This window comes from Acipenser ruthenus, chromosome 25, assembly GCF_902713425.1.
Source record: "Acipenser ruthenus chromosome 25, fAciRut3.2 maternal haplotype, whole genome shotgun sequence".
Taxonomy (NCBI): domain Eukaryota; kingdom Metazoa; phylum Chordata; class Actinopteri; order Acipenseriformes; family Acipenseridae; genus Acipenser; species Acipenser ruthenus.
In genome coordinates this window covers 27,511,014-27,639,629 of record NC_081213.1, presented here as the reverse complement: position 1 = coordinate 27,639,629, position 128,616 = coordinate 27,511,014, and the positions used below count along the sequence as shown (strand labels likewise).

Here is a 128,616-nt window from a genome sequence, read left to right as displayed (position 1 = left end):
GGATATAGCATTTAAAAAAAGCCTCCTGCTATTCATTAAAACCCAGTACGCCCAGTGTACCACTACCCTTATAAAAGTGTGTGCACAGTATTTTTCAGTTTTACCATTCTTTTCCCATGATTATACTATGCATTTATCGTAATTTACCCTGGTTTACCATGTTTATTAATATACTTTACCACACCTTGCTATTCGTTACAATGCTTGTCTCTGCTTTACCATGCTTTCACTATGTTTTATTACACTTTGCTACGCTTTTACTATGGGAAACATGTATAAGGGTAAAACAACTTATGTTTACATTTAAAATAAATATTCAGGCGGGAGGCTTACCAAGCGCCTCTTGCTTTAGATGTCTATTTAAAAAGAGCTCAGCTTGGGGAAAGGGACTTTTTAGAAATGAGTGCCTGTTTGTGCGTGCTCTAAGAACTGCACTGATTAAAACGTCTTCAGATGGTTAAATTCCGTCCCCTGCCTTGTTTAATGATTCCCAGCTTTTCCGATTCTGTCTCGCTGACAGGCTGCCCCGGAGCTACGGGCCCTGCGATGAAAGTGGAGAGAGGATCTGAGAGCCAGAGTAGGTAATGGACCTTCTTGAACAGAGAGGCACTTCCTCTGCAGACCCGGCACAATGCAATTGCTCTAATTGCAGCCACAATTAGCAGCTTTCTGTTTTACCAGTCAAGGAAAACCTGCAACAACACGGCTTTGAATTCCTTAAAATTGTGGGAATCTCCGAGCTTTTAATTGCGCTTAGATGTTTGTTTAAAAGTATTTATGTATTTTCCAGTGCTCCTGCAGATATGTATATAACTTTTTTTCCTCATCCACAAAAGCAAAACTACATTATTTGTTTTCGAGAAATTTCTAGAAATTATAAATTTCCATTGGGGTATGTAAACTACTGACTACAACGGTGTGTATATATATATATAATATATATATATACATATACATATACATATACATATATATACACGCACACTGCTGGGGCACCTGTCTCCTCTATCCAGCATAGTCTGAACCTCTAGGGGCTCTCCTCTCCTCTCCTCTACTCTTTCTGGAAGGTTGCAGGACTCTAGCACTGCACTCACGTTGGGCTCCAGTCCATTTTTCTTCGTGCACTTGGACTCAAACAGCATAGAGTCAGACTTGGACTGAGCAGTTTGTTTAAACAACTTAAATATGACTAATAATAATAACAAACCTTAGCAGGAGTTTGTTTATTATTTTTCAATGAAATGTCCTTTTACTGCTTTTTATTTTAAAACGAATTATCCCTTTAAAAGCATCATTTGTCAAGCTGTGTTATACAGAAAAGAATTCCAATTTTAAAAAAAGGTTGAAAGTGATACATTGATAAAGTTCTGTTCAATTTCCAAGAACTGTATAACATAGTGTGATTTATATATTTATTGAAAGGCTTGACTTCACTTCACCTTCATGGACTGGACTTCAGTGCATATTCTTTCATGAGCGGCAAAACACCCTCCCTGCTCTGATTCCAACAGGAACCTGGAGTCCTTTACCAGCACAGAAAAAGAAAGAAAATCATTTGCTGGCTCAATCATCATTCTTTAAATAACTTTGAGAAAGAAAGAAAGGCCTGCCTGATTACATTACTGTTTCTCATCATTAGGCCCTCGCCTGCAAACTCAGATCGAACTTCTAAAGTGCTGTTGATAGAAATCTGTCCTCGAAACCAAAGCCTAATGATTAATTGCACTAATCAAGACTCATTTTCTGTAGCTCGTTTGGGCAAATGAACCCCGGGGTCAGAGTGGCATGTTGATTTAAAGGAGACAGGATCCCCAGCAGTGAGGGGTGGCAGGAAATCCCTTGTGTTAGTGCAAACTGCTGAAAACAAATATTGAACCCTGCACACAAAGCACAGTGGAAGGGAAAGGTAACATTAGAAATCCAAAACGCTCCTCTAAAAACAAGCCCTGTGTAGGACAGGCATGTAAAGAGTGCAGCTCTCAACTCGGAGCGGGGAGACCGCAGCGCACGGAATTAACTCCAGCTCTAATCTTCTCAATCTTGTTTCAGTCTTTGTTACCCAGTGACCTCTCATCCAGGGGGGCAAACCGAGGTCTCACAACTTAGAATCCGGATCCCTGCTTTGGTGGGCAGCTTTCATTTTCAGACCGCCTACAACCAATGAATTTCTTTGTAATTCCAAGAACTGAGGGGAGCAACTTGTTCTCAAGCTCATTCACTTCAGAACATCACATCCAGTTCAATGTTTTTAATACATTATTTTTATGTGGTCTTTTACTACATGAACGGTTTTGAGTTATTTTTAGTTTGCTCTATTTTGGTATAGCCTGAAGGAGGCTATATAAATTCAAATAGCATGGCATGGTGTGTGTGCCACCTGCTAAGAGACACCGTTACCACATTGGCACTGCAGCGGCACTGCACACCACACAAGTACTCTATTTTCCATGGCTCAAGTACACAGGAAGATCTCATCATGGCAGGACAATGGCCGGCACCTTGGAGGAAAGGGCACTGCTCTGAGAACTAGCAGCCGTGGCTTCCTGGCTGCACAGTGACTCAAAACAACAGCAAGACGCAAGAAGGAGCACAGAGCAGGTGCAGCCTGGTGACAGACACTTCCTCTGGGAACGATAAGGGCCTGCCAGACTCCGCCCTGAAAGAGCGGACCAATAGCGGGCTTTCATTTGGGTTCCGTTACACTGCAGTGAAATTAATGAGGGTCTTCTTACTGTATAGTCTTCCACCCTTTAGCCTGCTGAAAGCAATGCAATTGACCAGTTTGCATGTTTGCGTATGCCAAACAGAATTATCTGTAGCACCCCGCCCCCATCACTATCCAAATCCAAATGATCCAATTTAGCATTTAAAAAAAATAATAATATTAGCCCTAATCTGCAAAGATCAGTTTGTGTTGATTACTGTTATTTCTTCATCCTCATACCATGTATTTACCTGGCTGTTCCATGGTTTTTACAAAGCATTACCTTGCCTGATATTTTCCTTGGTTACCTGTGCTTCTCTTTGACTTTGCTGTCATTGATTTTACTGCAGGAACTACGGGTTGTTTCAAAGTAATAACAGGAAACAGAGAACATGGAAGGTTATTGAACATTTCCATGATAATTACCAGTAATATTATTGTCTGGTTAATATAAAACATTTAACAAGCGTTTTCTGAAACAAGGAAAGCTACATTAGAGGAACTAAGGTCCAGAGTTTTTAGAAACTTTCTCTACAAAGACGGTTTCGGTCTTCAGTCCTATAATATTTTAATCATTCTGAATGAGAATGAACGCATTTGTAAATTTATAAATTATGTAACTCTGAGTTGCATATATAAAATGACAAACTGGTGCAAACTTGCCACTGGATTAAAGTCTTAATTAATTTGTGCTTATAAAAGTTTCCCATAGTAAAAGCATGGCACAGAACATGCAATGGTAAAGCTGATTTAAAAAAACATGGCAATCCGGTTAAAGTATTCTGAATGCATTGTAAAACACAGAGCTCTGCTCTTCACAAGCCTGGTCACAGCTGACCCCAGTTTCTCAATCTGCCTGCTGATATGCCTGCCTCTGCATCACATGACCATTTGGGCAGGTCAAAAGCCAAAAATAAAACATTTTAAAATATGGATGTATCCAAATAAAACTTTTTTTATATTAATGAAAACAAACTAAGAATAGTGCATTTTAAACCAAAAATGGTTTTAAACCAAAAAAAACAAACATTCAAACTAAAGCAAAATATGTAAGGTGACCACATGGCTCCGTGTTCAGCAGGACGGTTCAGGCTTTGCAACTCGCAACCCAATGCATTCTGGTACGTTTGACCTGTCTCAGGTACCATTCTTTAAGAGAAGTAGGACTGCGCTTCCCAGAATGCATTGGGTAGCGAGTTGAAAAGCCTGAACCGTCCCGCTGAACACAAAGCCACGTGGTCACCTTAAAAATATACCATCCATCCAGAATCTTCTTTCAATCCTTTAGCAGTGTAATCTAACGACAAGAAACAACAAGAAAATTGACCGATTAACATATATTTACAAAGATATGTTGTATCAAACATCTCCCCTTTGTTCAATACAAAAAATGAGGATCATGTGATCTTCCCAAACTCAGACAGAAATACAGGAACAAATGAAAGTAAGTAGGTTGTTTTCTTTTCTTTTTCAATGCACATGTCTTACTTTCTAGCAATATAACACAACGTAACTATATTGCTGTTTTGTATGTATTTGATTGGGATGTGTAGATTTAAATTGCTTAAGAATGGGAAATGAATGATGTGTACCAGTACTTCTGAAAAATACAATAATGAACATGACATATACAGTACAGTTTGCACAGTTACCCAAATATATTTTGTACACACAGACATGTGTGTGACAAAAATGGCCCCAGTTTTTAACCTTCATTTTTTATTCCGGTCAGAAACCGTACAATTGTTAAATTGTCCTGGTTTTGCTTGTTTGTATTCACATTGTTGAGAAGCATGAAACTGTAGCAGCTTGCTCAGCAAGCTGACAGCACAGTGGTTTATTATACCATGGCAATTTTATTATTATTTTTGTTTATCTTGGAAGTGCCGCCAGCCAGGTTAACCTTTTAAGTTAGTCCCTATTGTGTTTTGATTAACACAGCTATTTATACAACTGATTTAAAATATAGATAAACATCCAATGTTTATTTTTTTAAATTATGACGGTGTTATTTTATATGTATTTGAACTGCTTCAGAGTTGCTACAGCTTCAATGAATTGAAAAATTAAGAAAGTCCCTGTTTTTCACTCTGAACTCTGGTAACCCTAACCCTGCCACATTGAATAATTGAGACATTATTACATCTGCACTCTTAAAACAGCATTAATGCAAGAACACAAAGTATTTCATTTTAAGCATCAAGGCTTAAATAATGAATTTAATGAAGCCGTGTTCTTGTGGGATAGCTTCTCAGCTTTTTCCAGTTCGGTGTTTTAATATTTATGTGAACAAAAATCCACTCAATGCTGTTTCAGTGTAATGCTGGGAATGCTGTAACGCTGGGAAAAACTGGAAAGCCGCACGATCAATTCTGCTGTGAGCAGGTGAAAAACACAGCGCTCTGTGAGAGTTACAATTTCCACCTGCACTCCGGGATGTGCCCATGAATTAAATATATTAGTTTGGCATCTGATGCTAGAGTGCATAGATCTGTTCAGCATTTGATCCCATCGCTCCATGATCTACCTAGTTTACAACATTTATTACAACATATATTGATAGTCCTTCTCAGCTCCTTCAGGTGCCTGTTCTGAGTACTGTATTTGTAATGTACGCGTGCCAAAACATTTCAGAAAGCATTTTGGGATATACATATAAAATGTAGTTGGGTATTATAGCGTCCACACTTCTGACAAACCGCACAACCTGATGCGATCTGATTTAGAACCGGACTCGAGACTACCCCCTGAGGTGGTCTCGAGTCCAGTTCTCGTGTACGGTATTAAACGCTGCGTAGTGTAGACGCTAACCGTAATTAGCACTTTTAAGCCAGTTTAAAGGCAACTAATACAGATTAAAGGCATAGTGTGGACAGGGCCTAAGATGAGCAGCCAGATGTCAACCCCTAGCTGAGATCAAGGAATGTCGGTGTGTTGAAAGTGTGACTCAAGTTCAAAGCCGGTTCAGTTTTATAGGAAAATCAGAAGCATGCTGCTTCTAATTCCAGGCATTAAACCAATCCTCTTAACCAGCCACTGGGAGAAGAAAGCCGGAGGAATGGCCTCCCAGCACAACGGCAGCGGAGGAATACGCTTGGCCTACCTAACACATGCATAATCAGTGCTAGCAGGGTGCAGATGGGAAACATCTGAAGGATGAGCTGAGAGGCAGAAAAGCAGGGACGAGTTTCTCCAAGGCGGATTGCTCTCAGTGCTGGTGGGGAGGTTAATAGTTTTATAGTTGTCAGCACCATCCTGATTTCGTCAGCCCACGTCTTTCACCACTGGCTCTGGCCCGGTCTCTGAGGTGTTGGGAATTTTTGAGATTTTTGGGGATGGAGCAGAAACACCCTTTTCCTGCCTCCCTGAAAATGGACAATTCCCTAAACCCTCATCAATCAGGCCCTCTGGTTTATTGGGGGCAAATGTCCTTAATGTTCTTTTATTGAAGATATCTAGGTGGATATTTGATAGTCAAACAGCAGGTTGTTTAAGCCGTCTAAAGTGTAACGGGCAGCGTTGTGTGATGCACTCCCGGTACGAATCTTGAGTGCACATTGTGCCGGAGTGCAAAGTCTACAGTTCTCCCTTAGGGACAAGCAACTAATAGCACGTTAGGTCAATCGCTTGCAATCCAAGTGCTATTAACCTTGATCAGTTTAATATTCTATGTATTTATTCAGCTTGTATAAAGGGTTACTGACATCTGACAACAAGCCATACGTCTAGGGAGAAAGATCCCAGCTTGTTACATTTTAATGAATACATGAACAAAATAAAATAAAACATGTGTTCAACAGGGGAATAAGAGATTAAACAACCAATTACAGTTATTAGCTGATACTAGGATTGACCTGTGGAGTAAAAACACGTTTTGTTCAGCTGGTTTTGTCAGAACGCTGCAAGAGGCTCTGAGAGGAAAGAGAGTTCCAAATGAATGCTGTCGTCATGCCAGAGGTATTTTGAAACAGTACAGTATCTCAAACTAAAAAAAAAAGGGCAGATTTGCTACAGTCTCACTAAATTAACCCCAGTTAATCTAGAGAGACGAGGACTATTGTGTTGTATTGCTTTATGGGCTGGAATGGCTTGGTTCTAGAGCTTGAGTAACAGGCAGCGTTGAGTGGTACACTGCCATTGCAGATTGGGTCCCCTGTTGGTAAATGAGATGAGGTTAAAAGCTCTAACACCACAAATCATTTCATGATTTATAGTGCTTTTTACTATCTCCTTCGAGCAGTCATGATTTAAATGTGGTCGTATTTTCATCAGTTACACGATGGTATTTGCAAATAAAACATGATAGTAGGCTGGAGAGCAGTTTGCTTGCTAATACTTTTATGAGGCTCGAGAGCAACATTTCATCGGCCTTGACAAGGTCTCTGTATAGAATGAAGGGCATGGGGGAGAACAGGTGTGGCGCGGGGGAGAGGGAGTCGAGCTGCGCTGGGAGAAAGAAGTGAAAATGTAATCCAGCTGTTTGGCTCATGCGCGTTCATCAACATCTGTGTGGAATGCGTTCCTGCACACTGAGAGTGGGGTACTCTGTGTATTAATAGCTGGTGGGGTCGGTGTTTTAGGGGAACGCCTCATTATTACAGTCTGCAAATGTGCGTGTTTCATTCCCCCACCATTACAAAGCTTTACATAGATTTTCAAATCAATCCAACAAGTCATTAAGGAATCACAATCTCTCCTAGAAACAAACATCCAAACAAAGAAAACACAGAAACACAGTACATGCTCTGCAATTAAAGTCATGTGTTCGAGCCAGACTGTGGTTTTAAACAGAGCTGAGTAAGCCCTTGGCTGGGATACGGAACACTGGAACACCATAACTGTGTTTCCACCTCCTGTGCAAGGTGTCTCCCTTCCACTCGCTCTCCGAGCTGCAGTTGAACGAGAGTCTTGTTCCTGGAAGAATCCAAGCATTGGAGCCAGAACCCAGCTCCCGTATCGCATGTAACAGCTTCCTTGGTTCCCACACGCAGGTACCCTTTGATGTGAATTGGCCTGATGTCAAATGTCCCTGGGTGTTGGATTGCCACAGTAGATTTTGGGAATGGAAAATAGCTGTAGAAAAACAGCACAGTTTTTTGCCACCAGTTCCAGTACAATTCTACAACGAATAAAAAACAACTGTTGACTAACTTACGAAGCCCCTGAATTAAATACACAAGTTGTTTATTTCTGGTTTGATAACTTTGTGTTTTTATCTCCTGCTGAAAAAAAAATCATGCTAATGATTTGCAAGCAATGAGAATCAAATCTATCTGTGAATGTAACGTTAGTGGGCACAATTACAGAATCCATCATTTGACAGCCCTGGAGTACTGCAGAGAGTTAGCTGGCTGTGCCTCTATCACACGCCAGACAACTCAGCTGCCCTGTACTGTGTTCCCTTCATTGGCAGCAATATCCAGTAAAGTCGTGTTTCCGATCAGCAGAGGCTGCAGCAGTCGCTTGTAATGAAGCCCCACTATGAGCAAAATGCACATCATAACCAACACAAGTTTTATTGCCTTGGCAAGAGCTTTTATAAGGGAAAAAACAAAAGAAAAGTATATTGAAAAAAATTCAATAAAAAACACAAACCCATGCTGTGCTCAAAAAATTACAAAAAATAAAATAAAAAAAAACAATTCACTCCGATACATGCATGAGGGAGGTCATTAAATAGCATATAAATACATTATTAAATTACACACACTTCTTCCAGGGGTGGTCCCCTCAGTTCCGTATAGACCGGCAATGGTCAATCTCTGGTGTGCTCCACGCTAGCTGTCATTTTGCAAGGCCTGTACGATGTCAGGAACAGTTTATTTGAACAATCCTTTAGGTAATCAGTGTCATTCTGTGGCTTTGCACAATTATTTAGTGAAGTCATTTCAATCTGTAGATTTTTTTTTTTTTTTTTAATATATATGAACCAGGATTCTGGAGTCTTTCCAGGCAAAAACAAAGGTTCCTGCAGTTCTACCGTTAGATTCAGCATTCTGTTATGATGATCCTTTGGGAAAGGAGAATGATGTAAAAACTTGAAGGATTTCCTAATGGTCTTCAATGGCAATGCATTGCCGCTGCTGTGCAAGGGGCTACCATATGGACAGCTGCATTGGTTGAACGAAGGTAGTGTTTTCATATATACAGTATATAGATATACCAATACCAATACCAGACACAACAGTTAATGACTGATACTATAGTTTAATCAGTTGCTCAATGTCTTTGTTTTTGCCATGATGACTTCCAAATTCAAGACCATTAAAACTAAATGGACTGCTAACAGAATGAGGGACTGCTGTACAGCAAACGCTATCTACAGTAAGTCAACAAGGGCAACAAGAATGAACTGCAAGTGGTACGCAAAGTACAGTTTATCACATAAATAAGTAAACTAAAAATGTCAGTCGGCTAAAACACGTACGTAACTTTCTTTTCTCCAGTAAAATGATCAGTATGTATCACATTAATTGGCTTGGTCAACTTCATTACAATGTCAGAAAAAAAATGGGGTGTCAGGGAAAATGATCCAGCTTTTGCCTGTAAAAATATCCCAGCAGACAGCAGAACTCTCAGCTTTTGTTTGCTGGAGAATGAGAATGAGAAAGGGCATGTTTTGTCAGGGTGAAAGCTTTGTGTTCTGTCAGTAAAATGATTAGGTTTTACCAGAAAAAAACATATCAGGTGATGCTTTAACAATGAAACAGACATTGATTGGGGAATCGGGTCTGCCAATAAATACGGCCCACTTTTGCCAGTAAAAGTACTGGTTTGCTGATCGAGTTGTCAGTTTTTGCTGGTAACATGATGGCAGCTTCTCAGTTGAATGACCAACTTTCGTCACGTAAGTTTGGCAGTAAATCTCCCATGCTTTTTCTCGACTCCACACCTTCACAGCAGATTTATTTGAAAAAAAAAATAAAGTTCCTTTCTGTAAAATAAATAATCAAGAGAGTTTCACAGGCTGCAAGCATAATCCCTGGGAATGTAGCTGGGGATATCTGGCCAGCGAGTGATAATGAGCGTGTATTTGTGAGTACCGTGTGAACAAACTACAGAATGTGGTGGAAAGAGATATCAAACTGTCCACACACCGAAACAGCTGTGCGGTCCGAAGGAGACCCGTTTACACTATTTTACAAGAAAGAAAGAAGGGTTTAAAAAGTTTATGCAAGAGCCTTTTCATGATCCAAGTTGCCTTGGAGTGGTCACTAGTTAGCCTCGACTGAGAGATACAGTCTGGTGTTTCAAACAGAGTTCAGATAGGCCAAGAGCTGAGAGTAGCAGGCTGCTTACTCCTAGAAATGTCTTTCACCAAGCTGAAGAACTTCTCTCCTGCCAAGTCCTTGCCCTCTCAGCCCCAGAGCCAGGACAGCGTTCATGAGGTGAAATTACCCTACGTGTCTCTAACCGAGCGTGGGATCCTGTGCCTCTCGCCCGAGCCCTTGTTCCGTGCCTTGCGCCCGCTCTCCTGTGCCAGCTTGTACTTGTTCAACATGGCCTTGTGTTTGCGCCTCTGCTTATCACTGCACCAGACCCGCTCGCAGTATTCCTCCACGCGAGGCAGGTTGGATGGACCAATCAGCTGCATGATGTCCTTGAACCAGGAGCGGCTGTGGGGCGTGGCCCGCTGGGTATGACAAGGCAGGGGCCGGTACCCCACCCACTCTTCTCCGGCCCCGCCCTCCTTGTTGAAGAGCTCCACCAGTGTCTCCCCGCGCAGGACCTCCAGGGAGATGCGCAGCAGTGTCTGGGCAAAGCCATGCTCCTGCGACTGGCACACGTACACCCCCTCGTCGTGCCGGAACACCTTGCGGAACAGCAGGCCCTGCTCCGTCCGGATCATCCGCTCATCCGTCTTCACCTGGGGGAAGCACAGTTGACAAAAATGTCTCATTAATTGCCTGAAAACTAGTCTGTCACCCTGAGTAATCTGCATCATCACTAGTGAATATAATATTGCTGTTATACCGCTACAGTGCAGAAGAAGGGCAAACAAAACTCACTTCTGACCTTATTGACTTACCTGCACTGTATAATTGCAGTCATTAAAGATATGTTAGATAAATAGGCAGGTGCTAGATCCTGGGATTGATCAGTTCTCAAAGCACTAACCTCATCTCTGCGGTCATCTCTTTCCACAAACCAGGTGACAGTGGCCTGGGGAGATTTGGGGACGCACTCCAGGAAGGTGCTGTTGTTCTCCGTCCCGTACACCACCTTCTCCTCTGCGCTGTCCAGGTCTTCCACTGTGGGATGGAGAAGCAGGGAATCAGACATGAAAAAAGATAAAACTACAGCGTCCTCCCCCTTACCCATTGAACAGAGAGGCAAGAACTGCTTGTCACACAACCCGCTAGTAATAAACATGTATAAACAGTGGTGTGTAGAATTATGAATCCGCCTACATCAGGTATATAATGGCCGTGCTAAAAGGACCCAAAAGGGGCTGGCTAGTGGACATCTTTGCCAGGTGGGTTCATACTTCTGGACCTACTGCATTTCTGTTCCACGCTGCAGTAGAAAGTGATGGTGGCTCACCACTGAGGTTCTGGTCCAGGCACTGGTGGACTGGGTTTCCATTGCGGATATCCTGCCTGCGGAAGCGCCTCTTGTTGTGGGGCTGGTAGCGGGTGCAGGAGACCCCGTCCCAGGCACAGTAGGGATCCCGTGCCAGACAGCACTCCGCACATGCCTTCCCGTACGTCTCGCAGCGATGCAGCCTCAGCTGTGCCACTCCCACCTGCGAGCCCACATACAGCATTTGCTGGAGAGGAAACAGGACGGGGTTAATAATACACAGCACCAGTCACTGCAGTGACCAAAGTCCTGGTTAGAGATGCAGTACAGTGTCTAAAAGACTTACCCGTTTGACAGAGATCTTCATGGAGGTAATGGGTGTTGGCACCTGAAAATTGGAAACGGAGAATGAAATACTTGATTTGTCACCAGCGTGCTATATAACACAACTCTGTGGCACTTTCATTAAGTTTTTCTAACTACAATGTGATTCCAGTCTATGTTCCTATGCGTATACCATGATAAACCTTTATAAGGTCCGAGGTTCGTACCTTGAAGACCTGCAGCTCTTCCAGGGTTACCTCTTCAGTGTGGAGGGAGTTTCCGCTGCGCAACACGATCCCCTTGAGCACAGAACCAGCATCTGGAGAAGGGGAGAGAGCCAGGAGTCATTCAGGGCTTAACAATATAGTGCCAGCAACCATCAGACCCTGATACCACGAGACGTTGTATATATTAGACCCTGATACCATGAGACGTTACATATATATCAGACCCTGATACCACGAGACGTTATATATATCAGACCCTGATACCACGAGACGTTATATATATTAGACCCTGATACCATGAGACGTTACATATATATCAGACCCTGATACCACGAGACGTTATATATATCAGACCCTGATACCACGAGACGTTATATATATCAGACCCTGATACCACGAGACGTTATATATATCAGACCCTGATACCACGAGACGTTACATATATATCAGACCCTGATCCCACGAGACGTTGTATATATCAGACCCTGATACCACGAGACGTTATATATATCAGACCCTGATACCACGAGACGTTATATATATCAGACCCTGATCCCACGAGACGTTGTATATATCAGACCCTGATACCACGAGACGTTATATATATCAGACCCTGATACCACGAGACGTTATATATATCAGACCCTGATCCCACGAGACATTGTATATATATCAGACCCTGATACCACGAGACGTTATATATATCAGACCCTGATACCACGAGACGTTGTATATATCAGACCCTGATACCACGAGACGTTATATATATATCAGACCCTGATACCACGAGACGTTATATATATCAGACCCTGATCCCACGAGACGTTATATATATCAGACCCTGATACCACGAGATGTTGTATATATATCAGACCCTGATCCCACGAGACGTTATATATATCAGACCCTGATACCACGAGACGTTATATATATCAGACCCTGATACCACGAGACGTTGTATATATATCAGACCCTGATCCCACGAGACGTTATATATATCAGACCCTGATACCACGAGATGTTGTATATATATCAGACCCTGATCCCACGAGACGTTATATATATCAGACCCTGATACCACGAGACGTTGTATATCCCTATATCCTCCGACCGGGCGGGTAAAGAAGGAGCTGTCTGTCTCACCCGTGCCGATGAACATGACGTCGTACTGCCCGTCCTCGGCCTCCACGCGGTCCACCACGATGTGCCGCAGCCGGTACTCCAAGTTGGTCTTGACCAGCACAGGCTGCCGCAGGGCCGGGTACACTGGCTGGGACATGAGCGGGTGACTGCGGGCAAACTGGAGCACTCCATCCGGGTAGTCCTTGGTGCTGCCAAATTGCCTGCCCGGCTGGTTCGTGATCTTGCTCGGGCACTGGAGGAGAGAGAGAGAAAATAAAGGCTTCATGGAAAAGCTTCTGTCTTGTCTTCAAGAGCCACATTGCTCCCACTGTCTAATCTGGGGGCCTACGTGAGCTGCCTGCAATTCCACGCCATAGTAATGGTACCGAACAGCATCATCTGTATTGTGCCATACTCGTGAATGTAGGTCGCTAACTCTAGTTAGGAATTAGTATCGCTTCATGTTAAATGCTGTCTCCTGACTGTGGTAACCCATCATTTTGCAGTTTCCTCATGCTTTTACCCAAGCTCATGCTACAGGTGGAATGTGCTTTTACTAAGGTTAATCATGTTTTGTCACCAGGATTTACCATACTGGCCTATGGTTTACAATGCTTGTGTTCAGCCATGCATTCACTTTGCTTTTTCTGTCGTAGGTGTTAACCATTGTAGATGGCATTCAACTTTTATAAAGGTCAAAAAGATCTTAAATAAAGAAGTAACAATTGGTACAATAAAAACAGCAACAAGCAACACTGCATTCACCCAAAAATGCAGCAGACACCATCTTAAATGACCTTTGATATCTACATCGGACATCATTGTCTGATATTAATGACAAACTTAAGACAGTTCGAAACAAGTAAGGTTAAATAGATCGATACATGCTCTGAAACCCTAGAGGTTCCCATCCTGTAATCTCTCACAAGATGTTGTTTTATGACACGCTTTCCCTTTGTTTGCTACGTTATGTGGTACATGAAGGGATTCAACTGAAGGAACTAACAGGCAGACAACAACAAGGCTGTGTGTGTGTGACTCCCATCTCTCTGAGAGTTGCCAGCCTCGAGTGTGAGTGTGTGTCATTCTTCAGAAACAGAAAAGCGCCGCTTCGGCAGGATTCCTGAAAGCCGCACTGTATGAAACGATGTTGGTGATTTTGTTTCAAAGAAGTTCAGAAGTTCATGTTTCAGTGATGGCTCAATGAGGTGCTAATTGATTCGCATTCTGATTTTCCAGATTACTGAATTGCTGTTGCCCTGAAGAGCAGGGTTATAATGTACTGACCTGGCAGCTATTGAAAACATTGCTTTAAAGGAACGCAGCAGAATTTTATTTTACCATGCTTTACTATGCTTGCCTGTGCTTTGCCATACATTCACTACAGTTTTACTATGCTTTACTACACTTTTACTAAAGGTGATCGTAGTAAATTAAAAGATGTCTCAAATAAAAAACTTGGCTCAAATGCAGGCAGTTTTTTCCCCAAGCAAACAATGAAGCCACCATGTATAGAGACAACACCGCAGACCACACCAAACAGTTCTACTGATCTGGGACTGCCACGTGGTTAGGTTCACTCCAGATCATGGAGATAAGAGGCTTACCACGCCGGGTCGCGGGTAGGGCACTCTGCCCTCGAAGGCACCCCACTGGTAGTCCGGACCCTCCTGGTGGGCAAAGGGGCCGTTGAACGCCTCACGGATGTCCGCCATGCGATAGACACACACTGCAAAACCCTGGAACACATTGCTGAGGACAGGAAGACAGATCCATGAGTTCTTATTGAAGCATACGGTAGGGGACTTCATCTTTAGTGTATTAACTGGTGAAATAACAGATTCTGGTTTAACTCAGTGGGAAGGTGGAAGAGACCTGAGACAGGGTGCGAGGAAAGGGAGTCGGAGGCTCACCTGATGGTGCTGAATATTGCGTAGACCTCTGGGTTTTTCTCATCCTTCGTTCTCAGCAGAAAGACATCCTCTGAGAACCGAACAGAAAAGATTAAATTGCGTGTATCTTGGGGCGGAGTTATAGGAAAGGGCAGCCTTCCAATCAGGACAGCTCCCAACTCCTGGAACCCGCCCACCAGCTCACACACATATCGATGCAAACACACCGCTAGACATACATGCTTGTAACACTGTGAAGATTTACAGAATAGCTTTTGACAGCTTCGGGCTGTCAAAAGCAAGCTTAAAGACTCATGGTCAGAAAGAAATACAATTGTTTTAATAGTAAAAACTACGTAGCAAGAAAGGAACAATAATGGATCTTACCCAGCTCGTCAAAGTGCGTGTCTATCCCGTGAGGTCCGGGGACGGAGCACACCAGCCTGGCCTTGATGAAGGTGCTCCACTTGTTAACCAGCACTCTCTGACCGCCCGCGTCGTTCTGTAACACAGCAATGGAGAGCTGCTTTATAGAGCTGGACTCATGGGGGCTGGGCAATTCATTGGTCTCCTTCTGCTCTCGGATATCCCAGAAATACCAACATTCAGTGAAAAAGCCCTCTAACAAAAACAGCATGTTGATACAAACTAGCTGATAAAAGAAAAAAAAAATAAAAGGCCCAACATGGACAAAGAGAGGCATGAAAAAAACCTTAATTTTACGGATGTAGTAACATAACAGAATGCTGGTATTATGCTGTGTTTTTTTTTTCAATGCTGGAATTAGCTAAGCACATGCAATACGTGGTATGCTGTTATACCAGCATGCCGTGCAACCTTCTGTACCGTTGAGGGCATGCAAGCAGCAACCTGTTTCAGGGCCAGAGAGACAGCAGGGAACAGTAAAGAGCACTTGGAGGAGTTTTTCCACTCCAAGCAATGAAACCCATGGAGCGTGTCTTGGTGCCCTGTGATCAGCCGCTGTGTGAAGTGACACTGGTTAGTTATTGCCTCTCGACAGCAAATCCTTACGTTGGTGTTGGATTTAACACTTCTGAAAAGGCACTGGAGGGTCAAGTCTGTCTAGGAAAGGCCTGGTGGAATTATAGTACTGCTCTTAAAAAAAGTAGCTGTCTGTATCTGTATTCATGCACACAAGAGCTTGACCAAACCAGATGGTGACACGTGTTTTAATCACAACAGCTGATTGTGGCAAAATGCTTAACGGCACCTTATCAGGTTTCAAGAAATTATAGCCGCTACAAAACACCAGCTTCAATGTACTGCATGTATGTGGCGATCAAAGCCAGAACTGAAACGGTGCTGACATGTGTTGAGGGTGACTGTGAGGAATCATCAGTGATGAGAGCTATTCAGGCATTCATTGAATCTCAACCAAACACAGAGCAGCTGTGAAGCAAGATCTGTTTGGTTTGGCCAAAGTACTTCTCACTGTATTATTTACTGCTGCTGCTAATGCATTACCAGCACATAAAACATTAAAGCTGACCCAAGGAGCATTATAATATGCATTAAAACATGTTTTGGGAAACATGTCATTGGATATTTGTGGGCTATCATATTTTTCACCGAAAGCCGGAGATTGAATTACTGACTGAATGAAGCACACTGTAAGCCAGCTGTTACGATTGCCATTGTGTTTTTAAGTCTACAGTGATGGAATGAGATTGACTCAACAAGATGATTGAGGAAGAAAACCGGTCCAACTGCACGTTCGATAACATGTTCATGCGTGACTCCATTGGTAATAATTTGTGTGCGGTCAAAACTTTTACAACGATCCAACTGCTGCTGTTGGATTTACTGTATTGATGAAGTTAGCAATTGCAATTCCGATAAACCATGCAATAGACTCACCGCACACACACGCCCTACACGGCTGTAGATGGCGCCACTTTTGCCATTGGCCTCCATGGCCTTCTCAGTGAAGAAGAAATAGACCTTGTCATTGTCGCGATCGTCATTGTCCGGGATCAAGTGAGCCGCCACAAACTTTGGATCTGTAGATGGGAAGAAATCCTCGCGTGAATTCCAGTCCGACAAGATTGCTTGAACCATGAAGAAACTTTCTAGCACCAAAAAAGTTCCCAGTTTAAAAAAAAAAATACTAAAACTAAACAAACAATGTTTTCCTGGAAACTAATATCCAAGTTTTACTGCCTGGAAAATTGATGAAACACTGGTAATGAACCCATAGCGAACAGCTCAGTAAAGAGCACAAGGGGAAGTCTTCAAGTGTAGACTAATGTGTTTTGAATCAGAGTTAAATTCAACTCCCACATGGTGGGCTGCTTTCTATTCAATTATTACCAGCTTCCAAGGCATTCTGTTTGTTTTTGTAATTCTCAGACAGAGTTGAGGGTTAAATCAGCAAGATCTGCACCAGGACCTTCCTGATGGAAAATTGCCTTGTTGCTAAATTCGTTGTTATTTAGTTTTAGTTTTTCCTAAAACTTCGTCTGACTTGCATCCAGCAGCCCTAATAATACAATCTCCGGAAGTGCCGGGGGGGTTTGGCAGGGTCGGAGGGTCTAACCGTGTAGCAGCCGCTGGTCAGTCTCTGTTCTCATGGTGGAGCGGGAGCCCATACTGCGGAAAATCACTGAATCCCGACCCAGGAAGTCTGCCGTCAGCCCTGTGTAGAGCTCACCACCTGCATGGGGGGCAGAGAGGCAGAGTTAGCAGACAGGCAGACAGGCAGCGGCAATGCATTGGTAACATTTTATAATATCCGCTTTCTAAACCCACCGAGGGTGCTGATGGAGTATTAAAAAAAAAAAAGAGAGAGCACAGCTGTATTCAAACGAGATCCCAGTGAGGGGTGAACTGAATAATTGTGCATCAATTCATTTTTATCATATTGTGTCAAGCATCATATAATGACGTTGTGCTCAGTTTCATATATGTATATATATGCCTTTGTTGTATAGTCTAGCATATCGGCTCCTGACACAGCAGAGAGGGGCTTATCAATGATAATTGTGTAGTGGCGAGCCTAATACCAGTACTGTTAGTATGGCTGATCTGTTCAGTGCTAATTGTTTAAATGGTGGCATGGTGCTTTTGAATATCATTGTGAAGTTTTCTTTTTTTTTCAGGATTAAGCTGTCTCAATAGCACATAAAATAGATTATAAACTACCTTGTGTCATTTATTAACTCACAGCTGGACCCATAGGAAGATAATGGGGACATTTGAGAGCTTCCCAGGTATCGGCCAGGCAGAATACTTTTAATGGGATGATTTGTCACTGACTCCTTTATTGAAATAGGATCACTTTTATTATACGCCTTGTGAGACGTTACCGGTTAGGGGCTGGCATTAATCGGAATACAAGATAGGAAGAACAACAAGTGCTGAATGTCAGTTATTAGTTCACTTTTATTAGAAATATGTACTTTTAACTTTATACAGTACTTACAACTGTTTTACAAGCATTACTCATGGCTTGTATGTCATCTGATTTGTGCCGTGTTGTAAGGTGTGGCAGGATTGGCTCGGATGCCTGGACTTTGAAGCCAGTCAAATCAATGTTCGTTGGCTCCGAAAAGAACATTCTAGTACATTTTGCAGCCAGGGCTGAGACCTTGTTGGCAGCAGTGTCTGATGCCTTTGCCTAGGGCTCTGTGTGTTCAGCAGTGTCTGATGCCTTTGCCTAGGGCTCTGTGTGTTCAGCAGTGTCTGATGCGTTTGCCTAGGGCTCTGTGTGTTCAGCAGTGTCTGATGCATTTGCCTAGGGCTCTGTGTGTTCAGCAGTGTCTGATGCGTTTGCTTAGGGCTCTGTGTGTTCAGGAGTGCAGTGAGTTTGCAGATGTCGAGTGGGTTGGTAATGAGAAGTTAGCTGGAGTTGTGTACTGTAACTGCAGTTTCTTTTGCCACGTATGCAGATTGCACAATGGCATTCTCATGATGCTGGGTAGATGAGGCATGACATGCGTTGATGGCGTGATTTGATCATTTGATGAAGCAGGGAATTAAAAAACAAAACAAAAGAGTCATTAAGCTTTGCCCAATCCAACAATAACAGCATCAGGGATGAAGTACTGGAATATTCCCACAGCATAGCAGCTTGTGCTATTTAAGATTTTATAGCACTGAGCTGAAATAGGCAAAACATAGAGAGGGAAGGCTCAGCTGTGCCTAAATAATGTCACCTGGAATGGCTCATAATGCTGGGCAATACAGAAGTACTAAAAACAAAGGCACAGAATACAGAATGTTTAAATGTAGCACAAAGGTTCTTGTCGGAATCTGATTTGATAAAACTACAATTCCTGTTGTATTATATTTCAAGAAAGGCACGCACCGATGAAGGTGCTTGCGAAGGGCTTGCTGGGGTCATGGGGGCACCTGCCCCGCCCGTTCTCCACGCTAGCAGGGTCCATCCTGAACACATGCTGTGAAACAAAACAAGACACAGAGCGGAGAGGAGAAGGAGGAGTTAGCTTTAACATGCAGTGTCATTTAAAAAAGAGGCGAGCCCGCCATTGCAGGCTGCCAAACCCCCCACGTGGAGTTGATGTAAACGTGCTGGAGGGTTTCCAGCCCCCTCCCAGGCACCTGCTCCCCGCTACTTTCACAACTCAGCCAAGCAGTTGATACAATGTAGTTGACTGCTGGCAGCAGATGAGAAGATGCCACCATTCCAAGGGATCAGCCCTGCTAAAAGACTGGGATCGCACAAAGACTGGCACTCTTTAACTTTTGTCCCATAAATCTGGCAAGGTCCAGAAATCCAACATCTTCGCACTTCCTCACATACTGCAGTGACCTTGGTACTGTAGATCAGTGGTTCCCAAACCGGTCCTAGGGACCCCCTGTGTCTGCTGGTTTTCATTCCAACAACCTAGGAAGTGAAACAGCATCAGCAAGGCATCAAACTGAGACCTTCCATTAACCAAGTCTAGTACCAATCTTTTGTATAAATAATTTTTCTTTAAAAACTGCACCTTTCAGACCTGTACAACAAATGGAATGGAGCACAGCAGGTACAGTAAGATCAATGGAATCATGCTGACAGTGATAAGCACTTCAACCCAGCTGACTACCAGCACTCCAGTGCTGTGCGCACGGGCAGACGGAGGAGGATGGGAATATCTTTTTGGTTGGCTGCCTGGTGTAGCTGAGAGAGAAAGTGGCCGCTACACTGTTCTTCAAGCATTCCAGCCTGATGCAGTATCGTGTATACTGTGGAAGAGTGGGTCAGTCTGTAAGACAAGAGGCTGTGGGGGAGCCTGAGCTTGTACCTGCTCCAGCACTGCTTTGCAAAGGTTCATTAAATCTCACGGCGGGAAACTGGAGAAATTAAAAAAAAAAAAAAAAAAACTGGCAGTAAATTCAAAATCTCTCACTTTATAAAAACACCAGATGTGGCAGAACTGTTGTGCAGAGCCCTCCGAACAAAAGACTGCTAAAATAACAGAGGAAATATTAGTTTTATAAATGCCACTCGTATTCCTGCTCTCCAGCCCGACATGGAGCAGTGACTTCCTCTCTGTTCTTGCACCAACACTGGGAACATTTTTCTTGTTCAAACATGTTCTTTCTGAGTCCAAAGGAAAGCCTCCCTGGAATAAGTCATTATCAATTTAACAGAGGAAATAAACACAGCCTGCTATTGATTAGAGGGGAGGTGCTGGAGCTTGCCTTTTGAATTCTTGGCCCTTTGGAACCTGCCAACTCAAACAGAACAGCTTTCACTGGACCCTTTTTAAGACTCATTCGTGCTGCCTGAGGACTGGATAGCGTCTTCCCACGGCACCCAACGAGCGTCCAGACTCCCGGTATGTGTCTCTGCAGACGAGTGAGACTTCTGTCATTTAACCTCAACTCCCTGGACACGCAGAGAGGATGCGTGTTTGAAAATACAGGATTGTATTCATAATGATTTCGAGGGCTATTTCATAATATATTCTTTGAAAAAAAAAAAAAAAACACTTTAAATGTTTCATCGCCTGTACAAAACAAAGGCTGGTAAAATTGTTCATAGTACATAAACAATGTTTATCTGAATTCCTTTTTTCTGTGGCTTGAAAGACAAAGGAAGAAGAAAGGTAAAGAGCGCAGTAAGAGATAAGAGTTTAAGTTAAAGTTTAAAAGACAGACACAGTGTCCCTTTTATGAATTGGCCGTTCCAACATGCGGCATGCTTCGCCTGTGCCTGGTCCTAGCAGGTCTCTGGCAAGCACAAGTCTCCAACACATGGCTCTCAACACAAGGCTCTATTGAGTCCATGGGCACCCAGTAAAGTAGAGGCACTTCAGCAGCACAGGACCCTTCAAGAGGCACTGGACAGAGCCTGGTTAAAACGCAGGCACTCGTTTGTTGCACCGAACAGAGAGCGGCTTGTCTGATTTACTCACTGGGTCTGTTGAATACGATGGGATCACTTTGTGACATGACCCGCCTAGACCCTGCTTATTAAAGATGCTATTTGGAGGGGTGCTTGGCTCGTCCTTCAACAGAACAAGAGCATCCTTCAGAGGTCAGGAATGTGACCTCCATGCCTATGCCCAACAGTTGTCTGACAGTGTTGATGTGTTTGCTGGTCCAGTTCTGTGCTCAATAGAGCATTTCTCTCCGTCTTGGAACGAGCAGCATTTTTTTCTTTTTTTTTTCATTGGGGCAAATTTAAAAAGGTCTAACAAAGCAGCTGCTGTTTAAAATCCCCTGTGAATGATTTGCTGTAGTCACTGTTGCTATGCTTCTGATTAAAGAATGCTGATCAACACCTACAGCTTACGCCCAGATGCTGCTTGTTTGACTTACCTGTGCATTTGTAAGAAATATCCTTATCCGCAATGGCTAACATATGCAGTTCTCTGAGCTAGCAGTCTCTGAGCAGTGCGGTCGTGAACTCCAAGCCCAGAAGGTTACGATCAACGGGGGCTTTCGTTTCCTAACTTTGCCTGTGTTGGCAATTACCAAAAACAATAGACTAACATTGTATACAGTGTAAAATAGCTTTGTAACACACACCACAGAAACGCCTTTTAACATCAGAAAGTAGGTTAAGCCGAGGAATAAGTGTGTTGAATTAGTGGTGGCCTCTCACCTCTCCCCTGTGCCCCACGTAGATGAAGGCACACATGGGCTGGAAGGCTCCGGTGGAGCAGGAGAGCAGGTGAGTCCGGTTGTAAGGGTGCAGCATCCGGACATAGTTAGCACATTCGCTCTGCCAGGGGAGAAACAGAAACACTGTTAAAAAAGACTAGGAAAAAACATTCTAAAGCTCTGTCCAGTATATAAACTGCAATATACAGAAAGTGTAACATAACACTACTACATACTGCTCTATCGATATTTTCACCATTCTGTAATTCACTCATTTGTTTAACTCACTGGTAGGCCATGTTGACAGTACATTGTAAAAGTCCTGTGTTTTCTTGTTTTAAGAGCCCTTCACTAACTCACTGTTTTCAATATTTCACTATTTATGTGTAAGTCAGTAAGCAAAATAAAGAGGTAGCATTGTACTTTCATATGCGTTCATATACTGTATTAGATACTTTATTACATTCATTCATTTTGCATACAGTATTAATTTTGACCACATGCTGCCTGCCTACTACATGAAACCTCTCTGTCTATCTTTAAACAAACAAACAACAACAAAAAACCTCAAGAAACAACTCTGTGCTGGTGACCACAGAGCCCCCGGGGGAGCGATTCAGGAACTTGCTAAGAAAGAGTATTACAGGATCTGAAGGGAAGGACCACTTCCTCTGCTGGCATTGCTACAATAGGAAACAGGAGGCCTGGCTGACCAAGCGGAAGATTGCCAGGAGTTTTATCTTCAATTAGGCCAAGATGTCAAACTTGTCTGCTCAGCTGTCTCCGCGGTTATAGTTACTCAAAGGGCTGCTATTATTTCCTGGGATTGTCACAGAGGAGACAGCAGGGAGATTTATCCTGACATGAATCTTCAAGCCACTGACAAGTGCAGCTTCGGTAGGTGGCTGCAGGTGAGTGTACAGATTCAAAATCAGATTATTGTTTTCTTAAATCAGAGACACTACCTGAGCGGCTACTTCAAATGTAGCACAGAGGGAAGAACAAGAGGGTGTGCATGGAAGCCGAGTAAAAGTAAGTTTAGAACAGGATAGGACGCACTTTTTGTATGGCAGAGCCTACCATGTGAAGACTAGGTTCTGTGCTGTAAGGTAAACCTTATCAAACTCAGACTTGCTCAGTTCCCATAGAGGAGACAGACCTCGCTTGCAGTAGCTCTGTAGCAGTTATCAGCTTGGTCCTATAACTCCCCTGGCTGGAAAGAGGAGACAGGTGCTCCCCGTGGCAGTGTAAACCCTTACAGAATCTCGCAGCTCCTTCACAACTCAGCGAGTCCAAGGTAAACAGACAGATGTAATCATTTAATGGGGAATTGAAGTCATTGATGCCAAAGAAAGCAGCATGTTGTGCAGGGCTGGCTAAAGGTTCAGGGGTCTGCAGCGTATATCTGTCAGCTGGATATCAGGCAACACGTTTCTACTGCACAGTCAAGGCCAAATAGGAGGGGATGACAGACTCAGCCCTGACACAGCAGACAGTCCGAGACAGGCTGACCGATAGAGAGATATCGCAGATATCAAACCACATGTGGAATGCTTTCGTTTGTTTTTAAATATTTTTATACTCATGATTAGCGTACCACAGGGGTAAATCGTTTCAAGAGCACTTCGTGCTTTCTGTGAACATAACTTCCATAACTCCATGTTTCTGGTAGCATTCTGCATAGTGTAGGCAGGACAAAGGAGTGTGCAAACAGCAATGCTTTATGGCTGTAAATAATATTGGCATTCACAGAGCCAGCACTGGATTTTGAGTAACTGTGGTGTCTTTTGATTGCAAGTACCACCAGGTAACACCGTTATGGAAAACCAAGATGATTTGGAATTTAGCAAAGCAAACTCTTAGAAATATTTTAGTGAATTCCCAACCAAGTAGGTTCCTATGAATGGGACATCATTGAGCACATATTCTAATCTTAAAGGTATGACATTCTACCTATAGAGTCTCAACTAAAAGGTATGACATTCTACCTATAGAATCGCAGCTAAAAGGTATGACATTCTACCTATAGAATCGCAGCTAAAAGGTATGACATTCTACCTATAGAATCCCAGCTAAAAGGTATGACATTCTACATATAGAATCTCCGCTAAAAGCTATGACATTCTACCTATAGAATCTCAGCTAAAAGCTATGACATTCTACCTATAGAATCTCAGCTAAAAGGTATGACATTCTAGCTATAGAATCTCGACATGGCCATTGTACGAATTAAAACAACGTTAAAGCTAAGTTGCAAGTTTAAAGTATCATTATACAAAGTAATATATATATACACACAGTATACATTTGCAAGGGGTATATCCAATATCAGTTGGCATAAATATTTGGACTTTCCCAAAGCCTTTAGTTTATACTTAAAACACTGGCCCCAAGCTACCCTTTCTTTCCTTTATTCCTGTGACTGAATTTCTGTGTAAATAAACATTCATTATCCAATGCAAGCCTTAACTAAGGGTCAGCTCCCTGTGCTTTAACTGAATACAATGACATGTCTTCGGATTCACAGTTTGAATGTGGCTCACCCATTGTGTTCCGATAACCAAGGCCCTTGGAGGTTCTTACTAACAGGGTGCTCATTGTATCTGCATTCCACCAGGGGGGTCCCAAACCTCCCCAGGAGACACTGAACGTGGGGTGGGGTGGTGGGGGGGGGGGGGGGGTGCACGGTGTTTTTTGAAAAGCAATAACACAGGGCCAAAGGGTTAATTAAATGTCGAGGGCAAGATGATGACCTCTGGGGATAAAGATTGTAAAGCAAACAGACTGAGGGGGCAGCTGACCAGTGACCAGGATTAGCAGTTCTTATTAGTCAGTTGTTACCCTCCATTAGGCCCTTAATAACGCACGGGGTGGAAAAGGGGGATCTGTGTTTGCCCAAGCCCGGGTTGCACCCAAGCTGTCTTGTTTAGTTTCTAAATATTTTCGTGGTAAAAGGATGCAATTCCTCTTATTGCTTTACCCCAGCATGCAGTATTCATTGTTAAGTTATGGACAGCTGGGGCTGTTGCCATGAATTGAAATGTCTGTCTTATTACACAGGTCGCCTTTGTTCTCGTCATCTTTCTGTTTCCATCATCAGCACGCCGTTAATCCTCCTGAAAAGCCTTCATCTTAATAACGCTCTTCCAAGTGATGGCTATTGACCCAATAAGTTCATTCAGGCTGCTTGGCTTGATCATCTTGCACGTTTCTGTTGCAAGAAGCGCCCAGCATGAAGGCATTCACAGGGGAATGGAAATCAGGTGGACACTCATTCACCATTACAATTGTGTTTCTGAAAGCCAGTTCTGGATACCTTTGCCCCCTGGCTGTGTGTTCTATAGTTCACAATCAAATTGCCATCTGGATAAGAGTTCACTGCTAATCAACATGTTCTCGTTCCAGGATTTGGCATCCTTTCATTCTGCGTTTTTTGTTTCTCTTTTCCAGAATCAGTATTGTGCGTTGGGTCTTAGTGTGACCCTGGGATGAATCTGATTAGAACAGTTCCAGCATTTGAAAATCTGAATTAAGAGCCAAAAAAAAAAAAAAAAACATCTCCTCCTTGATATTTCCACTTAACTTTATTTCATCCTTAATGACCCTAACAGAGAGGGAGATGAGAGAGATGTCCTCCATAAACATTAGACCATCGCTGGATAGTACTGGATAGGAAAGTGATGTACAGACTTAAATATAAAACTATTATTCATTTCAACAGTAGACCTACCTACATTATATATAAAAGCATGTTTTAAGTGTATTTTAAGTTTTATTAGATTTTATGATTGAGTGTTTATGGGTGTATGCTGTTCATACTAGGGCAACTCGGCAGTTTACTGCTTGTTTTTCAAAGTAATCAAGCATATTTTCATTTGCTCCTTTTATATGCCAAGAATACTGTGTTATCTTTTGTGTGTAGCAGTAACTCAAATCTCCGGGTTAGTTTAAAAATGGCTGGATCTGAGTTTGTTTTTAAGCCAAAAACTCAAGTGCCAGTACCCTTTTACTATAATTCTAGGCTCTTGATTTCCTGTGATTCTGTTTTCTATGTATAATTGAACAAAGTGTCCCTGGCTTGCCTTCAGATTCCCTAAGGAATTTGCTGCCCATTGTTTCACTTCTTTCAGCCTTTGTTTCAGAACTTAATGTGCATTATAAAACAGTGTGAGAAATCAACCAATCACTGTTGAGGATTTGACAGAATCCCATTTTTCAAAAACACTGTTTTATGTTTAACAGCAGCTCCTGAGTATAATCTTTGTTTTTGTGAATTTATAATAAATTTATAGGCCATGTGTTGGGTCTTTCTGATTGTAAGCAAATTCATTTTGCACAGTTTGAGCAGCCAGCTTTGTTAACCAAACTGCACCAGATGATCTCTTATAGAGACTCCCTGCACACCATGTATTACCTGATTCTGGTGCTAGTGGACGTCATTACACAGTCCAAACTGTAACACAGTCATCTTGCTGTCCAGTGTAATAGTCATTACACCATTTACACTTGTATGTAATCGCTTGACTGTCTGTCCACTCTTTGATACAGCCATTAGACTGTCTCACTCAAATACTGCCATTATACCATTCATACTGTAATAGGGGTATAGTATTTCAAAGCTTAATACATTTACAAATAACCATTAGAGGGACACTGAATTCAAGAGACCTGAGTTTTCAGATTAAATATCTAAAATATTAGCATTTATTTCAGTCTGGAATGTATTTTTATGATTCAGAACAAAAAAAAAAAAAAAAAAGTGAACCAACAGTTTAGGACCTGACCGCTTGACAGAATTCATTATAGCACGGGCTCATAGTTATGAATTTCAGAATTCCTCTAGAATGTTAAAACGGAAGACATATCGCATTCAAGAATGCCTTTGTTACATCTCTCCCCCACCTGCCACATCAAAAGAACTCAATACCTCCGTTGCCTCCCTCCCGTCATTTGAATTCAGCGCTGGGACTTTAAAAACTCCAGACGTAGGCTCTCAGATATTGAACGCGGCAGAATAACCATTTCACATTTCTCCTTTAAAAAACAGTATGTATTATAAATGATAACAGATGGCTTCTATTGTCCATTATTAAAAACGTTTTTAAAAATCTCAGGGCTTCATATGACTGCATTAAAAGCACAACGGTTCAGTTTTATGTTTCAAAGACAGACTCCGAGCCATCTCTTTTCTTCATGTTATTCGTCTTCATTTATTTTCTAATCTCAGCGGTTGGGTTCATTCGATATCTTCCCAATTATGAACCTAGATTCCGAAATGTTCTCCTCCCTTTGACTTACATATTACACAATGAAATCTAGCTAACAAGCCTGGTTTTGCTAAATGAACTCCAAGGCCCTCGGGTCTTTTTATCGACCGTGCTCCTGAAACTTCAGTACCATTGTTAATTGATGGTTGTACAGTACCTAGGAATGTACTGTAATGTATAGGTCTGAATCTGTAATGCTGTTAGTGAAGTCTCCTAGGGTGGGTTCTAACTACAAAATAACTTATCAAAGGAGCTTTAAAGAATGCAGTGACAGTACAAAAGTTTGATGCAGAATGGTGATACTATCATATTTTTTAAATAATACAAATGATATCCCAGTGGTATGAACCAAAACACACTGGTATTCCATTGTAGTATAACAATACTGTACAGTAATTATTATTATTATTATTTCTTAGCAGATGCCCTTACCCAGGGCGACTTACAATTGTTACAAGATATCACATTATTTTTACATACAATTCCCCATTTATACAGTTGGATTTTTACTGAAGCAATCTAGGTAAAGTACCTTGCTCAAGGGTACAGCAGCAGTGTCCCCCACTGGGGATTGAACCCACGACCCTCCGGTCAAGAGTCCAGAGCCCTAACCACTACTCCACACTGCTGCCCTGTAATGTACTGAAACTCACCAGATCTTTCCCCATGATATCTAATAGTTTTGTCAGATATGTTCCTGTTAAATAGAAAGCCCACCCTTCACTCACCAGGGGGTCTTTGCCCTTGAGAACACAGTCCTCCTTGTCACCTGGCAGTGGGGGCCAGTAAATCTGAGAGACGAGACAAGGAGAGAGAAAGACAGAGTTAGTGCCAGACACACACACACACACACACACACACACACACACACACACACACAACCACCTCGGTGCATCTGTCAAACTAATATACCAGGTCATTCAGCATGTTCCCATTTGATATCATGCATTGACAATGTGCAACCATAGTTAACCATGTTTTAACTAGGCTTTATCATAATCGTCTGTGTTTTCGAAACAGTAAGAGCATTTTGAGTTATCTGAAAAAAATGCAGTTTTTTTAAACTTTGTTGTAGTAGCTTTTAACAACTGTCCCTTGCTGGCTTTACTGATAGAATGCTTTGTCTAACGTTCTCATGAAACTTGATGTACTTCATACTGTAATGACTTCATAGGATGTATCCTGAAATGTGAATACAGAAACCATTACTGTATCGCTGAGAGACCAACTTATCTGTCAAATGCACTGGTGATGGATTCTGTAGCAGGGTAGTCATACCTTAGATCTAAAATGAGGGTAATAAGACCGAGGGTGAGGTCAAATGCAAGAAAAACCTCTTTTTTAGGTAATGCTCCCTTTTATCCCGAATCAGTTAACATGAAATGAATGTCCCTTTGACTCCAGTTCTGACAGCAGCGATGTTTAATAGTTAACGGATTTAATGAAGAATGTCTGCTCCAGCTTTTGAGGTTTTCATTGCAGCAGCTGTTTTTACCGCAGAACGCCGGTGCAGATCACAATTCTAATTCTTAATAGAAACCTCACGGAATGTCTCGGTCATTCTGAAGCGCTGTGCGAATAAAATTGGTGACTGATGTAAAACTGCTGGCTTCCGTTCAAGCACCCGTGTGAAAAATAAAACACATTTCAAAATATGTCCTTCTGTATTGCCAATAATATGTGGACAGTTATCTTTGGATTTTCATAATTGGGTGGTTATGGTTATGCATGAATTGATACCAACCACGTTAAATGATCCACTCAATTCAAGATGCAAAGGAATATTTCCGATACATTTCCCATGCTTGAGGCACACTGAAGAGGTTCTGGACTTCTTTAGTTTGTTTAAGATGTTCTGCTTTTAAAGATACATATTTACTGTACATGTTTAAAGATAGAGAGGAATATAAATGACTTGTAAACAGCATTACCTGCTAGATAGCTGACCTTCTCTATTGCCACGTGTTTTATTTATTTAGTATTATAAAAGCTTAAGTACCTTAAAGCTACAGAACATCACGCAACTTTCAGGCCCAGATCCTAGTGCCTGATTGATCTCAAAACGTTGTCAAGTTGGGTTGACTAGGCAGCCCATTCCATACCAATCTCTGTGTGAGTGTAACTTGTTAGTTGGCTGTGCATTTTGTCAATAGGGAAACGGCTATAGAAACAGAGCCCCTGTCCTGTCCCCTGTCTGATTGGGGGTGTCTGTAAACTAAATCAACGGTCTGCACTGCTGTAATCTACAGTGCATTCCAACCTGTTTCCCCCGGCAGGAAATCACAAGAGAATGAACATACCCCGCGGACAGGAACAACGTTCTAATTGCAGTAATTGACTGTAATAACAGCCCTGTGTGTGTGTGTGCGAGTGTGTATTTGTGTGTGCTGGATTTTGTTTCAGTCTCTTCAGTAGCAGATCTCCCGTTCTCCTTGTCCCACCTGTCTGCTTTCCGTCTGTGTCTCTTGCATTGCTATTTACTGTTTAATTAGGATTAATTTGGAGCAATCCTGTTTCATGTTCCCAACCCGCAGCTCCACCCCGATTTTATCTCAGTAGCTCTAACGCATTCCCAGGTGTGTGCGTGTGTGTGTGTGCTGCAAACAATGGACTGACACAATGCATCTATTTATAATTGTATCATTCGCACCACCAAGGGGTCTCCTGACCTTATCCATATAACAAGCCCAAGCTTGTGAAGATTAACCAGAAACAGCAATGGAGCAGATGTCGACCTGTTTTTAATACAGAATTCACACCTCATCAGGGACATGTTAATGGAGCTGGAAGTCCAAATAAACATGTTTCCAAATTCACTCAATTTATTATATTAACTCATGAGCTTAAAAGCCTAAAAGGGTTTTCACAGGAGTTGGATCATTAGTTCACCTTTGAGGTTGTATGAAGTGAATCCCTACTGAGAAAGAAGGCTTTTATTCAGAGTGATGCAGTCCCCTGTCATTTAAAAAAGAATAATATTTTTTTTAACAGCAACGTATCTTGAAAAATGCAGTCACTGATGCTGCTCACAGTTAAATTTAACCAAATCTCTACACATATACAAATTCCAGATGGTATGTTTGCACAGTGATTTTGCCCATGCTTTTACCATGCTTAGCCATGGTCTTTACCACTTCCTGTATTTGCACTGTGTTTGTGCTTCACCACGCTTTCACTGTGCTTTTTGCTACACATTCACATGCTTTTGCCATGGCATGCCGCTGTCAACTTTGATCAGGGTAGTGTGTCCAAGTGTGAATCCCCCTGTTTGTGCGTTCCTCTTTTCCCTACATTGTTAATGGAAGTACCAGGCCCTATACTGTTCCCCAGTGTTACTACTAAGAGCCTTCTTCCTTCCTTACAGGGCTTCCTGCTATAGACACACAGCACTTCTCACCTCACAAAATAGTACGAGCAACAATGCATGTTCTGGGGTCTCCAGTGGCTCACCTAATAAAAGTAGAGAGTGAGTCATGGAAGCATGCTTGCAATATCCGACATTGGCTTGGGGCCACACTGGTCTTTGCATTCACACAGATCCTTAAAACAGTTTTGCATAGTAAAAGGTATGGTAAAGTGTATTACAAAACAAGGCAAACCGTGGTGAACTATGGTAAAAAAAAAAAAAGTATAACCATGGGACAAACATGGGTAAACTGCACAATTGCTACGCAGATATATTGTCATAAACTTTTATAAGGTGAGTAAGGTCAGGTGCTACAGTAGTTCACCTCATTGAGCTTTATTGACCCCAACTGTAACTACAGTATCACGCTATAGCAATATAGTGTATAGAAGGCATTTATAGGAAACCTTATATAACTACGTTATATAAAATGGCATTAAAGCCCCTTTCATACTGGCACTTCTACCCGGGTCACAATCCCGCGTTGTGTGAAACCTCAGGGTGTGGGTTAACACGCTTTGACCCGGCTTGACCGAGACAAAATGCTTGACGGCTGTTCATGACGAAATAACAAACAGCCACCCCTGCGTGAAGGTTTCGCTTTTTTCGTTTTTTTTCGTTTTTTTCGTTTTTTCTGTTTAGCCGTATTTTTGTTGCAGCAGGGATGAAGAAACATTTGCTCTAATCAAAATTTGGGCTGACGGTTCAATCCTGAATTGTGTACGCGTATTGTTTACTTGCGTCTGTCACCCGGGTCGACCCTCTTTATCAAAAGCAGTGTGAAATCGTGTACCCGACCTGCATGACACCGGGTCCGACCCGGGTAGAGCATGCCAGTGTGAAAGGGGCTTAAGATTTACACTAGCAATGTGTCATTGTGATAAACTGCTATTTCTTGTTAATAATAATAATGATCTAGATGTTTTATAATCGGATCCCTAGTTTTAAGTATGATCAGGAACTTTGATAAGGAGGCATTGTGGTCTCAGGAATACCTCATGCAGGTCAGCGATGACACGTCAGGTGCAAATTAGTGGATGATTAATGGGTGCGCATAATCTGGCGTGACAGTTTGTGGATATTGTGACAGCGGCTAGTTTAGAAAACCCCTGATGCTTTAAAGTAAATCTACCTCATGGTCCCTTAGGATTTCTAAGACCTGCTTCTCGAAAACCTTGAACCGAAGCAGCTGTTTATTCCATCCTGCCACCCAAGAAGGTGTTTAAACAAGTCAAACTGAGGCTTGACGTACGCCAATTAGCATCAAGTCAGAGAGCGGCGTTGGATGGAAAGCAAAACAGCCAACGCACAGCCTAGGAGGAAAGAACTAGAATTACGTCAGGGATTTAAACCCTTAACCTCCGATAAGATTTTTTTTTTTTTTTTTTTTTTTACGTGGTTGTCTTTCCAGAGTCAAAGAAACAACAGTGCATCTGCACAGTCACAGATGTGTGTATTGCACAGATGATTGAATTGTATTGCATTTGATTATAAACGAGTCCAGCACACTTTGGATAGCAGATGATACAGGCAGACGCATGGACTGTTTCAGACTCAATACAATTCCAGAAAGGTAAACGGCTTAAACCATTTTTTATTTGTTTTGTTTTTGTTTTTACTTCCCAATTTCAGTAGGTTTGGAAGGATGGCACTAGCTCACAGCTGGGAATGTCGAAACCCATAGAGAGAAGGTGACATCATTAGCCAGACTGGGCCTGGGGAGTTTTTTCAGGGAGTGAGTAAGGCTGGAGGGTTGTTTTGTTTGAGACATACAGGAAGTATGTCTAAGTGGCTGAAGATCTGGCTATTACTCAAAGCAAGTACAATAGCAAATACAATAATATTTGTCTCTGACTTCTTTGTTTTTTTGTTTTGTTTTTTCTCCCGGAGTGCCTGTACACCGAGGTCTGGGCTCTGTCTGTTTCTCCCTCAAACTTCTTTCTTTTTTGCAGACACAGAAGCTAGGATTGAACTCGATGCATGAAAGGATAGGACTTTTGTAGGGTATAGCTTCAAATACTGTTTTGTGTTTTTTTCATTTGTTTATGTAACAGGGGGAGGCTGGGTGTGAACCGCTGACCCACCGCACTGCAAGCAAGCGCCTAAACCGCTCTGCAAAAGAGTCGGGCTCGTCTGCATTCGTGGTTATAGAGCTTAAATGAATTGCTCATGGATTGTGTGGGTCAAAGACACTCAGAAATACAGTCAGGCATGTTGTCACCAGGTGCTATGAGAACATCCCCTCACAGCTCTGCAAGCTCAGCTCAGTCCTGGCCCGAACAACCCATGCCATTCAGTCCTGGGTCCCTCTCAAGCTGAGATGAATTGTGTGGTGGTTTTGAATCCCTTGCTCTGATTTACTGACTGACTCTACACTCTCGCACGCAAGAGTGCACTTACACTTACAAGTCTGACCTGAGTCATCTTAGAGTCAATTGGGTCATATCAGTTGGGCCACCCACTTATACTTGTGTTGGACTCTAAGCTGCCTTATGTCCTGTATGTAAGAACACGGCCCCTGAACTAAACTGTGTAACCACAGATATCATATCTCCATGGCAAGCTCACTACACACAAAATGAAAAAGTGAAAAAATGTGCATTGCTGTTCCCTAAGTTTCCAAATGATTGAAACATGCTGTGTTTCTTTAATGGTTAACACAGATCCATTTGGCCATATAGCGTACATGATGCAATTGTTTTCCTTCTGATTAGCTACAGCCTAGAACGAGAGAAGGTGGGTACCTCTTTCGAGTCAATGTTGTTGGGGTCCAGGCGTAGAGAGTACAGAACATCCTTCCCTCCGATAAACAGCCGGTCGTGATACTCATCCAGAAACATGGAGCTTAAATTGAGAAAGCCTCCGTGTCCAATGAATATGGACGACCTGTTTGTGGCCAGGAGATCTGAAAGAACAAAAAGAAAACGTTTCAGCTACATATCTTGGCAGTGCATGCTAAGAGCTCTTGAATGTTCTAGAGGCACCAGTTCCATACTAAATACATTCCGCCCACAAAGAGCATTCTGCATTGTAATGTCACTGTGAATGTCTCTGTGGGTTTGTGAGGTCTTCGGACTCCCCAAACCCCCCTCTATTAGCGACGTGGTATTTTAATAAATTGGTACTGGGGAATAAGTGCATTGTTCTACTGCGTGCTTCATACCATGCTACAGTGCTGAGAAATAACAAAAACGCCTTAGCAATACGTGTGGCTGGATTGTATCTGTTTGATTTGATTGAAGTGTGATGTCGTCATTTTTCATTGTTTTCCAGAGGGCCAACTCATGCAGCTGTTCATCTTATAGAGACTGAAGTTGTAAAAGGATCCTCCTGTAGTTATTGAGGTTTGTGGTTGGAAAGCTACTGGGTGCAGGATGGTTGAGTCAAAAGAACAAAAGCAATGCTTTTCCTTTGTGAGGGAATTGAGTCAAGAGAAAGTGAGGACCTTGAGCCGTTGTTTATTGTTTTTTGTCGTGATCCCCCCAAAAATAGTATTTGGCCGAAAGTTAATGTTTTTTAAAATGTTTTTCAAAAAATAACAATTTGCCCTTTTTCCTGGAAAATATATAAAGGATTATAATTATTCAAAATACAGCAGATTGTTTACATAGAGTAGTGATCCAAAAAAAAGGTTTGCCAAAAGTAATAGTTTACAAAAATATGTATATTTTTATATCTAGTTTTTCCTCCCAAATATAATTGTTTAATTTTTCTCTGAAAGGAGAGGAACACCCTTTATTGGTCCCTAAGAAAACTTCTGAAAACCAACTTCAGAGTTGCTGTTTTTTTATTTATTTATTTTTATTCACTAAACATTTGAATGGGTGTTTTGGTGTGTTCAGTTATTACTATCAGAATGTTCTTTGACTTACGGTTTCATAACCTGAGACTCTACCAGTCCCATGCCTTTACTTTTAAAGCAAGGACGCCAAAGAGAGTGGAAGTCAGAAATGTCTTTTTCCTTTTCACACAAACATTGATTGGAAGCCTGTCAAATGCATCCTACGTAATCTCTAGCCCATGTGCGCTGAATCTTCCCCTCCTGTCCATTAATACTTCAAGAACAATAGCACTCTATATTCTAACAGAACGCAGTGCTGCTGCACAGCTCCGATAGATAAAGCCCAGCGCAGTGTCATTCCATTCTGCACTAAGGCTATAGACACAAGTTTTGCATCACCCTATAGAATTAACTAATATTCCTTCATGAAGTCGAATGAAATCTGATGAATAATGTTCACATGTAAAATTATATAGCGCTTGAAAAAAAATTAAATATGTAACATTTTGAAATCTAACATGAAATACAGTACTACTATTATGGCTTCCGGTAGACTTTTGCAATATAATTTTGCAGTTTCTTTGACTTCATGGTAGTAAATAAAATATCTTAATTATGTTCATATAGTATATATCTTTTTTTAATTATGTCTCCGTCATAAAATTCTAGGTGATGCAAAACCTTTGGCCACAGCTGTTCATTGTAAGTTTGCAGTGTGGAAGGTAGTGGGGTTTGAGCAGCTCAGGGCTTAGAGAAAGAGCTGGTCTGCAGTATGGAAGGTGGTAACTTTGAATATATTAATGCGTAATATATTTGATGTGTTTAAGTGGAGAATGTGTATTGCTGAAGAGGACTGAAAAACATGTGTACAGTGTACACATTCCAGTTCAACTGCGAGTCACCCCTGGCTATTAAAACCTTTTTGTTCACAAAGTGCTTATTGCAGCATTGTGTATGCAATGCATGTGAATACAGCCTGCCTGAGCACTCCATCCTCATCTGCCATCGCCCAACCCCAGCATTCAAGGGTGCGTTGAGTGAAATTTAAATAAATAAAAAAAAACATTAGCTCAGTCAATTGCATGATTTTCCATCAATCAACATTACCCCCACCAGCTAGAAAGTGAATTGAACTTGGCCCTAATTCCATTTGAAATCACACCTCTCCCTCGCCCAGCCTCCTCAACCCCTTCTCTTTACAATCTGTTCCAGAATGACCGAATTTCCGATAAAAAAAAAAAAAGAATTCCATATAACATCTTGTGAGGTCTTTTTTAAAGGGGTCAATAGTGCTGACAAGACCGTGGACATGGCTGACACAGAGAAAAAATACCCTCAGGAGTTGAGTTCTGTTTATTGACTATAGTTCTTCTGGAAATAGTGGATCAGGGTAGAGCCAAGGTGCACAGGCTGTGTGCAGTGTGATGGTCCTGAGCACTGTTCTGTAGTGAAGCGGGCTCCTCGCAGGGTACAGCCCAGGTGCACTGGCTGTGTGCAGTGTGATGGTCCTGAGCACTGTGCTGTAGTGAAGCGGGCTCCTCGCAGGGTAGAGCCCAGGTGCACTGGCTGTGTGCAGTGTGATGGTCCTGAGCACTGTGCTGTAGTGAAGCTGGCTCCTCGCAGGGTAGGCTGGTCTGGAAGCTCTCCTTGTGTGGTTTGTTTCGTGGACGTTGTGATTACGGCGTGGTCTTGATGTTGTTTGAAGTGTGGCCAGGACATATTGCCGGGGCCGCCTGCAGACAGGAAATGTCAAGCAGCCAATCGTCTGCTTGGGAAAGTTCGTTCAGGGAAACCAAGGATTTAAGGTGGAACTGACAAACCGTGTCAGGAATACGAAAAGTATTTTTAAAAGCAACGTTTCTCATTTTAAAATTGCCGGCTAACTCGCTAAAAGGGAGATGCTGCTGCTCAAAACCATGAGATAAAATGAAACAGATGGACGTCACTTAATTTCATAAAGCAGAAAGATTCAGAAAAACAGACAGACGGATTACTGGTAAGGCACTAACGAATATATTACATTTCCACTCTGCCGTATAAATATGTGCCAGGACATTCACAGATGCAGCTAGTGTTAGAGATTGAGACTAGTCTGACATTTAAATGTGAGTAGAACCCAATCCGGAAATCTACAGAGGGGCTACTAGCTCCGGCTCTCCAGTGCAGTGCTGACAGACACACTGACACGCTGTCTATAAAGACTCAGCCTTTGATTTATAGAGGGCTACCGTGCTCCGCTGTTAGGCAGTGCTGACAGACACGGAGAAACCTTGTCAAGGCGGCAGTACCACTCAATGTCTCCTGCCCGCATCACCCAGGCAGCCCCCCTCCCTGTCTCTCCACACCTGTCACGACCTCTGCATGTTTCACTCTGACAGCCAGAGCTACCATGGCTAACAGGGTATTACAAATAACTTGTTTTCTCCTGTTACCTACCGGAGCTTTGCTCCAGGAGGGTTAATAACCACCCAGAAACTGTGTCTCTGGGGGAGGCAGAGCAGCGTCATGTTCCACCCAGCCCTTTGCTTTTGTTTCTCAGGAACTGAATTTGAATCTTGATGTGTAGATCGCTGATGCCTCACCAGGTCCAGAGATGGACTAATGTAATGCTTATCTCTAAGTGTCACAGGACTACCTCTTATAGATTCAAGTGCTGATTCATGCTGCATTCTTTTTATGGAAGGTCTGCAACACCATAGACATCCCGCTGATATTTATGTTACCATTCCGGTAACATGTGCTTGCCTCGTGCACAAGACTCTTAACAGATTTATAAGAGTCATTTATACTGCAGCATGTTCTTTTTGCCTGGCAGTCAGAAGGTTCATCTGTACGGTATGTCCTCATCATTTCCTTTGAATGACCTCTGAGTGCAGAAACATGGAAAATCAATCCTGATGGACCTCCTTGGGCAAGGAATTCCACAATTGGGATGCGTAGACGACAGGGGGTGACTAGGTACTCTACATAACTGGAGACCAAATCACTGAGGTATGTAGAAGCTGTCTCACCATTTTATAGGCTTAAACAATTATACAGAAATAATTGAAGATATAGACTTTGTTTAAGCATGGAAAAAGTCTGTTCCCATAATAAGTTCCATTGCATTCCTTCCCAATGTCAGCTACAGTATGCTCGCAAAGCTTGCCAAGTTTATTTAACAAGTTATTCTTATTTCAGGAGAGCTCAATGGAAGGTATGCAAGTAAGGGTGGGGTTGTCTTTCAATGGAGGGGAGGTCATATTTATTCCTTAACAAAAGGACACAGCATCTCAAAATGGACACATTCTTTGAACCCCCAGTGCACTACAGAGAGACAGCCAGCCACAGAACTTCAAACTCCAGTGGCAACAGCACTGTCAGCTGATGATTAAATGAGGTTTCTGTCAATAATTCACCTTCCTCTTAATACGCTACACCTCCAACACTGAGTAGAATAGAATTGCTAATGCAGAGAATGGAGGAGCGAAGCTGAGAGTGTTGTCCGCTCCATCTGGAATTGGTTAATGCCTAACCCTTATTATAGTTAACTGCAGTTGTCACACGTGTTCCTGACGCCCAGCTTCTTGGCCCTGACTTGTTCCAACTCCTGTCTTGCATTTCAGTGTGAATAGAGTTGCGCTGGGGGGCCGATCAGACAGGCCTGTGAAGCATGAGGCTGTTTGAGTGCGCCCTCTGCACGCTTGTCAGGGTTGAATTATATCTCTATATCCCCGTGTCAGGGGGAGAAATGTAGCAGATGGCCCTTTTCTTTGCCTGGATTCTCGCTGGTTAGCACAACTGTGCCAGCGCAAGGGTGTGGAACTAGTAAAGCAGAAAGGGAGTGGACCGCTGGAAACTTTTTCCATTAGTCTATTTTTATAATTAAATCACTGTGCCTCCAAAGTCTACTGACTAATCTGATTCCTGATCCCACTTGGATAAACTGCTTCCCAGTCTCTCAGCTATAACTATGAGGCCTGACAGATTTCCCAGTTCCTCATCTCTAACTACCAAGCCAAGCCCCGCTTTCTGGAATTCAACTCAAAGGCACAATTCTTCACAAATATCTCAGTTTGAAGCAATTGACCAGTATAATTCCCAGACTGCCTACTGCACTGCTTACCAGTCTCTCAACTAACCAGTCCCTCAGCTATACCACTAAGCCACTATACCTTCCGGTCCATCAGCTCGAACCACTAGGCCACACTGTCTCCCTCGACTCTAACTGCTCAGCAACACTGACTCACAGCTCCTTACCTCTAGGCACTAGACTAGCTTGACTCAGTCTGAAGCCCTAGGCCCTTCTGTCTTCAGTCCCCAGTTTTAAGTCATCCTGCTCAGTATATTTGTCTAGCTGATTACATGTAAAACAGTGCAGTTCGCCCTTCAGTCTGATCCCTGGCTGCTGTAATTGGCTTCCTTTGCTTCTCTAAGTCACTGTAAGCCAGTAATTTGTGTGGTTCTGTCTCCCACTCGCCCCATACCCTGAAATCAGAGCCCTGTGATAATATTGTTTCAGCAAGACTCTGATACCGGCAGCCACTGCAGAGGCAGTGAGAGCTGCCTGGTACTCCCGTCTGGGGAAATAAAGAGGTATTAGGACAGGCGACAGGGTGAACTACCGGCTCTCCACACCACTGGAGACCCGTGTGACAAAGAGATTCAGGGGTTCAGCGCATTCATTTTGAGTATACCACTGAGGAGTGCACTCAGACTGAGGTTTAAGCTTTTAAGCTGAGGGAACACGAAGCCACTTTTTCAGGAACTGAGGCTTGAAACTTGGTTCCAGGAGACTGGGAGACCTAGTTTGAGGCAACTTTGCTGTATCAAACTTCAAGTCGCCACTGGGGTGCTGTGCAGTGGCCTGAAACCTAGTCTCGTGAAACCAAGTTCCAAGCTACAAAGCGGCTTTGTGTTCCCTCTGCTTTACCTCCTGGTTCTGCTAAAATGTGTCTCTCTCTTGCTTTCTTCTTCCAAGTACTGTATCCTGTCCACCATCTGTAACTACTGTAAGTCAAACAAAAGTCTCACATTTCTCCAGAAACTCAAAGCAGTGGTAACTGTTGGGATCTGCTGGGTTTAGTAGATGCTGTGTATCCTAGTATGTGATGTTTCATAAATCTAATACTGTACATGCACTATCCCCGCCACCTTGTAATATACTTAACTACACTTTTAATATGTTATTCTATGGTATACTGAAGTAAACTTTTATAATGGCACAACCTCTTCCATTTACATATACTACAAAGCACTCTATAAAATACGACCCGATAAACTTATCACCAATACAGTACTTGACTATAGAAATTGCCAGGGAAACGACATTACTTACTGTGTGCATTACCAGAGGAGGGTACTGACAGTAGAGGTTTAAACTCAGGGGATTTTAGCTCTTGAAATAAAAAGTTCTGCTTCACCAAGCCCTGTTGATATTCTCCTAACAATAACCAGACTTTTGTTTCGCAGTGCGTATCAAAGCCACCGCCCTTCAAGGAAACAGCGTATTTGTTTTTGGTGTTTCAGCTTTGGGAACGGGACACGAGTGCTTTATTTATTTAATTAATTATCAAGAAACTTGGGATATCCAGGTTCTCCTTCAGAGCGAAGCTAGTTAACGAGGGGTCCGTGGGAGCTGGAGGGAGTGCTGTCAGCGTTGTTTGTGTCTCTCCTGCCATGCTTGGCCTCCGGGATCGCCTCCCATCGCTCAGCCAATTTCACTACCCACCCCGCGGTGGCCAGTCTCACTAAGTGTGGAAAGCCAGGCTGACTAATGAAGCCATTTAGCCCCTTCAGCTCTACTGCGCCCGACTGCTTCCCCTCCCATGGTACGAGGTCAGGGCCTTGTTTATGCACCCGCGAATGCCAGCCAGAGTTCAGAGGACCTGCCACTCTCAAACTTTTATAGGTCAGTTAAACAGAGCAGGCCAGGAGCTTATTTATAGTGGAGCTAGATTCTGGAGCAAGCGCATAACTCTATGGGGGGAAAAAAAGGTGAAAAGGTTTGGCTTGACGTGTTATTTATTATGTTATTATTGATCATTCCACCTAGAACTTAAAACAATTCAAATGGAGTTAAAAAAGGGGGACACCTTGGAGTACTCGACCAATGTTTCCACATGTCTCTTTAAAATGAAAATGAAACAGCTGTCAAAATGTTTGACTGTAAACAAAGAAGTTTCTTAAATGTAATTGTAAAATTACATTTAAAAATGTTAGTGAATTTGATACAACTGGGTATGATTCACGTTGGGTGCAAAATACAATATCAACCCGTAATTGCAAATGTAACCTTCCGGTGATATCGCTAACATGGAATCTGCCCCAGTGTGTGTCAGGCAGTTCTAGATCACTCTGTATAGAAGATTAATGACTTTAAAGCCCTTTTTATTGTGGCTTCATTCATGAAACGCAAACTTAATATGCCAGATTCTCAAAGCGAATGTACAATGCAAAGTTAAAAAAAAGAAGTATGGTACTAAAGAAAAGAAGAAAAAAAAGCATTTTGACGAGAAGCCTTTATCAGTGTTCAAGAAAAAGGTCAACAACAGTCTAAAGCACTTTGATGAATATCAAACTGTAAATGATGAGTTTTGAAGCTTTGGGAATAGAACCCGCTGTGAACAGCCTTCAGAAATGAGCTCTGGACACTGCAGTGCCAGCGCTCTTATCAGGGGATTGCTGTGACTACAAGGGGTAGCAGTCTGACAGTAAACAGGGGGTACACTCATTGTTTCTCTAGTCTTCTTTGTTTTTTTTTTTTACCTCCCCTACTTCATGATCTCATTTCCAAAGGGAGAAATTACACAAGAAATTACAACATGCAATCGCAGTGCACGATTCCAGAGTACCATTAGCAGTTCATTATTAAGGAGTTCTGATTCTTCCAGCCAAGATATGCAAAAGCACACAGCCCGTTTTTTTTTCTGGTTTTTAACATGTTAAAGCAAACAAGTTATATTTTTATATATAAATATATATTGGTAGCACTGTAGATTACATGTATAGCATTGTAGTAACTTTGTAATTACATGTAACTACTGTGTAACAACATGGAAATAGCCTTGTGAAACGCATCTTGTTCACTGATGTAGTTGCATGGTACTATATTAGTAACCCAATCCATTATACTGCTGCAGGTCATCTGGATAATTAGATCCAGCCTATCACTGTATCTATTCCCTTTGAAGAGAAGCACAGCCCTTAACGACACACTTATTCTACCCGTGCTTCCTATGTAAGATTAGCAAGCCCCGTTATTAGCATTATTATGTATGCATACGTAATGTAAAACACTACCAAAGTATCTTAAACCCAATCCAGACCAATCATTTAAATAAAACATTACAGTCATATTCCCAACCAAACCCGCTGAACACAGTCAGACACGATTCCAAAGCGATTCCACCAGCCTTTTATTAAGCCCTCTTTTATGTGAGATGTTGAAAGGCTCCAAACACCAGTTCATTTTACAAAACTATAACCAAAGATCTGAGAAATGCAACTCCAGCTCTCCTGTTTCCACGCACACTACTCTTCGTTTACTCTAAGTTTGTTGGTTGCTCAGTTTTGGATCACACTAATGTGGAATTTAATAACACGGATGTGGGAGCTTTTACAAAGCTTTTTGTTTGTTTTCCTTTGCGTTTTTTTTTTCTTTGCTTATTGATAATACTCCCCAACCAGGGAAGAAATGCAATTCCACGTTCAAGGAAGCAATTTCTAAAACATGCAATACTGAAGGTCGACAGCACTGTTTCAGACCCGGGATATCACGACTAGACCACTCTGCCTATCAGAGTTCAGCTGTAACCAATAGAAGACCTTCAGCTCTAATCCATGAAACACACTGCCTCCCGGCTCTAACACACCCTTCCTTAATTAAAAACCTTGTACTGGTCAAGTAAATATCCTCTGCCCCAGTAACACAGCTGGTTTTCTCATCTTTTATGACCCTCCTCCTCTTCACAGATTTTTAATTGCTCTCCAGAGCATCTGTTGCATGCATTTTTTCGGTGTTGTCTAAATTAACCTTGGTGAACACTGGGGCCATAACTAAAACACTGTGACAGGAAGGCAATCTGGGCTAATGGTAACCCACGGCTTTAAGAAGGCAGCTCTTATTTTAATAACTAGATCACGTCCTCCTCCCAGCCCTGTCTCCCTTGCCGTGCTTTGTCAGCAACTCGAAACTATGACAAATCAATTCTTCTGCTGTAACCTCATTGAAAGGATTACACATAACGAGTTCCACATTGCTTCACATGGTAAGGGTGGTCTTAATTTTAACAATGAATACATGGTGGGCTCTAGTCTTCAGCCCTGTCTAACCCTCCCCTTACACAGGTAGTACATCCATCCCAGTGGACAGGCAGACAGGCAGACAGACAGAGGGTTTCATAGAAATAATGGAATAATGGACAGAAGCATCAAGACAGACAGACAGAGGGCTTCTTCCTGCATCACTTACAAGCACTACTGTACATCTTCCCTCTTCCCTGTACACAGAAAGACAAGACAGGCAGACAGAGATCTGTTGCCTTACTTAATTAAAAAAAACGAGAGAGCTACTCTATACATTCCATCTCATAAATGTTCTGCATGAGGAAATGGGTGCTACCAGTCTACAAAAATGGTATGCTTCAAGAATGCAAAATGTTATTACTCACTTGTTAATATAGACAGACTGGAACACCCATACTATGAACTGACTCCATTACAATAGAGTATGTAACCAGTAACCCCACCCTGAGTCTCAAGCGTCTCTCACTGCATCCTGTCTCCTCTGTATTTGGACAGGGAGCTGGGCTCGGCACTGCCCAAACACAAAGCTGTTTTCTGAGATAACAAGTCCTGTCAGTGGTAGGCAGGCCTGCATTAGCTGGCAGCCTGAGAAGCTGTTAGTTTTCCATCTCAAAAACAAACAGCAGCCCTGAAATAACGGTGAAAATACACAGGAGTAGCTGAGCAATGAGGGGCTGTACAAGGCTCGGAGTTCTGAACACTAGACACTCATTAGCAATGTGCCTAGTCACTAATCTTCAGGAGCTGGCGGACTGGGAGGCAGTGTGGCCTAGTGATTTGAGATAAGTGGCTCTCAGGAAGCGTGGTCCAGACTATGGACATGAGGACTGGGACAGACAGTGTGATTTTAAGTTTAATTGCAGTTACTTTACATAACCTCACCTTATGTTTAAACAAACTGGATGTCAAAAGAACCGAATGTGCTGTATATCCCGCAGATTCATTATTTTTCCCTATTTATTTAAGACCTAAAGCTTGCCAGGATAAACTCCTGAGCTGTAATAAGGTGTATCCCACGCGCTGTATGCAACTTGTCTCGGCATTACTTTTGTGCTGTAAAATGAACATGTTGTCCTTGAATGACTGACCTTTCTGACACAGCATGACAGCATGAAAGACATACTGTAATGTAAACTATATGTACCGGCAGCAAACTGTTTATACAGCACTGAACGCAGTGGAGACATTTACAAGGAAATGTCAATAGAGCATGAACTTTAAAAAGGTTTTTAGTTTCTTGTAGCATTGCTTTATTTGTCATGAACACAGGTATGGTTTAAAAGCAGACTGGAAGATAGTTTTGTAAGCCAGGTGTTTAGGAAGTAGAGTATGGGGATGGGACCTCCCACGAGTTTCAGTTAATGCATGTCATTTAAATGTATCTGTTAGGACACTGAATCCGCAGAGGGGGTGGCATTGAAATCCATGAGGAACGACTCAGCCTGCAGTAGAGAGAGCGAGAGAGAGATGATGTTTATAATTTAGAAGCTGAGAAACATAAATAAGTTTGAAACTATTGCACCGTCTGCTGACCTCCTCTGGAGAAATCCCAAAGCCCCGATTAAGACAACAGTAAACGCAGGCATTAGTTTGGGTGTCAGTGAAATATCTTGCACACTTTGGATGAAGAATGAAGAGCTGCGTGCAGGGCGAGTGCAGCATACGAGTGAATCTGGTGCCTGTTAAAGGTGAAACACTAGCGGCATTGGAGACTGAAATCATCAGTCCGTTTGTTTTTACAAATAGCATTTTAAAGCACTGGGCTGATTTATAGTGCTTGTGAAAGATCAGGGCAGGACAGTATGTTATTATTTTCAAAGGACAGGGTGTGTTGTTACCAGTGCTTCTGGTTAAACTCATTGATCTATTTTGAAATTAAATTAAGTGCAAGTCCCTCGGACCCTGGGTAAAAAAACAGACTGACAAACCGCTACCTGTAAAACCACTCACTCCTCAAGTGGGACTAGCAAACGTTCCTCAGAAACCGCTACCTGTAAAGCCACTCACTCCTCAAGTGGGACTAGCAAACACTCCTCAGAAACCCTACCTGTAAAACCACTCACTCCTCAAGAGGGACTAGCAAACTTCCCTCCCTGATTTACACAGTGGAATTTGGAGTGTGCAGTAATCAGCAGGAGGTGAGGGAGTTCAGGAAACACTCCAAAGCCCAGTGACGGACTGGCGGGACTGGGTTGTCTGCTGCACCAACGCGGCCTCAAACTTTTTACTGCATGCTTTTTTTAAATACCCATAATGTCTTCAGGAGCCATTTCCCACTTCCAATGAAAAACAAGGGGATCTCCCAGATGCACCATCCATTTCGATTTGACACGTCGTAAAAAATAAATAAAAATTAAGAATGACAAGGTGTCGTCATCTTTAACGAGGGCAAATTAGATCAGAATCTGTGTTAAACTCTTGATGTATTTAAGATGTTTTCGTAGGAAATAGTAAGGGATGTTTTTAACTATATCCCGCTATGTGACTAGTTACACTACGGCGTACAAGAAAAGGTACTGCAGTACACTTTAAATACATTGCAGTATCTATACAATTTCATTTTTTCAACGGAGTAACTTTTCAATGCAGTACATTGCAGTAGGACTGCCCATGTACAGTATTAAAGGTATAGGCAGTTCCACAGTAAAGTTTTTGTGTCCCAGTTACAGCACTATTTCTATAGCAGAACATACTTGGAAGGAATACAAAAAATATCTAACTAACCTAACTAACATCCATTTTAAACAGCGTGGATCATTTTTACCTGCAGAAATGTTCACTCCTTGAGAGATTCGCCTTGGAGTAGTTCATTTCAAAGTGGAGTGCAATGTGTGAAATATCCAGCAGGTGGCGTTGGTGTATATACGTGTAATTGGTGTCCAGTTACTCATTAGGTTACGTAAGAATGAAGCCACTAGGTGTCTCATAGGTGTTGACTACGGGTCGGAGCCCCATAAATTAGAAAGGCAGAAAGTGCAGTAGGTGTGCAAGCGATGGAATAATGTGATTATAAACACCCACTGCACAACGCTACCCACAACACTGGACATTGAATTATAAAACAAGCATCCAAATGAATTCGGAAAATCGAATTGTTACAGTAAACCTGATAAAATAATATTCCCTGCACATGTATTTATTATAACACAGAAAAACTTAGTAAATAATCAAGACATTTGACCTCAATATCAGGTCCCATGTGTCGTGTCATTATGTAACGTGTTACTGACATGGTAGTTATAGATCCCGTACAATCACTTTTTTGAAAAAAAAAAGCATAAAACAACTTAAGCATTATAAAGTGCAGCTTAGAATGAAACATAACACGGTACAGTTACACGTGTGTGTCAAGATTACTGTAATCGGTTAGAATTGCCAAAGCGTAGCGCTGTCTGTGATGCATCGCTAAGCACGCAGCAAGACCCCATCCTTCAGCAACTGCAGCCTGCTATTGCCACGGGGTAACAGACACCTCCGTGTATCGTGTTACCCGCATGCATGCACGGCAGAGTCCCTGCTAGTTTGCGGGGTGCTGTGAGAGCGATGACTGCCACTGCCCAACCTGTCCACAGCTTCAATCACGGTTCTGCCCTTGCCGTCTGCATATACAATAGCATCCTGTGTCTGTGTCACTGTCGCAATGAAACGTGTGCTATTGATAACGTTCTGGCACAGCACCATTTGAATTCGTATTATTATTATTATTATTATTATTATTATTATTAATAATAACGCTTTGATTTCTATGGAAGCTGGTGATCTGTATAACCTCTGAATTAAAAGGCCTTGTTGTATTGATATTAAACATGCAAAGGACTGCATAATGGTGGAACAAAACCGACACAGCTAGAGAGTTTCTAAACAAACAGCACCCCGTAAAAAAGGGAAACCTTAAAGAGATTTATGATACTCATCTGCCAGCGCACATTGGCATGGTTTGCCGTATTAACAGACACCCTTATTTATTATAATGGGAGAACAATAATATTCAGAGTGCTGTACAAACAATAGAAATAGTTGCATTTTATAGTCCAACTTTGTATAGCAATACACTAATAATAATAATAATAATAATAATAATAATAATAATAATAATAATAATAATAATAATAATAATAATAATGTATTTCAACAGTATTTTGTCCCTATCACCCTGCTGTAACTTATTTGTAAATATAATAGCGATCTAGACGAGATGCAGACGCTATGGATAGTTTAGCAGCCTGAAACAGCTCCTGATTTAAAGCAAGCTTGAACAAGAGTAAGCTGTTGTAAGCGGATGGTAGACAGAGGCGTTGCGGTTGTCCTGCGGCGCTGGTTTGTTTAATTGGTACTGTCTCTAGCAACGCTGTATTTTCATTCCTAAAGCGACGGAAGCAATGCGCACTGTATTGGCAAGCCAGGGCACTTTTAGCCGGTACGATTGCATTTTTTTTTTTTTTTTTTAATAAGGCAATAATTCTGTTATATTAATCTCATTTATATTCTGTACCGCTGTATCATTTGCTGCCTGTGCTGTTTGCAAATATGACCCTCAATCCAATTTAAAAAAATAAATAAATGATATAAATATGTGTTTTATCTTCATCTGCTTTTACTTTGAATCGATATAGAATATTGATGGTTTTCACTATGCTGAATTAGACTGCGTTGCTATAGCATCGGGTTCTGCTCATGAATAGGCTACAGTAAGTTTATTGATAATGAACACACAATGCAACAGTAAAAAGTCGTGTTGAGAAATATAGACATATTGTACATTGCGTAATACTCTTCAAAATATATTTTCATTGATCGGTTTTGGAGAACAAATTATACATAAGGGACTAATCATCATTTATAGATATAATTGTTTAAAGCATGACATATAGATATAATTGTTTAAACATTATTGTCTTTTATACAGGCTATTTTTCACATCGTTGTACAAAACAAATCCAACAGCTAATACAGCTATGGAGAAGTGCAAACAATATCAAACATAATGAATATAAAACAAATAAATAAATAAATAATAATAATAATAATAATAATAATAATAATAATAATAATAATAATGTACCTTTGTAGGAGAGACGTAGCCGTGGCACGTTTACCTTGGACGAGTCTGTCTTTAAAACGTGAAGCATCACCAAAACTGCCACAGCAAGAGTTCGGGAGGCAGGTAAGTCCTTCATATTTCTTCCAAAGTACATGCTATTTAAAAATATATATATCCTTGCACTTCTCAGTCAATGTAAGCTTCTGTGACAAAATAGTGATATCTTAATTCACGAAGTTCCCAGGATACACATACAGAGAACGTGCGTTTCTGACAGTGGCTCCGGTGACGGAGCGCATTGACTGACCGGGTGTCCACTCGTGAGTCAATCTGCTGTGAGGTCTGCGTGGCTGCTTAGTTTTAGCCAGACTGAGTGACTGACACACCCCGCTTCCCTCTCGCTCGGACTGAGGAAGCTGCCGGGCACGCCTCCAACCAAGCTTTGAAGCAAGGAATACTTTCTTGGGTACTTACAAAAGGGATGCTGTGAAGCTCTCGTTTGAATCGTATTCCCCCCCTCGAGAAAACCCAGTCCTTTCATTTATCTTCAATTTAAACCGTCTTATTTTCTGACCCTCTGACCCCCGTGAGCGCATTTCCAGAGTTCAGTTCCAGGCAAGAGCCTCAGTTAGAGTAGAGGTAAGGAAAACGCACACAATACGCGCTGTGGAACGGAATGCTGAAACATTTGTTTTTAATTACTTATCCTAACTGCCGAACATCTTGGTTTTATTTGATATTCAATTACAACAGCGACATAGTCAAATGAATGCTAAACGGATTTGCATGATAACAGACTATCCGTGCATTCACAGCAGCGCGGTTAGAATCGGAGCATTGAAACTGGAACGGTGTAGGGTACCTACCACAATGCATTCCACCGTTGGATCAGCCATGGCAATGGATAATTAGATGTCTTGCATAACATTGTAAATTGCAGCTCCCGTACATTGTTTCAACTACTATGGGCACATTCGTTCTTTCATAATGCTGCCCACTTATTAGTGGGGTTTTCGAAGCAAGGGTCCCCACTTTAAATCTTCGACATGCTTATTATTATTATTATTATTATTATTATTATTATTATTATTATTATTATTATTATTATTATTATTATTATTCTTTGGCACGCTACTTCTCTTACACCGTTTAAGCTAGAAACGCCGTTCAAACTTTAAAACGTGTAGACCGGTCTGGAATAGTGTGCTTGTATACAACTTTTTGATATCGTTTATACTTTTTAAACTATTAAGCATTTTGTCCTTTTTGGTCCATCTTGGTCCATCTTCATTCGCTTCAACTTTCTAAAGCTCCCCATTGTTTAAAAACTCCCAGACTTCCAGCATTCTATTTACTGTAAACGATGTAACTTTTGACACAAATCAGCTACTTTGACCACTTTCCCAACAAGTAAGACAAAAAGTTAGAGCATATGGAATCTTCCTCTACTTCTCTGCTATTCAAATCTGAAATCAAAACAGGACTGGCGTCTACCTATCAAGAGGTACAGCTGTTTTAGTAACGCATCAACTTGTTTCAGTAGGCTACTTCCCACTGTTGAATTAACTGTCATAGAACTTTGATAAATTTCAAATTATAGCACATTCTAAGCATGAGACAATTAGTAAACAAATGTGACTTTTGACACAAATCAGCTACTTTTGACCACTTTCCCAGTAAAGCAAGCCCCACAACTTTACTTGTAAAGTTACCATCTAGTTTATTTTATTTTATTGTATAATGTGCAGTAGGCTTTTTGGTGTATGACTCTTCTAGTAAAATTATGAATCTTAAAACCTTTACACTTCTGATGTAAATTGTTATTTCCCATGTAATTTAACCTACTGTTACGTTGTGCAGCTAAACTATCAGAACAAGACTACCCTGCACCACAGGGTGTGATAAACGTCCAGGAAAAGTTTCATGTACAAGTGCATGATCATATCCGTTATTGCTGTCTCCAGTAAATGTCTCTTAGTGCAGCTGAGTGAAAAGTTTACAGAAAAAGGCTGTGTGGTCCAGTGGTTAAAGAAAAGGGCTTGTAACCAGGAGGTCCCCGGTTCAAATCCCACCTCCGCCACTGACTCGTTGTGTGACCCTGAGCAAGTCACTGAACCTCCTTGTGCTCCGTCTTTCAGGTGAGACGTAGTTGTAAGTGACTCTGCAGCTGATGCATAGTTCACACACCCTAGTCTCTGTTGCCTTGGATAAAGTTTCACGAGTTTCATAGACCTTTGTGCTTGGACACCAACACACAAACAGTGACTGCATGACAAGAGGGAGGCGCACAGACATAAAGATTACAACACTGTGCCTGTTCTTGATAGCGCTCCCCTCCATTTACCTGCCTGTCATCGCTTTGCTTACCATTTTAAAATAAAAAAATAAATAAAATAACATCAACCGTCTGCAACACACGGTTGTTGGTATAAAACGTCAGCTCTGGTGCAACACGTGTCACCAAATAGCATCCGTCTAAAAACCAAACTGCACGCTGTAGTGGAGCAAACAGACTGGAGGGGCGGGCGGATGCAAGCAGGGTTCAAACAGACTGGAGGGGCGGGTGCAAGCAGGGTTCAAACAGACTGGAGGGGCGGGCGGGTGCAAGCAGGGTTCAAACAGACTGGAGGGGCGGGTGCAAGCAGGGTTCAAACAGACTGGAGGGGCGGGCGGGTGCAAGCAGGGTTCAAACAGACTGGAGGGGCGGGCGGGTGCAAGCAGGGTTCAAACAGATTGGAGGGGTGGGTGCAAGCAGGGTTCAAACAGACTGGAGGGGCGGGTGCAAGCAGGGTTCAAACAGACTGGAGGGGCGGGTGCAAGCAGGGTTCAAACAGACTGGAGGGGCGGGTGCATGCAGGATTCAAACAGACTGGAGGGGGCGGGTGCAAGCAGGGTTCAAACAGACTGGAGGGGCGGGTGCAAGCAGGATTCAAACAGACTGGCACTCCCAGCTCCTGGAACCTGTGCCAGGGTAAAGGTTAAGTGCTGATCGACCAATCCGACTGTGTGCAGCAATAACTGCTTGAGAGACTCGGGTCCTTTTTCATTCAGACTCTTAGTGGTTGAGATTTACTGACGCCAGGGGATCACTCAGTACTGTACCTGCAGGTGGTTATCCCTCCCTCAGTGTGAGACACCTGCATCTCAGGACAATGAAAATATCGTTTTTACAGTCCAATACTTCTGTCTGATTAGATAAGACACTGGGAGTGTGCAGGAGTTCAGGGTTTTCTGCAAGAGCTGTTTTTGATAAAACTAGATCATAAAACTTCTGTGCTTCTTTTGTGTACCCCGCTAGCTCCAGGCATCAGTCTGACTAGCTCATGTTGCCTTACCCTTGTCCATTATCCAATAGAGACAAAGAATCAATAAACTCTCCTGTACTGTAGGTATAAGCTTACCATACATTAAATATGGGAGTGCCGTGTGATATATTGCAGCTATAATCAGGTTGTGGAAATGGATTAAAAGGGGTCAGGATTGTTAAATAAGATAAACAGACGCTCTGCATTGATCTCATGTGAAATACGCTGACATGCGTTCTCCTATGGAATAAAGCTGAGTGCAGTTAAGTAGTTCGGGCACAGCAAGGGGCATATGGGGGTCCATTGACTTGACCAAGGTCAGGCAGGGGAGGGGCGAGTGGTCGAGATGGGGTTTTATTCTCTATAGATTTTACATTTGTTTTACAGTAGTCATGGGAGTGCCAGCGGATAACCAGTTTCCTTGTTTGCGTATAAGAGTTTGGATTAAAATATGCTGGGCAATATAACCAGCAAGAACTCTGTCTTGCACTGTTGTTGGAAATGTACAAGCATCACTGGATGTAATCTAGTGAAATATTCATAGGAATTATACACCATCATACTTTTAATATGTAGTACATTTTTCAATAATACTGGACCTCAAATACCTCAAGTCTGATATTATAAGTGGAACACAAGAGTCACTAGCTACACTGGTTTATTTTTTCTTTTTAGTTAAAAACTCAGTTTTAACCCATTTTTCTTTGTAAAAACCAGAGCACTAGCTGTGTAATTTATGTAATTTGATGCATTACATTTTGCGGTTAGCAAAATTAGAATAAGTTATCATAACAATATAGTTAAAGACAACATTTTAATAATGGGTAGATGCCAGTTAAAATACTCAAAAAACAAAAACAAACTACAAAGTAGCCTGTCCTCAAATGAGGGCAATGGCACGTCATGGGTTAATAAGCTTGAGACGCTGGGTTCATCAGTTTTGTTTCTGGTCATTTAGAATCGCAGTAGATAAAGTAAATACTCTGTATTTGTGTTTGGTGCCTCAAAGGTCAATGGCATTTAAGCATTCAGAGGTCAATGGTAATGATGCTTTGGTACTGGATAACTCTGATTTGGTAGCACAAATTACTTCCAGATTTTCACCCATAGTAGCTTATTGTTTGGCACGCATTTACCAGCCAGACTGAAGACAGGTACCTCCAGGCTGTTTGATGGAGGGTCCAGTCAGAACAGCTAATGATCCCGGCCTCTCTGCTCTTTCATTAGGTTCATTTTGAATTGAAATTACGACATAAGTGGGGCTGTGCCTCACAGACCACCGCTGCTGAATGATAGTAAGTTCCAAGTCAGTCATTTCAGTGAAAAAAATTTGTAAGCAGGTTTCACAGTGAAAGTTGCCTTTTGTCAGTAGAATTGTGAACTGACATGATTTATAAACAAACACAAAGTATCGCTTATTACTGCTCACTGGTGGATGCAGAAAGCAGCGCTCTGCTCCGCTCTAATTAAAAGCAGACCGCTGTGTCTCAGTGCCCCCTGATTTCAGCTTGCCCAGTAGTCCTCACCTGGGGCTCTTTCAGCTCATTCCAGATGAGGACCTTGACCCAACCAGGTCTTTTAACCCTTTCAACCATATAATGGTTTCCATGCATGAAAAAGGTTAAATACTTAACTGAATAAAAACCAAGGTTCAATTAAAACCATTCAATTTACAACAGTGCTCTGCACGGCCCTATTCAATAATTAAGGGCATGGTTGGAACAAGATCTTGGACTGGAATGGACTGAAGGAGACACAGAAAGTGGGGATCGCAGAGCCCAGCGCGAGAGCTGCAAAAACACGGTACTGTATTTGAAAAGTTTCCAGCTTAAACTAATGCTTGATGAGGATGTTAAAAGACTGAACTCCTGCTAGATGAATCTGGCTGATGTTTCTGTGTACTGGGAGCTTTGGGGAGGAAGTTTCTATTACTGCTTCAGTTTGCTTACCAGTACGTATCACAGCTGAACAGGGGGGCAGTGTGGAGATTTTCACTACTAAGACAAATAATTGCTCTGAATTCCAAACAGGCAAGTTTTTGCAGGTGACTTGTGGAGGGTTCCAGAGCAGGTGTGTGTGTGTCTGTGTGTGTGTGTGTGTTTCTCAGTGTGTGTCTGTGTGTGTGTGTGTGTGTGTGTGTGTGATGGGGATGGGGTAGGGGTCTCTGTGTATGTCAGTGTATGTGTGTGACAGGGAGGGGGTAGGGGTCTCTGTTTTTTGGATACTCAGTGGTCCAGTCCACGCTCCTCCATTGTTGGACGGTGCTGTGAGAATTTGCTCAATTCAGAACCTCAGGGAAAAGAGGGCCTCCCCATTCTGGATAAGTTTATGTTTGAAAGAAGACCAAAAAAAGTGTGAGGAAGTGAAGAAACAAGATCTGTCTGTCTGTCTGGTTTCCACATTTGTATCTATCTATCTACACAAATGTTTTTGCACCCAAATTCAATTAACTATAAACTGCAAAAAAGGGTAAAAAGTGTTTTTTTTTCACGCTTAATATCAAAGATGAAGTCATGCGTTTCTGTGAATCCCTTCAGGGTTTCTGTACCACTTTTATGCCTTGAGAAGAGACCCAGACAAGTTTATGACTTGAGCATCTTCAAGCCATTCACATCCTTCCATATCTCTCAAGGGACCCCATGCCCCAATTCAGTTAACCTTTTAACTGGAGGGGAATCCACAAGCTTGTGTAACAGAGCTAATGTGGAGGATATAGCTAATTTAGCAATTGCATCATATCAATGGAGTCTTAATCAAAATAAATATCTTCCATATTCCCTCCATTAATTGCAACCCTCCATCTAAAAAGCCATTTGATTCAGGCCCTTGATTTCCTTCTGCTATCCTGAAACAGAAGGTTAAATGTGGGGAGGTACATCATTTGAATAAAATGATAGACTAGGTACCATATAAAACAGATGAACAGACCTACAGACAGACAGACAGATGGTTGAGACCATATGAGGAAATATCTTTCAACATTACTGCACAACAAGCGAATGCCATCAGCACCTGAATCTGTCTTTTAAAACTGCAGGGCTTCACAATGGATTTCATATTGAAATACCATTCCTTAATAGTATTCCATTCCCTGCTCTTGCGCCACTCTATTTCATGGAAGCCAAAGTAATGTATTATTTATTTGTGATAACATTGGCAGTTGATACAGGAAATACCTACAAATCATATATATTTCATTTTTTCCGAGGGTTCGTAAGGTAATACATTTCAGAAATACGTACTGTAAACTTTTCTTAAAACCCTATCTGCATTTTTTCTGAAGAAACAAACGTTCTTCCTCTTTGGTGAGACCTGATTAATTCCGATTTCACAGCACACTTGTTCCGTTTATCAAAGGGCACTCGGTTTCAGCTGATTTCCGCTTGGCCCAGTGGTTAGTAAGAGGGCTTTGGGAGTATTCCTGGGTTTAATCCCCCACCTCATGCCTCTTCAGAGCACATCGGAGGAACACTTGAGGCTCCTGTTGTTTCAGTAATTGAAGTCTAATAGCCCTTCATTAATATCGTATTAACAAATTCAGGTTGCAATAATAAATCTTTATTTTTCCAGGATAAAACCCTTTGAGATTGCAATCTCCTTTTTACGAGAGCGACCTGGCCAGAAGGCTACCTTACAAAATACTAGAAAAACATGAACACGTCCACACAGCCGTCTAAACACCAATTAATTAGCAACGGCTAAATATCAAAGCTGGAGATCCAAATCTAGTCTCAAGGCTAGGGTGAGTTTTCTGAAAGGAACAGAACAATTTCCTCTGTGTAAAACTACCTAGAAAGAAAAGACCAGGCAGAAGCAGCTGAGATGTTGTTCTGTGTGGTCTCTTGCTAGTTTCATACAGGTAAATTCTTATATTTCCATTCTTACAGTTTTTTATAAATCTCTAAAAATTGGTGTTGGCATATAAGATCGATTAAAACAGGAAGATAAGATATCTGTAATTGATGTATTCTATAAAAGGTAGAATAGTGAGTGTTCCAGAGTGTTGTGTTTCCGCTCAGATGTTCCATTAGGTTTCATTATGAATCGGTACCTATTTTTTTATGTCATCGGTATAATACCCTATAAAATGTATTTGAAGGGATAAACTCTATCCACATGTTACTCTGATTAGATACTAACAGTCATGTGCATTGTAAAGCGTTTATTAAGTGACACCGATATAACCCCCTGATTTACCAAGTGGAAAACTGTCATTAATGCCCTTGGTTTTTAACCCCAATGATCCTGGGTTCAAATGCCAAGTTCAAAGAGGTCTTTCAGCCCTTCTGTGTGCGGTGGCAGCTGGCCTGGAGGTGAATGAGTGCTCCTTGTGTATAGGACATCTCCGCTTCAATCCACACCTCGGGGGTTTAAATACTGTTTAATTGAAACCATCAGTGCGACTCATACTGAGTTATCAACATCTCGCAAGTAAGTGGATTTAACAGAATATATTGAATTACAGCTTCATGTATAACTCCATTGATTTTACTCGTATGACAGTCAACTCATTTTTCAGTCAAACAGTCAAACTCATTTTTCTCCGGATTTCAAAAAGGGGAACTTATAATGTACTGCCACTGATGGATTCAATATATAATTTTCTTGTAAGTCAGGCATGGATGGTACATGGTGGGGGAATTAAAAAGCATATACCAGTACCTACAGCTTGTTTGTTGATTTCAGTATCTGTGCGGCCGAATCATCATTTGTTTTAATAACCATTCCTGGAGTTCAAGGCAAAGTGAAACTGCATTAGGTTCCCTTTCGAGAATTGCACATTAGCGTAAAATGATTTGATAAGTCTGTCTTGCTGTCTTTGCAGTTGTTTGCAAACTCTCTCCAGCTCTCCGGCTACTGATTTACAAGCTGAAGTATTTTCACCCAGCCCTGGCGATCCGGTAGCACGAAGGGGCCTGTGTTGTGTTAAGGTTCTCATTCCTCTCACTGAAACTGTTACACCCTGAACGGGAGCCAAAACCACAAAACACTCGACTCTCAGCAGCCAGCGTGTGGAGCACAGAGAGAGGGAGCATCCCTGTAGATCATCAGTGTGAGAGAAGAATCGATGAACTCTTTCTGATCTCTTTGTGAACAGGGTGCCCTGTGGCTCCTATGATATGATGTAGCAAGCCAGGGAATAACTAATTAAGCTGGAAATGTCTTAAACTGCTTTGTAATGAATGGAGGGGTGGATCCATGTCACCCATGTCCATCCCTCACCTCGAGCCAGGGTCAGTCTGTATTAAAAAGACAATTAGCGTGATTATTTAAAAAACAAACAAGCAAACAGGCCGGTCAGGAGAAAGGGAGAGTGAAGCTGTGTGCTAACGATCTGTGTCATCCTGACCGATCAGGCCTGTTCACAATGAGACCAGGTCGTGACCTCCACACAATCCGTCACAGGAACTCCGTCGCTGGCACGGTGACCCCCTCCTCGTCTGGAGTCCACACCCCGCTCCTGTTTGTTTGTTTTTCTCCCGTTCCTGATGCCCGTTAATCACTGTGTCACTGAGGGGGTTTAGGATGGAAGAGGGGGCAATCTGAGAAGTGCAGTCAGGAAGGGTGTTGATGTGTCACAGAGCTGATCTCAACCCTAATCACACAGCACAGCCCTCCCCAATCAGCGAGACACTTTCACACCCTCTCTTCTTGCTGGCTTATGCCACAGACCTCGGTTGCCGTTCCAGAGTTGACACACAGGGGCAAAAAATTAATATATTAAATGTGCCCATAAATACTCAATCACACCGAAACAAACTAAACTTCTGAGTAGTTTATTATAGATACTGTACACTTTCAATTAAAAAGATATAGAGCTGCTTTATAAGCCATGCTGTTTCCCTTAAAACATGCTGCTGCATTAGAAAAAACACTCTTGTGTTAGCATGCAGTAATCCCTTAATTGAATACAGACCTATACTGTCGTTCTGGAACATTGCTTGAATGTCACCGTGGAAAAGAAAAATGTTTATATTAAGACATACATAGATAGAAAGATAGATATTCTTCTGCTAAGCTCTTATTTTTTCTTCTTCAATTTATAGGTAATAATTTACATTGAACTTAATGTACTGTGAAGCAGAAATGTTTTTTTTTTGTTTTTTTTTTCCCCCCCCAAGAACGTCAACATCCAAATTCAGGCGGTATTTGATAATCAAGAAATGTTTAAGACTCCGCTGTAACCTTTCGATCAGTTACAGCGGACCGATTCCAACAATAACACCGAGAGCAGTGCTGTGCCCTCGCTGAACTCCATGACGCACACACAGATTGCCAAAGCACGCCTGCCCAGCAGGCAATCAAACCCAGGTGCCACGTTATCCCTGCAGGGAGTGAACCCCGACAGGCTCCTTGGCACGGTTGCCTTGGGAACGATTGGAACTGAGTCAAGACCCGGCTGGTACCAGAACCTCCCACCTCCATCATGCTACATCCTAGCGGGATCATCCTGTGTAAACATTTGAAAACTAATACAATCAAACCCTTGGCTGCCACTTCTAACCCGGAGTCTGTTTAGCTAGTTCCCCTCTCCCATCTGGTGCCTATTGGAGAGCCTGTGTGACGCGAGTTATTATGGAGCCCAGTTTCTAATGATAAACACACAACTGCAAAAGCAGTGACCTGAACCTTTTCTATATGAAACAACTGTTTCTTATAGTTTTATCTACAGAATTCTGATTTAAGTTACGGATGAGCTACAGTACTAGAGACCAGACGGGCAGACACCACAGATATATACTGCAGATTGATAGAATCACCATGGTGCAGTAGTTGTACCGTATTGCTATGTTATACTTTACTATCAGATACGTTTTGCATCAATATGTGAATTAGGGGTATCACAAAATACAACTGTGCTTCATGACCTGCATAGATAACATTATAAATGCAGGGTGCTTCATTCTGAAGTGCTGATCAATCCTGCGTCTTTCTCATTGTGCACCGTCCCATTGTGAAGAGACCCAACCTAAACAACCCTGCTGAGCTTGGAAAGGGATCAGACGAAAGCCCTGCTCCAGAAGAATGTCCTGCTGCTTCATTAATCACCATTGAGCCCGTCACCTGCTCTGGAGAGGCTCCAGGTCGCAGCATAACCAGCGCAGTTATCCCATCTTAGGGATGTAAGGGATGTGCTGTATACTGACACAAAAAAAAGAGTTTACAGTTCAGAATGTTTGAGGGGCCATATGTTGAAATGGGGCAGCTATTTTAGAATACAAACTCAGACTTCTTTAAACAGAGTGTGGTGAGGGTATGAGACGGGCTACCGAGCCAAGCTAGCAATGCTGAATCACAGGGGTCCTTTTAGACCTGACAGCATACGTTTGGGGATCAATCCGCTATCCATCCCGTGACCCCCTCCCCGGCTACACCCTCACCCCCGACCTTGGCCCCACACTTTTATAGAAAGGCTCCAGCACCGTTGATCACAGCGTATTAGAAAGTGAAGATAAGCCCTTGGGGGAACAACAGAATGTGTTAGTAAGAGTAACACAAGCTGCGTTTCTGTTCATTCCAATGATTCCTCCCAAGGTCAAAGCGTAAATGGCCTGCATAGGCGATGGAGCGCTCTGCTGATGAATTCCAAAGTGTATATCATCATTCTGCTTCCTGTGACCTTATACAGGGCTCACACGAGTAAACCTTGCCTTAGATGGTCACCCTTGGTTATGGGTGAAAGTGGTCTTCTACAACAGGTCAAAACCAGGGAGATTATACTGATTTGAAGATTGTTTAATTGCACAATATGAATGTGAAAGTTTCACAAAGGCTTGTCTCTTGATAGTTTGATTCGTTAAACTGTTCCAGACCAGTGTTGGTTTAAATTGACAGCAAACTGAAGCTAAAGCTTTGTGAATAGGTCAGAGTATTTCTACAGCTTCACAATTGTGAGTGCATATTCCCTCTCTCCAGCCCTCTGCCCTGAGTTTAGCTTTTACTGTCTCCTCTCTCCAGATGGGCAGCTATGGGAACTTTGCTGACTCCGCTTGGGAATTGCCCATAATGCTAGCTATCTGATGTTTCTATGACACTCTGTAAATAAAGATCCCACACAAGCCTCTAGTTCTACCAGTCACTTCCTGCAATTAAAAGTTGTATTTAAACATCTCGCCATTAAGATAATTACTCTCCTAATTTAGTTAGAAACGGTTAACAAAAAACAATGCCACCGGCAATCTAGGGACCACAATGTTTTATACTTTTTTTTCATGTTTAATAGAATCTTTTGAGAGCGCTTGCACTAGTAGTGGCTTTTCTTGTGTAGTAGTTTAAGGTATATTTCTCTATGGGGTGTAGGCTGGCAGTATTGCAGTGGTGGAGTTTCTATAAACCAATTTGGTTTGCCATATTGCTGTTAGGTTTAAAGCCTTACATGCTTTAATTAAGGTAGGGCCTGCTGAGCAGGTAAGTGCCTTGTAGTTATAAGGCTTTCAGTTGTTTCAAAGTGAGGTGTCCTGGAAACACAGGAGGCCACAGGACTTCTGGAATTTGTTCTTCAAGTTTCAGGTAGGTACGGTAATTTCACACTCGGCTGGTCAGCCGGGGTGAAAGGTCAGAGGTGAAGGGTCAGCCACGTTGCCTGCCTCTGGAGGATTGAGTTACCTGTGCCGTGGCTCTCTGACGGCCATGCTGATAACATCTTCTCAGTAATTTGTTTCTAAGAGACCAAGAAGGAGGTTTGGTTACCTCAGTGGCTGCGGATAATTACCTTAACACTAGTAATTCAATTTCCTTCCTAATGTTACATTGTTTTGTTACACTCCAAGTCAATCAGAAACTGAAATCTCAGCAATTAACTCTTGGCCTCCACCGAATCCCAGTGACATTTTGATAACAGGTGGTGCACAGGTGTTGCCGGTAGAGTAACCTCATTATGTTATATTAGGTTATGAGACTCATTAGGTTATGAGACTAGAGTGCACAATAATAGCCCCAGCCTGGATTTATAAACAGGGGTGTTGTTCAGTTAGCTCCAAACTGAGAGAGACAAGCAGGGGGTTGAGCAGTAGGTGTTGCTCCAGTTCAGCCCCAGATTGAGTGATCCAGGCTGGGTTTGGACACACCTCCGAATGCAAAGTGGGTCACAAGGACATGTTATTCAAAATCTGGAATGGCCCTATGCATGAAGGCTGGTCTGACCAGCAGGGTAGCTGGATGTCTCATTACGGGAAGCTGACCCCGCCCGTCTCATTGTACATGGGGATCGCAGCCCCTCGAAATCAAACTGCTGACTCTGTGTGAAAAATAACGGACAAAGTGAACCATCCTTGGGAGTTAAGAGTAGGGGAAAGGGGTTGTAATCAGAAAATAACCTGAAAATGGGAACCCGATCTCACAGCTGGTTTAATGCAGCTCCTCAGCCCAGCCAGCCCGCCTCTCCTTTCCGTGTCGCTGATTAAACAAGTATCCCAGGCATCTTGGAAATGGAAAAAATAAAAAAGAGAGAAAGGCACGCTTTGTTTCTATCAGAGCAGATCATGGTAGGATCTTAAACGCCTCAATAGGGAATAGAGACACGCTCGGTTTAGCTTTATTCACTTCTAATGACCCTGCAAACAGAACCCTGTAACTAAAAGATATTCAAGGTTTGATGCCCCGGTCCCTTAGGTTTAAACTGGAGGTCCAGCACTTCAGAGGTAGCGCTTGGGTTGAATTTGTCTGGATCAGAGCGAGGTGTAGAACAGGCACTATATTCTGTTTGACATAAGTATAGGATTAAACTGGACAGGGATACTAGATATGCTCTTGGGGGTGGAAATAAATAAATAAATAAATAAATAAATAAATAAATAAATAAAGTATTGTATTACTAAGACCAATCCAAAATGTAGCAGGAGGCCAAAGATTAAACCTCATAACAACAAACAGTTATTGGAAACTTGCATTGGGATGCTAGCTCAGCATTGTGTCATCGTGTCAGAAACTATCAAGTTATTCAGCTCCGGTTTGATTGGTCATTTTTTGACACAGTGGGCAAAGGAATATTCTCACTGGATGCCTCATCTCTGGGTAGAATTACATCCCCTGGGTTAAATGATCTGACTGCGATATGAATCAATAGATGGTCATGATGGCTTTGACACACATATGGATTATACGTCATTTTACAAAAGCTTTTTAAACAAACCATATTGAATCCATGTTCATATTGCATTATTTCATTCTTAGCTTGCATGCAACCTAGTAACAACACACCAGGGCTGGTTTCAAACAAGTAAGCAATAGCACAGGGAGGTTCTATAAATAAAACAAGACAGGAGTCGTGTTAAAAAGCTGAACGTGAGGTTCTTAATGTTCATGGAAAACACAGTGGTTATTATTCCCAGACTGCACCCAATAGAGATATTCCCCCAAAAACACAAGGAATCTGGAAACTATTTTTCAGTTTCAGGGAGAGTAAAGTCCTGAGTGCACATGGCATGTTTTCATAACTACATTTGGAGCTCCTGTTAAAAAAGTTACTAAAGATTGGATAATGAGGGACACAAGGGTGTGTGTAAACCAGAATAAGAGACCTTGGGGGGGATTCAAAAGTGGAAGACTTAAATCTGCAACACCTGCTTTAAGTCTTTACAGATCAGGAGAAAAATGCCAAGGAGAAGTACATTCCAAGATAGTTTTTGCAAACACAATTGATTCTCCATGCTGTGCTCTCCACAGGGGTACAGTACTAACCTCTTAGCCTTCAGCTGGTTTTGTCATAGTGGTCTGCCCAGAACCTAGCAACATGATTAAAACCCCACCATTCTGCATGGTCTTGTACAGATTAATGACGGTTTGCATTAGTTACACTTGGTTTTAAAGATATTAGGGTGCACTGTTGGAAACAGACAACTCCAATTGAGGTACGGGTATCAGTGCTGTGTGGATGCAATGGACCAGATTCACTAAACTGTTTTAAGGAGTGTTAATAAAGAGTCCTTTGAAATCTGAGTCTATTTTCAAACCCTTAAATCAAATGTTTGGCTTGTTTATTCCTGGTTTGGTGACTTTATTGGGTGTGGGGTTTTTTTCATGTTTTACACTTTCCTGGCCAAAAACAACACCACGTTGTATGCATGCAGTTCATGCAATTGCTTAACAAAGCAAGCTGAAGCTTGGAGATTGGGAGTGTAATTTAAAAGGCTGTGTACAGTGGCACAGTGGAGGTTCCAGGTAGTGGTTTAAGACATCATGTAATTTAAAAGGCTGTGTACAGTGGCACAGTGGAGGTTCCAGGTAGTGGTTTAAGACATCATGTAATTTAAAAGGCTGTGTACAGTGGCACAGTGGAGGATCTCGGCAGTGCTATATATCATCAGAGATGATAAATCTACTGCTTTCCACGACAGAATAACACTGCAGAAAGGAATGAATAAATCAGATTGGTTGCCAAAGTGAGGAAAGAATAAACAGAGCAGGCATTGTAGCACAACCTCTTCCAGTTAATCAGGGTAGGTGTGTATACACTGCGGGTTCATTGCAAGCTCGACTCTTTATTTAAAGAAGTCTGATTTGACGAGTTTAAATACATTTTGATATCCATTAAACCATTCCAACATGAGTAAACGATTTGTAATTAAGACCCAATACTTCAAAGCACAACACTGACTCAAATACAAATACTACCTTCTGTCATTATGGTGTGCTGGACTAAATAGATTAAACCATCTTTTGTATCTCTGTTGTTATTCAGATCATTATTTTGCATGATTGCTAATGATTCCAGCAAATGTATGTTTTTTTTTTTTTAGACAACATTTGATATGCTGTGCGCATACGGGTATATCAATGCTAGATTTATGAATTTACCAATCCCAGAGCAACCAAGAGAAATCCTCAGTGAAGTCCGTGCTTCTAATGGGTATTGCATACAAACACCTCCCAGACACATTTCATTTTAACACTGAACTTGTAACAATACACCAGCCCACACAAGGAGGCAACAGTCAGGAGTGAGTTTATTATGAAAGGCAAAGAACACAGTGTTCTGCAACACTGAAAGATGGCGGTGTTGATACTGGAGGTGCCACTGTCAGTGACCAGCAACTCCCTCAGGACCTATCAGAAATGTTAACATCATCTTTAACAAAAATAAATAAATAGGACTCGGTTTCTTAAGAGTATGAACCAGAGCAAACGTTGAGCTGGATTCTCAAAGCTGGTTACTTCAAATCGTCAGTAGTGCATTTGTTTTCTAAAAGACCAACAAAAAAAAAAAAACAATTACAATTCTAAAACTGAATAAAAACGTGTGCGCTCTGAAATGAACTCCCGAGTTGTTTATTTCTGGTGTGGTTACTTTATTGTGTGTTTTACACAAGCAGAAAGGCCAGGCTGTATCCTTAATACCACCCCGTCATAATTGGCTCATCTTACTTTATATGGGACACGGGATTACACAACCATAAAGCAAGCCGTCCTCTTTGGTTTGGGATATATTATTGGATGTAAGGGTTTCCTGTGGCATTTATCTTAGGATGAAAAAAATGTGATGTCAACAAACTTCAAATAGTCAAGGGTCAAGGCACGCCGTTTAGAGATGGGAGATGGTATTTAATCAGCAGACAACTATGGGATCCCTACTGGCTGGTATACAGAACCCCTTCGGGCTTTCATCTTCATGAAGGATCGCTAATGAAATGTTCCTGTGACTCAGGGGTCAAGGTTGAATAGCTGTAAAATAGGGGTTTCCAATTGGCTCTACCGTTGAAGTTCCAATTGATTGATTAACAAATGCATTATCATTTCAGCTGAAATAAATTACAGATCAAGCCATCTACAGTATCAGGGATCAAACTTTATATCAGTGTTGATTCAAGCCTTAAATCAAGAGAACAAATCAGCATTTTTCATATGAATTCAAAATGACATCACATGTTGTTTCATATGTAATCCCACCTGGATTACTGGCTCGTTTTACCTCGTATTGCATGCAAGCAGAACACACACATAAGCAGGACTGACAGGTAAAAGGCAGTCCAGTCCTCTGAGGAGCATCTGCAATAGTTATTGTAATTGAACAAAGGGTGATCTTTGCCAGTATGCTTTCTTTTAAGCAGTCATGAAAGTCATTTTATTGGAGTGGTTTGATCTGAGATCTTTAGTTTCTGTCTCCCCTCTCTGCAAAGTAGAAGATAACTAAAACAAGCTTTATTCTTTAACTATTCCTAAAGTTTTCTAAATAATAGATGTTCCTCTAGCGGGATTGCTGTTTCTGCTTTGATTGTTATTGTCCATCATTGCTAGCTGGATGACATTTCTTTATTTGGTTTGGGGGTGATAGTAGTCATGTTGTTTTTCATCAGTCTACCTTTAACATTGGATTTGTATTGATTTTAAAAAACAAATGCTGAACACAGACTGGTTGTCAAGGTTACTATGCCTGCCTTTAGAAAGAATTAATGAAAAGTGTCAGCTGTTGTGTTATAGTTCAGTTGTTGTGTATGGATTTGTTGCACAATAAAAAGATGCATTCCGCCCTGCATATTTCAACCACAGTTCATTCTCTTCCAGAAGGAATTAAAAATGGGAGGGATGTGTAAACCTGCCTGGGATCTACCTTCATCTTTCCTCTGTCTCTGGGATGCATCATTCGAATACACAAGAGATCTTTCTCCCCCATACGAGGAAAGGCCTTTGTTTAAGGCTGTCACCAGAAAATACACACCATTAAAATGATGTCAAAGAGAGACGTTCTTGTCAGTCTGATTTAGTGTGGGCTCATTAAAAATGTCTTGTTATTTTTCAGAAGAGACATGCCTATTTAGGGTCTGCAGATTAAAACAAATCATGATCTGCTTTTTAGGGGATCCGGATTCACCTGTCATACTAATTAAATTGGACCACACATGTATTGCTCAAAAGAGTATTTACATCTTGATGGATTTCTTTGTTTTATGCTGTAGACATTCCTGCTGATAATCTTGGAATGTCTTTCTTCTACATATCAGAAATGTTAAAGATGTTTCCCACAATGACCTTCAATGTCATACTTCAATAGGATTCCTGCGTGTCTCTGTACTATATTCATTCTTCTTTGTTGCCAGATCTTGTTGTCTTATCAGCTTGTTTACATTCCCTAAAGGTAGCTTCAGCTGCAGGTACCCACATTTACCTACCTTCTTGAAGAACACTCTGTCACTCTGGGAACTAAAGAGGCTCGCTCCTGCTTCTGTCTGTACTTTTCGCACTGCAGACAGCACACAGGTCTGTGAATATTGTGTTGAGAAGACTGTCGTCCCTTTCCATAGAGGGCATTTAATACTATACGTGGTGCTGCTTACCTGGAGTGAATGATCTGTCTGTTAACGTCTACCACAGTAGGGTATAGTTGCTTCCCACCCAACTGCACTGACCGGATCTTCCCAAAAAACCTAAACATTTTGTAACAGCGATTCGTTCTGTTAGCTTTGGCAGTAGGCAGGGGTCCGTGTTTCGAGAAGATGTGGACCAAAACCAGATATACTGCATTTTCAATTGCAGGATTTCCTTTCAGAAAGTTTTATATAGCGCTCCTCCATTTCAAAACAGGGGATTGTCGCTGTGCTCCACAGCGCCCCCTTCCTGGGGAGAGACACTGTAGCGCAGGTTCCTGTACTCCTTCAATAACAACAAAATAATACGTTCTAACTATATTGGAAATGCATTTGTGAAACAAGTTGCTCCATACTAGCCTGCAGTACAGTGAGTGACCACTCTCCCTTCCACTGACGACCACTTACTGGACTGGGGGGCCGCCTAGTTAATGGGGTTCTGATCCTGGTTGAGTACCGAGTGAGCCCACTGCCCCCCACCCCTCCTTGGCCTTCACTAGATTTATAACCTAGTAAAGATGTGTCTCTGGCAGTGTCTGCATGTGTGCTACCAAGCTGCCCTCCTTGGAGCTGCTTGTCTTCAAGATTCCCTGCCTATTAGTAATGGACCTGCTCGCCCTGATAGACTACAGTGGGCCTTTGTCATCACAGAGCCCAACAGCAGCTGTAAACCACAACTTTCCCTGCTCTCCTATAAAGCTTCTTATCTTTCACTACCTGTAACTCATCCAAACTCCACACTTCTGCGCACTGTACAGCGGGAGGTCCCGGCTCCATGACTGGAGAGGCCCGAGGAGGCTGGATTGACTTGTCCAGTAAAACACAGTGGGCCTCATTTACAATACTTCTCCAGCGCTGGAATTAAAGGAAATAATGGTGTTACACAACTGCAAATACACTTCAAAGCACACGATCATTAAAACTATGCCAAGTGGACAAATGTTAAAAAATAAACAAGACAGAATGTTTAAGAAAGACATTTCAAAACTGCAAATGAAACGGCACCACGCCCTTGCTTGAACTTTTCCTTGCAACCAAGATGAGTCTTGATAGATTTGCAGTATTGATGCTGTAGTTTCATTTCCCTTTCAGCACTAAAAAGGTCTTCACTTCAAAAGCATTGTGTGGATGTTTGTGGAGCTTGACGTTAAAGTTCTCAGCCCCGTAATTTATCTCAGCATGGCCACCTGCACTCTCAGAACACTGGCCCCTCGCAAAGACAGATTAAAAGCAACAAAAAAAATAGCTTGAGAGACGAGATGGAAGAGTTATTGAGAAGAATAAACCCAGGCAGCTCCCAGCAGAGAGCTGAAGGGAGAGGCTACCCCAAGAATCCCAGTTCACCTAACACAAAACTGCTTAGGCCCCGCACAGCCTGGGGCTGGAGTTCTAAAGGGCCCCAGTGAATGGGGACGCTGACACAAAGTTGCCCTCTACCTCCACTGCCCCGCACAGCCTTTGTGATGCTCCAGCAGGGGTGAATCTCTTTCTTTTCTGCCAGCTCTCTCTTTCCCAGTTCCACTCTGATGGATTGTTATTCTCTCTCTCCTCTGTTCTCATTCACTGTCCCCTACTGGGGGCCAGGGCTCTGCTTCAACAGACCTACAGGGTCTCTTAATTCTGAGGCCTGCATGTCAGCACATCTGCACTGGGTAGCTCTCTTTCCTTGGCTTTCTCTCTTTATCCGCTGTTGCTCTCTCTCTCCGTATTTAAAAATGAATTCGCCCCCATATCTGTTCAATACCATTCTGTGGTAATGATTTATTTTGCGTGGCATAAGTAGGTATTTATATTTAATTATCCATTTATTGAAGTTATGTTACATGTTAATAAACAGTCAATAGGAATGCAGTAAGTACTATGTATTATTCCAAAACTTAATAACCAATATTGAACATAACATACATTCTATGTGTTGGAGCCGGTAGCTACCAATGTAATGTCTGTAGAAAACATACTTGACATGCACAATTGCAATGGCGGTCTAATGGAGGATTCACACAACACTGACAAAACTTTTTGCTGTAACTTGCAAAAAGCATTGCAGAAAAAGTCATATATCTACTGGTCTCAGAGCCGCTTCAGAGAGCCACAGTATGTCTGTTATCGTTCTTAATCAACTGGTTAATAACCAGGCTAATTAGAACCACTCTCCAGTTACCTTGATCTCTGCCCCACTTTACAATCAAGCCTCTGTACCGTGCCTTCCTCAGAACTAATGGGGGAGAGGCCGGGGGGGGGGCGCCTGGTTAATAGGGCTCTGATCCTGAGTGCTGAGTGAGCCCACGTGCCAGCATGCCCTCGTGGAGTGGGGGTCTTAGTTAGGGGTAATGGAACCTGTTTTGGGGGCCGGTGTACGGGGCGAGAGCAGGTTACCTGCCCATTTTTCATTTCCCGTTAAGAGAAAACATGCCAGTCACACATGCTCGCTGCCGGCATTGTCTGCTTTATTTTTCTTCCTGAAACCCTGAATAACAAGCAATACGTGCAGTTTACAGTAGCGCCCTCCCATCGCTCGGCCATTGCTTCAGAGCCGCTTGGCAGTTTGTTGACGGGTACACTTTGAAAAGTTGCTGCTGTTTGTCCTGAATGTTTTCCTGTGCGTGCGAGAACAAAAATAGCCCCAGCCTGGTAAACTGGCAGGCATTGAAAACCAAGTCTGTACCTGAAGCAGGAAGTTTGGTGTGAGAGGTCAGGGGGAAGGATGATGACAGATTGATCTAGCCAGGTTTGTGACAATCCAATCAATGGGACTCTCTAAACACTGGCAGTAGTGTCCTGGCTCCAGTCCAGAGATGGGAAACCCAACTCTTCACACCTCTCTCCAGATGATTATTTGACTAGCTCTGTGCAGCGCTGGGGCGCCGTGCCCGCGCCGCTCTTTAATAAGCGCTGGGAAGGAGCCTGTCCCAGGGAGCGCAGGCTGAAGCCAGGGGTCTCGTTTCTGCTTGTCCCCTCAAGCACTCCCCTCACTCCACGCTCGGATTCAGAGCTCTCTTTGCTTCCCTAGGCAAGCCAGGCTTCCAAAGGGACCTCCTCCACCTTCATTCATATCCTCGCTTAATTGAAACTATTAGAACACTGCAGGAGAGATATTTAATAACAGGTTTTGACTGTCAACAACAGACAGGACTGCTATTTGCAGTGTTGGATTCCCCTGCTCGCCTTACTTACTCACTCACTCGCTCGCTCGCTCCCCTGCTTACTGAATATTCCTTTATGATGTTTTATTCTTTATTAAATATGTTTCTGATGTGTCAAGTCTTTCCATATGTATTCCGTGTGGTAGATAAACAGTGTTTATTTCAAGTTTCTTTTTAAAAAAAAACCCAACATGGTTTTGATTTTAAGATGTTTTTACGCAGAGTGATTTTTTTTAAAGAGAGAGGCAGTATTTATCCTACATGGAGGATTAGACACCGTTTTCTTTGTATAACCCTCGCATTCATCATGGTCAAGAAAGAACTGGCCACATTTACCAATAGCAGCACATTTATCAGCATTACATCCACACAGATATATCAAGTCCAAGATCCAGTTGTATAGAAAGCCGTTTGCACAGTTCATAATTTGAACAACTGCGATTGGGAATGTGTTATATACAAAATTGAGCAATCCTGCTGTAAAAATCAGCTTTTGGCAAGTTTAGTGTATTTATTAACAACATTGAGAAACCTCAGAACTTTCATCAAAAGCAAGAAAAAGGGGTTGGTTGATGCCGTTTGTGAAAAAAATATCACACCAAAAAAATTCTAAATAGTTTTAAACTTCCACTTGTCAAGAGATTACAGAAACAGCATTTACCTCAAAGGCTTACAGATTGACTGGTGATGAATTTATCTTCAGTGAGAAAGTGAAGACAGTTTTTATGGTCTGTGTGGCCCAGCTTGTCTGCAGGTGAGATATTGTCTGCCACTTGTAAAGATTAAAAAGCTCGCTGCTGATGAATGGAGGCTTTCATGCTTATCACCGTTTGAAAGCAATCTAGAAATACATGGCTATACCCACCACAGCAATCTCCAGAGTGCAGCACAATGACCCAGACTCTCACACACAGCAGCAGAGCTATCTCCAGTCCAGGTTTACCTTGTACAGTTTCACAGTTATAATAACCCTCTGAGGTTGCATATCCCCAGTGAAGGGATGTGTCTGTATTTCAGTTTTTTAAACGCTGCGGTTCCTGTCAGTGCCGAGGGGGGGGGGGGGGGGGCGGTTGCAGATTTCTGGGTTATCCTCAGACATCTTTGTCAAAATAGTTGGGTGGATCAGACGTTCGAAATGGGACTTGCCTCCCCGGGGTCCTCCCTGGTTAAATAAACAGAAGAAGTGAAGTGAAACTGCTTTGACCCTCCTGGAGACAGACGGGGTGATCCAGGGCAGACCCCTCCAGCCTGCTGGCTGCACTGAGGCATCACCGCTCTGACATCTTGTTCACGCGTGGGAAACTGACCCCACAAGTTTATTTCGATGGCCGTGCCAATCGGGTAAGGGTCAGGCTTTCCTGCAGCCTGAGTTTAGACCTCAGCCTAAAGTCTGCCAGCCCAGCAGAAGATATTGAATCGAATCCATAGGAAATGTTGTGCTCCAAAAAAACACGAGCATCGTCAAAGCACAGCACAGCACAGAACGCTGCTTACCATCACAATGGAAAAGCACACTGTACTGTACATGCAACACTAAAAGAGCTGCAGCATTTTCAATGTCGTTGTAGTGTTATTCTTTCATACCTTTATCTGTAGCAGTTGCAATTTAGTTTGGCAGTTTCTATAAAAATGCAGTAATTGTGTAATAAGTTATTTTAAATCCACATGGTAAGATGCAGAGGAACAGTTGTCATTGTGATGTTCTCATTGGCTTTAAAGATTTATCATTTGAGAAAAAAAAAAAAAACACTTAATATGTAATGAAAACGAATTGAAAATACACCCTGTACAGCAAATAACCATCAAGGTTCACTCTATCGAATCTAATGGACTGTATTGCCGGTGGTATTTCAACTTATTTAAAGGTGTTTTATCACTGAAATTGTTAGCAATAAAAACAGACTATGCATAATCCTGTCACAATGAGAAAAACATACCATTTATTTGTTTTGTTTGCCTAACAACCCTGTTTCTTTCTGGCCTGTAATTGAGAACAGACGGTTTCATAAAAGTGCCTTGTTAGAACACGAATCAATTGAAAGATGTTTTGAAGGTTAAAGAAAAATTGAGCAGCTGAAAAGACTACATTAAATTAAATTGGCTTAGTTGAAATTTTGCGAGGCCTCCCTCCGGCACATTGTCATCAACTCTTGGTAGTGAAATGTTTGAGCAGCCCTGATTGATTCTAGTGTAAATATTATAGAAATACTGGAAGGGAAAAGAGATGGCCATGGGGGACAGCAGGACGAAACAGAAAGGCTTTAATACATTAAGCTGAACTCTGTGCCAGACGTGTTTGTCATTTTAATAGAACTTACTGAATGCACCCAATTGAAAACTTAACAAACCGTGTTATTGCTTGAGTCTTGTTTTCTTTTGACAATAAATCTAATTTAAAAAAGTCACTGTCACTCCAATTCTCAGCAAACTGGAGCAATTTCAAATAAGCAAACAAACAGATTGTCTCACTGACGGTCCTTATTCCTAGAGTCTTGAAACGCTCCCTTTGAAACTGCGCATGCTTTTTAACTGGCAACATGAACAGCAGAACCCCACCTCCTGTAAATGGGAATGGCCACCTCAGTTCAGCGGGCTATCATGGGAAAGCATTTCATGACATAAAATAACCAGGAAGAACAAAGCGATGCTCCTCAGAAGGCAGGGCTGAGGAGACAATAAAACAGGGACCCCCAAGTTGAGGGACCTGGGGGGGGGGGCAGAATAATAAACACAAGCAATTCTAAAACAGGACTCTGCTGGACGCGCTCAGGGGTCAGAGGGCAAGGAACACGGACATTAAATCACTGCTGTCTAAACTGGCTCGCCTGGAGAGCAGTGCATGACTTCCCCTGCTGCACACCCGGCACAGCCTTCACATGGCTGCCCCTGCTCCAGCATAGACCCTTTTGCAATAACACAGCCAAATACTGCAGCTGGAGGTCCCCAATCTGGAAATACATTTACGAGCAGGAACTGACAAAATGTATAAATTATAAATGATGTTTTGATGACCTTTTCTGTTTTATGGTTCCATTTTCTTTGTGGTTTTGGGGGCAGTTCAGCATAATAACCAACAAGGTATGGAAAGAAACTGCAACGTGTCTCCATAGGTACTGAGACTCCCCGACAAGATGACAGACAGCCAGAGAAGGGCATTGCTGATAGAGCGGGCTGCAAATCAACCCTTCTAAACCCCCCCCCCCCTTCAATATATGTTTATGTTGTAGGTAACCTTTCCAGCAAGACAAGCAACACCCAAAAGAAAAGGAATAACAAACCTCGCAAAAGCTGACATCCTCAATTAATACAGCAAGCGCATCATGTTCCACATGTCTGCGCACAGTGACACTGCAGCCCAACAGATTGTATTCAGCACATGTTTTGAGACCACATACTCAGCAGCAAGCCCCAACTCAAATCAATGTTTAAACATCATTCACGAGAGAAGGTTTTCTTTTCTTTTCTTTTGTTTACCCAGGAACAGTTCAGTAAAGCAATATAGCAACTTGTATAGGATTAGCACCCGCACTCACTCCTGTAGGGCTGGTTTCACAGCTCTGAAAAGCAATAGAACTTATATAGAATTAGCATCAGCACTCACTCCTGTAGGGCTGGTTTCACAGCTCTGAAAAGCAATAGAACTTACATAGGATTAGCATCCATACTCACTCCTGTAGGGCTGGTTTCACAGACCACTAAACTTGGAGTACCTAATGTTATCTTTGGTAAGGCAGTTCAAGGCTAGTGTTAATCGGGCTCTGTGAAACCGGTTGATTAAGATATAAGGCTGTCAGGGAAGAGGGATCACATAACTACAATTAATATACAGAACAAAGAGCTCAGCGTTCGAGCAGGTGTACAAGTTTAAAATAAGACCCTGAACTCACCCAGGTGTGTTCAAATCAGCTCATAGAAACCGCTTAAACTGTTCCGCAATGGGAGTCTTATTGCAAAGGAAAAGCCATGATATCTAAGTTGAAGAATGTGTTGTATGTGTTTTGTTATATAGATCTAGCTGTTGCAGTTCTCTGTGCAGTGATTGACTTAGGATACCCACTGTGGGAGCGATGCTGATCCTCTAGGGTATTAGTTTCCTGGACTGAAGCACACGTCTAGCATGGGAACATGTGAAAAACATGTGCGTCGCCCCGTATAGATCATGAATCAGCTCTGAAATGTAACATTGAAGCTGTCTTTATAGGTGGTTTGGCAGAATCGCAATATGTTTTATTTATCGATTTATTTTCCGTTTTGAACAGGAGAGAATCCTATTGAGACAAACCACCTTGTTTGCAGGGGGGTCCTGGGTTCAACAAAACAGCAGCTGTTCATTCGCTCACTCAGTTCAGATCACACTTCTTAGAACAATAACTGGCACAGCACAACATCCCAGCTGCAGTGATGCCAATACAGAACTGTGCAATCAGCAGATCTACAGAAAGCACATAGAACAGGACAGGTACATCATTCTGAGGATGAGAATTAAGCTGACACTGATTTATTGTATGCATATATATATGAATATGAATGAAAACGGTCCAGTAACCACTTTATTGATCCTGTTCATGGTCTGTTTGTCAATTAACGTATATCTTGGATCCAACTGCTAATACAATGCATGTTTGTTAAGGTTTTCCTAAAAATGAACTGCTCAAATTTGCTGAAATACAGTTTGCAAGAGAAATGCAAACTATTTGAAGGTTTGTGCCGCTGCAGATCTTTCTAAGCACATAATCAAAATGCTTTAATGTCTTGCTGGATCTATATAAACCTCTACACTTCACAAATATGTTAAAACGTTTTTTTAAATGTATTGATTTAGTCATTCTTTAACCAGGAATAATCCCATTGAGAACGAGGCCTCATTTACAAGAATGTCCTGGCAAGATGACCAGAAACAGACAGCTGTAATTTCAAAGACAAATGCCTTTATTTTTAGGCACAAGAGACTCAGGGTGCAATCACAGCCCATTTTACCCAATCACAACCCATTCCAGTCCAGTCATGGTCCATTTCAACCAATCACAGCCAAGTCCAGTCACCGTCTGTTCCACCCAAACTAAGTCAAGCAGACAATCATTTGGGCTCGTACCTTCATCAGTACACCAGTGAAGGTACTAGCCACGATGTTTGTTTTACCGTATACTTTTTGAAGCTTATTTTATAGTCTGCATAAAAAAACATTGATGGAGGTGCTAATAGTCACGAAGCAAGCTCAAGTTTGCTGGCGTGTCAGTGCTTTATTGGGGCACAACTTGCAGTGATGGGGGAGAGGAGAGGGGGAAGAAGGGGGTCCAGTTCCCCACCGGGAGTCATAGATTCCAGGCAGTGAGTGAAAACATTTCCTGGCAATGTGCCTCGCTCTGCACAGTACTGCTCCCCCAGGCCCAGTTTGTGTGTATTAGAGAGGTCAATTCAGTTTGCTTTCAGTTGGAAGCTGAGCGATGGTTAACATTTGCTGGGTGGCAGTGTTGGGCAATGGCGAGAGCAAACGCTTTGTGTTTTAAAAATACGATGGAGGGCAGGCCCATTCCTGTCAGACTTGGTCTATTCCAAAAGCATTAAAACAACAAACTGCAGTGGTGAATGTACACAATAGGGACTCATATATGACTTATATTAATGCATATACACTAAATGTATATTGTTGTAAATGTTTTATATAAAAAACAATTATAGGAAACTGGGCATTTGTATATTATATAACTCAAAATAGATTGCATGTGTATTTTTACATAAATATTTCTTTAACGCGGTCACCAGTGTCTTAATGCTTATTGTTCACTGTGCTTAGAATTAGAAAAAATAAAAACCTGACACTGAAACCATGAATACTAAATCCATGCTTTAAACAGCTGCCTGCGAGCCAGCAATCAGCACCCCAGTGCCAGTCTGACCATCTGTGATCCATCACTTTATTCCAAGAGGGGTTTTACTATTTTGGATAGAAAACAATATTGTTCTCCCTGGAACCTATGCATGCTCACATTTCAATGGCCATAGCATTACCTTTCATTGATAGCATGGGTATGGTTTTCACACGTTTCCAAATTGTTGTGGAAATTAAGTTTTTTCGTAAGACATCAAGGGGAAAAAACTACATATCAAGCACAGGAAGGCTGTACTGTAGTCAAAACAGGTACCCGAGTTTGCAAGCTATATAGAGATAGCCACTGATTTAGCAATAGAACAAGTGTTTTTGGTGCAGCCATTAGGTACTGTAATATGCATTAAGATATAAGCAACCCTGTAGCTTTAATACAAGGGAATAACACAAAGGGAATAACTTGTCTGCTGTTTTAAAAATGTTATTTATCTTTTGCTTTCTTTGTTTCGTTCTCGTGCGAGGCATTCAACTTTACAGGCTCTTGTAAAGTGAGCGAATGGAGTAATCTGATTGGCTAGGGACGATCGGAGAATTCAAAACACGTGTTCAATATAATCGATGGCAATCTGATTTCTTTTTCCACCTTTCGTCTGTACCGACAGCTTCATCCACGTATCCCCTGCCTGTGGGCCACGTTCATTCGCGTATCCCATACAGGTATCTTGAAAGAACCAGGCGTCGTGGAAAACTAGCTTTAAGAGCCACGGCTGTCCGTTCCAATGCAGTGTGGAAAGCTTGGACACTGTATTCCATCACGCAGGGCTGGGCAGGGCAGGAGTGTTTAGTGTAATTTAAGTTGTCAGAGCTGTGGGAGTCTGAGCTACAAACGACCCTGTTAATTGTCACAGGAGTCAATGGGTTTTTTCAGAGCAAGGTATTTTACAAGGGAAGGCTACTGATGTACGCCTTCCCCTCCATTTCCAGTTCGAGACAGCCTGCCGGTTCCCCTCAACTCAGGCAAAGGGCAACAGGTGAGAGGTTCCCAGCCTGGCTACTGGTTGGATTTAACGTCAAGTTCAATATCCAAAGTCTTTTCAACCACTGTTGTGTGCTATAGTACAGTGACGTGCGATTGTGTACCGTAATAAAAGGTCTAGAAAGACTTTAAGCCAATACCACACATAAACTTCACCAGTAGATCAGTTCAAGTCACTCCACCTTCTCCTGGATCCCATCAAGTCAAGTTATATACCACTTTTTGTGGTAATTGATCCATCAACATATTGTATTAATTCATCCAGTTAGGCAGTCTTGGAGGTATTAAAATAATGTTTTTATATTTAATGAATTTTCACACCAGGGAATGGTGTCCAGGGCTACACAGGCAAGTCTGTTACTGTACAGATATACAAATCACCCTTCCAACAAGGACCATACGAACCGTGAAGTCCTCAGAGAAAATACAACAAAATCAGCGAAAAATCTGCAGGAATTCAGACGCCAAGGAGAAGCAGACAAATCACTCCAAGCTGCTGGCGCTGGTATGCGTACAGTATTAAAGATTTGCAGGAATTTGCACCAAAAAAAAAAGCACAAGCGTTTGTTTGCTTCTCAGTTTTAAGCATTAAGAGTGATTAAGCAGACGTCAGCCTCAGCGTCTGACACAACGAGATGACGCATGTGCATTACTGAGGCCAGGAAAACATTGTGACGACTCAGTCTAATGAGATCTGGAGAGAACCATTCACAGGGGCGAGCCCCGTATGGAACCCCATGAAGGCCCTCGGGGGTGGAACACAGCCTGCATAGTCGCATGGCGAGAGTTTCAGAAAAGAAATTTAAACCTGCACGATTACACAGCATCCTACTGAAGTCTAGCAGAATTACAGAAGCAATTATATGACCAAAACAATGTTGGGCCACGAATCTAAAGCTGTGGACGTAATGCAGAAAACACTCTGGTTTCCCTTAATACTTTTCACTGGTACAAGCATAGCAAAGTGTAGTAAAGCATAGGCAAGTGACAGTACAGCTCGGAAAATATATGGGGAAACCCAAATTGGTATGTGGTATATGGGAAGCTCCATTTAGAATGCAGTGTCCAGTTCTAGTCACATCACTGCAGAATTGTTATTTTTTTTCTGTTGAAGTACGCTACACTGTGTGAAGCTGAAGAACACAGGCTATGTTATTAGCAAAGGGGCCAGCCAAGAATTGGAGCAGAGGCTGCTCTGGAGCGAACAGCAAGGGACGGGCCCTGATGGGACGCACAGCCTCGTCTTGTTCATTGCGGATGTTCTTATGTTTAAGTAATTAGAAGTACTGTAAGGTTTTTGGCAGTGCTAGGCTGTTGTTTCGTGTACAACATCGTCAAAGGGGGTTGGTAATCTTTCACTTGATGCTCAATATAGCACAATATATAAAATGATTGGAAGGATACGTTTAAAATAAAGAAGACAAAGCCAATGCAGCAATATGATAGCAGCCTGTGAAACAGTTGCTGGGACCTGATACGAACCCAGGCGACTGCTATCCCAGTTACCCTTAACTTATTTGCAGCTGCCCCCTGTAAGGTTTGTGCCAGAGAACCAGTGTTCAGGTGTTGGTGCTCCCTCTGCTGGACTGACTTCGCACTGCACGGCTGGATGCAAGTTGAGTGCAAGTGCAATCTTCCATTTGCATTTTGACCCCTTGAAAAGGTTCCTTCCTCATAAGGTCAGGTTAACAGGTGCTCTGCGAAACTCTCCCCCGCAAAATGAACCGCTGCACCTGAATGGAAACACAGCGAGGCTCTGCTAACTGACTGGAGCCTGAGCGATGAGGCTGATTACCTGCCTGCTCAGGTTTCATTGTAATCCAACAGACCACGAGACAGGACATCAGCTTTGCACTCCATTCAACAAGGTCCACACTAACCAACTGCTATGAAGCAACATCAACCAGCATCAAAATCATTCTCATTGCAAAACAAATTATTAACACACTCAGGTAGACAAACACTTCGAAAAAGGTAACAGAATATATTTGACTTCTTATAATAAGGAATGAGTTCAATGCTGTTCAATGTGTAGGAATGTTAATGTCTTTGTTTCTGTTGAAAAGATAAATATACCAAAACTGTAAAAATTAAGAAGACATGTTTGGTTGACTAGAGTTTATTTAATATCCTTTAAACATCCTTTAAACTCCGGCCCCCCCTTATTAACATTGCACTGTTACCACTTTGAGATCGTTCATACACAAGGAGTGTCTGGGAGTCCGTTCTACAAAGGAAGAACCCAGAACGCCACTTTTTAAACTCGTTCAGTGTTTGAGATGCTGCAGGAACCAGAGGACTGTGTTCATGAAGCAATCAGACACTGTGTCCACCTTGGAGAGGGAGTGGCCATCTCCAGGGTACCATAGCAACCTGAGGGATTGAAAAGCCAATGTGACAACCAAGCCAATGGAAGAGAGCTTTCAGGTGTAGGGAGGAGGGGCTGGAGTCCCAGTCAAAAATATATTTTTGCGAAACTGTCTTCTATATGATAAAGTATGTATTTATAGTAATTATAAGGCTGACACAACAAAAGGGATTGCAAACTTCCTCCCAAATTAAATTCAAGTATTTCAGTGATGCATATCCTGCACCATGCTTATATATGCATAATCAAAGCTGCATTATCTGTAAACATAAAAATAAAATTCAATTTGATCTGCAGACAAACAGATGCCTCCGTCCAGCTGAAGAACGTTTGCAGTAAGAGTCACAGGGCATTCACTACAGATTAGAATATGCCAAGATTAGGATCAACGTGCACAAACACACATATCCCACAAAAAGCACTAGCTATCCCACCCCCTACCTGATGGGGGCGCTCCTGCTCTTCAGTGCCCGGTACAGCTCTATTCCCTGATGTGGGGAGACCCTCTTGTCTTTTCCTCCCAGCATGAGCAGCACAGGCGTCTTTATCTGCAGACAGAAGCACTGTATCTTTCTAGCGGTGTCGGCTGTTGTATTTCGTGAATTGTGTGCTCCCAGGAGGTATTGACAACACTTACCTGCTCTGCATGGATGATGGGCGAGCAATTCAGCATGGTGGCCAGGGCTTCTGCAGTGGGCAGCCGGCCGAACGTATAGTCCAGTCCCACTGCAGTGTACCTCCTGATGAGAAACAAAGGGCAAAGGTCCAGTCCTGCAGGTATTAAAATCCATTTCCCTACTCTCTGTGTGCATTGCCCTCGAGCTTTCTTTGCTAGACAGAAAGAGTTAGAACTACACTTGCTGTGCCAAGTGACCCTTCCCTGAAGCACAGGGCAGGTGTACCCTGTTTCCAGCAGAGTAGAGCCTCTGCCTGTGCCCCTGCCAGTACTCACCAGTCCGGAATGTCACTGGTCCCCAGCAGTGTGGCGTAGTTGATGACAGGGTTCCTCATGGCGCAGGCGCGGTAGAAATCGGGGTGCTGACCAATCAGGTGGCAGGCCAGGAATCCCCCATGGGATCCGCCCAACACGCTCACTCGTCCGGGGTCGAGGGTCACATCGCTCTGCAGCAGGGTCAGGACGGCTCTCTGGAGCATGGAGGAAATATACAACCTGGTACAACTGCCAGGTCCTTATCTGTGCTCTTTTAAAGTGCTAGAAAAGAGCTCCAGTTGGAGGAAATGATAACTCTTTATTGTATTGCTGTCTTACCTGCATGTCCTTCACATCCTGGCTCCCTACATTCCCAATCAAGGACATGATGCTGTCCTGGCCGAACCCAGTAGAGCCTCGATAATTCACTGCAAATGGAACCAGTCCAGACTCATTTCAGAATGTTACATTTAAGAAGCATGTGTTTGCATTTTATAAACTCTTTCTACTTATAGCAAGCTTCTGCTCTGCTCTGTATCACTGGTGTAGTTATCTATCATTACAAATCACAGATGTCCTTTTTTCTCTGTTCGATACAAGCGTAATTGTTCAGATTCTCTCTCTCTCTCTGGAACATGGTTTGCGTTGCCAAGAAATTAGCACCTCCCTGATAAACACCAGTAAAAAAAAATTGGACCATCTCCTTATAGCTCCTCAGCCAGTTGAGTGTCAAGACTGCTTTTTTACAGCAGATTCGTGATCGAATACCCCAGTTAGAAGAAGAACCAACTGAGGGTCTGTACTGCATAATCAGCTGGTGAATCAGCATGCCAACGTGATCCATGAGGGATGTTCTATAGTGCTGATGCCTGGGATCCCTGGAGCCCAGTACAGTTCATTCTGTGCGTTGGTCGTCCAGTGCCGTATCTGAACAGAGCAAGTGCTCAGTCAAGGACAGTTGAGACCAGTGTTATGTGTTCAACTGGGGTGTCCAGCCTAGTGTCTACTCACCCAGCAGCACTGCGAATCCCGTCCGAACAAAGACCGCAGATAACAGCTGCCACTCCGCCACAAACACTGAGTGGGGTCCACCTGCAGGAGCACAGTTCACACAGTTTAGAGCAACAGATTATCAAACTGGGATCTGGAGAGCCCAGGGTAAACCCATCTTGTTAAAACTGTTCCTGTGTTAGTGTATTCGCTGCCCCTCCCGTGTTATGAATGGATCTGCTCCATTCATATCCTCACGTGCAACATGGCTCACCGTGCGCCTGTACAATCAAGGGAACTTTCTCTCCCCACTTCACCTTCCTGGGTTTTAACAGCAGGGCATCGAAATCCAGGCCAGCTGTCACAAAACAAGGTTGAGAGATACATTCATTTTGAATCTTTCGGAAAGCGAATGCTGCAGAACTCCACATTTATAAAGGGGCCTGGAGAGCTAACTGTGTTTCTCCTTACGGTAGTCCCTGTTCTCCTCTTCAGGTGGGGGGGTGATGTCCAGGACCCTCCACTCGAGGGCTGGGATCGGCTGGGCTTCGTCCAGGGCCACCCAGAAAACCCCCGATTCTGACCCAGCGGAGGGGAGGAACCCCACTTTCTGAACGAGATGACAGCAACGAGCATTTCCAATCAACACATTTCCAGCACGTCTCAAACACAGAACAAGACTGGTTCCACCTCGTAGCAGATGAGCTCAACAGAAACATCAACCTCATGGATCGTCTCAGCTAATCAGGGTCCCGGTAGAGCAGGTAGGTGCCAGCTGAAGCTAATTGGCACTTACTACAAGCTACTTTAAATGGCAACCTAAATTTCATGCAGGCTAAAGCAATTCTATCTAAAAAAGTTTGAAAAACGTTATTTGCTAAAAATAAATGATTTTAATAACTTTGGGCCATTTATAAATTATTTAAAACAGTATTAAGATGATCAACTGAATACACCTCATTGTCTTACAGCCTGTAAAGTTGAAGAACACAGACACACTACAGGGATGGAAATAAGACTCCTATTGCATAGCAGTTTCACCCATTCCATATTTTACTACAAGCTTGATTAGCCACAGTGTACAAGTAACAAGTGCAGGTGTGTCTTATTAAACTCACAGTAAAACCAGGAATGGATCAAACTGCTATACAATGGGAGTCTTATTTCCATCCCTGCACTAGAGAGGGACAGTGTTATGAGTGCGGACTGGCTGCTGCTCGCTGACTTGGGGGTAAAGAGTCACTGAGAAAGAGGTCTTACCAGGCAAGGCGGGCAGTTAAGGGATAAACAGCTGACCACCATCAGATCCTGCTCAATGGTCAGCAGTGTCCAGCTCTCAAAATCAGAGTCTACAAAACAGAACAAGAAGATTGCTTTGGTGACTAATTGTCAGCTTGCTTTTATTTGTTTGGCCAAAGTCAACTCCCGCCTCACTTAGCAGGCAGTAGTAGTATCGAGTGCAATACACTTACTGGTAGTTAGCAGTGTCACTCTTCTTGTATTTATATCCACCGCAAAGATTTCCTGTAAGAAAAAAAAGGTGAGAAAAAAAGGTAGCTGATATTTTGGTTAGAATAGTGTGTTGGAGTAGCTCAGTGGTTATGGAAGGCAGTGTGTTGGAGTAGCTCAGTGGTTATGGAAGGCAGTGTGTTGGAGTAGCTCAGTGGTTATGGAAGGCAGTGTGTTGGAGTAGCTCAGTGGTTATGGAAGGCAGTGTGTTGGAGTAGCTCAGTGGTTATGGAAGGCAGTGTGTTGGAGTAGCTCAGTGGTTATGGAAGGCAGTGTGTTGGAGTAGCTCAGTGGTTATGGAAGGCAGTGTGTTGGAGTAGCTCAGTGGTTATGGAAGGCAGTGTGTTGGAGTAGCTCAGTGGTTATGGAAGGTAGTGTGTTGGAGTAGCTCAGTGGTTATGGAAGGTAGTGTGTTGGAGTAGCTCAGTGGTTATGGAAGGCAGTGTGTTGGAGTAGCTCAGTGGTTATGGAAGGCAGTGTGTTGGAGTAGCTCAGTGGTTATGGAAGGCAGTGTGTTGGAATAGCTCAGTGGTTATGGAAGGTAGTGTGTTTGAGTAGCTCAGTGGTTATGGAAGGCAGTGTGTTGGAGTAGCTCAGTGGTTATGGAAGGCAGTGTGTTGGAGTAGCTCAGTGGTTATGGAAGGCAGTGTGTTGGAGTAGCTCAGTGGTTATGGAAGGTAGTGTGTTGGAGTAGCTCAGTGGTTATGGAAGGCAGTGTGTTGGAGTAGCTCAGTGGTTATGGAAGGCAGTGTGTTGGAGTAGCTCAGTGGTTATGGAAGGCAGTGTGTTGGAGTAGCTCAGTGGTTATGGAAGGCAGTGTGTTGGAGTAGCTCAGTGGTTATGGAAGGCAGTGTGTTGGAGTAGCTCAGTGGTTATGGAAGGCAGTGTGTTGGAGTAGCTCAGTGGTTATGGAAGGCAGTGTGTTGGAGTAGCTCAGTGGTTATGGAAGGCAGTGTGTTGGAGTAGCTCAGTGGTTATGGAAGGTAGTGTGTTGGAGTAGCTCAGTGGTTATGTAAGGCAGTGTGTTGGAGTAGCTCAGTGGTTATGGAAGGCAGTGTGTTGGAGTAGCTCAGTGGTTATGGAAGGTAGTGTGTTGGAGTAGCTCAGTGGTTATGGAAGGTAGTGTGTTGGAGTAGCTCAGTGGTTATGGAAGGTAGTGTGTTGGAGTAGCTCAGTGGTTATGGAAGGCAGTGTGCTGGAGTAGCTCAGTGGTTAAGAGTGCTAGAACACAACACCTTCCTGCTCCTTCTGGGAGTGGTAAAGAGGATTCTCTGACCGTCTTCAGACCAGCAACGCTTAGGCAAAGCAAAGCCGTACAGCCCGGCAAATTCATCTTAAGAAAATAATACAAAAACAAAAAAAAATTCTATTGAACTTCTATCAATCTTATTATTATTACTTCCACTCATAGTCTGTCACACTGAATTATAAAACATTCGCAAATATTTCAAGACATCTTTTTTTAAGTTATCTTCTCAAGCAAAGACAACAATTTATAAGACACATTCTTAATTACTGTTAATTAATAACAACTAACGATCGCAGCCACTGTGCATTCAAAAGACAACTTTCACGCTCACCTACCTGCCTTGGGTCGCTTCACAATGTCCACCAATGTGGAGGTCTCCTTAGATTGCCAATCGTACTGCAAGACAACAGAGAGCGGCCTTATACAGTGAGAGAGGAGAGAGTCTGGGAGTGAGAGGAGAGAGAGCCTGGGAGAGAGGAGAGAGTCTGAGAAAGAGGAGAGAGCCTGGGAGTGAGAGGAGAGAGAGCCTGGGAGAGAGGAGAGAGTCTGAGAAAGAGGAGAGAGCCTGGGAGAGAGAGGAGAGAGCCTGGGAGTGAGAGGAGAGAGAGCCTGGGAGAGAGGAGAGAGTCTGAGAAAGAGGAGAGAGCCTGGGAGTGAGAGGAGAGAGCCTGGGAGTGAGAGGAGAGAGTCTGGGAGAGAGGAGAGAGCCTGGGAGAGAGGAGAGAGCCTGGGAGTGAGAGGAGAGAGTCTGGGAGAGGGGAGAGTCTGGGAGTGAGAGTGCAGTGCAGCAATCTTTCCACAGTGACAGTGTTAGAGGGTGGAGGAGTTTAACATTTCCACTCAGCCCTTTGAATTTAAACAGAGATCCAGACCTCCCTGGCATCCTAGTTTAATTTCAAATAAGGTCAATAAAATGCCATACCAAGGTGACATAAGTCCCGGATCCCTACAAACAGGGACAAGGTATACAGTGCTAAACTGCTACGCAGTAGGAGTTTCCATCCCTGAAAAAAGAATATATAACGATGACTGGATACTGACCAGCAGGAGGCGCTGACACTGGCTGTGGGGCCCGAAGACATCCTGCTCAAGATAGACGATGTAGCGCTGGTCAGGGCTGAGTCGAGGGGACGAGACCGAGCGAGCATCTGAGGACAGCAGCTCTGAAGAGGAGAGAGAGAGAGACGGAGAGGGAGGAGAGAGGGAGAGGGACAGAGAGAAAGAAACAGCACTTCAGTCCTTTTGTATTCTATTAAATAAAACCCAACATCACATTTACAACAACATGACAATTGGAACACCCTGATGACTCACCACATTTGCTTTTTTGCAGGTCAACATAAAATAATGCAGACCTACGAGGAATAAAAACAAAATTGAATCTTTGTTAACCGTTTACAATTTACACTGGCAAACGCACTGATCTTCCATATTGCAAAATTCTTCAAACAACCAGAACTTGAGACAGAAGCGTAACCAACAGTCCAGGTCTACTTGGGTCCTACTGTACCTCCTGTTGTAACAGAACTTCAGTCCGAGTCGGAAAGGCTCGTGCCACCAGCCTACAAACCCAACCCCAGTGTCGCCTGGGGCCCAGAAAGGCTGCAATAGACACAGGAAAGTCACTAAGCACTAATGTGTACATAACACACACTGCAACTTCAAATCAACCACAATGCTTGCAGAGTATTTTAAGATGTAGAATGTTTCTCTCTGCGATCACCATGCTATAAATCAGTACCACACCGTAACACAGAGAAAACAAACCTTAAAAAAAGGTTAGCCCAAAAAGCATTGCTGTACATTATTATTAGCCTACTCTAGTTTACTTAACTTTACTAGCAGAAGTTCCCATTTTACCGTACTCTCTTCTGCAACAGTCTCTGCTATTGCTGTAGTGTACTGATCACACTACACCCTGCCAAGATAAGCCAGCACATTTAACTGTACCAGGGAATACACCTGGAGTGCATCACCCCTATGTTTTTAGGGGTAACAATTTGTGTATCGGTTCAGTCTACTGCAATGGAACACTTTGACTGGCTCAAAATGTATCATGGTGTATTTATTGAGAATTCGGTTTTATTACCATTCAGCAGGATCCCATCTCTCCCTGTAACCCCGCTCTGTCCGTACCTGCCCAGGTGACACATGCCCTGGGACCCCCTGCACAACAGAGATGCTGCTCTTCTCTGTGTCAGCGACACACAGGACTGGGACCCTTTTGTTGGAGAGCCCCTCTCCCCAGTCTCCACTGTACTCAGACTTGTCCCCCTGCAAAGAACAGCACAAAGTAGAGCTGAGGGGGGCTAGCTGGCGCAACAGAAATCCAGCATCATGAAACAGAATATATCCTGGGACCCGGGTCTGAATGGCAGCGGACGGACAGGTCAGGGTATCCAGCTCATTTTGCAGTATGCATTTTGTTTGATGTACCTTCTGCATTTCATCCTCTACCCCAGCTTTTTTCTCCTTGTTCCCCTCTGGCCACACCCCTTTGTTCCCATTGGTCGTCCCACAGGCTCGAAAGAAGGACTCCGCCTCCGGCTGCTTCTTCTCAGCCACGTAGAGAAGACTGCTCTCAGAGCAAGACCAGGCGAGCACCCCGAACTGACCTGCCACGAGAGAACATCAGAACTGACCTGCCACGAGAGAGCATCAGCCACAGCAAACAAAACACCCTGGTCTGATTCATATTCAGCTATTAGAATGGAGACAAACGTTAAAGGTCAGAGAGTCCACACAGGCCCCATTCAGCTCGCTGTGCATCTGAGGTTAAACCTATTTGCACCCCTGCATCTGCAATGCTATTTCTGCTTTGACTGTGTGCTTCTCATCAACATGGGGACACGCAGACAGACAGACAGACAGACAGACAGACACAGACAGACTCCCACCTACCCTCTTCATACACCTTGCCGTGTATTTTTAGATGGGTCAGGTCAATGCTTCTCTTCAAACCGTTCCTGCCCCATATCTGCAGAGAGAAGTGAGCAGTGAGCAAAGACAAAAAACTTGGACCCTTCCCTTCTTAGGAAAGCTGAAGTACAGTTGTAGGTGAGACAGGACGTAGCTCTTACAGCTTCCCGTGCACTGATGAAATTTCTAGTGGGGAGTGCATTTTAACATTGTCTACCTCAAGCCTCTGTACAGCAGACAGATCAGTATGAAGTTAAAGGACGCGGGTATTTCTATCATCTGCTGTTTCAATTATTAAAACTGACTCCTGTGTGTTTTCAGTGAATTAGATGCTTTGTTTCTTCACAACTGCCCTATACTTGAACCTCTCCCCACTTCTGGCTCCCAGCATACCTCCAGAAACTGTTTCTCCTCCCCTTGGCGACTGACTTCCCTCACGACAGCTTTCAGAGTTCCAGAAGGGGACTGGCTGCTAAGCAACCTGAAGAACAAAAGTGAAGCACCAAACATTTAAAAACAAATACCACCACTGTACAAAAACAGGGCAGTTGAACGCTGACATGTAAACTCATGTATTGTCCCAAACTCTCTCTTCTCAACTCTGAAGCATACATACTCTCCCTTTGTCTCGGTGCAATGCCCTGGAGAGACTGAGTGCAGCACTGATTTCTCTTCACACAGCAGGGTGTGCCGTCGGCAGGACCGGACCGGCTCGCCTCTCTCCACGACACCCTGGCTCCATTCTGAAACAATCACAGAACCAGCATACTCAAAACACAACAAGACTGGCTTCTACAACATTCTGACTGCTGCCACTGCCTGGATATTTCTATTTGCATCTATTAGCCGGGGGTTAGGTTATACTGTTGCACACTCTTCTGTATAAGTGTGTATTTCTTGTGCACTCTTTACTGTTCACGAGTCATATTATGTCATTAAATCAAAATAAAATACAGATGAACAGCTGATATTGACATTTTTAATGTGTATGTAGATTCTGTTGTGGTTTAAACACTTACAAGTCTTTGTCACTGACATTCTGAGTGTGATATGTATGCTCTCGGAGAAATTGTACATGTAGTTTCTGCTAATAGGTTCCAATTGGGGTGTGTCTTATAATGGTTACATGAATGTCCCTCTCAAACTCTGCTGTTGTTGAACAAGGGATCCCTGAGTGCCTCACATTAGCCCAGGCACAACCATGTGGTGTGCAGGGAGAGTCACGCTTTCAGTTGCTGATCTTGGATGGGGATCCCACAGGTATGCCACATTGGTCCTGGCACACATGTGGGTTGGCAGGGACTGCTTGATGCATCTCACCACCCAGAAAAAGCCCCCACTTACCAGGCACCCACAGAACTCGAGCAGAGGGCAGCTGCAGGCCTGGCCTTTGTCCTGACGGGACGCTAACAGCTGTTCTGATCTACACAATAGTGAGCAACAGAGTAACAAGAATGCCACAGGCTGTAACGGCAGCAGTGTGGTTAGGGCTCTGGACTTTTGACCGGAGGGTCGTGGGTTCAATCCCAGGTGGGGGACACTGCTGCTGTACCCTTGAGCAAGGTACTTTACCTCGATTGCTCCAGTAAAAACCCAACTGTATAAATGGGTATGTAAAAATGTGATATCTGTATAATGTGAAATAATGTACAATGTGATATCTTGTAACAATTGTAAGTCGCCCTGGATAAGGGCATCTGCTAAGAAATAAATAATAATAATAATAATAATAATAACGCTGTGGTGTGCGTTTCAATGTGCAAGGTACCTGTGCTGATGTTAATGTATCTACCACCCTGGACTGATGGCACTCCCGGCTCTATGCTGGCCCTCAATGGGGAGGGGAACTGGCTGTACTCCCTGTACACAGCACTGATCGCCTGAGGATCTGTGAGAATCTGCACAGGGGATGAGATGGTAATGCAGGAGATGATATATATATATATATATATATATATATATATATATATATATATATATATATATATATATATATATATATATATATATATATAAGAATGGTAATTGAGGAAATGTAAATTCATTACTTTAATAACTAGCTACAATTATGATATAATTATCAAAATAATTTGTCTTTTCTTCTTCATTGAGTATTTTTGGTGATTGATGAGTGTCCTGCTGGATCTGGATAGAGGGCACTGGGTGAATGAAATTACTCATCCCTATTTACGATGCTGTACAATAATAATACAGATTTATTTTACAGTCATGTTTTAAGCTTTTATGAAAGTTTGTGATTAAAGTCAGCTGCATGGCATGTAAAGACAAATTCCCAAGTGTCACATTTTGTAAATGTTCGTCTTTGTATAAGGGATCATTAACTACCTCTGCGTGGGTAAATAATCACATGCTCCTTTTCTGATGGTTTAGCTGTATAATAATAAAATGCTTCATAATATTTTAGTTTTATTTCTGATGAACTAACCCGAAACAGCATCTCACTAAAACGGAAAATCTGAATCATGAAATGAATTTGCAGAACAAACGTTACGTGTAATGCATGGCACTGGTAGCTGTTTTTTCTTGTTCTTTGCAAAGTTTTGGATCTCCTTATTGCCTGCTTTGGGTTAGACCGGGGTTCCCAGCCAATCCTTCTCTGCGTATCAGGCAGCGTGACTGTAGCACGGAGGCTGCTTGCTGATGTCGGGTGAACCAAGCTGTGCTTTCCCGTCAGGGATTGCGCTCCGTCACTGCGAATCCCAACGCATTGATCCCAGTTCACACCTTCTTCACACACACACAGTTCTAACATATGTTCGAGACGGAAAGGGTCGGCAAAAGAGAAATTCCTCCAGAAGTGACTCTTCATGCACAACCTGACGTAAACACGCAGTTGTGCAGCTCCAGCGATACCGGTTGTCTCGTCTAAGTTGTATGGCACGGAATTGTCCATACATGCCAACAGTCCTAAACACAAAATCGTCCGTGATTGGGTCTCAGCTTTGTTAAGTGCGGTTTTCCAGACTAAATAAGTACTCGTATCGGACGTAAACACTTTTTAATTTTATTTTTCCCACAATCAAAAAACAACCTGTGAGTTTGTGTTCACATTTAAATTTGCCAGAATTCCATTTTTTTTTTAAAATTATTGCTGTAATTACTATATTATTAAACGCTTACCGTGGCCCCCGAGAAAGTTTCACACGCCCACCCCGGTTGGGAACCGCTCGGTTAGACGGGTGTTTAGGTAACGGGTTAGTTTGTGCATTAGTAGACTCGTTTACCCGCTTGTGTATCTTTAATGTGCGTAAAAAAAAAATTACAATCATGTTTATTGAATGTCTGCTTCTGCGCTGATATCAATTTAAGCAAACGGTCTGCATTGCAAACTTAAAAAAAGAAATTCACGAACTTCAATAAAATGGTAGGCATATACTGTACCTCACTCTCCATAGCGAAAACGTGAAGCATACACCTCATGCATAGATTATACCACCTGCTTAGAAGTGGGAGTGGGATTTAAAAAAAAAAAAAAAAAAACTATGAAATTAAATAAGAAACACGTACTAATTCAACAGCTTTTCAAAATGTAACATGTTTAAGCACGATTTTGAGATGATATATGGTATATATATAGATTTCGTATTGTAATTTTTTTAATAAATTGTTTAAACCCCCCCAAGTATCTGTAGAAGTAGCCTATTCTGCTCTGCGGCTATCTGAAGTTCTTCCCTTGAACTTCAAGTCCCACTAATGAAGTGAATAACAGCATTGCATCGTCTTAGTTATTTAATATGTTATGTATGTGTACGGTATATTTTTGACTATCAAATTCGTCCGTTTGCCTTGTTAACAAGTTGGCAGTATTGCCTTTCACAGTGTCCATGGATACATATAACCTGCAACTGTGGCGTGTGTTATTATGGTCTATATGGAAGAGATTTTAGTCGCAAAATGCAAAGACTTTTTTTTATTTATTTGTTAAGTAAGATTTATACTCAATCTGTACTCTGACCTAAGCTGTTTTGATAATGTTTATTACAAAAAACTACAAGACCCAGGTTCCTTTGCTGCGTTATACGGCCCCGCCACACATGACGAGCAGTCTGGGAGATGTAGTCCATTATCTGTTACGTGCCATGAAAAATAATGTTATACAAGCGTGTTTAAAACTACAGCTCCTAAAATGCACTGATTAATTATCGTCTCTGCTTCTTAGAAGAAGGGGCAGGCTGTCGAGTCCGGAGTTCAGGAGTATACAGAAAAACATTGTGAGTGTCGTCAAGTTTGCACGAAGTCAAGATGTTGCTTCGGGTCGTAGCTGGTAGCCGGTTCGGGACGGGGATCCAGAAGGAAGTCCTGCGGGCCGCGGTACCGAGAGTTAGGCAAGAGCGTCATTCTTCCACTGCAGAGGTTAGGAAACAATCTCCAAGGACGGTGGTGATTAAAATATGAAAAGCATACTTCATTCAATTATTGCGTTGATCATAAAACTAAGATAATTACTGCAAAAGCGGCGCGTTTAATAATAGTGATACACAGTTGTGCAGTAAAATACTTTGAAGCGATTACACTGCAAGAGCTGCAGGGGTGTGTGTGTGTATATATATATATATATATATATATATATATATATATATATATATATATATATATATATATATAGCTTTTGCGTTTTTTCGGTTAATGTGCTGATATGATTTACACAGTTGACGGGACAGTGATTCGCTTCTTCATGATGACATCTGCTCTCCCCCTCACAGTCACAGATGTTCAGAATGCCCCGACAGAAAACACTTTAGCCTACTCTTGTTGGAACTGCATTGTTTTTTGTTTTGTTTGTTTTTTTGCAACACGTTTTGATTAAATGCGAGTTTTTGTGACCCTACAGTGCTGTTGTTTAATATTACACCCCCTCCCCCAAAACAAGTTATAAATGAATATACCCAAGAAACCCGTAGTCTTTGTGTGTGACTGTGCCTTTACGAACACAGTGTATTTGTCTACTCGCTTAAGAACTGTACTTCATATAGCGCTTTGCTGTGAGGCAGTTGAATTCGTCATCAGAGAGGAGTAGTGGGGGCTGAACATGGAGCTGAGTGGTGTTCAGCAGTGTTGATGTGAAGTATTGTACATGAAAAGCTGAACTACACAAATTATTATTATTATTATTTATTTCTTAGCAGACGCCCTTATCCAGGGCGACTTACAATCTTAAGCAAATACATTTCAAGTGTTACAATACAAGTAATACAATAAGAAGGTATAGGGGCCAATGGGAAGGGTGATGATGTCACACAACCCAAGCTGCTGCACCTAGTCCCAGATTGCAGAAGCAAGCACCTCCGGACCCATGTGACTTACTTATTGAGGTTCAGTTCAAGTCCCTGGACCCATGTCTTGGTGGCTTATTTATTGAGGATCAATTCTCCCTCCCGGTTCAAGATTATTTCGCAAGGTGTGATTGACCCCTGGACCCAGCATTAACTGATAATAGCAGCTGGCAGTTTCCATTGGCAGTGTTGGCTTGCTGCGTGCTGCAGATTGTTCTTTGGCAGAGGGCTGTTTGGGATGAAGGGCACTGTCAGCTGTTCAGAGTTTTGAAACTAGGTGCTCAGGCACAGGGACTGGAAACTTACTTTCCTAGGCATTTAGAATGGATTTTATGAGTCTTAAAGAAAACTACCTTAAAACTGTCGCTGTTTCACCTCTGCGGACTAGAAAAACAAGCATATATAGTTTTATTTGTGTAAGACTTATTTTTGTCACCGAAATGGGCTGTATTGTTATTATTATTTCTTTTTAAAACAGCACATCACGGTGAATAAATAGATATTTCATTAAAGCAGAAAGAAATGGCATTGTCACATTCAGAACTGATCATTTTTCTCTACCCTTTTTATTCATGACATTTCAGAGATATCGGGAAATCCGTGATAACTGAAAAACAGTGCAGCCTTAGTTATACAGTGTGATGGACTTTTTGCAAAGCTGCTTCGTGCTGAACGGACCCCCCCTTGTGATTGTGGCTCCCCTCCTGTAGTGTAACAGGCTTGCCCTCCTCCTCTGTCTGTGTCAGTCTCTGTCTGTCTGTCCCTACCCCAGGGCTCTCTCAAGAAGACTGCTCTGTATGAGTTCCATCGCGCTCAGGGAGGGAAGATGGTGGAGTTTGCTGGCTGGAGCATGCCTGTGCAGTACAAGGACAGCCACATCGCCTCCCACCTGCACACACGGCAGCACTGCTCTATCTTCGACGTCTCTCACATGCTGCAGGTACAACTCAATTAGAACATCTACACGGTACAGATCTGGCTTTCGGGATTCCTCCTAGACAGAACCTGCAACTGGAACCAGGAATAAAACTATGGTAGCAGGATATTTCCAGGACCCCTTGTAAATAAGACTTTGGGTTAGTGGGTAAATCTCCTGGTTAAAAATAATAAATAAATAAACCTACCAAGAAACCAGAACCTACCAGGGATGGAAGTAAGATTGCCATTGTGTAGCAGTTTGATTCATTCCCGGTTTTACTAGGAGATTAATAAGACACACCTGAGCTTGTTACCTGTACACTGTGGCTGATGGAGCGAGTGTTAAATGGGTGAAATTGCTATGTTATTTGTTTATTTAGCAGACGCCTTTATCCAAGGCGACTTACAGAGACTAGGGTGTGTGAACTATGCATCAGCTGCAGGGTCACTTACAACTACGTCTCACCCGAAAGACGGAGCACAAGGAGGTTAAGTGACTTGCTCAGGGTCACACAATGAGTCAGTGGTTGAGGTGGGATTTGAACCGGGGACCTCTTGGTTACAAGCCTGTTTCTTTAACCACTGGACCACACAGCCTCCTATACAACGTGGTATCTGACACGGTCTGGTATCAGGCTGCGATCACATCTCCATTGTGAATGTCCCTGCTCTGTTCCAGAGTAAAGTTCATGGGAAGGACCGGGTGAAGTTCATTGAGAGCCTGATCGTGGGAGACGTTGCGGAGTTGAAGGATAACCAGGTAGGTGGCCAGGCTTTGCGAATGTTGCCCGATTATTCTGCCGTGGCACTCAAGGCGTTTCCTGCGGTGTGCCTGCCAAGACTGATGCTTCACTGATAACACCGCTTATGCAGTTAAAGGCAGGGCAAAGGTCATTAACCCTTCATTGCTTGCAAATAGATAGTATTTGCGGTATCACTGCAACAGGTGGGACAGATTACTTATTGAAGACTTTGAGTATGGCACCGTAATCTGGTTCTGAAGGAGTGGGGTGAAATGGGCAACACACGCCCCTAGTTCTATACAGGCAAGTTTATAGAAGCAACTGTAAATTAGTATCATCCTTGTATGTAAGTCGCATTGTAAACCTGAATCAGTGTGTGCTGTGCTGTCTCTCTAGGGCACACTCTCACTGTTTACCAACGAGAAGGGCGGGATCATGGACGACCTGATCGTCACAAAGACCAGCCTGGGCTACCTGTACGTTGTGTCCAACGCGGGCTGCGCAGACAAAGACTCGGCCCACATGCAGGTAACCAGGGACCCTCGTGTCATCTCAGCAAGGCTGGAAATGCATTGCTACTCCATAACAACAGCTGCTTCCCGGTAGCTGTGCTGCAGGCTCTGTATGGCCTGATTACAGCTAGACTGTCGGAGCGGGGTCGAAATCGGGGTGCAGTGTATAAGCTGTTGCGTTTGAAACATCGGAATTCAAGTATGTGATATTCTGATCTGAACAGCATTCAACGAGCAGTTTCAAGGACATCAATGTTATTTTATACAGAAGAGCAGATTTAGAAAAAAAAAAAATTCTATAAATAACTCTTGAACTTTGTGAACAGGGCGCTTTATTCCCTTTACTGAGGTCCATTCCCTCTTTATTTAAAGAATTTGATAGTATAGTGAGTGGTTTTTAGGAGACATTGAAAATAAACATTTATTTTGATAGGCTAAACTAAAACAGTTCAAAGCTGCCGGGCATGATGCAGAACTGGAGTTTCTAGACTATTCCCTGATTGCTTTGCAAGGTAACTGATTTGTTTTTGTTTTTATAAAAAAATAAATAATAATAATAATAATAATAATAATAATAATAATAATAATAATAATTACTTTGAATTTGCTACATGTCCCTCACTACTTGAATTTTAACCTATCTGGGTCTCTGTAGGCCCGGAAATGGCAAGGGTCCTTCAGGCAGGTGTGTCGGACGACCTCCGCAAACTGACCTTCATGACGAGCACCATGGCAACGGTTTTTGGAATCGCGGACTGTAGAGTGACCCGCTGCGGATACACTGGAGAGGACGGGGTGGAGGTTGGTCTGGGGTGCAAAAGCCTCATCAGCAGAATAAATGAAAACTTCAAATCCCTGTCTTGCCACACAGCGTTGATTCGTAATTCATGCCCACATACTTCATACAAATTCTCATGAAAATCAGACACAGTTGAGTCACAGTTTTTCTGCTTGAAAAATAAGCAAATGAGGGTGAAGAAACAGACCACCCATAACAAGGTTATTGATTGTTGTGTTTTAATATTGTGTAATATTCATGTTTGTGGAAGTACGTGACTTTGTGACAGAATGAAGCTGGACGATTGCCTACTTTTAGTTTATAAACGCTTTAACTCTGGCTGTTAGGGTAGGGTTTTTAACCCCAAAAATGATGAAACTGTTCACCCCAATTACAAACTAACATGGGTGTGCTTGGCAATACTTTAGTATACCATGTTAGTTTTTCGTAGGGTGGCCTGACACAGTCTTGTGTGTTTATCTGCACATCCTATTGTCATGTCTCCTCATCCTGACCCAGCCCTCTCTCTCTCTCTCTCTCTCTGGCTGCAGATCTCGGTCCCCTCGCAGCACGCAGTCCAGCTGACCGAGACCCTCTTGAAGGACAGTGCGGTCAAGATGTCCGGTCTGGGGGCCAGAGACAGCTTGCGGCTGGAGGCGGGGCTCTGTCTCTACGGCAACGACATCGACGAGGGCACCACTCCCGTGGAGGCCAGCCTGGTCTGGACGATAGGTACAGTCACCTTTTTCACCCGAAATTCAGTGTATCTAACTGCTGCAGCTCAGTAAGGATGTGATCTATCCCCAGCCAGTTGCCCTCCCTAACGCACAGTTGAATTAGTCATCAGAGAGGGGCGCTCTACAGTGACAAGAGTCCTGGGGGCTGAACATGGAGCTGAGTACTTTAGCAGAGGGCTGTTTGGAGCCCACAGACAGCAACAGCAAGTTCTGCAGCCAAAACCCTGTCTGCAAAATGGTGGATTGGTGGAAACAACATCATGTGTTGTAGCTCTTCCTCGATATTTCTGACGAAGTGTTGTTGAAGTGAGTAGGAGACTAATAGAAAGCATGCTGGGGGTTGTGCTGTTTGTGATCCCTGAGAACGTGGCATGGATGTTACAAGCTGCTCGAGGGGGTCTGCTTTCTCGTTGGCAGGTAAGCGTCGGAGGAAAGCGCTGGATTTCCCCGGAGCCTCCGTCGTGGTTCAGCAGATCAAAGAGAAGACGAGGAGGAAGCGTGTGGGGCTGGTGTCCACAGGGCCCCCTGTCCGGCAGCACACCCCAATACTGAGCCCCGAGGGCAGGGTGATCGGTGAGTAAAGCCCCCCCTACTACCTTGTACGATACAAACTGGGGCTGAAAGGTTCCGCCACTGTCGTGGATTACATTGTCTGTGTTTTTCTCTCGGCTTAGGTGAGGTCACCAGCGGTTGCCCCTCCCCCTGCCTCAAACAGAATGTTGCCATGGGATACGTGGAGGCGGAGTTCAGCAAGTTGGGAACGCCCATCAAGGTGGAGGTCAGGAAGAAGGTCGTCGACGCGGTCGTCAGCAAAATGCCGTTCTTCCCAACCCGATACTACAGCGGGAAATAGGACTGGACAGCAGCAGTGCCCAGACGTGGAATTGTGTGCAGTCTACACTCAGCTCTAGAGTACAGCGTTTCTCTGAAGAATGTACACGGGGAGGGCAAATCAAATGGCATAACTTAAAAGATCTTTATTTGATCTCAAGCATGGTGATGCAGGAATTCATAATTTCATAATTAACTGTTTACATTTGGAAACCAAATCACGGCATAAAAGTACAGCAGTCACCGAAGCTCTGAGAGCGTGCTGCAAGATTTAACATCTTAGCAGGAGACAAGCTCAGTCCATGCATTTACTTTACATTCAGATACTGTACATTCTAACTGAGATACAGTATTAGTCTAACCCAGGGCTGTCCTATAGATGTTTCACTGAGAACGTGACTCTTGATTTTGAGGTGAACATTTTAGTTAGCTTTGTAGTTGTAGTAACCTAATTTAGTCTGGGTAAAAATGTCAGGGCAGTTTGGCCGGCTAACCTAAGAGTTCCACAGTTTGAGACGGACAGTGTAAACACACACACGCACACACACAGAGACAGATACGCGCACACACACACACACAGAGACAGACACACACACGCACACACACACAGACAGACAGCCACTCACACTCACAGACAGACACACACACACACTCACAATACTGTATCGCTGACTCAGGAGGATTCTGGGGAGCTTTTAAATTGTTCAAATGCACAATAAAATAAATCAGGTGTTCCACATCTTCTTAACAAGCCCAGGAAAGAAGCAAGCTTCCAAAGTGCTACGGACCCAGCTGTCAACTATGCTGTTCAAACTGCCAAGGATATTAGAAATGGGAGCTTATAATACTAACTAAATGCACGAGGATTGTTTTGTGGAATTTCTAATCTAGTTGTGCTTTATAATACAGAAATCATTTTGTAAGATGTAGTCCTGTCTTTTCTGCTCCTGGGAGTGTGTGCTTAATGTTGAATTGTAGTTTGTGCATGTCTGCCTGTGGAATACAGAGAACACGCATTTAAAGCATTCAGCTGGTCTAAACAATGTGATCTGCAGAGCGCCTTTATTTCTAAAGCCAGTAAATGTAAGGAATACGTCAACACCTATCCCTGTCTCGGGTAACATTTTGCGGTGCGGTGACACAGCGCTGAGGGAGTATGGGATGAAAAACACGTCAAGCCTCACTGTGAATTACAGTGTATTTACTGGGTGGAAGAAACTGTACACTCAAAAGAGTAATCCTTTATCTTGGTTTGATCATGTGCAGTACTGTGGCTGTCAGTAAGCGTTTAAGTTCTCTTCAGTGTGCCAAACCAGTTAGTAAAGCAGCTATGCAGTTTGAAAAGTGCAGTGCCACTGGAATATCTGGTAGTATTTATAAGATTTCCTGACCCCCAGGTGACAGCCAGTCAGGAGCGCAGTTTAAGCCATGCACTTGGAGTGGAGAGGACTGGGAGAGCTGGTTCAGTGCCAGTGCCGTGGTCTCACACTCACAGGTGACTCGTCACTGATTTTAAGGCTCATAAGTACCTGTTAAATGTTGTACTTTGTATTTAGATAATGAGTGTCAGCGTGCATGCTCAAGTTATGCTACACCCTGTGGGTTTTAATTGCAGGGTGGTTTGACTGGTCCAGTTTTACCGCTGTGGTGGTTGGTTATTTAAAGCTAATGATGACTGTCTCTTTACACTGTGGTTTAGACCCTCGGCTGTGCGTCTAATATTTTGTCTTTTTAACAAAAATAATAATGATAATAATAAATAAAGAATTAGATTTTTTTTTGCATTTATATATATATATATATATATATATATATATATATATATATATATATATATATATATAATCGGTATTCGGTGAAGCAGATCAGAATTCCACACCCTCCCTCATCTAAACCCGTTTTTTTAGCACTCTCTGGAATGTATTTGATTACATCTACTATACATATAAAAAGTATCAAAACAAACCCATTTAAAGCAGATCAGAGGGTTGTTCAAGCTCAACTCCACCCAACCACAAAAGACTTGAGGGGAAATCGGGAGTTTGGCAGCGTTCTGCAAACATTGTGCACGTTTATTGTGAATGATATTCCTTAATCATTTGAAGAAAGAAAGAAAAAACGACAGGTTATTTGGTGATTGGGTTTAAAAGCTGTCTACTAATATGATGTATAATGTACCGTACTGTATATTGTAATCGTTATGCACTACGTTGGTGTTGATCTGGTTTGCAATTACTGTTGTCACGCATACACTTAGTAATGAAACTACAGTTTCCAGCGGCCGGTGCCCTTGACTGCTGACATCTTCCCTGCGATGTCGGTAGTTGTAGTTTTTAGGCGCACGTTCCAACCGTGGTTTTCGCTTGAAAAGCACTACAGTTCCCACAAGTACCCGCGCCCCGTTGAGGCCGGTTTCGGGTGTTGTGTGGTGGTAGTAGTAACAGAGGAGAAGATGGTGGAGTTTACTCGAGCAACGTGCTCAGATATCCAACTCTTACAAACCGCTTGCCTTTCGCAGCCAAGGATTCGGTATATATTACCTGGTGACAACCATAGATAATCCTAACCGAAACAATACACAAACCAGCAACCCGATCACGGTGAAGTTCCGAGACGGACAAAAGACGCGTGAAATATACAGACAGAACCGGTAGCGCAGATACAGACTCGTGGTGCGCTCTGGTAGCATTAAACCTGCTGGGATTTAAGTATTCATTTATAAAAGGATCCGCAACGCATCGGTTAAAAGTCGAGGATTCGTTAAAGTGTTTGCGGTCTGCCTCAGAGGTTACCAGAGCCGGAGCGCCGGTCACCGGTAGAGCCGACCCGGTGTGTGCTGTTCGTCAGCCGGGAGAGCCTGAAACTCCCGAGGAGATCCGATCAGGATCCGGCAACATGCAGAGAGCCAAGAAAGGGAGACGTGGAGGAAGTAACCGGGGTAAGCTGCTGGAGGAGAGAGAAGTTATATATTTTCATTAAAATGCAGGACTTTATACATGTTTACAGTACACGCTGTATTCAATATGCACACACAAACGAAATCCTGTACACACTGTAACTGCGGGCAGGGACTGACATATGCGAACAATAAACAATATCTGAGTACTGTCAAGTTATACATTGCCTGGTAATAGTATGCGAACACAACTGTGTGTGTTGACGTTTTGAATTCAGCCAGTCAAAGGTGTTTTTTTGTTTGTTTGTTTTTTTATGGATCTAGGAATTCAGCCTTGATTTATTTTTTTAATAGTTAGTTTATAATTGCTTTAAAAAAAATCGGTGTATAAAGAAAAGAACACGTGCACACGTAACCTCGTTGTGAATAAAAATAACAATTGTGGTTGCGTGCGTGAATTGAGTTGATTAATAATGTCGTTTTTTTTATGGCAATAGTTAGTAGTTTTAGTTAATACTAGACTATTTTTAATTCCACGTATTTATGTGGATATATTTTAACACTCCCGTTACTGTGAAAACAGATACCCGGAATAGCGAGCTGCTACAGTATATCAAACCAGATGTCACATCTGTGAAACGAGTTTTGCAAGTTCCCACTCGACGACAGTGTCATAATAAGTCATTGTATTAACGAGAACTGTAATATACTGAGTATGTAATAGTAGCCGGTTAAAAACTGGTGCTTTGTGGTCTTGAGGTCGGTGTTCCATCTAACCCGAGACACGTTATGTTTTGTGAAGGGAGGTGAACCACGTGCGTGCTTTGTTAGGTGTGCATGTGAGCGACAATGGTCTAGAATGGCGTTGCTTTTGTTAGTTGCTATATATTCTACAGTATATTGTCAGAACGTTTGCAAGTTAACACAAACTGTTTTGAGATATATTATTTTTATTTTTGCATTTATTATTTTTTTTTAATTAAATGGTGACTTAAGTTGATATAATTGAATTACTTGACCCAGGAGAGACAGTCCCATTTTGTATTATTATATTATGAAGAACACATACAGGTGGGTGTTATAGTAGGCGTATCCTCCTACACACACACACTGGCAGGTGGAGCATTTAATTTGGCAGTCACAAACAAGCCAGTGGATTTGTGGTAAGATGGGTCCAGATCTGTGTCCATGCCCTGGCTTTCAGTGGTGGGAGCGCAGTGAAGAGGTGCCTGCTGGCCACATCGCCTGCGTTGGTGAATAAATCCTAATGATGTTTTCCTCCCTCGTCTCCCCTGCTACCCCAGGATCTCTGAGACAGGAGCTGCTCCAGTTCCATCTGTCTGCCAAGGCACCTCAGTCTGGTAAAGGTAGAGTGGACCTGTCCGTGCGTCCCGTCTCTGCACTGCTAAAGCTGCACCCCTTTGCCCATGCCATGCTGTCCATGATAGCAGTGCGGGTCGTTCCAGGGATCTCCATTATGCTATGGAATGCATCGGCTGGCCTATAAAACCTGGAATGACTCGGACTGCCACGCATAGAGAGTCTCGATGCCATCACTGTACTCTGTTAATACCACCACACTGTTACTCATCAACCCGTGCGCCGCACACCACCTAGCCATACACCTTACCACCCTGCTTGTATCTCGGCTTTATCCATTAACCATTAGTGATGGAAATGAGACTCCCATTGCATAGCAGTTTGATCCACTCCTGGTTTTCCTGCGAGTTTAATAAGACACACCTCAGCTTGTTACCTATAAGCTGGAGCTAATCAAGCTTGTAGTAAAACCTGGGATGGGTGAAACAGCTATGCAATAGGAGTTTTTATTTCCGTCCCTGATCCATGCAACTTCAAGCATTAAAGGAGTATTGAAGATGCCGGCATGTTCTCTTATTAACTTTTATTGGTTTTGTCTTTTAAAACATTCTACATTTATCTGTCAGTATGCTACCTTTCTTTGTTTGTCTGTTTTGATGTATTTCACAGTAAAACATCGCCCAACTGAAGTGTTCAGTGCGGGTATTGCAGTACACGTTTACATTCTGAAGCGGGTCGCAGGGTCAGCATCTCAAGTTCCAGCGAGTTTCTGTGCGTTCATGTTTGCTTGTGAGGGTGCAGTCCAGAGCTGCTGGCTTTGCACCCACAGTTTGAACTCTCCCCCGGTGACGATGGGGTCGCCCTGAGGACAGCGGCTGTGCTGCTCGCTGGAAGGCCTGCAGTCTGGCTTGTTTTCTGGCTCTGCGGTTGTCAGTATTGCTGGGGTTCAGATGGGTCCACGTCAGTGATTGGGTGGCGAGGGGAGGCATGTTTACAGAACAGCACGTTCCTGGGATTCTTAGAAGAATACTTCCAGCCAGCCGCAGGAACATGGGAAGCGGTAGGGATTGTTTTCTGAACTCTGGGACTCTGCTTCAGCTGTCCTGGGAGGTGGGTGGAGTGTTTGATGATAAATATACTCAACGTGACCCTTTCATGCATGCTGTCTGTTTACATGTCTGTTCTGCTGAAATAGACGGCATACAGAATGTATATGAGATACCCCGTACTCAGTCTCCCTACCGATCTTTACCCACCGCTGTAGTTTTCCATCAACACCGCCCCCCCCCCCCCCCCCGAGTGTTGATCTCCCGTTGTTTGCTGTGGCCACATTCCATTAGTGCACATGCTCATGTGTGTCATTTTTTTGAAATTGCTACGTGAGGCTTTCTAAACATTCTGTGGATTCTCATACTGTGGTGGTCGTGTTTAGCAGTGTTTCTGATGTCATTGTTAGGATTTTGAAATGCAGCTCTGTACTTTCTGGTACCCAGTGATTTGACACACTGTAGGTCTGTAGACTTCCCTGCAGTGAAATGTAGTGCATGTGTAGTAAGAGCACCCGTTTCCTCTGGTGTTTCAGTACAGGCTGCAGGAGGGCCGGTGACCCTGTGTTTTGCAGAGTCAGGGAGTGGTACAGAATAGACTGCTGTATATGGAGCAGTGCCTGGGATGAACTCCACTGACATCCACAAGCAGCTGAGCCAGTGTGTGCATTGGTGTCATTTGCACAGTGTTTCGGGTTCATTTATAAATTCTGCTGTCTGAACAAATGTTAACATGGCCACTTTGCCACCAAACACTTTGAAAGCAGCGTTTGTTTGAATATTTAAATGTTTGTCTGAGTTCAGATTTCAATAGGGAAATTTGTTTCTTGTCGAAGACAATTCTCAGCTAAAGCTTGCCTGCAGTTTGTGGCACCCAGGTTGATCCAGTTACCCTGTTAACCTAATGTGGAATACATTCACGGCAGCTGAATTCACTGTATATTATTATTATTATTATTATTATTATTATTATTATTATTGCAGCCTTTGCTGTGGCCTGGTATATTGAGACAAGTGTACAAAGTATAATTAAACTGAAACTACATCTGTAACGGCCAGTCTCTCTCTCTCTCTCTCTCTCAGGAGGTCGGAATGGTGCAAAGGGCGAGTCTGCGGCGAGCGATGATGATGTCACCAGTGAAGTGCTGAGTCACTGCAGCAGCACCAGTGATACGACCTCAGTCAATGAAGAGGGAACAGGTGAGGATACCTGCACTCGCCTCACTCACTTTACTGGACCCAGGAATACATCACTCGTGAATACAGCAGCTTCTCGACTGTCCCGGTTCACGTGTGAAGTTAAAAGTCATTAGGGGTGTAGCGATACACTACTGTCGTGATGCCATACGTACCACACGATGCAACTTTATTATTAAACACGTTTACACTTCAATGCATGGGGTTTGTAATAAAATATGAAACTGGCTCACTGTACACTACTGCTGTGTAAACACGAAGACTAACTCCAATATATACTGCATATTTCTGACAGCAAAATACTAAACAGTGAACCCTTGGCTGTAACTTGAAGTGTAAAGTCTATGCTGTTAACACCCCTGGTGGTGCTCAGCCCTCTGGTTTGCGTTGCAGGCACTGAACCCGCGGACGAGCAGACAGCCGCGGAGGAGACGGAAGACAAGCTGAAGCAATGCATCGATAATTTAATGGATAAGAGGTAGGGGAGGCAGGCTGAATGGTCATCGCTGGCTTTTCGAAAGCCCTGTTAAAACTGCTACAGTGGTTTTCACATCACTATAGAGGTAATTGTACAAACCAGCACTTCTTTTTGAAGACACGAAAGAGCTGGATTACAGACACAGCAACATTCTAACAAAGTACCTCCTAGCGGTGATGCTGCAGGGCTGAAATAGCTGTGTAAGCAGGACCCAGCAGTGATCTGGTGTTTAGGGCACTATGCTAGAAAAGATTTTGGGTTCAACATGACCCTAAATCAAATGTTGTTTTCAGATATTTTTTTTAATGCTTGATGTGTTTGTCTTGAAGCGCACTTGGACAGCTGCCCTGTTTGGTGTGTGCTACAGGTTTAAAATAAATCTGCACTGCTTGTGTGAAATAGATATTTAGATTGTGGTTGATGAGTCCAGGCCATGTCTTATGCTGTTCCTTAAAGGGGAATCATTACCGCGTGCGTGCAGAGATCAGTTCATTCAAACGTAATTAGTTAACCAGGAAAACTTAGTAAACCTTATCATCCATAAGTAACAAACACTAATGCAATCGTGCTAAGTTAAGAAATGCTTAAAGAAAGGGCTACCTTTATAAAAGCAGTACTGCTAAACTTAGGAATGCTGAATCTTATTAAGAACGCAAGTCTCTCTTTATATTGGTGAACCTTGAAATCTGCAAAAGTGTATCAGAAATGTGTCTGAGCCTCCGGCTGTCTTCCCATCCCGGTGTTTCAGTGTGAAGTCCCGTCTGGCTGGTCTGGAGAGTCTGAAGCTCGCATTCTCCTCCAAGACGCTGTGTGACTTCCTGGTGGAGCGCAGGCTCACCCTGACCGACTGCCTGGAGAGGTGTCTGCGCAAAGGTGAGCGCGAGCCGTGAACTGTACACTCCACTATGCAGGGATTGGAATAAGACTCCTGTTGTGTAGTTGTTTGAGCCACTCCTGGTTTTACTATGAGTTGAGAAAGACGCACCTGATTCTACCTATACACTGTGGCAAATCAAGCTTGTATTAAAACCTGGAATGGGTAAAACTGCCATGCAATAGGAGTCTTCCTCCCTCCCATCCCTGCTATACACTGTATGCCCACATAGCATTACAATAGTCTATATATAATATGTATTCTAACCTGCGAAAATTCCTAGCACATCAGCTGCCTGAGCCCAAGTCAGCGGACTTGCTGTTTGTTTGTATAGTAATGCACCTTAATTCAGATGTTCTGAATACAATCTAGCAATCCTGTATCTGTGATGTGTGTTTATGGCTTGCCAGTTATAATGTGTGTGTGTGTGTGTGTCATGAGTTGGCAGTTATGTGTGTACGCGTGTTGGTTTTGGAGAAGTATGCACGCTCTTCCTTGGGTAGCAGTCTGCTCTGTGTGTGTTCTGTGTATTATATTGAGGTAGTTTAATTGTATTTCAGGGAGCCAAAGCAGGTCTCTCTCATTGTTTCATTGAGATTGGAGAAGCTGGTAGCGTGCGTGTGTGTACAGTGTGCTTGACAGTGAGTCTGTGTGTGTGTGTGCGCTGCTGTTGAGCCCGTCTCTCATGTTGTTTCAGGGGGTGTGGAGGAGCAGGCTGCTGCAGCCCAGGTCACCACTCTCTTGTGTATCCAGCTGGGCGGGGTATCGGAGGGAGAGGAGATCTTCAAAGCCATGCGGCCGATTCTGAGCACCATCCTCGGCGACCCCGGCGCCAGCCCAACTGCCCGCCAAAGCGTGAGTACACCTCTGCCGTCTAAGTGCATTTTTTTGCATTTAAAGATATTAATTCCCTTCAGTTTTTTATTCTGTTAAAATACCTTCAGGATTGAGCAAAGACCAGTTTCCTTTTCCTCCTAGGGTGATAGCCTGTAGTCACGTCCCCTATATCCCCCTGTGATTCTAACCCTTTTGTCTCTCTCTCTTTCTCTCTATAGTGTGCCAGTGCTCTGGGAATGTGCTGCTACGTTGCTGCTGCTGATGATGTGGAGGTAAGGCTATTCTATACTGCAGGCAGCCCAGCCTTCAAGTACACCCACTCTCCAGGTCATTCCTAAAGTCTGACAATGCTGATGTTAACTTATTTAAGCTTGCACCTTTCTCTGTAAATCGTGAGACCCAAGTGGAAGAAACCACACTTCAATTTGAAACGTGCATCTTAGTATTTGGATGTTTGACAGTACTGTGGTGGTGGGTCAGAATTTGTATGGTTTGCATGAGTGTCTCTCTTCACCTCTTTCCTCTCCTCTCCTCTCCCCTCCCTCAGGACCTGTGCAAGTCCCTGTCCCACTTAGAGAGCATCTTCACCGAATCCTACCCCAAGCGGGACGGCACCCTCCCCACCCACAAGCCCGGCATCCAGGCCCTGCACTGCACCGCCCTGCAGTCCTGGTCTCTGCTTATCACTATCTGCCCTGCCTCCAGGGTCGACAAGCTCCTGGAAGAGTAAGCATGCTGTCCTGTCCTTCTCCTGCTACACAACCAGAAAGTGGTACATGGCGGGCCTAGGTATGGAAATAAGATTCGTATTGCATAGCAGTTTCACCCATTCCAGGTTTTACTACAAGCTTGATTAGCTCCAGTGTGGAAGGTAACAAACCTTAGGTGTGTCTTATTAAACTCGTAGTAAAACCAAGAGTGGATCAAACTGCTGTGCAATGGGAGTTTTATTTCCATCCCTGTTATGACGGTGGCATAATCTGACATTATAATTTACACCCCAGAATTTGGTGCATGCACCAAAAGTGGATGTAATGTGACTAGGATCAGGGTTATTTCTTATGGCTTTTAAATACCTTTGAACACAATCTGTTTCAAATTCCAAGTGGTTTTGTTGTTTAACCCTTAAGCCCGGTCTGTGCCATTTCTCTGAGTGCTGTGCTGTATTTGAGTGATTTCAATGTCTCTCTCCCCTTCCTTCTCTCCAGGCACCTGCCCAGACTGCAGGCCTGTCTGTCCAGCAATGACGTCCACTTCCGCATAGCGGTGGGGGAGACCATCGCCTTGCTCTTCGAACTGGCCCGAGAATCCGACCGGGTTAGTTTTAAAGTACTGAGCCTTAAAGAAATATCCACTCATGCCACTGTGAGCAGAGGGCTTGCACAGTGTCTAACCCCTATATAATTCATTTGAAATCCATCTGGACTAGAGGGGTTAACAGTTTACAGTTGAACCCTTTGTTATCTTGGTGCTGTTTAGAGTTCTTCAAAGTACTGACAGGACATTAAAGTTCCATTTGTCAAAAATATACGTAAACATATTTTCTTGTCCTGTTCTCATGTATACTCAGTAAAGGAGTTCCTTTTTGAGTAAAAACAACTTAATTTCGCAATCTTTAGCACGACTAAAATAATTCAGGACGGAAAGGGTTAAAGCATGCTTTTAGGTTTTGTGTTTGTAAATCCTAACGCTTCTCCCGAACCTTGTCTGTTTTATCAATCCAGGAGTTTGTGTATGAAGACACGGATGACCTGTGTGAGCAACTGAAGGGACTGGCAACGGACGGCAACAAGCATCGCGCCAAGACTGACCGGCGGAAACAGCGCTCTGTCTTCAGAGAGGTTCTGCACTCCATCGAGGTGAGAGGCATTGGATCACAGCTACATTCAGTCTATATACAGAGAGGCATTGCAGCACAGCTACATTCAGTCTATGTACAGAGAGGCATTGCAGCACAGCTACATTTAGTCAATATACAGAGAGGCATTGCAGCACAGCTACATGCAGTCTATATACAGAGAGGCATTGCAGCACAGCTACATTCAGTCTATATACAGAGAGGCATTGCAACACAGCTACATTCATTCTGTGTATCCTCTGAGAGATTAAGATATTAGCCAGCACTGTTCATTGTGTTGTGAAGAAAGTAATGTGCAAAGCAGACTTTTTCAAATAGATCACATTGCAGTGATTGGAATGAGGTACCAGAAAGTGTAAGAAGTGAGCACAACATACACAGATTCAGAAACGCTTTATGGAATTATTTAAAAAACAGACTTTCGCGTTGGTAAAATGTGTAAGGGATGATGTTTGATTTGCTTTAAGGTTTAGTGTGAGAGACGTAACTGGATTGTGTGTGTGTGTGTGTAAGGCTGCTGCTGCGCCCCTTGTAAATGAGACTGTGTGTCTCACAATAAAATCTCAAAAGAAGTGAAGTAGTAAATCATTTTTTTGTTGTTCGGTAGAACTTTTGCGAGCATGTGTGTGACTTTCAAAACAGAAGTGTGTGTATTTAGAAGCTTACTTGAAGTCTATAAGCGTGTCTCTCTTTGTCTGCAGAGTGACGATTTTACCGAAGAGAGGATCCGGTTCAGTGTGGAGAGCATCTATATAGATTGCTGGATCCGCAGGAGAATTTATGATGCTTTTAAAGAGGTTCTGGGGTCTGGAGTCCTACACCACCTACAGGTCAGAATGGGCATTGAAAGAGTGTGGTGGGGTGGGAGGAGTACCGTCATATGTTCCCTGTGCCCTTACGACAGTATCACTATTGCGCAAGCCAAAATAAAGAAAAGACACTTTCGTTCAACAACATTGGGGTGTGATAAAACCATGAGAGCAAGGTCTTGAAAAAAAGTCCTGTATGTGGCCCCAATGAGGTAGAGTTTTCATACTGATGGAGTGTAATGTGTGGTCGCTGTTGTGTCTGCTGCAGCTGAACCAGCTGCTGAGAGACATCTTTGAGCTGGGACCCCCTCTGATGCTGGACCGTGCTTCCATTCGAGCCAGCAAGATCTCCCGCTTTGAGAAGGTGAGTCTCCCCTGTTTAGGATCACAGGGTCTGGGGGGTGAGGGGGCTCTGATGTCAGAGCCTGGTACCCTATTATTGTATAGGGGTTATAGTATTTCACCAATTGCAATGTTCAAATAACAATAATACGCATTTTTCGTAATGCCTGCAAGGATTGTCTACCTAAAGTGTCAAGGTTAGAACACATGTTCAGACATAATAACTGGACTGCAGGAGTCACAATGAATTGCATGTTTGTTTTGTTTTAATTATTTCTTTTCTTTTCTCTTCCCCTGCAGCATCTGTACAACTCTGCAGCTTTTAAAGCCAGGACAAAAATAAGGAATAAAGTGAGGGATAAGCGAGCCGACGTGCTATAACAGAGAATTGATTTGCAGTGCTGATCGCAGACTAGCAAACACTACACGCCAGTGTCTCCTTCCCTATCACACTTGAAGAACGCTGCTGCTGCTGCTGCTGCTGCTGCTGCTGCTGCCACGTGGAACAGTGCAAATGTCAATGTTCTTTTTTTAAATTAAGTTGGTCAATCATAATAAACAACCAGCAATATATATATGTATTATTATTATTATAACGTTTATATTAACTTTACATGAAACAATTGAATCTGACTGATGGGATATTTTAGTTTCTAATTTATTGAGCTTGGAAAAGAATAATCACTTTTTAAAATGTAAAAAAACATAACAAAAAAAACTGAAGGTTTGCAGTAAGTTGTAAACGAACACGTTTTTTTTTTTTTTGCAGGGACATGCGTAATAAAAATGAAGCCTTTTGTAGTTTTCTATGTATTTTGTGTGTATATATACAAACAAGAGGGGCATCAGGATTCACACATTCTTACTGCCTCAGAATATAAAACGGAGGTGAGTTTTACATGGGGGTTGGGCCTAACGACAAAAGGTGACAATTTGGAAATCTTTAATAGTTATTTTATGTATTGAATTTATATGAAATTGAATGGACTATGAATCTAAAAATAGGGTTTGTTAATAAAAAAAATATATAAAAATTGCCTGGGTGATTTTTTTTTTTTTTTTTTTTCCTAGGAACTAGAAGTTTTTTGCCCCCCATCTTTTTATTCTTTCTCATCTGGCTTCCCAGTCTCAGGTTAGCACGACTATCAGGACTATCTCCTATTATGTAGCAAGACTAGTGCTCCTCCGGGTCTGTGAAACTTGCACTCAGTTTTTGGGGTTGTTGGGGTTCACCGATGCTGGATTATGGTTAGGGTTTTTTGTTTAGGGACAGTGGAATGCAATGCAGCTCTATAGCAGTAAGAATGAGGGGGGCGGGGTGTGTGTCTAGGCATTGCTTATAGTACAGGCCAGGCTATTTGTCCTTAGCCTCTGTCTTAACTCCATTCCCTGCTCCCTGCTGGATAATTGAATCGCCCGTTTGCAGGGCTATTAATATCCCTCCCCATTCCATTAACTATTTTAGGAAAGGGGCTGCTGCCAGAGAGGAGCAGAGCGAGGGGCTGTGAGTTTGTGTGTGGTTGCAAGATCTCTTGTGAAACCTTTCTCTCTCTTGGTTTTTCTTGTTAAAACTTTTGTGGAGTTGTTCCTGTACTTAATCCCTTTTTCCAAGCTCCACATTTCAGTATCATTCCAATATCCTTTTCCTGCTATTTTGAAGACTCCAGCTGTCCTGCTTCTGTTGGAGGATTGGCCCCCACACAGCCGGAAAAGGTATGTGTTTGCACAGTCGTTGGGATCTTGCAGGGATTCTAGCCCTCTTAAGGGCTTTGTTTATCATGTGGGTATTCCAGTAAAACAGCCAGCTATAGAGACTATTAGGGATTCAATAATGATTCCGTGTAGCTATCACAGATGTAACTAAACAGGAAGAATCATAAGGTGGACTAACAGCCACCACAAGTGTGTGAGGAAAGAAAATAGATCTGCCATGTGTGAGTGATCTCCTGAGGCCACACGCCAAGGGAAAGATCAAGCTCATTTCAACAGGTACTGATTTCCACCGATAAATAGCTTCAGAAGGAACACTGAAGAAGGCACTTGTTAAAATGCTGGTCCTCATGATCGCTTCACCTTCCAAGGATACCTATTATCTGTTTTCACTTTTATATTTATGGTTTTGCCACACCTCTGTGGCTTTCCATTCTTTACAGACGGTTGTGTTAACGATCAGTTCTAGGTTTGGTTTCATTGGGTTTCCCAGTAGAATGCCAGGAATGGAATCCGGGTTCTCAGCATTGTTGTCGTTCCACAGGTGCCATGATCAAGGTGCTGCCCCCCCCACCGGTGGAGTTCCTCCGGATCAGCGACCGGGACTTGACTGAAATCGAGCTGCATTCCGTGGAGTCGATCAGCGACCTGCAGCGGCTGAACAGCAACTCCGAGCTGCTCAAGACTCCCCCAGGTCTGGGTCTGCACCGTCCGTCCGTCTGTCTGTGTGTGTGTGTGTCTAAACCAGGCAAGCCCTCTTCCAGTGTTTATTTTGCTGTTGAGCGCTGGTGATTTCTTGTGCATGCTTGACACTGCTCACTGCATATTTATTGATGGTGCAACCCATCATTGCCGTCAACTCCTCTGTAAGGTGAAACTAAAAGAAACTAGGTCTTATTACAGCAATCCACAGCTGGCATTGAGCCACCAGACAAAGTAGAAAAGGATTGCAGTCTGTATTGGAATGACAGCTGGGTGACCCGCCTCGTTTTCACTTGCAGGGGGTGGCCCTCCTCGCCACCAGGACAATGGGAACCTCCCAGCCCCGGCCCAGGCTGAGCGTGCAGTGCGTTGGCCCCGGCGGGCGTGCTGTACCTGCTGCAGCCCTGTCTGCTGTCGGTACCTCTGGGTGTGCATTGCGGTCCTCCTGGCGCTAGCAGCTCTCGCGGGCATCTTCTACTTCCTGGGTAAGAGGGCACCGTCACTCTGCACAGCCAGGATGGCATTGATCTGATGTGGATCAGAGTGCTTGGTCTTTTTAAATGGCTTTAAGAGGATAATGACTATTCCTCAATGCTTAACGATAAAAATGACTTGATCTTATATTAGCATTGGAATTATAATAAAAAGTATATCTTCAAAATCGCTCAAGCAATATATATATATATATATATATGTATATATATATATATATATATATATACACACACACACACACACACAATCCAGTTTCAATGGTGCTAGCGTGTAATAATTCTGCATGAACCAGATCCAAATGTTTAGGGATTAATTGGTACAAAACATCGGCTCGAATGGCATTTTGGTGCCAGAATAAGCAATTCATTTTAGAATGCCTATGTCTGGTTTCTCTGAGCCTGGCTTGTGCTAATCTTAGATTACCTAAAGTAACATCAAGTAGTCCAAGATTAGTGCCAATCTACAGTGTCTGTGAAACCAGCCAGTAATAAACAAAGTAGAAAAACATGTTAGCATCAACCGCTATGTCTGCTGTCTCCAGTCCAGCAGAACGAGTCCCTGTACTCCCTCTCCCTGGCCATCAAGCAGAGGAAGGAGTTTGTGAAGGAGCTGGCCCAGCTCGCCCAGACACTGAAGGAGCTGAGGGTGAACCTGACCCCCACCTGAGGAGCCCTCCCTCCCTGACTCGCACAGCCTGGCTGGGAGAGTGACAGCAGACCCAACTGCCCGGGGACCCACCAGCAGCACACACTGACAAGACAGACTGTCCATCATTTCCATTCGCTTTAGTTAAATACGGCAGAGATTGGATGAGTCTGCGATGTAGAGAATGCAGTGCAGGCTGCTGTTTCCATAGCCGTGCAGTGGTAGATGCTGAGGACTCGTTTGTAGATGCCATTGACAGTTGCTTGCTCTGGTTGGCTTTAGTTTTTATTTTTATTTTTTTTTGAGGCGTGACCAGCGTTGGCAGTAAGGATTGCAGAACGGTATAAGCGTGTTTGGAATTTGGGTACGCATTTTATCAGATCTAAATGCACAGGATTCTCATTGATGATGGTCTGTTTTCTCACCACCACAGAAGAGATTTGTTTAAAGGATATGGATTCTTCACTGACAACATTCTGTATTGGACATCAGATTTAAAGTAGAAAAACAAGACAGACCATAGTTAATATGTAAGACAAGAGAGTGTAAGAGATCGATTGGATGTGAAAAGACAGGCAGAGCAGAAACATCTACTGTTGCAATAATAAAATAATAAAAAACCGCTTTCCACGTTAACTGCAGCTAGACTTTTTTTTCAATAATAGTTTAAGCTTTTGTTTGTCTTTTAACCCTTAAGACCTTGGGGTTTATTTGCAAGGCTCAGAGTTATTATTTTGTGAAATGTCATTATGGTTGCATGTTATTATATATATAACGCAGTTGAACGATAACTAGACGTGAACATCAGATACAAGTTACCATCAAGTACATGAGAGCCCGAGTCCTAGGTTCATAAACAATGCACCCAGCCTGAGCAGTTATTGATGTAGCCTGCTGGGGCTCTTCATGTATTCTCCTGGGTCAATGACAAGGACTTGTGCACATGGTGTAGCTGGGTTTTATAATGGGTTAACAGTTCATTTGGAACAAGCTGATTGTTTTTTTTTATTTTACTATTTTTTTTTTTTTTTTTTTTTTTTTTTTAGGTGTTTTTACAAGGAAATGCTGCACATCTCCAATGGTACCAAAATACAGAACAATTTAAACAAACAAATGTAGAAGCTCTGATCAATAAAAATGGTGCAGCAATTATCAAATGTAATGCAAACATCCCATTGAAATGAATTAATATAATCTTGAGTGAGGCAGCACTATCGTCACTGAGAACTGGCATTGCAGCCTGGAAACAGAGTCATTCTGCGAGCGTCCAGGGCAAAGCAGCCCTGCCCGGGTGGCATCGTGAACCTGCACCATGCTGTGGAACTGCAATCCTGCTCAGAGAGGGTCCGCCCATTCCCTTCCAATGGCAGAGTTCCTACAGCATCTGGTTCTGGCAGCGCAGCCCGCTCCAGCCCCGGTAGCACACACACCTAAAGGAATCCTGCAGCTGCCGGAGGTCTCTCTCGCCCAGCTCCCCCCTCGCGCTCGGAGCTCCCCTGCCTGGCGAGGGAGGGGGGATGATCTGGAAGCTGTAGGGGCTGAGGTGGAACCGGGCGTCCGAGTTCTGGTCCCCCCGGGCACAGCGGCCGTTTCCACTGCACAGCCTTGCGCTGCACTGCCGCGCTGCCGTGGTCACGTTCACCACATAGCGCCCCAGCACCCCGCTAACATACTGCTGCAGCTCCTCACAGGTATGCTACACACAGAGAGAGACAGGCTCAGCACAGGCTCACATTATGATATATACTAATAATACAGTGGTTGCATAGTCTTGTAGATTGTTCTGCGTAGAGGGAGCTTGTTTGTCTAATATTTACCAGCTAAGCATGCATTTTAGCTTTAAATATGTCAATTTAATTACTGAATTAAATGATTTGTAACTTATGGTGTGGTGACTGACCTGTGTGCGGGCGAAGCTGAGGTCTCCCCACAGGACCACCCCCGCTGCCCCCAGAGAAGCACTCTCCCCGATCGTGTGCTCCAGGTCCAGCTGGAACAGAACAACAGGATTCAGTAGAAGAAACTCCAGCCTCGAGCACTGTCTAAACCGGGTTTCATGTAAAGAACGGGACACAGCTATTGGTATACAAAGTATATTAAAGAAACAGGCAGGTCATTTATTTCACAAGCGGAGAGTCCAGGATAGAGGTGGCCAAAGTGCGCCCTTCCAGTGGTGTTTGTTCCAACCCTGTTCTAAATTGTTTAATTGAACCGACTAAACCACCATGCAGACCCCAGTGTAGTTCATTATCTCACTTTACTTGCTAAACCTGTAGTGGAATGGCCCTCCAGGACCATGTTTGGACACCCCTGGTCTAGGGGACCTGAATTCAATTAACTTTTAGCAAGAAAAAAGGGTATTGCGTGAATTCATATTTTCTTCTGCTGTTTCTCCCCCAAGCTAAAAGTTAATCTAATTAGGCTTTGTGTGAACTGTACAGTACCTCTTACCAGGGCGCTGGTTCCTACCTGGCTCAGGTACTTCAGTGAATGCGTGAAGGCCACTCTGGCGTAGGGCAGGACGGGGAGGGAGCCGCTGGCAGAAGCGAACGACGCCGCCACCCTCATGGCTTCCAGCACTCGGTAGCGTACGTAGAGGGCCCCCTTCTCCGAAGAGGCCAGCGGTCGGTTCAGGTAGATGCTGGGGTACAGAGCTGTGGATCCCCGCCACAGCCAGGCCAGGCGGTCATTTCTCTCTGGGTCCTTGGGGTGGCAGCGCCCCGTGTAGTTCACAACCTTCTTCCAGTTGTAGTTGTAGCAGTCAGGAAACTTGTAGTAACCCCACATGCCCGAGGGCCTGAGCTGACTGCCCAGCTGCAGCGTCCTAGACATCAGCTCCCTGGCTCCCATCTCGAATTCCATCTTGGCCGTCTCTCGGACCTTCTTCTCGGGCAGCTCTGGGTGTTGCAGCCTCACCAGCGCCTCAGAAACCCGCCGGTATTTCCTCATGGAGCCCCAGTTCCTCGTCCACAGCGGCCGCCACTCCTCCCAGTCGATGACAGCCAGTCCGCTGAAGTCCTCCCGCAGCAGTTCCTCCATCTCCAGCTTGGCTGTGCTCAGGTGCTTCTCTATGGGAGCCTCCTGAGGAACGCCCCCATTTGTGAGCTCCCCTTCGGGGGTGATGTAAGGGTACTGGCCCAGGCTGTCCCGGTAGAAGATGGTCATGTTCTGGCCCTGGAAACTCTCCTGCTGGTTCTCGACTATGTCAAACATGGCCAGGTCAAAGGTGACCCCAAACTTGGACTGGCACCTGGACGTGGGCATGTTCCACACCACCACAAAGGGCTTGCGGTGAACGATGGGAGGGGCAGCCATGGTCTCCAGTGGTCCCATGCGAGCCTGGACTGCAGCCACTAACAAGGCAGAGGCGACTAGGAAAGCGGTTCCTGAGAACATACTGGTTTCTTACAGTGATGCCCTCCCTGCAAACAGAGAAAAACAATGTGTACGTTTTCTTAGTTACATTTTAAAAACAACCAGAATGCAGAAACCAGAATGCAGTCCCACAAACGAACACAACAGCAAAAAGCTCTGATTTAAGATGATTTTTTTTTTGCAAACAACTAAAAGTAAATGATAATTGTATAGAAGATTAATATCAAAATGTTGTGACTTAACAAAAGTTTGATGTATTGTTTTTCATGTCCTCACATAGCTTCCTCCCTAGATGTACAATCTGCCATGGAGCACAGCAGTCAGAAGATATTGAGGTGAGAGTCAGGGCCCCTGTGAACATCTGCATAAGGCTGACCATGCAGCTGATACATTTATGGAAGTGGCTTCACTTAAAAAGAGCTTGCAAGTTATTTAAAGTTAATTGTGGGCTGTTCAAAAACAGGTTGGAGAGTCATGAAACCTTTCCGGGCTGTTAGTCATCAACAATCTAGAACTTTTTTTTTTTTTTTTGCTGTATCATGCTGTATTTAAATCGTCAAAAGAGATTTATTTTAAACTTACTAAATAAATAACCTTGTATCTGGATAAGTTGGTGTATATTTCCTTTCACACACACAAAAAAATAGTTTTGTAGGGTTTGAGTCTTTCAATATGTGATACGCTGTTGGAGACCCGAGCTGCTGTTTATTTCACTTATTGACCACTTCCATTCATTTCAATCACTTAGCTCAGTTTAAGCTATGAAGCTGAAGCTGGTAATTTGTAATAGTGCAGGTGGGTCTCTGCTCAGTATATGTAGTGATTGCACAGAAAGAGAAACACAGCCACTGGTTAGTGGCAAGTGACCTGTTTATGTTTACTGTCGGCTACAAATGAAAGCTTTTAATCTGAAAACACAGGCAGTGATTTTATTATTCCCATTCCTAATGCTTGTGACTGAAGTCTCCAGTAAATCCAGCAGATATACAACACAACACAAAGGTTTAATATTACAGTATGAAGAGTTTATTTTTGGCAGTGAAAAACATTTCTCAATTTCCCATCTTTTATAAAATACAAAAAAAAATCAAACATCAATGTGTTAAAGGAGAACTGAGGAAGGTGCAGTGGGAGCGAGAACACCCTTGGCAGGATTCTTGCAAAGGCAGAGATCAGAGTCCAAGGCTGGTTTGTACAGTGTGTGTCTCAGGTCAGTAACAAAATCTAGAACACATTTGCTTGTTGGCTGTAAGAGAGACCGCATCTTGGTTGCAACGTTGGTTGATTGCGACTAAAATTCTAGTAGAGCAGAGTTTGTAGGACACCAATGTTCTTCTGTCCAATGGTACACTAAACCAGAACAAGCTATCTTCACAGCTCCTTCTTCATCCAGTAGATGGGCTGGCCTTTGAGATCTCGGTATGGTGTTTCTAACAAGGTCTGTCCAGGGGGATCCTTGGAGCCAAGAGTCTTGAGCCCTGAGGGGGGAGGTGGTCGTGGAGGGGGAGGAGGTAAATGATTGGCTGGAGAGGGGGGAGGTGGGGCTAGAGGAGGAGGAGGAGGAGGGGTTAAAGGGGTAGGCATTAACTGGAATGGGGCTAACGGAGGAGCTTGAGGAGAAAGGGGAGGGTTTAAAAAGGGGGCAGGGGGTGCTAAAGGGGGGGACTGTGGAGGAGGTGAAGAAGTTTGATTCAGTCCCGATTCATCTCCTTCTCCGCTAGTTGCCGGAGGTCGGGAGAACCTTTGGAGCACCTCCATGGGCATGAAGGTGGTCATTGAACCTGCGTTCTGGACGGGCTCTGAGAGGACGAAGCCCAGGTGTGCGTAGAAGTGCTGCTTGTCGTGTGTAGTCAGGCAGAGCCTCCAGAACCCCCTGGATCTGGCGTAGCGCTCGGTGGCCTCCATCATCCTGCGCCCATAGCCCTTCCCTCTCAGCTCCCGGGAGACCACCACCGTCTCCACGAAGAGGCTGCGCGGCTGCCCCACCACCAGAGACAGCCTGGCGTGACCCAGCAGCTGATCCGCCCGCGACACCATTACCAGACAGACCGGGAAGCCATCGCAGGATTTCTCCAGGGAGTGGATCCGCGCAGCTCGGCTCCGCTGCCACTCTGAGTTCACTAGGTCGGCACACGCACCCACCAGGTCAGGGCGCCGGTGCAGCGGGACGACCGTGACCTCGGCATCACACCTGCAGCCGCGACACGGACAGACGTTACCCAGAAGGTCAGAGACTGTTTTATTATAATGCCTTTCTAAGCACTTTACTAAACTATCCAGTAAAACCAGATCTACTGATAATGCTAACTCATATAGATGATGAGCATGAGAAGCTGAAAGAAAGAGGCATGTTATATTTTTATTTTGTTATGTCAAAGGTTTTTAATATTTAGAAAGTACCATTTTTAGTAAAAGCCTGTGGAGTCTGTGTTGTTACAGTACTTTGCTTACCATTCTTCAAAATGTTTTAATAAAATAGCAATATTGGTGAAATCGGACAAAAACAAACAGCACTAGCAGTAGCAAACAAATGATTCTGTTAAAGATGAACTCACTGAATATATAATCTTGTCTCACAGGTGTTTCTGGTAATTATATTAATCACTCAATCTTATAGTGAGTATTACAAAATAACTGCCTGGGGTTACAACTGAGCTAATGGAGTAATTCTTACATCTCTCTATCAGCAGCTAAGCTACAGACACTGCCATTTGGCCAAGCAGTTGAGTGTCTTGATTAAGAGCCGAGAGAAGGGCATAACAGTCCTGATTCCCACTCCAGAGGGTCTTGTTAGTGACAGACCCACACCAGTGAATCACACATCATGCAGACTCCCTGCAAACTCCATGCACTCATTGAAAACTCTGTGACTCTTTGCAGACTCCATGCACAATCCCTGCAAACTCCATGCAGACTCCCTGCAGATTCCTTGCAAACTCCTTGCAGACTCCATGCAAACTCCATGCAGTCTCCCTGCAGATTCCTTGCAAACTCCCTGTATACTCCCTGCAAACTCCATGCAGACTCATTGAAAACTCTGTGACTCCTTGCAGACCATTGCAGACTCCATGCACACTCCCTGCAAACTCCATGCAGACTCCCTGCAGATTCCTTGCAAACTCCCTGCAGACTCCTTGCAAACTCCCTGTAGACTCCCTGCAGACTCCTTGAAAACTCTGTGAATCCCTGCAGACTCCCTGCAGACTCATTGCAAACTCCATGCAGATTCCTTGCAAAGCCACAGGGATGTTTTGCTTTTGCACAAAAGAATAACACATTCTGAAACCACTCATCTGCGTCCCCAATTTCATTTCAACCAACAACCAGAGTCATGCCTGGAACAGCCAGGCACACCTGCTGTGTCATGAAAACGGTCAGACTTCACAACACTGTGAAGAAGCTGTGAAAATATACTGCCAAACCATGACTTCAAACACTTTGAAAATGTACTCATCACGCTATATTTAGACAAAGGTTGTGTGTGTGCGTGTGTCTGCGTGTGCATGAGTCTGTGTGTGTGTGTGCGTATGCGTGAGTCTCTGTGTGAGTCTGTGTGTGTGTGTGTGTGTGTGTGTGCGTGTTGGTCTGCGTGTGCGTGTGAGTCTGCGTGTGTGTGTGTTTTTAAATCAAGTGTAATTGCACTTTAAAGCACAGTATCAGTACCTCAACATTTACAGAATGCACAACCTCAGTAGTATTTCACTCTGTAACCCTACACTTGTATATTGCACTCTGACAAAGGCTCTTCTGTGTTGAAACGCTGGTGATGTGTTTTTATGAATTTAAGATATATAATTTTGGAGCGCATGGAGTGTGCGGTTCTCTTTCTCTATTCTGACTGGTGGACTTGCACCTCGTCTACTTGGTGTGCAGGCCCTTGTTTTCTTTTTAAATACAATAACATGGCGTGCCTGCGAGCATGTACAACTCGAAGCTATAGAGCTTCGTTTTTTTCAATCCAAAGTATTAAAGTTTAATATTATTTTTATTATTAATTTATTTATTTAACAGGTGCCTTTATCCAAGGCGACAGTATCCATTTATTATGTATTTTCCACTTGATTTTGTTTAAGAAAATAAGTCTCTCCCTTATCTAGTTCGCATCTGTCTGCACCAGAACAAGGAGAAAGGAGCCAGTTATAAACTGAGAACCAAGCCCATAAGAACTGAATCAGAACTGCTTCTAATGGAAACCAATCCACAGAACCCACTGGACCCAATTTAGAAAGAAGGAGCACAAATCTGTCTGTATTTTTAAGAGGCAAAGAATAACAGCAATTACAAAATACAAAACCAGTAGGACTCGGAGAGAGACAGAGGGAACACACTCACCTGCTCACTGTTCAGTCCAGAGCTGTTCAGAAGCACACAGAGAACGTTTGGCACAGAGAGACTCAGGCTCTGAGCTAACAGTGTCAGGAAATGAGGAAAAAAGCCTACAAGGTCTTGTGATCACAACCTCTAACAACACTCGCAGACCACAAAATAGTTCAATCTGAAATAGCGCTCAAGGAGAAGTGGTCCTGCTCTGTGAAATACATGAATTAGGGACTGGCTCGGGGAATGGAAGACGTGTTAAATAGCTTTTTCATCATGGTCACCTGAAACACACCCCTCTGAACAGTCCATTCTCATCTCCCCAGCCCTGCCATTACACTGTGCCTGAATATGAACTATTCTAAACACTCCATTCTAAACCTTGTATTAAATAAAAGAAGTATGTTTCTCTTCTCTGTTAGGCCACTGAGAAACTGCAGTGCATTTATTCTGAGAAATCCCCTTGCCTCACAGGTAAACGTGTAGGTCTTCAATGTAGGCAAAGTAAGCTACAGGAGTTTGTAACAATATACACAATAGTTTTCACTCCACTCTGGGATAAAAAAAAACTGACCCATAATATTGATATGTAACAGTAGTGCTTTTTCATTTTAGTTGTGCTTTCTGAAAAGAAGAAACGCCTGCAAATATTACAAACCCGGTAAGAAGCAACAAATCGGGTTGAAAGCGAGACAGGGGAAAGACAGAACTTCACATCCACTGATGTTAGACATGCTGGAGATGATGTACAGCACTGTACTTGTAGGCTCGCTTCAGGACTGCTGATATAACAGTGCTGCCCCCCGCCCCCTCCTCTCATGCTCTCTTCTCTGAAGCGTGGGCTGCCTGTAGCTGTCGGTCCTACACTTCCCTTTTCCCCTGTAGACCAGCCTGCACTCTCGATTTCCTAAGGCAGCCTGGGTGCCGTTTCTGAGGTTTTGTGGTGGATGTGCAATTCTTTTTTAACACTGCTATAAGTAACCTATCACATTTCCTCTACAACTTGCCTGGTGCAGTATCACAAAGCAAAATGTACATCATATATATGAACAAGCAGGCACAAGAATCATGCATCTGTCACAAAGCATGCAGTAATAAGAAATGTAGATTTCATTATCTTGAAGGGTTTTATCGTTATGACGTTGATTCTAATTTTGTTTTGGTGTTTTTTTTAAAAGAATGTTTTATAAAATGCTGTCAGCTTTAACTGCACCACCAGATCATATTTTGTTCTGCTAACTTACTAAAAGCACAGCTTGCATTTGCCTGCATTAGCATGGACTGTGCAGGGGACTGCTCTGTGTATTTCTGTAATTCATTAATCTGAATTACTATCTTTTGTACTTCCTTCACAGAGGAACAACACTTCAGAACCACACATTTCACACATTCTTGTTTTTCAGTTAATTCTGTAACTTCCCGTTTGTGGGTTAGCTTCAGAAATATCCAATTCACTGGTGTGGATGAAGGCATTTCGCTGAAACTCTAGTCTGCTTGACTTAACATGTATAATTAAGAGACAGAGTCGAGGTGATGAGCAAATCAAATACAGGTGGAGACACGAGGCAATTACATTTGTAACTGCAGTTCGCAATGGTAGTTGAACTTTGGCAGGCCTGTGTAACTGTAATTGTAATTATATCATGCAATTCAATTACACACCTTTCCAGCTTAATCAAACACGGTTCCATGTTTTATACTGAGCGGCCAATATTCTCATATTTTCAACCCCTTTCAGTGACTCCTTTTGTTTGAAAAAATAAAATGTATACAGCATGTTTTTTGTTATTTGTAACTGCTGGGTTATTTAGAATAAACACAGTCAAAATGTTAATGTTTGTAGTTGTTCATGTTGCTTTAGTAGTATAATTGTCACTAATTACTGCAGCATAATTGTAACTGCATTTGTAACCCAACTAAATATCACTGTAACTGTAATTTAAGCAAACAGTGCTGCTATCATTTTAATTGTAATGATAATAACCGACTCCACGTCTGTGCAAAGGCCAGCGTGCAAGTGAAAAATTACCGACTATAATAAGCAGCACACCATCAGAAACTCATAACTATGTACCGCACACAAAACAGCCCTTACTGCAAGATTAAAATGAGTAAATCGTGAATTGCCATATAGTTAATGAAAATGGAACTACTGTCTTTCACGCATCTAACATTTGATTCTGTTTGCGTCCTTTAGCTCTTTAATACAGCTGTGTAGTATACCTCTCCTTATATGGGCATTTTGCTGTATGATTCTCAACGCCAAGTTGATACATTAAACAGTTAAGCACAGTTTTGTATTCTAAAATAACCAAATAAAAACGCGCTGCTTTTTCGCAACTCGAAGCACGTTCCGTCTAGAGCACACACAAAAGAAGCATGCATAGTTTTTTAAAGTACCGCCGATGTGTCCTCGTTTAACGAGAAGCTAGTATACGTTAGTGATACTGTGCTTTAACAGTTTGGAGCCCAATATGAAGTTAAACACGTTTGAGCTTTGTTAATGTTACTTCAGTCTCAATGGCACCGTGCACTCGTCCCAACCCTCCTGTTGCATCTACGTGGATTTTTTCGTTTTCCTGATGAGATACCTACATGATTCACTTGTGCACCCGCCGCTCCAGGAACTAGAGCTACAAAGCGTGCGCTTTGACAGGCTGAAGAAGTCTTCGCAAACTGCCCAAGAGGGCATTCATTTCCGCATGTGAACAAACAAAAAAAGCCTACCGTCTATCGGCAAGGAGGTTAACAGCATCCAATTATTTATTTATTTATTTATTAAATAAAGCTGCAACACGACTCATTCGAGCACTACAACCACAAACATTGCTTAAGTATTTTATTCGTAATGTATTTGAAACTAAGATGCACTAAGTACTTGTTTAGAGAATGTGTCAGGGTTTAGGAGGGTCATTTCAGATTGGCATTGCTTTGGATCTACATTTTAATGTTGCACATTCATTCTGCGGTTCATCTTTGCCGTCTAAGCAGCAAGTACCCTGACACTTCACCTGTGCTGACGCATAAAGGCTTAGACGGGTGGAAATAAGACTCCCTTTGCATAGCAGCTTGATCCATTCCTGGGGTTACTATGGGCTTAATAACTAACACCTGAGCTTGTTACCTATACATTGTGGCTAATCAAGCTCATGGTAAAACCTGGAATGGGTGAAACTACGATGCAACAGGAGTCTTATTGCCATCCCTGCTTATACAGTAGTTGGAGGCATTTTAAAAGCAAGCCATTGATATAAAGTGTTTTTATTGGTTTTACAGGTAAACAGTAAGACATACACAATATATAATTTGCACTGAACTGCGATATGCTGGAAGGCACGTCAGTTGGATAATGACCACCACACTCTGTTGAGGTTTCATAATTATTTTTCATACAATGGCTGTGCAGACACACAGTGATGGGGTGCCCGGTCTCTCCACACTGCCCCTCATTAACAATGCCTGAGGCTCAGATGTACTCTTTCATTGGGTTCTCCTTCCACGCTGGCAGAGCTGACAGTTTTTGGTCGAGGTCCTTTCCGATAGGCCACCCCCAGGCCTTGAAGAAGGGGAGCAGGTTCCTCTTCACCTGCTGGGAAAACTTCTCCGCCCACAGGTTCATCCTGCTGACCTTGTCTAACCTGGCAGCGCTCGGTATTTGCTGGTAGTCTGAGAACAACTGGATGAACGGCTCCCAGCCGAACCCTTCCTGCAACTGAGTGACAGAGATAACAAAATCCACAGCTAGGAATGGGTGTGTTAACTCATCTAAAGGACTGAAACCACAAGAAACAATGTGCCACAGACTATTTCAAAGCACATACCTTCTCTGAGGACTAAAAAGAAGGCATAAAGCAGGAATGGATTAGGGCTTTGTGTGTCCCATACAAGCTAATAGGAAGTTTCGTTATTTAAGCACGTACAATATCATTACAAACCTGCAGGTAGGTCTCCAGACAAACCCACACCTTCCACTGGTCCAGCCGCGCTCCATTTCTCATGTAGTTCCTCAGGCCTTCTCTTCGGGTCTTTGGTCTAAGCATCTCATGAGCCCGGCACCGTGGGGTTCCCAGGACCTTCTCGTGAATGTAGACAGACCACAGGTTGCAGGTGGCCTCAGTGGTGTGAGGGGGGAACTCCCACGCTGCACTCTGCTGGTTGTGTCCTAACTCGTGGATGGGGCCCCATATGCTATTGGAGGTCATGAAGTCCAGGTGAGCAATCTCCTTCACAGAGTCCAAGTGAAGCATTATAGGATAGCCAGAGTGCATCCAGCCTGCGAGAGTCAATAGAAAGAGCAAACAGAAACGGCTGGCTTTTACATTTTTATTTGGCATTGTCATTTATACAGTACCAACTCCATACACCATTGTACTTTAGCAATGCTGTCCATGAAAACGAATGGCACATTTAAAACCTATACAAAAGCCAAGCATAAAAAACTAAGATAGATTAGTCAATTATTAATATATATATATATATATATATATATATATATATATATATATATAATTTTTTTTTTTTTTTTTTTTTAAGCAAAAATGCATATGATCATTTCAATGTCAAAGAAGCATTTTACACACAAGGTTTGAATGGGATGAAGCCTATTCAATCAGTGAATGCAGGGATTACTCAAGTGCAAGGGTATTGGTAAAGAAAAGTGAATGCAGAAACCAGCTACAGTCTAATCTCTAGTAAAGACCATGTCACTGGAGGTGCACCTGTGTTAGGACACTTCAATGCCTGCTGATATGGCACGTTTCCAATGTAAAATAATAAACAAAAAACTGGGGCTGGGTGCGTAAAACACTAGGTATTCAGTTTGAGAATAACACAAGGACACATTTCCCCTTAGCTGGGGTATTGACTCTTACGCTGCTTTCTTCAACACCCTTAAACTCACTTAAGGGGAAAACTAAGGGGAAATGTAACTGGCCACTGGCTATAAAGAGAAACAACCTGGATATAAAGTTTCCTAAAAGCAGGTTTGACTGTACTTGCCAGCACAGATCTGGACGTCGGCCACAATGCGCTCTGGCCTGGGGAACGGATGGGGTCTAGCTGCCAGCTCTGCGATGCCCCTCGTGATCCTGTTCCACAGGCAGAGCAGAGGCTCGGGGTTGTCCAGGTGGCGAACGCTGTCCGAGGGGACAGTCAGGATGATGCTGTCAGCCTCCAGCTCAGCCCAGGGAGCGGCGTAGTGCCGGACTGTCCTCTGCCACTCCGATATGCTGCTCTGACCTGCACCCGCAGTAATAAACCCCTTTATTTAAACTTTCCGTTCAAAACTTTCCTTGCAGATCAATTGTAAGTGGAAATTAAAAGAAACAACATTCCTGATGATTTCTGTATAATACTGACGTTATCTTGTGATAAGAATAACATATTAATATTAAACAAAACATTCTCATTCTCGATGCGCATGACACCCAGTGGACAGTCAGGTGTATTTCACCTGCAGTGAAAAACTGTTTGACAGGATTTCTGACAGAACAATGCATGACGTGGTGCTTTACAATCCAAACTGCATTTTACAAACATTTGGATTTAGGAAGAGAGTTCAACACTATGGTCTGGTTTCAGCTGCCTTACCAGCTTTGAAGAAAGGAGCCCTGACCGCTCCCTGCACAGTGATATTGACCGGGCCAAGCTGGCTTCCCGCTGGTACTACAATGTACAGGAGGCCCCCCCACAGGCTGGACACAGCTGTCCTCTCCCTGTTAATGGGGAACCTTCGGATCACCACCGGGGGGCGCTTCAGCTCCTCTTTATCACTCAGATCGTCAGAATGGCAGCCAGTCTGAACCTGCAGGTTGAAAACAAACGGTGGAGATATAGAATGATTTTCTTTACGTAGCATTCACTGCATCTCTTTTTTAAACTGTCTGAATTGAATTCGTACCTGCCAGCCTGCCCCAGTCACTGCCGAGGGGACAATGACATGTGCCGTTTTGCCTGGAGAAACGAACAGCCCAGTGCTCCTCCATGCACTGCAACCTGTAACAGGACACGAATGAAACCAAATGAGCTCTTTTATTGTTTGCTTTGCTTTCCTAAATGAACGGACGCTACTGCTAGAGCTACTTTCTGTCTAAAACAGGGGCACACAAACTTTATGGCTCGTCCGAAAATAATTGTGTATGCTGACACTTGTGTTGTTTCTGAATATTGCTGTTAGTAGCAGCAACCGTTTTTGCTTAAAACAATTGCATTTTTTTTCTTCTTTAAATAAGCAGCTATTAATATGAATTGAAACCATTAGATTTCTGTTAAATGATTTTGGTATACGTTATCCATTTTAACATCCAATGTAGTTGAAAATGTTTGCTCACCACAGCCTAAAGCAATCCATATCTTTGTGAATACTGATTTTAGTTTGCCCATCCCTGGTCTATAGCAAGGATAAAATATTGTCAGAAAGAGCCTGATTTCTTACCCTCTATTGTCCCGTTGACTTGCACTTCAACAGCAGGGTCTGCAACCAGTTCAGGAACGCTCCTCATGAGGACAGGCACCAGCGCTTCTTGGCACAGCGATTCACTGTACAGCTCAGTTCCTAAATTCAGCAACATGATCTCTTTGGGGTTTCTGACAGGGTTACAGTTACTGGCTTGAGGAATTCCTGTCTTTGTCACAAGCATGGTTAAAATCTGACACATCATTGAGTACCGAGGGCTTTCGTGTGCCTTCATTCTCAGGAAAGACGCGCAGTCGCGTCCCAGTGTCTTCACACAAGGCTCCAGTGCTCCCAGAGGCTCATTGCTGTGAACGTGTTCCCTGAACTTAGACAGTGCTTTCTGAAAGTGATACAAGCGTGCCGCTTCCTGAGCGCTGGGAGCTCGGTAAACGGTGTTTTTGAGGGTGGACGCTGTGATGCTGATGCCGAATTTGTTCAGGATTTTGTTCCCCGGATATCCAGCCACTGCATCCTGCTCCGTGTTGCTGTAGGACCACCACCATGCCTGACCTCCAATGAGCAGCCCTCCCCCTTCCGCGACAAACTCATGGATTTCAGCAGCCTGGTGGTCTCTGTATGAGGTGCAGCAATAAACGCTCATGCCGTCTTGGAGCTCTGATAGCTGGCAGCAGTATCCCTCCTCGCTGAGGTGCTGGTGCAGCACGGTGAGGTTGCTCTGGATGCCAATCTTGCCTGGTTTAGCCGCTCCGAGCCAGCGCACGGCATTAAGGACGAATTTCTTCAGTGGTGGGTGGCTGAGCTGGCTCTCGTGGGACAGCACCACAATCCGGCCCTTCCCATAATGAGCCGCTGCGAGAATGGCTCTGTTGGAACGGTCCAGTACGATCGGGAACGCCAGGGGCCCGTGAACCAGCAGAGCAGATGGAACACTCTCACAGTTCAGATTGAAGTCAGTCACACCGTCCAGGAGCAGCTTCAGATCGTGTTTGATGTCTTTCCCGTGCCTGTGTGAGATACTTACAACAATTAAACCCACACACTTACAGTGCACGGCAGAAGTCTAGTCCGTAAAACCGCGCCCCCAGTTTTTCCCACAAGACCAAAATCTTTTCTCAGCCCCAGTAATAAGACTCCCATTACATAACAGTTTGTTCCACTTCTGTTTTTACTAGGAGTTTAATAAGACACCTGAGCTTGTTGCCTTTACACAGTGGCTAATTAAAAATCATAGTAAAACCAGAAGTGGATTTATGGAATGGGTGAAACTGCAATGCAACTGGAGTCTTATTTCCATCCCTGGTTCTGTAAACAATGTGTACTGAGATGCCACCCAATCTTTAAAGGACTGTAAATCAGCAAGGGTTGAAAAGCCCAGATGTGATTCAGGTGATATGCTTTCCAAAATCATTTCAACCAATTAGAAGAGAGAATGTGAGAGAAAACAAGCATACTCACGAGACATCGAGCGAGCTTAATGGAATACCTCTGGAAACTGGGAAAACCCCTTTATCTCCGTACTTGGCTGTGAAATAGATGCCAGACACGGTGGTTACTTTGTTCCCAGGGAATGCGAGGAGAACGTCTTCCCCAGCATGCGTGCTGGACCAGTGCCAAGCCTGACCGGCGATGAGCAGCCCCCCTCCGCTCTTTACAAACTCGATGAGCTCCTTAGCCTCACGGACACCATAAGCATCCATGCAATACACACCCAGGGAGGCACTGAAAGGAGCAGACTTCACGCTGCAGCCAGAACTAGCAAGATGCTGCACGAGGGACTCATGACCAGCCTGGACGCCGACCGAAGCACCTGGGGTGGGGATAAGCCAGCCGACGGCATTCTGAAGGAACCGTCCGAAACTGGGATCATGCAGGTACCCTTCATGAGCCAGCACAGCCACTCGACCCCTCCCGTAGTGAGACACAGCGATCAGGACCTGGCCCTTGTCATTCACTGCCACTGGCAAGGCTCTGTCCCCAATCAGCAGCAGCTCGCTGGGAACTGGATTACCAGTAAACTTGAAAACTTCAACCCCTTTAATCAGTGAATTGTATAGAGCTGTGGGATCCATTCTTCAGCTGGGCGGTGCACCTACAGGCACAGAACAACTGTTATTCAATCCAATTGCCAACACAGCAAATACCCCAACACAGCAAATACCCTGAATAGGGTAACCTATTCAGCAACAAGTGTTACGTCCAGCAATTCTAACACTGTGGGCCAATTTTCATTCAGTTTTTGGCAGTTTTTTTTTTTTTAAGGAAGACGAACAGTTGGTTATCAAAACTAGAAGGTACTAAGCCCATAAGGCGAGCACTTGAGTGAAGTTAAACACAAGCTGCAGTGTTGTTAAAATGACTCAATTTGAGTAAACTACGCTCTACAATATGTGGTTTACTCGACTTGTTTGGAGGTCAGCTTGCGTCGCCCTCCTAGGTGTTAAAATCCACCAAAATAAACAAGAAACACGATAACAGGAATATAACTACACTCAGTGACAAGCTGAAGTGACTGTGCACAGCATGAGCATTTCAAGTTGAAACTAACAGCTTCAAAGTGAAAGCAAGAAGCTGCTTCTTAGCTCTAACCAGTACAGCGCAGCAGAACACAGAAAAATTCCCTTGCCTTTTATATTAACGGCATTCGCAGAATAGAAACACTTTTACGAAGAGATTATCCCTTTTTTCCTTTCTGTTTCGCTTTGCTTCATAAACTGTAGCGATATTACAAATAAACCAAATACACAGTGGGCTGACAGTAGGTAACATCAATAACACCAAGTAAAAACAAAGAAATTCAAAAAGTAACGTACTTTACAAAACATTAAAAAAAGTAAAAATAATGCTGATGTTGTTGGGGTATACGCAGAGCTTTTCACTCGAAAGATATTTGTCGAACAGAAGCAAAGGGATGTGATTAGAGAGTGCGCTCGCGATTGGAAATGAAAATAAACAAGTTACCTTTTTGTGACGGTGATTTGATTTAAATTTCAAAGTCTGCTCTTGTACCTCGTCGTATGCACAGTTGAAACGACCATTCGCTGAACTGTTGAGCCTGGTTGCTGTCTGTAGCGGTCTGTAGCGTCTGCTTATTATGGGATGCTTTTTTTTTTTTTTTTTAATCAGCACGAGATCATAGAAACAGAAAATAGACCCAGAATCCACATTGCGGTAGAGACGCGGCGTGCCTCCTTTATCTGTTTCCCTGGATCGTTCTGGTTTTGAGGAAGGAAGGTGTCGCGGCATTATTATTATAGATAGGAATGCACTGTAACAGTATTATAGATAGGAATGCACTGTAACATTATTATAGATAGGCATGCACTGTAACATTATTATAGATAGGAATGCACTGTAACATTATTATAGCTAGGAATGCACTGTAACATTATTATAGATAGGAATGCACTGTAACATTATTATAGATAGGAATGTACTGTAACATTATTATAGATAGGAATGCACTGTAACATTATTATAGATAGGAATGCACTGTAACATTATTATAGATAGGAATGTACTGTAACATTATTATAGATAGGAATGCACTGTAACATTATTATAGATAGGAATGTACTGTAACATTATTATAGATAGGAATGCACTGTAACATTATTATAGATAGGAATGTACTGTAACATTATTATAGCTAGGAATGCACTGTAACATTATTATAGATAGGAATGCACTGTAACATTATTATAGATAGGAATGTATTGTAACAACTTTAGTAAATGTTTAGATTTTAATGTTCAAATTGTAACTTTTGTAAATTGACTTAATTATCGATTCCATATCTTAAAATAATCCTGATTAGAAGGATTCATCTGCTTGGAATATCTTTACATTTTTGGGGGAAAAATAATTGATGTTTATATTTTATATAATTAATAACTATCCTGAAACTTTCAGAAACCTTTTAATCTTCAAATAAAACTCTACACCAGATGTAAAGATTTAAACTCCAAGGGTATAAGCGACAGAGTTCGGATGTGAGCAAGCTCACTTTAACAGAGTGCAGAATGTAACAAACGAAAAGAAATGTCATTTTTTAAAAACGAATGTAGTCCAACTCACACTACAGCTGGTAACGCTGTGCAACCAAAATGATTAATACATCTGGCAACATATAGTGTTAACTTCTAAAATAAAATGTTGTGCAAGAAAGAACAGCTACCTGGAAATGGAATATAAAAATTCAGTTTCATACAAGTATAGTATTGAGTGTTGTTAAAAATAATAGTTATAAATAAAACACCGTGCAAG

The 128,616-nt window shown here is 43.1% G+C and overlaps 7 protein-coding genes across 12 annotated transcripts; 2 read left to right on the top strand and 5 right to left on the bottom strand.

Annotated features, from left to right (window-relative positions):
* Window positions 1–7,020: 7,020 nt before the first annotated feature.
* Window positions 7,021–48,213, bottom strand: LOC117964100 (semaphorin-3G-like). The gene is made up of 16 exons (XM_058999944.1): window positions 47,669–48,213; window positions 33,284–33,444; window positions 27,862–27,924; window positions 21,868–21,987; window positions 19,120–19,210; window positions 17,350–17,466; window positions 16,671–16,813; window positions 15,180–15,294; window positions 14,814–14,883; window positions 14,508–14,652; window positions 12,922–13,153; window positions 11,779–11,870; window positions 11,574–11,615; window positions 11,249–11,474; window positions 10,823–10,956; window positions 7,021–10,571 (listed from the first exon to the last, which is right to left on the bottom strand). Exons 1-16 carry the CDS (start codon window positions 47,799–47,801, stop codon window positions 10,104–10,106), a joined length of 2,352 nt encoding a protein of 783 aa, XP_058855927.1. The 5' UTR covers window positions 47,802–48,213; the 3' UTR covers window positions 7,021–10,103.
* LOC117962420 (aminomethyltransferase, mitochondrial-like) lies at window positions 47,688–95,960 on the top strand. Of its 4 annotated transcripts, none has more exons than XM_058999947.1 (9): window positions 47,688–47,770; window positions 91,291–91,458; window positions 92,116–92,196; window positions 92,576–92,707; window positions 93,125–93,203; window positions 93,347–93,492; window positions 94,021–94,201; window positions 94,624–94,779; window positions 94,881–95,960. In XM_058999947.1, the coding sequence occupies exons 2-9, from the start codon at window positions 91,345–91,347 to the stop codon at window positions 95,057–95,059; spliced, it is 1,068 nt and encodes a 355-aa protein (XP_058855930.1). In that variant the 5' UTR covers window positions 47,688–47,770; window positions 91,291–91,344; the 3' UTR covers window positions 95,060–95,960. The 4 variants fall into 4 exon arrangements, with proteins under 4 accessions (XP_058855930.1, XP_058855929.1, XP_034759483.1 ...); XM_058999946.1 differs by lacking the exon at window positions 47,688–47,770 and adding an exon at window positions 89,341–89,456; XM_034903592.2 differs by lacking the exon at window positions 47,688–47,770 and adding an exon at window positions 89,360–89,625.
* On the bottom strand, window positions 77,309–88,689 carry LOC117411912 (acylamino-acid-releasing enzyme). Of its 2 annotated transcripts, XM_034019762.3 has the most exons (22): window positions 88,627–88,689; window positions 86,993–87,122; window positions 85,841–85,967; window positions 85,618–85,705; window positions 85,207–85,282; window positions 84,742–84,920; window positions 84,442–84,579; window positions 83,816–83,907; window positions 83,620–83,660; window positions 83,347–83,468; window positions 82,641–82,701; window positions 82,292–82,389; window positions 81,020–81,071; window positions 80,808–80,896; window positions 80,019–80,157; window positions 79,822–79,905; window positions 79,569–79,649; window positions 78,897–78,985; window positions 78,579–78,772; window positions 78,264–78,366; window positions 78,068–78,174; window positions 77,309–77,631 (listed from the first exon to the last, which is right to left on the bottom strand). In XM_034019762.3, exons 1-22 carry the CDS (start codon window positions 88,663–88,665, stop codon window positions 77,526–77,528), a joined length of 2,235 nt encoding a protein of 744 aa, XP_033875653.3. In that variant the 5' UTR covers window positions 88,666–88,689; the 3' UTR covers window positions 77,309–77,525. The 2 variants fall into 2 exon arrangements, with proteins under 2 accessions (XP_033875653.3, XP_058855928.1); XM_058999945.1 differs by lacking the exons at window positions 85,618–85,705; window positions 85,841–85,967; window positions 86,993–87,122; window positions 88,627–88,689 and having other exon boundaries at window positions 77,310–77,631; window positions 85,203–85,277.
* A 1,693-nt stretch (window positions 95,961–97,653) lies between the features above and the next one.
* LOC117963565 (interferon-related developmental regulator 2-like) lies at window positions 97,654–107,195 on the top strand. Of its 2 annotated transcripts, XM_058999942.1 has the most exons (13): window positions 97,654–97,975; window positions 99,238–99,300; window positions 101,383–101,499; window positions 101,890–101,974; window positions 102,723–102,847; window positions 103,546–103,703; window positions 103,904–103,957; window positions 104,233–104,411; window positions 104,894–105,002; window positions 105,410–105,544; window positions 106,245–106,373; window positions 106,621–106,716; window positions 106,995–107,195. In XM_058999942.1, the coding sequence occupies exons 1-13, from the start codon at window positions 97,933–97,935 to the stop codon at window positions 107,073–107,075; spliced, it is 1,374 nt and encodes a 457-aa protein (XP_058855925.1). In that variant the 5' UTR covers window positions 97,654–97,932; the 3' UTR covers window positions 107,076–107,195. The 2 variants fall into 2 exon arrangements, with proteins under 2 accessions (XP_058855925.1, XP_058855924.1); XM_058999941.1 differs by lacking the exon at window positions 99,238–99,300 and having other exon boundaries at window positions 97,787–97,975.
* A 4,057-nt stretch (window positions 107,196–111,252) lies between these two features.
* LOC117964102 (hyaluronidase-2-like) lies at window positions 111,253–120,527 on the bottom strand. Its single transcript, XM_034906494.2, has 4 exons — window positions 117,954–120,527; window positions 112,716–113,668; window positions 112,147–112,236; window positions 111,253–111,942 (listed from the first exon to the last, which is right to left on the bottom strand). Exons 2-4 carry the CDS (start codon window positions 113,640–113,642, stop codon window positions 111,622–111,624), a joined length of 1,338 nt encoding a protein of 445 aa, XP_034762385.2. The 5' UTR covers window positions 113,643–113,668; window positions 117,954–120,527; the 3' UTR covers window positions 111,253–111,621.
* On the bottom strand, window positions 114,625–120,620 carry LOC117964008 (N-alpha-acetyltransferase 80-like). The gene is made up of 2 exons (XM_058999943.1): window positions 120,534–120,620; window positions 114,625–115,812 (listed from the first exon to the last, which is right to left on the bottom strand). Coding segments are annotated over exons 1-2 (822 nt in total). The 5' UTR covers window positions 120,536–120,620; the 3' UTR covers window positions 114,625–114,992.
* A 563-nt stretch (window positions 120,621–121,183) lies between these two features.
* LOC131701590 (TRPM8 channel-associated factor 2-like) lies at window positions 121,184–127,546 on the bottom strand. The gene is made up of 8 exons (XM_059000377.1): window positions 127,312–127,546; window positions 125,809–126,442; window positions 124,372–125,357; window positions 123,838–123,932; window positions 123,528–123,741; window positions 122,937–123,176; window positions 121,874–122,211; window positions 121,184–121,650 (listed from the first exon to the last, which is right to left on the bottom strand). The coding sequence occupies exons 2-8, from the start codon at window positions 126,420–126,422 to the stop codon at window positions 121,405–121,407; spliced, it is 2,733 nt and encodes a 910-aa protein (XP_058856360.1). The 5' UTR covers window positions 126,423–126,442; window positions 127,312–127,546; the 3' UTR covers window positions 121,184–121,404.
* Window positions 127,547–128,616: the final 1,070 nt, after the last annotated feature.

Bases quoted from the DNA above. Each gene is read 5' to 3' on its own strand.
- LOC117964100 (XM_058999944.1), bottom strand. From the start codon at position 47,801: ATGTACTTTGGAAGAAATATGAAGGACTTACCTGCCTCCCGAACTCTT. The intron at 33,445-47,668 runs GTACATTATTAT...TTGTTCTTTCAG, and splicing joins GCTACGTCTCTCCTACAAAG to ATCTCCTGGCCACAAACAGG. The intron at 14,653-14,813 runs GTGAGCCTCCGA...TCCTGTCCTCAG, and splicing joins GCAATATTCAGCACCATCAG to CAATGTGTTCCAGGGTTTTG.
- LOC117962420 (XM_034903592.2), top strand. From the start codon at position 89,488: ATGTTGCTTCGGGTCGTAGCTGGTAGCCGGTTCGGGACGGGGATCCAG. The intron at 92,197-92,575 runs GTAGGTGGCCAG...CTGTCTCTCTAG, and splicing joins CGGAGTTGAAGGATAACCAG to GGCACACTCTCACTGTTTAC. The intron at 93,493-94,020 runs GTTGGTCTGGGG...CTCTGGCTGCAG, and splicing joins CTGGAGAGGACGGGGTGGAG to ATCTCGGTCCCCTCGCAGCA.
- LOC117963565 (XM_058999942.1), top strand. From the start codon at position 97,933: ATGCAGAGAGCCAAGAAAGGGAGACGTGGAGGAAGTAACCGGG. The intron at 99,301-101,382 runs GTAGAGTGGACC...TCTCTCTCTCAG, and splicing joins GGCACCTCAGTCTGGTAAAG to GAGGTCGGAATGGTGCAAAG. The intron at 101,975-102,722 runs GTAGGGGAGGCA...CCGGTGTTTCAG, and splicing joins GATAATTTAATGGATAAGAG to TGTGAAGTCCCGTCTGGCTG.
- LOC117964102 (XM_034906494.2), bottom strand. From the start codon at position 113,642: ATGTTCTCAGGAACCGCTTTCCTAGTCGCCTCTGCCTTGTTAGTGGCT. The intron at 112,237-112,715 runs GTAGGAACCAGC...GTTCTGTTCCAG, and splicing joins CACTGAAGTACCTGAGCCAG to CTGGACCTGGAGCACACGAT. The intron at 111,943-112,146 runs GTCAGTCACCAC...CTCTGTGTGTAG, and splicing joins TCAGCTTCGCCCGCACACAG to CATACCTGTGAGGAGCTGCA.
- LOC117411912 (XM_034019762.3), bottom strand. From the start codon at position 88,665: ATGAGGTGTATGCTTCACGTTTTCGCTATGGAGAGTGAG. The intron at 84,580-84,741 runs GTACATCAAACA...TGTTCTTTGCAG, and splicing joins TAGAGGATGAAATGCAGAAG to GGGGACAAGTCTGAGTACAG. The intron at 82,702-83,346 runs GTCAGTATCCAG...GTTGTCTTGCAG, and splicing joins AGTGTCAGCGCCTCCTGCTG to TACGATTGGCAATCTAAGGA.
- LOC131701590 (XM_059000377.1), bottom strand. From the start codon at position 126,422: ATGGATCCCACAGCTCTATACAATTCACTGATTAAAGGGGTTGAAGTT. The intron at 123,933-124,371 runs GTAAGAAATCAG...GTCCTGTTACAG, and splicing joins AGTCAACGGGACAATAGAGG to GTTGCAGTGCATGGAGGAGC. The intron at 123,177-123,527 runs GTAAGGCAGCTG...CTGCGGGTGCAG, and splicing joins GGCTCCTTTCTTCAAAGCTG to GTCAGAGCAGCATATCGGAG.